The sequence below is a fragment of the Pseudophryne corroboree genome, chromosome 8 (genome assembly GCF_028390025.1).
Source record: "Pseudophryne corroboree isolate aPseCor3 chromosome 8, aPseCor3.hap2, whole genome shotgun sequence".
Taxonomy (NCBI): Eukaryota; Metazoa; Chordata; class Amphibia; order Anura; family Myobatrachidae; genus Pseudophryne; species Pseudophryne corroboree.
The window spans coordinates 395,599,871-395,744,049 of NC_086451.1; the positions used below are offsets into that span (position 1 = coordinate 395,599,871).

At 45.4% G+C, this 144,179-nt stretch overlaps 1 protein-coding gene across 1 annotated transcript; it reads left to right on the plus strand.

Annotated features, from left to right (window-relative positions):
- Nucleotides 1–4,480: 4,480 nt before the first annotated feature.
- LOC134949879 (cytochrome P450 2A5-like) lies at nt 4,481–72,593 on the plus strand. Its single transcript, XM_063938578.1, has 8 exons — nt 4,481–4,568; nt 16,941–17,090; nt 19,175–19,335; nt 21,120–21,296; nt 66,661–66,802; nt 69,781–69,968; nt 71,335–71,476; nt 72,396–72,593. The coding sequence occupies exons 1-8, from the start codon at nt 4,481–4,483 to the stop codon at nt 72,575–72,577; spliced, it is 1,230 nt and encodes a 409-aa protein (XP_063794648.1). The 3' UTR covers nt 72,578–72,593.
- Nucleotides 72,594–144,179: the final 71,586 nt, after the last annotated feature.

The following is a 144,179-nucleotide window of genomic DNA, read 5'->3' on the forward strand; positions in this document are numbered from 1 at the left end:
TCTGCTGCCATATGTCCAGTGCTGCTGTATAATAAGTCCCTTACAGTGTCGCTGTGTTGTCCTGCATCAGACCAGTGGTAGTGTGCTGTGCATCAGTCAGTCCAGTGACCAATCACAGTGGTGGTGTCCTCTGCTGCCATATATCCAGTGCAGTTGTATAATAAGTCCCTTCCAGTGTCACTGTGTTGTCCTGCATCAGACCAGTGGTAGTGTCCTCTGCATTAGTCAGTCCAGTGACCAGTCACAGTGGTGGTGTCCTCTGCTGCCATATGTCCAGTGCTGCTATATAATTAGTCCCTTACAGTGTTGCTGTGTTGTCCTTCATCAGACCAGAGGAAGTGTCCTGTGGTGTATACTATTTACTCCAAATAAAGGAGTTCTTAACATTTAAACCAAATATAATTTTACCAGGGTTTGCCCTGTGTAGTGTAGGGGTATGCTCTCCTGTGCCGACTCTCCTGGGGATTTGTGATATCGGACAACGCCACCAATAATGTGCGTGCATTACATCTGGGCAAATTCCAGCACGTCCCATGTTTTGCACATATAAAAAAAAATATGCACCACCAAATTAATTTGTAATGACAGGGGCATGCAGAAGATGTCGGTGGCCCAAAAAATTGCGGGCCACTTTCGGCATTCAGCCATTGCGTGCCGAAGACTGGAGCATCATCAAACACTCCTGAACCTGCCCTGCCATCACCTGAAGCAAGAGGTGGTAACGAGGTGGAATTCAACACTCTATATGCTTCAGAGGATGGAGGAGCAGCAAAAAGTCATTCAAGCCTATACATCCACCTATGATATAGGCAAAGGAGGGGGAATGCACCTGACTCAAGCGCAGTGGAGAATGATTTCCGTATTGTTCAAGGTTCTCCAACCCTTCTAACAGCCTTTTCAGTATTTCCCAATAGTAAACTAGGCTCAAGCAGGCATGGTGTCCGGGACCGAGGTTCTGACCTGTTCCATTATATACCAACCATTTGGGACCACCAGAGAATACCATCATGTTCCTGTATTGCCATTTGGGAGTGTTTAAATGCTTTATTTGATCATTTACAGTATTTTTAGGTAAGTGCACTGAATTATTAAAAGTTCAAGTATTTTTTAAAGGATCTCTGCACTACTGTGTCTGTTTTATATGTGCTCCCTACCTATGGTGTTAACTCACAGGGGAAAGGAGGCACATATTTTTTCAGAGTTATAAAAAGAGAAAAGAAGGAGAACGCATTGGTGTTTCTATAATGGGTGCAATGGGTGCAGTGCACAAGGGCCCCAGAGTCAATGAGGGGTCCGCACTGCACCCATTTTTAATACATACCTTTCCGGAGACTAGTGTTGGGTGCTGCAGTTGCGTTGCCAAAATGGCCACTGCGCATGGCAGTAGCCAAATTGGTCTCCAGAACATGGCGGGTGCCATGTTTCCCGAGACCTGCGCGTGGGACCTCTCCTCTTTTAAAACGCCCCTGGTAGAATGTGTACCCTAATTCTGAATCCATTTCATTGGAATCATCCACACTAATCTACAGTACCTCAAATTGCAAAGCAATTATTGTAGGACACCATTGGACTTGTACCTAGTTTTATCTTTACACAAAATTGGGGCACTTGGGTATTTTAATGAAATTGTTATGTACAGTACAGTAGAAAGCACTTCATTATTAGAGATGTGTCATAAACCCCCGAGTTTTGGTTTAGGACCTTTGTGTTTTGGGTTTGTTTGTTTTTTTGCTAAAACCACCCTCATATGTGAGGACACTGGATACAAAATTCAATATGTGTGACTATTTTTGGTATATAGCAGCACTCCTCAGACACAGTCAATGCCCAGAGAAAAAAGGACATGCACCCGTGACTGCCCTCTAATCCCAGGGCAGACAAAGGTCCACAATACTGAGTTTGAGGTGCAGATCCAGTCTGGGTGTATATCAAGAAGCCATATAGTGTCCAGGAAACCTTGGACAGGAGTAGGGGTTTACAATCATACAGCTGCCACTGCATGTGAATTGAAGGATAGGGCCAGTGGCACCCAAATCCCACCACACCACTCAGACACCCAGGCAGATGGTAACTAATGCCAGGAGACCAAGCATGAAGCCTTGGCCATGTGTGCATCCCAGATCAGAGCTGACAGCGCTATGACCCCACCAGGCTTTATGTCTCTCACAGCCAGAGTAGACCCGGAAGCCCCATACACTGATGAAAACACCAATGACCACCAGCACAGCATCCATCAAGCCTCCTCTGCTCTCACTGCTCCACAAGGCAGCCACAGGTAAAACTCAATGCCCCAAGGAGTAGCATAGCATATGGGCAAGAGAGAATAGCTAGATTATGCTACTCCATGTCCACTGTGGCTATGCCCCCCTAAAAAGCAGTATGCCTCTTAGTGAAGACAGTGATACAGAGAGTAGCCTGCCTCTAAATCATCTGGCATTGTTTGATAGATGCTGCTGCTGTTCCTGCTGCTGAAGGTGATTCTCCCACCTACCCAGTTTGCCCCGGTCTGCTTGTCCACATATCTGTGGTTAAGTGAACAGCGGGTACAATGGCATTTTGTAGGCCCCAAAAAACGATGTTTCTTTTAATGTCCTGGTACAGTCGAGCAATTGCGTTTATCGTAAAATGGAACCGATATGGAGTTTGAAAGCAGGAACACAAAACCTCAATTAACTCTCTAAAACCTGCTGCATTAATGGTGGTTCTTGGATGCAGATCTAATACTACCATAGCCATCATGGTGTCAGTGATCCATGGTGGTACTGGTTGTCAGCTGTCAAACTTGCTTCCTCTTGCAAAGGATTGTTTAACAGTCAATTGTTGTTTGAAAATAATAGTAGTCTTCTTGGTCCCTGTCTGGGATGAAGATCCACACCCAGCAGCAGCAGGCCTAGCACTCAAGGATTCTTCTGAGGAATCCTGGATAGGGGAGGAGTCACCTAGCCTTATCAAATTTGATGCAGGACTACCTCTGATCATTAGTGAGTATATTGATGGTGAAGGTTTTGAGGAAATGAGAGGTCAGTGACACTTAATATAGTTATGTATCTTTTCCTACATCAAATACTGTATGTCAGGAAGAAAGATAGGGTAATCTGCTACCGGGACCATGATCACCATACAGTCTTTTGCCTCCCGGGTGCACATCGTGGACTGGGACTGTTGGGAGGGGCTGGGAAAGACCCAGCGGTCTTGGTGCACATTGGCACCAACGACAAAATTAGTGGTCGGTGGGATGTCCTTAAGAAAGATTATAGGGACTTAGGCCAGAAACTAAAGGCAAAGACATCTAAGGGAATATTCTCTGAAATATTATCCATGACACGCGCAAGCCCAGGGTGGCAGAGGGATATTAGGGAGGTAAATGTGTGGCTTAGAGACTATTGTAGGAAAGAGGAGTTTGTGTTCCTGGAACATTGGGCAGACTTCTCAGTCAGGCGCCATATATTTTGTTTGCGAAGGATTGCACCTAAATGAGGAGGGAGCAGCAGTGCTGGGGGGAAGGATGGTTAGAAAGCTGGAGGATTTTTGAAACTAGGTGCCGGGGGGGGGAGGTTCAGCTAGAAACTATGGGACATGCAGGGCCGTGTTTTCGTATGGGCTCAATGGGCTCTTGCCCAAGGGCCCCAGGAGTAAAAGGGCCCTAGGCTGATAGCTGAGGGTCCCCTCTTTCCAGGGGTACCAGATTTTTGAAAATCGGCCCTGGGGAACCGGAGATATCCGACTTAAAAAGCAGTGGTCCCCATCCAAGCCTGTTAATTGTTCTTCCCAGCCAGATATCTCGGGTTCTGGTTGACTTAGAGTTTTTCTGAGGATACACTCCAAAAGCTGGGACTCTCCCCTTTCAGTGGACACTAGCAGCTTGTCTCTACTATGCTCAGAACCAGAAATATCAGCCTTCAAGTTGCTGGTCCCTGCTCCAGCTCCAAACGCCTAATATGCAGTTTTATATATTTGTTGGTGGATTGCTCTGGCTCCTGAAGTCTGATCCCCAAGTCTCCAGTATCTCCTGAAAGGTGGGACTCTAGTTTTTTTTTATCCCATTAAAGCTAAGAAAACTATTTCCAGGAACTGGAGATATCTGCAGTAAAGCAAGCTGCCCTGACCCCCGGAAAATTATGAATATTAAGCCCACTCCACTATCCACCCCTCCCCTGTGTATTAAACACCCCATACCACTCTGGAAGTTATGTTCCAGGGCCCCTTCATTCAGCACAATGTCCCCTTCTACAGTTTAGTGTTCTCCTTCCCGCCCCATTTGTGCAGTAAAGGAGTAATTAGCAGAAATGATTTCTCCAGGTCCTACATGCTGAGCGAAAGATAGAACCCCCCTACCCCCCGCGGAACATCAAAGATGCCGCTGATAGCACCCCCCACCCCTACTGCTGGTGGGTGGGTAGGGGCCCCAGTGCATTTCTGTGTCCAGGGGCCTACACTGCTGTTAAGACGGCTCTGGGGTCATGCAGTGAGAATAGTGAGGATGGAGGTAGTGAACGAAATAGGGGTGGAGAAGGAAAGAGCAGCCAGCAAGGGTATTAACATGGGTACTAACAAGGGTGCTACCAAAGGTATTTTAAAAAAACTAACTAACAAAGATTATGGGTCATCATTACTGCATATAGAAAATGATGTCCCTAGCACAAGGGGAAATACTTATCTTAACTGTATGTATGTAAATGCTAGACGCCTTATGGTGCCCATACGACATCGCAGGGTATTGCACCGGCTGTTCAGGTGCGATGAAATCGCACCTGAACTGCCATAGTGATTACCATGCTATCATGCAATAGATCGCATGGTAATCACGTGATGGGCAAGTCACCGCCGAGTGGGAGCGGATGCCCATCGCACATCGCAGTGCGATATATTGCATGTGTTTTTAAAAACACATGCGATCGCACTGCGATTCGATAAATATTAAGTGCAGCACATACTATCTTGAGACGTGAGATTCAACCGGCGTGCCCGCACAGCGCGTCGAAAGGTACCTAAAATGTGCCTACAATCCTTTGATTTCTCTCACAGATGCGGTCAAAATCGAAGGTTAGCACCGATTATCTCACAAGTGTATGGGCACCATTACAGGTAAAAAGGGGGAACTCTAAGTCATTACAACAAGCAAACAGTATGATATCATAGACATTACTGAAACTTGGTGGGATGAATCTCATGATTGGACAGTCAATCTAGAGGGTTATATGCTGTTCAGGAGACACAGATTAAATAAATGGGGTGGAAGGGTATGTCTTTACGTAAAGCTATTTATTAAAACCTGAAATACGGTAAGATATTCACGAGGGGACTGTTAATACTGTTGACACGTTATGGGTAGAAATTGCAAGCAGGGGAAAGGAAGCAAAAAAGATAGTATCGGGGCTATGCTACAAGCCGCCTGGTATTAATGTGTCTGATGAGGAAATGTTACTGAAGAAAATTGAAAAAGCAGCAGCTAATCAGAGCAGCTAGTGACAGGAAAGTGTCCCTTCCCCCACCATGGCACACTGCGGCCCTCAGGTGGGACATCGGGACAGTCCCAAAAAAATGGGACTGTCCCGTGAAAATCGGCATAGTTGGGAAATATGATATAACATATGCATAATCTAGAATTCAAGGGCACAGTCTGGAACCTAAGACCTAATTCAATAAGGATTGCAGATTCTGCTTTTTAGCAGAATCTGCAATCCGTTCAATTGTATGCTTAGGGCATCCCAGTGCAGGGCAAGTCCAGCCAGCATGTTACCCACTGCGATCACACTGTAATTGCGATAACGCGGCAATTACAGCGTGGTCGCAGGAACTGTGGATGGAGTTTTTCGGTTGGATCGGCTGCGTGTGATGACATGCAGCCGCCCCAAAAAGGCCGCTGACATGTCCCTGTTTTCCACAACGCTGCCCCTCAGTCGTCGCCCCCACCCTGCGTTCTCAGTTATTGTGGGCCGACTGCATTAACTGCGGGCACATGCGCAGGATGGGTCTGATGCTGAAATTGTGGTCGCATCGCAAAAGTGATGTGACCTGAATCAGCCCCCTAATCCCTAGGGGAGGGGTCGTCAAGCAAAGGGGCCCACCGGGAAGTTCCTTTGTACCCCTCTGCAGAGCTGGATTAAGGGCGAGGTCATAGGGGTGAGTACCCCAGGCTCCCCTGGCCCGAGTTGCTCATTCCCTGCACTAGTGCAGCTGCTCGTTTAGAGCCTTCAGCTCCTCCCGAGCTGAACTGAACACTGTGTTTAGGAGTCTAGGACCCAGAGGAAACTCTTCTTGGCATTCTTCAGACAGGGGATGGATTGAGCCAATCAGAATAGTTTCCCAAGCATGCATTGCTTTGCTGAGTGATTGGGAAAGGAAAGGTCAGAAACATGTGTGGTGGGATCACATTTGCTGATTGTTTATTATCAGTGCGGGGCCAGACAGTGTGTAGCTCTCCATCAGGTATTGTTAGGGGAGATACAGCTGATTTCGTGTAGCCTTAAAGTTTAGTAATTTATACAGTATATAAATATGTGTGTGTATATATATATGTATGTATATATATTAGAGATGAGCGCCTGAAATTTTTCGGGTTTTGTGTTTTGGCTTTGGGTTCGGTTCCGCGGCCGTGTTTTGGGTTCGAACGCGTTTTGGCAAAACCTCACCGAATTTTTTTTGTCGGATTCGGGTGTGTTTTGGATTCGGGTGTTTTTTTCCAAAAACACTAAAAAACAGCTTAAATCATAGAATTTGGGGGTCATTTTGATCCCAAAATATTATTAACCTCAAAAACCATAATTTACACTCATTTTCAGTCTATTCTGAATACCTCACACCTCACAATATTATTTTTAGTCCTAAAATTTGCACCGAGGTCGCTGTGTGAGTAAGATAAGCGACCCTAGTGGCCGACACAAACACCGGGCCCATCTAGGAGTGGCACTGCAGTGTCACGCAGGATGTCCCTTCCAAAAAACCCTCCCCAAACAGCACATGACGCAAAGAAAAAAAGAGGCGCAATGAGGTAGCTGTGTGAGTAAGATTAGCGACCCTAGTGGCCGACACAAACACCGGGCCCATCTAGGAGTGGCACTGCAGTGTCACGCAGGATGGCCCTTCCAAAAAACCCTCCCCAAACAGCACATGACGCAAAGAAAAAAAGAGGCGCAATGAGGTAGCTGTGTGAGTAAGATTAGCGACCCTAGTGGCCGACACAAACACCGGGCCCATCTAGGAGTGGCACTGCAGTGTCACGCAGGATGGCCCTTCCAAAAAACCCTCCCCAAACAGCACATGACGCAAAGAAAAAAAGAGGCGCAATGAGGTAGCTGACTGTGTGAGTAAGATTAGCGACCCTAGTGGCCGACACAAACACCGGGCCCATTTAGGAGTGGCACTGCAGTGTCACGCAGGATGTCCCTTCCAAAAAACCCTCCCCAATCAGCACATGATGCAAAGAAAAAGAAAAGAAAAAAGAGGTGCAAGATGGAATTGTCCTTGGGCCCTCCCACCCACCCTTATTGTTGTATAAACAAAACAGGACATGCACACTTTAACCAACCCATCATTTCAGTGACAGGGTCTGCCACACGACTGTGACTGATATGACGGGTTGGTTTGGACCCCCCCCAAAAAAGAAGCAATTAATCTCTCCTTGCACAAACTGGCTCTACAGAGGCAAGATGTCCACCTCATCATCACCCTCCGATATATCACCGTGTACATCCCCCTCCTCACAGATTATCAATTCGTCCCCACTGGAATCCACCATCTCAGCTCCCTGTGTACTTTGTGGAGGCAATTGCTGCTGGTCAATGTCTCCGCGGAGGAATTGATTATAATTCATTTTAATGAACATCATCTTCTCCACATTTTCTGGATGTAACCTCGTACGCCGATTGCTGACAAGGTGAGCAGCGGCACTAAACACTCTTTCGGAGTACACACTTGTGGGAGGCCAACTTAGGTAGAATAAAGCCAGTTTGTGCAAGGGCCTCCAAATTGCCTATTTTTCCTGCCAGTATAAGTACGGACTGTGTGACGTGCCTACTTGGATGCGGTCACTCATATAATCCTCCACCATTCTATCAATGTTGAGAGAATCATATGCAGTGACAGTAGACGACATGTCCGTAATCGTTGTCTGGTCCTTCAGTCCGGACCAGATGTCAGCATCAGCAGTCGCTCCAGACTGCCCTGCATCACCGCCAGCGGGTGGGCTCGGAATTCTGAGCCTTTTCCTCGCACCCCCAGTTGCGGGAGAATGTGAAGGAGGAGATGTTGAAAGGTCGCGTTCCGCTTGACTTGACAATTTTGTCACCAGCAGGTCTTTCAACCCCAGCAGACTTGTGTCTGCCGGAAAGAGAGATCCAAGGTAGGCTTTAAATCTAGGATCGAGCACGGTGGCCAAAATGTAGTGCTCTGATTTCAACAGATTGACCACCCGTGAATCCTTGTTAAGCGAATTAAGGGCTCCATCCACAAGTCCCACATGCCTAGCGGAATCGCTCCGTGTTAGCTCCTCCTTCAATGTCTCCAGCTTCTTCTGCAAAAGCCTGATGAGGGGAATGACCTGACTCAGGCTGGCAGTGTCTGAACTGACTTCACGTGTGGCAAGTTCAAAGGGCATCAGAACCTTGCACAACGTTGAAATCATTCTCCACTGCGCTTGAGACAGGTGCATTCCACCTCCTATATCGTGCTCAATTGTATAGGCTTGAATGGCCTTTTGCTGCTCCTCCAACCTCTGAAGCATATAGAGGGTTGAATTCCACCTCGTTACCACTTCTTGCTTCAGATGATGGCAGGGCAGGTTCAGTAGTTTTTGGTGGTGCTCCAGTCTTCTGTACGTGGTGCCTGTACGCCGAAAGTGTCCCGCAATTCTTCTGGCCACCGACAGCATCTCTTGCACGCCCCTGTCGTTTTTTAAAAAATTCTGCACCACCAAATTCAAGGTATGTGCAAAACATGGGACGTGCTGGAATTTGCCCATATTTAATGCACACACAATATTGCTGGCGTTGTCCGATGCCACAAATCCACAGGAGAGTCCAATTGGGGTAAGCCATTCCGCGATGATCTTCCTCAGTTGCCGTAAGAGGTTTTCAGCTGTGTGCGTATTCTGGAAAGCGGTGATACAAAGCGTAGCCTGCCTAGGAAAGAGTTGGCGTTTGCGAGATGCTGCTACTGGTGCCGCCGCTGCTGTTCTTGCGGCGGGAGTCCATACATCTACCCAGTGGGCTGTCACAGTCATATAGTCCTGACCCTGCCCTGCTCCACTTGTCCACATGTCCGTGGTTAAGTGGACATTGGGTACAACTGCATTTTTTAGGACACTGGTGAGTCTTTTTCTGACGTCCGTGTACATTCTCGGTATCGCCTGCCTAGAGAAGTGGAACCTAGATGGTATTTGGTAACGGGGGCACACTGCCTCAATAAATTGTCTTGTTCCCTGTGAACTAACGGCGGATACCGGACGCACGTCTAACACCAACATAGTTGTCAAGGCCTCAGTTATCCGCTTTGCAGCAGGATGACTGCTGTGATATTTCATCTTCCTCGCAAAGGACTGTTGGACAGTCAATTGCTTACTGGAAGTAGTACAAGTGGGCTTACGACTTCCCCTCTGGGATGACCATCGACTCCCAGCAGCAACAACAGCAGCGCCAGCAGCAGTAGGCGTTACACGCAAGGATGCATCGGAGGAATCCCAGGCAGGAGAGGACTCGTCAGAATTGCCAGTGACATGGCCAGCAGGACTATTGGCATTCCTGGGGAAGGAGGAAATTGACACTGAGGGAGTTGGTGGGGTGGTTTGCGTGAGCTTGGTTACAAGAGGAAGGGATTTACTGGTCAGTGGACTGCTTCCGCTGTCGCCCAAAGTTTTTGAACTTGTCACTGACTTATTATGAATGCGCTGCAGGTGACGTATAAGGGAGGATGTTCCGAGGTGGTTAACGTCCTTACCCCTACTTATTACAGCTTGACAAAGGCAACACACGGCTTGACACCTGTTGTCCGCTTTTCTGTTGAAATACCTCCACACTGAAGAGCTGATTTTTTTGGTATTTTCACCAGGCATGTCAACGGCCATATTCCTCCCACGGACAACAGGTGTCTCCCCGGGTGCCTGACTTAAACAAACCACCTCACCATCAGAATCCTCCTGGTCAATTTCCTCCCCAGCGCCAGCAACACCCATATCCTCCTCATCCTGGTGTACTTCAACATCTTCATCTTCAATCTGACTATCAGGAACTGGACTGCGGGTGCTCCTTCCAGCACTTGCAGGGGGCGTGCAAATGGTGGAAGGCGCATGCTCTTCACGTCCAGTGTTGGGAAGGTCAGGCATCGCAACCGACACAATTGGACTCTCCTTGTGGATTTGGGATTTCGAAGAACGCACAGTTCTTTGCGGTGCTTTTGCCAGCTTGAGTCTTTTCAGTTTTCTAGCGAGAGGCTGAGTGCTTCCATCCTCATGTGAAGCTGAACCACTAGCCATGAACATAGGCCAGGGCCTCAGCCGTTCCTTGCCACTCCGTGTGGTAAATGGCATATTGGCAAGTTTACGCTTCTCCTCCGACAATTTTATTTTAGGTTTTGGAGTCCTTTTTTTACTGATATTTGGTGTTTTGGATTTGACATGCTCTGTACTATGACATTGGGCATCGGCCTTGGCAGACGACGTTGCTGGCATTTCATCGTCTCGGCCATGACTAGTGGCAGCAGCTTCAGCACGAGGTGGAAGTGGATCTTGATCTTTCCCTAATTTTGGAACCTCAACATTTTTGTTCTCCATATTTTAATAGGCACAACTAAAAGGCACCTCAGGTAAACAATGGAGATGGATACTAGTATACAATTATGGACTGCCTGCCGAGTGCAGACACAGAGGTAGCCACAGCCGTGAACTACCGTACTGTACTGTGTCTGCTGCTAATATAGACTGGTTGATAAAGAGATGTCTATGTAACTATGTATGTATAAAGAAGAAAGAAAAAAAAACCACGGTTAGGTGGTATACAATTATGGACGGACTGCCTGCCGAGTGCAGACACAGAGGTAGCCACAGCCGTGAACTACCGTACTGTACTGTGTCTGCTGCTAATATAGACTGGTTGATAAAGAGATGTCTATGTAACTATGTATGTATAAAGAAGAAAGAAAAAAAAACCACGGTTAGGTGGTATACAATTATGGACGGACTGCCTGCCGAGTGCAGACACAGAGGTAGCCACAGCCGTGAACTACCGTACTGTACTGTGTCTGCTGCTAATATAGACTGGTTGATAAAGAGATGTCTATGTAACTATGTATGTATAAAGAAGAAAGAAAAAAAAACCACGGTTAGGTGGTATACAATTATGGACGGACTGCCTGCCGAGTGCAGACACAGAGGTAGCCACAGCCGTGAACTACCGTACTGTACTGTGTCTGCTGCTAATATAGACTGGTTGATAAAGAGATGTCTATGTAACTATGTATGTATAAAGAAGAAAGAAAAAAAAACCACGGTTAGGTGGTATACAATTATGGACGGACTGCCTGCCGAGTGCAGACACAGAGGTAGCCACAGCCGTGAACTACCGTACTGTACTGTGTCTGCTGCTAATATAGACTGGTTGATAAAGAGATGTCTATGTAACTATGTATGTATAAAGAAGAAAGAAAAAAAAACCACGGTTAGGTGGTATACAATTATGGACGGACTGCCTGCCGAGTGCAGACACAGAGGTAGCCACAGCCGTGAACTACCGTACTGTACTGTGTTTGCTGCTAATATAGACTGGTTGATAAAGAGATGTCTATGTAACTATGTATGTATAAAGAAGAAAGAAAAAAAAACCACGGTTAGGTGGTATACAATTATGGACGGACTGCCTGCCGAGTGCAGACACAGAGGTAGCCACAGCCGTGAACTACCGTACTGTACTGTGTCTGCTGCTAATATAGACTGGTTGATAAAGAGATGTCGTAGTAGTATGTATGTATAAAGAAGAAAAAAAAACCACGGTTAGGTGGTATACAATTATGGACGGACTGCCTGCCGAGTGCAGACACAGAGGTAGCCACAGCCGTGAACTACCGTACTGTGTCTGCTGCGACTGGATGATAAATGATATAAAAAATATATATATATCACTACTGCAGCCGGACAGGTATATATTATATATTATATAATGACGGACCTGCTGGACACTGTCTGTCAGCAGAATGAGTTTTATTTTTATAGAATAAAAAAAACAACAACACACAAGTGAAGTCACACGACGAGTGTTTAACTTTTTCAGGCAATCACAATATAAGTATACTACTAACTATACTGGTGGTCAGTGTGGTCAGGTCACTGGTCAGTCACACTGGCAGTGGCACTCCTGCAGCAAAAGTGTGCACTGTTTAATTTTAATATAATATTATGTACTCCTGGCTCCTGCTATAACCTATAACTAGCACTGCAGTGCTCCCCAGTCTCCCCCACAATTATAAGCTGTGTGAGCTGAGCAGTCAGACAGATATATAATATATATAGATGATGCAGCACACTGGGCTGAGCCTGAGCAGTGCACACAGATATGGTATGTGACTGAGTCACTGTGTGTATCGCTTTTTTCAGGCAGAGAACGGATATATTAAATAAACTGCACTGTCTGGTGGTCACTCACTATATAATATTATGTACTCCTGGCTTCTGCTATAACCTATAACTGGCACTGCAGTGCTCCCCAGTCTCCCCCACAATTATAAGCTGTGTGAGCTGAGCAGTCAGACAGATATATAATATATATAGATGATGCAGCACACTGGGCTGAGCCTGAGCAGTGCACACAGATATGGTATGTGACTGAGTCACTGTGTGTATCGCTTTTTTCAGGCAGAGAACGGATATATTAAATAAACTGCACTGTCTGGTGGTCACTCACTAGTAAACTCTCTGCACTCTCTACACTTCTACAGTACTCCTCCTAGTCCTAAGCTCCAGTAAATCTCTCTCTCTTATAATCTAAATGGAGAGGACGCCAGCCACGTCCTCTCCCTATCAATCTCAATGCACGTGTGAAAATGGCGGCGACGCGCGGCTCCTTATATAGAATCCGAGTCTCGCGAGAATCCGACAGCGTCATGATGGCGTTCGGGCGCGCTCGGGTTAACCGAGCAAGGCGGGAGGATCCGAGTCTGCTCGGACCCGTGAAAAAAACCATGAAGTTCGGGCGGGTTCGGATTCAGAGAAACCGAACCCGCTCATCTCTACTTTACATATTTTCTCTTTCTTCATTTTCACATCCTCCTGACCAGGGACGGCTCCTGAGGTTGGGTTGCAGCTCAGTTTGAAATAGCAGTTGGTGACAATGGGTGTGGCTATCTCCCCTACTTGAAATTTGAACTTACCTGAAGCCCCACCTCTGGAGCTGCCACTGCATCCTGACCCTAGGCTAACATTCCAATGTGATTGGATCATACAGCACACCAAGATCCTTTGCAGTCTGGCTGGACTAATTTGCAGTAGGTAGCACTCATCATTGTGTATCACCTCCTATTTCCCTTTAGATTGTAAGCTTGTGAGCAGGACCCTCCTACCTTTATGTTTGTCTTGTTTTGCTACTGTTTTTTCCCTATAAGTAACTGTTAATAAATAAAATAGTGTTAGCTACCAGGGCCAAGCTCCAGAATGATTTGCATATAATTATGGGGGCTGCATTTGATATAATAAACAGGGGGGTTAGAGCAGATATCTGATATCTGCTACTTTCCCTATTAGATACATTCAGAAATCCTTAATGTTTGTGGGTACAAAACACCTGATATCCCACACATACAGTATTCTTTGATCATGTGTTCTTTGATTGGGCTGTATCATGTATTGAAAATACATTGTGATGCATAAGTGCTCTATTTGTATGCATACTTACCTGCCTGAACAGCTCTTCTAATACAGAGCTGTCCCAGTGAAGAATTAACTACCAGGTTTATAACCCAGGAGTCCTAATGCACATGTGCGGCCATCTTCATGCTGCCAACACTGCTGCCTATCATACAGTATGACAGGCATAGCGGCAGCCGGCAGCAACAGTGGACAGCATCAGGATAGCAGAGCGGGGAGAGCACATCTCCATCCTGCTGCCTCCCTGCTTTGCAGACTGCTGAGCGTGTTGCACCAGTCCTGTTTCTACACCTCAATCTGCTTGACCCCTAATATTCGTTGATGGTTTTTCAGCATCTGTATGACCCTGTGATACTTTGTTTTATTTGTTATCTTTGGTGACAAAATTAATTTATAATGATAAAGTGTGAGCTATGGCCTCAATAATTACTGTATGTACTTTCTGCAATCAGTTACACTGCTGATACGTAGAAGGGTGAGGCTTTTCAACATAATTAGCACTCCAAGTATGCGTGTTGAACAGGTTTTGCCATCTGGTTGTTTATGTTTATCATGCCAATACTTTGTGTACACTGTATGGTCATGTGTCCTGCTGACTGCAGTAAAGATACACAAACGGTCAACATTCCAGCCAGGGGCGTTTTTAACAGTGGAGGCGCAGTAGGCCGGACTTTACTGCTCATGCGCAGGTTTCCAGAAACATGGTGCCTACGATGTTCCAGAGACTAATTACTGCTGCATATGCGCAAGTGGACATTTTGGAGGTGATTTTTGCTGCGGCTGCAGGGCCCGACGTGGGACTCTGAAAGGTTAAGTATTAAAACATAGGAGCAGTGTGTGCGATGTGGGCCCCTCTGAACCCAGGGGCCCGTGTGCATGGCACACATTATAGAAATGCAGTGGTTCCATCTGACAACAGTAAATGGAACCTGCCCTGAAACGAGGGTTGGCACACCCCATTGGCATACTTCTGCCTCTTCCTCTGTGTACAGTAGCTGCAATCCAGGCTCAGGAGTATTAAAGGCAAAAACTTTCATAAACTTACTATTTTAATTTTCTGCCTAATATGTTCTTACAAGTAATATTATTAAGATTATCGAGTCCCGAAATATTCTGTACTCATCATAACTTTATTGACTGCCAATAATCTCTCAACTTCACAAAAAAGTCAGGTTAGCTTTTATCTCAGAATTAGGCCCTGTCTATGGGACCTCAGTGCCGCAGAGTATTTGAAATACTGTAGAGTAATCGGACGCTTCAGTAAAGTAGTTCTTGAGCTGTAGTGTACAGTACTGTATTTCAATGGAGACCACATGCATGCGCAATGGTGATTTAAAAAAATGACATCTGGTGGATGATCGCAGGTATTACACTCACCGGTAACCCCAAATGCCATGCTAAGCACTGTGCACCTCCCTACGACTAGGCAGGCCTCATTGCCCCCAGGCATGTTGCAAATCTGTGATTGTGACTAATACCATAGACAGCATAGATAAGCAAGGCTCCATCTGTATGTCTGGAGTATAGCTAGATATATACAGTAGATAACCTACACTATTCCATGTCTCCTACTTCTCCTAATAGTTAATCTTTAGCCATTTCTTAGTCCTGATATTTTGTTCTTCCACATGAAAATTGACCATCAAATGAAGTGATTTCTGCATTAGATGCTTCTGTCGGCCAATCACCCATGATGTATATATTGCTTGTAGGGTAAGTACCCATGAAGAGCCTTCCCAAGCAATGCTTTGCTCAATCACATCTTAAGTTTAATTCATCTATTCCACTACTCCTGCTGACTAGAGATGATAATGCTACGTTATGGGTGGTATTCAAATGATATATCACGTCCAATCTCATTTCTAAAGTGATCCCCATCATCGCGCATATCGCGCCCATAGCAATCCTGTTTAGTTGCATAAAGGGGTGGACGCCTCGCTAGCCCAGGGGGGGTAGTGAGCTGAAATGATGATACCATGCCTGTCAGCAGAAACAGATATGTGTGGAAGGGGCTGAAAAGAATTGAATACAGCCCTATATCTCTGCTTTATGTCCAGTAGCTCAGAAAGCAGTTACCACTCTCTGTTCAGGACTCCTAAGAGAGTGAAGCCTGACAGAGAACGCTGTGATGCACTGGCTTTACAGGAGGTGTAATTGCTATACTTCAGTGTGAGAGCCTTTGTCGGCAAGGCATTACTCGCATATGGGGTGGCAAGTGAAATCCTGAAGTGCCAGTTCACCCTCTTTTTTTTTTTTTTTTTAATCCAGTGATTCACAGTGGTTTCTGTTAGTTCTCATTCTCCGAGAGAGCGACTGCCTGCTCTGCACTAATTTTATGGAGGCGTACTGCTGCAAAGTGTGATTGAAGTGCTAATTCAGGTGATTGTAGTACTGTGTGGTGTAATATGGATAAGGGGTAGTACTTTGTGGCGTAATGTGTATAAGGAGTAAAAGTGCAGTATAATGTGAATAAGGGGCCCTAGTGTGTGGCACAATGTGTATAATGGGTACCGTGTGGCATAATATGTATAAGGGGCTCTACTGTGTGGTGGAATGGGAATAAGGTTGCACTACTGTGTTTGTAATTTGAATTGTGGGTTCTATTGTGTGACCATGCCCCTTCCCCATGAGACCATGCCCTTTTTTTTGCACATGCGCCCCCAGTGCAGACTATTCTTATGAAGAGCACCAGTGTTGATTCTGGCATAGGGCACCAAAATGTCTAGTTATGGCTCTGGATCAAAACTTCAACTTTCAGGATGCTTTCTTTATTGTCAACATACTTATAGATGTAGATACTGAGTATATATATATATATATATATCCTTAGTCAAGTCATGTGTTTTACACTCAGTGAGGTAAATTTACTAAAGCTTCTAAAACAGAGATGCTGTCTATCATTTTCCAATTCTCTGTTTTAGAAGCTTTAGTAAATTTACCTCAGTGTCTCCAAAACAGTGCTGCACTGAGTCTCTTCTTCAGTCTTAGATATTGACCACTGTACATGAATATATGTTTATCTTCTCTTGCCAAGACTTGGTGTTGAGTGATGCATCTTTCTTACCCCTTAATAGTACATGTGTGTATTCCTCAGGAGTGGTATTCAGCAATGGAGAGTGCTGGAAACAGCTCCGTCGCTTCTCAATTACGACCCTCCGGAATTTTGGCATGGGGAAAAGGGGCATTGAAGAAAGGATACAAGAGGAGGCTCATTGCCTTGTGGAAACATTTAAGGAGATGAATGGTATGTAGTCTCTAATGTATTAAATATATTATAAGTGGATAGAAGTTCCACTGCTCTATAGACTGAAAAGTGAAGATAGCCTTTAAAATGGATCTCACACCTATCAGACCTTACATCATATATCTAAATCAGCCCTTTGCATCAATGTTTAAGTGAATAACGGTAGAAGGGGCCGTTGCTTGGAAAAAGAATGACCAGGCCTCATTTCTCACAGTCTGAGGAGAACAAGGATTAAGATGGGATGTAGTTGGGATCCCTGCGTTTAGGGTTCCCAGCAGTCACAATACTGGCGACAGAATCCCGACAACTGTTAGAATGCTGATGCCAGAATCCTGACAGCTGGAATTCCAAGCGCAAGTATACCAGGGAGGTTAGGATTAGGATACAGGGGGGAGGGTTAGTATCAGGCCGCTCGGGGAAGTTGAGGTTTAGGCTGCAGGGAGGAAGGGTTAGGTTGTGAGAATGATTGGTTAGGATTAAGCTGCAAGGAGGGAGGGATAGGATTAGGGATACTTACAGTACTGACCGCCGGCATCCAGTGCCCAACCCGTTTGAGATAATAGTTTAACCTGCAGTTATAAATGATTACCAGCTACAGTAGGTGATAACATTTCCTTTCTCTCTTCTGCATGCACTTAGTCTGGTGGTAAGGTTTTCTAGGATGAATTCAACCTGATTGCATTAATGGAGAGAATATTTAGCACCATCTAATTGTTGAATGGTGTAATTAAGAGTGGGAACATTCTGAAAGTAGGGTTTAGAGAAATCACCCTGGGCATAGAAAAAGTGACATGGAAATGAATAAAAGTCAGGAGGGTTAAAGGGTGCATATGGTGCATATAGGTTGAGGGTACATTTCAGATTGGGTCCTCTGTAGCCCACCTAAACAGGATTTTGTTCACATGTCCAAATCATGGTTCTGTTTCGGGCTTGGATGCAAGTGTGGGCTTCCAAGGCAGCCATATTTGTTGCCTTTGCTAATGCGAGAATACAGCCATCTATGCTAGTATCGGACCATCGCCTTCATATGGTCACACTGCCCACTGTTTTTCAGTTCGCAGCTGAAACATTCAGTCCATAGCTGTAACCTATGTGCACCGTATGCCCTATCCTTTACATACCACTTTCTCTATGCCCAGGGCGATTTCTCTATTATATTTTCCAGATCCAAAACAGTATGAGGGATTAAAACTAAGATTATTGTGGAAATTTCCACTAAGTGGCGGGATGTAATGGAGTCCAAGATCACCAGAGGTGCGGGATGCCATGCCTTGTCAGTGATTGTCCCTTTAAAAACAAAAGTTCAAGGCCGTACGGCATCCCACACCTATGGCAATCTCAAACCGAATTACATCCCACTGGGGATTTACAGCAAATGTGTCATACCCTTTTCGGAATGCCGGTGTCAGCATTCTGAACAGTGTCGGTATTCTGACTGCCGGGATCCCGCCTGAATTCCAGAGAAACAAACCATCCCAGTTTTGTGCTGACATTGATGTATAAGAGCTGCATTTTTTCTAGTCATTTTGAGTGATTGTACGCAATGTTGCGTTTGTAGCTATGCGTGCAATGGCAGTGGGATATATTTGCGATGGGGTTGCATAATCTCAGATGAGATCGTGGGTTTGGTTAGAGGTCTTCGCAGATTTGTGATTGCAATCGCAATCAGTGTGCGTTCAGTCGCAATTGCAATCCATGCTGAATGAAGACCTCGGAACATCTGTCACACGGGGGGTTTTACGTCATATGGCATATGGACAACCAGTAAGTGAGGTCACATGTACATATGCACAGGCTGTCCAAACATTACCATAATATACAGTAATTGTCATAAGTATGAGATCTTTTAGTTTACAACCTAAATAGTTTTATGCAATATGTATATTATATGTAAATAAAACAGACATACAGTATGCTATATGATGCCGTTAATGTGTATTCTGTAGAAATATGAATTCCATGTTCTTCTAATATTATGTTATACAGCTAGGGTTATGTTTTAGGATATTCAATAGTATAAATATAATTTATTTGTTTAGCATTTATCTTGGCAGACATGTAGTATTTTTTGCCTTCACATTTAGGAACTCCCTTCAACCCAACTTACTACTTTAGTCAGGTGGCTGCCAACGTTATCTGCTCCATAATATTTGGGAACAGGTACAGCTATGGAGATCCTGAGTTCCGCAGGCTCATGCACATCATCGATGACATATTTCGGGCTATGACCTCATTCTGGGGCCAGGTATTTATGAAACATTGCTCAATCATTTTCATATAAACCAAGCAATAATCAAAATGACCCATCACACAGATGCATTCTATGGGAATTATGAACTCTCAGACCCTAATGTCATAAGAACCTTTGTTTTACACGGTCGCTTGCGTCTGTATACACTATTTTAATTGATTTATTGGTTCATTATTTGGGGTTAATGTATAATTTCTGCAGAACACTGTATTTAGCCACCAGGGTAATCTTCAGCTTATGTCGAGTGATCTGTGCCTAAAACCATCATGAATCATGACTGATTATTGCGGTGATGATCTGGTGCTACGTCATCAGATGCAGCACTTGGAGAATCTTCCTGCAGTTGCCACTCTCAGCTGGAGGTCCCTCTGCTTCCTGGTTCCCCTTCAACCCCACCAAGTGCATGCTTGCATGCTTTTTTTTTTTTTTTAAATGTGTGTTTATAAAAGAAAATTATATTGGACATACTTTTAATAAATGTTTTTAACCTATTCAATCCTAAAAAAAAATGACAATTTCTGAGCGGTTTATGGAAAAAAATACTAGTTAGTTAAGTGGTTAAAGAAACCATGGGCTATATTTACAATGCAATAATTTTTATAAACCGCCACTTCTCTGGAGGTGAAAATTGAAACCGGAACGAACAGTGGCCCTCATTCCGAGTTGTTCGCTCGCAAGCTGCTTTTAGCAGCTTTGCACACGCTAAGCCGCCGCCTACTGGGAGTGAATCTTAGCATAGTAAAATTGCGAACAAAAGATTAGCAGAATTGCGAATAGACACTTAGCAGTTTCTGAGTAGCTCCACACTTACTCGGCAACTGCGATCAGTTCAGTCAGTTTCGTTCCTGGTTTGACGTCACAAACACTCCCAGCGTTCGCCCAGACACTCCCCCGTTTCTTCAGACACTCCCGCATTTTTCCCAGAAACGGCAGCGTTTTTTCACACACACCCATAAAACGGCCAGTTTCCGCCCAGAAACACCCACTTCCTGTCAATCACATTACGATCACCAGAACGAAGAAAAAACCTTGTAATGCCGTGAGTAAAATTCCTAACTGCATAGCAAATTTACTTGGCGCAGTCGCAGTGCGAACATTGCGCATGCGCAATTAGCGGAAAATCACTGCGATGCGAAGAAAATTACCGAGCGAACAACTCGGAATGACCACCAGTGTAATAAAGGCATAAAGTATCTATCGCATCACTCATAACGTAACATTTAATCATGCCTACAGTAGCACTGGCACACAAGCTAAATCAATCGGTTGTAGTATGAGAGGATTATCTTTTCTCATTAAAGGTGTGTATACATGGTGAAATAAATCTGTAATATTTTGACTACATAGTCAAAATCTTAAGGAAAGTTAGTGCATATCTAATGGTTATAGGCAGCTTGCAATACCGATCGATCTTTATGCGAACTCCCATGGGGTCTGTATCGTAAGGCTAGATGGACTGTGCAGGCAAGTCGATCTTGACTATCTAGTACAAAGTATAGTCAAAAGTGGCACTTAGTCAAAATCATACATAGACAAAATCCCAAGCACAGATAGTCAAAATCTGTACTATCTGTGCTATCTGGGCTCTGGGGGAATTCAAGGGAAATCAATCATATAGTCAAAATCAGGTATAGCACACCTTAAGATTGATAAATGAGGCTGTGAGAAATAGGGAATAGAAGTGGAACAATGGCACCTCTACTGAATAGTGAGATAAAATCTTAGAACTCTTGGATTTCCATTCTGTTAATGCACTTCTTTTCTGCCATGTACTGTAGCTGTATGATATGTTTGACATGCTGATGAGGCATATACCAGGACCCCATCACAAAATAACTAAGTATGGATACCAACTGGATGAGTTTGTCAAAGAGAGGATGGAGATTGATCGAAAGACATTGGATCCAAGTAGTCCACGACACTTGATCGATAGTTTTCTTATCAGAATGGAAGAGGTACAGTCAATATTCTTCATTACACTGATGTGAAAAGTTTTAGCAGTCTGTCATATTGATATACACATAAAATATACAGTATACATTTATTTTTCACTCCCCCCCCCCCCCATAGAACAGTTTAATGAATATGGGAAGACTCTATTTACTAAAAGACAGTTTTTTGCAGTTATGCTGTAGGATTGAAAATACAGTTTTTTTAATCCATTGCATGGTGTTTAAAAATATACAATAATATTGCGAAAAATGGAAAAAAAAACACAAAATAAACTAGGCAAGTAAATAGCACTTTGCATATACAGTATATGCTAAATTAGTAATAATCATGTACTTTGTAAGTCTCAAGCATAAAGTAAACACAGCTTTTCAATGTTTATGAGCAAAACCAAAAATTCTTTATACCTAAGACTAGAGATTTGCACCGGAAATTTTTGGGGTTTTGGATTCAGATCCATGGCCGTGTTTTGGATTCGGATGCGTTTTGGCAAAACCTCCCTTAAAATTTTTTGTCGGATTCGGGTGTGTTTTGGATTCGGATGTTTTTTTTCAAAAACAGCTAAAATCTTAGAATTTGGGGGTAATTTTGATCCTATAGTATTATTAACCTCAATAACCATAATTTCCACTCATTTCCAGTAGAGATGTGCACTTGAAATTTTTCGGGTTTTGTGTTTTGGTTTTGGGTTCGGTTCCGCGGCCGTGTTTTGGGTTCGACCGCGTTTTGGCAAAACCTCACCGAATTTTTTTTTGTCGGATTCGGGTGTGTTTTGGATTCGGGTGTTTTTTTCAAAAAACACTAAAAAACAGCTTAAATCATAGAATTTGGGGGTCATTTTGATCCCAAAGTATTATTAACCTCAAAATCCATAATTTCCACTCATTTTCAGTCTATTCTGAATACCTCACACCTCACAATATTATTTTTAGTCCTAAAATTTGCACCGAGGTCGCTGGATGACTAAGCTAAGCGACCCTAGTGGCCGACACAAACACCGGGCCCATCTAGGAGTGGCACTGCAGTGTCACGCAGGATCGCCCTTCCAAAAAACACTCCCCAAACAGCACATGACGCAAAGAAGAAAAAAAGAGGCGCAATGAGGTAGCTGTGTGAGTAAGATAAGCGACCCTAGTGGCCGACACAAACACCTGGCCCATCTAGGAGTGGCACTGCAGTGTCACGCAGGATGGCCCTTCCAAAAAACACTCCCCAAACAGCACATGATGCAAAGAAGAAAAAAAGAGGCGCAATGAGGTAGCTGTGTGAGTAAGATAAGCGACCCTAGTGGCCGACACAAACACCGGGCCCATCTAGGAGTGGCACTGCAGTGTCACGCAGGATGGCCCTTCCAAAAAACACTCCCCAAACAGCACATGACGCAAAGAAGAAAAAAAGAGGCGCAATGAGGTAGCTGTGTGAGTAAGCTAAGCGACCCTAGTGGCCGACACAAACACCTGGCCCATCTAGGAGTGGCACTGCAGTGTCACGCAGGATGGCCCTTCCAAAAAACACTCCCCAAACAGCACATGACGCAAAGAAGAAAAAAAGAGGCGCAATGAGGTAGCTGTGTGAGTAAGATAAGCGACCCTAGTGGCCGACACAAACACCGGGCCCATCTAGGAGTGGCACTGCAGTGTCACGCAGGATGGCCCTTCCAAAAAACACTCCCCAAACAGCACATGACGCAAATAAAAATGAAAGAAAAAAGAGGTGCAAGATGGAATTGTCCTTGGGCCCTCCCACCCACCCTTATGTTGTATAAACAGGACATGCACACTTTAACCAACCCATCATTTCAGTGACAGGGTCTGCCACACGACTGTGACTGAAATGACGGGTTGGTTTGGACCCCCACCGAAAAAGAAGCAATTAATCTCTCCTTGCACAAACTGGCTCTACAGAGGCAAGATGTCCACCTCATCATCATCCTCCGATATATCACCGTGTACATCCCGCTCCTCACAGATTATCAATTCGTCCCCACTGGAATCCACCATCTCAGCTCCCTGTGTACTTTGTGGAGGCAATTGCTGCTGGTCAATGTCTCCACGGAGGAATTGATTATAATTCATTTTAATGAACATCATCTTCTCCACATTTTCTGGAAGTAACCTCGTACGCCGATTGCTGACAAGGTGAGCGGCGGCACTAAACACTCTTTCGGAGTACACACTTGTGGGAGGGCAACTTAGGTAGAATAAAGCCAGTTTGTGCAAGGGCCTCCAAATTGCCTCTTTTTCCTGCCAGTATAAGTACGGACTGTCTGACGTGCCTACTTGGATGCGGTCACTCATATAATCCTTCACCATTCTTTCAATGGTGACAGAATCATATGCAGTGACAGTAGACGACATGTCCGTAATCGTTGTCAGGTCCTTCAGTCCGGACCAGATGTCAGCATCAGCAGTCGCTCCAGACTGCCCTGCATCACCGCCAGCGGGTGGGCTCGGAATTCTGAGCCTTTTCCTCGCACCCCCAGTTGCGGGAGAATGTGAAGGAGGAGATGTTGACAGGTCGCGTTCCGCTTGACTTGACAATTTTGTCACCAGCAGGTCTTTGAACCCCAGCAGACTTGTGTCTGCCGGAAAGAGAGATCCAAGGTAGGTTTTAAATCTAGGATCGAGCACGGTGGCCAAAATGTAGTGATCTGATTTCAACAGATTGACCACCTGTGAATCCTTGTTAAGCGAATTAAGGGCTGCATCCACAAGTCCCACATGCCTAGCGGAATCGCTCCCTTTTAGCTCCTCCTTCAATGCCTCCAGCTTCTTCTGCAAAAGCCTGATGAGGGGAATGACCTGACTCAGGCTGGCAGTGTCTGAACTGACTTCACGTGTGGCAAGTTCAAAAGGTTGCAGAACCTTGCACAATGTTGAAATCATTCTCCACTGCGCTTGAAACAGGTACATTCCACCTCCTATATTGTGCTCAATTGTATAGGCTTGAATGGCCTTTTGCTGCTCCTCCAACCTCTGAAGCATATAGAGGGTTGAATTCCACCTCGTTACCACTTCTTGCTTCAGATGATGGCAGGGCAAGTTCAGGCGTTTTTGGTGGTGCTCCAGTTTTCTGTACGTGGTGCCTGTACGCTGAAAGTGTCCCGCAATTCTTCTGGCCACCGACAGCATCTCTTGCACGCCCCTCTCGTTTTTAAAAAAATTCTGCACCACCAAATTCAAGGTATGTGCAAAATATGGGACGTGCTGGAATTTGCCCATATTTAATGCACACACAATATTGCTGGCGTTGTCCGATGCCACAAATCCACAGGAGAGTCCAATTGGGGTAAGCCATTCCGCGATGATCTTCCTCAGTTGCCGTAAGAGGTTTTCAGCTGTGTGCGTATTCTGGAAACCGGTGATACAAAGCGTAGCCTGCCTAGGAAAGAGTTGGCGTTTGCGAGATGCTGCTACTGGTGCCGCCGCTGCTGTTCTTGCGGCGGGAGTCCATACATCTACCCAGTGGGCTGTCACAGTCATATAGTCCTGACCCTGCCCTGCTCCACTTGTCCACATGTCCGTGGTTAAGTGGACATTGGGTACAGCTGCATTTTTTAGGACACTGGTGACTCTTTTTCTGAGGTCTGTGTACATTTTCGGTATCGCCTGCCTAGAGAAATGGAACCTAGATGGTATTTGGTACCGGGGACACAGTACCTCCAACAAGTCTCTAGTTGGCTCTGCAGTAATGATGGATACCGGAACCACGTTTCTCACCACCCAGGATGCCAAGGCCTCAGTTATCCGCTTTGCAGCAGGATGACTGCTGTGATATTTCATCTTCCTCGCAAAGGACTGTTGGACAGTCAATTGCTTGGTGGAAGTAGTAAAAGTGGTCTTACGAGTACGACTTCCCCTCTGGGATGACCATCGACTCCCAGCAGCAACAACAGCAGCGCCAGCAGCAGTAGGCGTTACACGCAAGGATGCATCGGAGGAATCCCAGGCAGGAGAGGACTCGTCAGAATTGCCAGTGACATGGCCTGCAGGACTATTGGCATTCCTGGGGAAGGAGGAAATTGACACTGAGGGAGTTGGTGGGGTGGTTTGCGTGAGCTTGGTTACAAGAGGACGGGATTTACTGGTCAGTGGACTGCTTCCGCTGTCGCCCAAAGTTTTTGAACTTGTCACTGACTTATTATGAATGCGCTGCAGGTGACGTATAAGGGAGGATGTTCCGAGGTGGTTAACGTCCTTCCCCCTACTTATTACAGCTTGACAAAGGCAACACACGGCTTGACAAATGTTGTCCGCATTTCTGGTGAAATACTTCCACACCGAAGAGCTGATTTTTTTGGTATTTTCACCATGCATGTCAACGGCCCTATTCCTCCCACGGACAACAGGTGTCTCCCCGGGTGCCTGACTTAAACAAACCACCTCACCATCAGAATCCTCCTTGTCAATTTCCTCCCCAGCGCCAGCAACACCCATATCCTCCTCATCCTGGTGTACTTCAACACTGACATCTTCAATCTGACTATCAGGAACTGGACTGCGGGTGCTCCTTCCAGCACTTGCAGGGGGCGTGCAAATGGTGGAATGCGCATGCTCTTCACGTCCAGTGTTGGGAAGGTCAGGCATCGCAACCGACACAATTGGACTCTCCTTGTGGATTTGGGATTTGGAAGAACGCACAGTTCTTTGCGGTGCTTTTGCCAGCTTGAGTCTTTTCAGTTTTCTAGCGAGAGGCTGAGTGCTTCCATCCTCATGTGAAGCTGAACCACTAGCCATGAACATAGGCCAGGGCCTCAGCCGCTCCTTGCCACTCCGTGTGGTAAATGGCATATTGGCAAGTTTACGCTTCTCCTCCGACAATTTTATTTTAGATTTTGGAGTCCTTTTTTTACTGATATTTGGTGTTTTGGATTTTACATGCTCTGTACTATGACATTGGGCATCGGCCTTGGCAGACGACGTTGCTGGCATTTCATCGTCTCGGCCATGACTAGTGGCAGCAGCTTCAGCACGAGGTGGAAGTGGATCTTGATCTTTCCCTAATTTTGGAACCTCAACATTTTTGTTCTCCATATTTTAATAGGCACAACTAAAAGACACAGAGGTAGCTACAGCCGTGGACTACCATACTGTGTCTGCTGCTAATATAGACTGGATGATAATGAGATGAAATCAATATATATATATATAATATCACACTAGTACTGCAGCCGGACAGGTATATAATATATATTTATTATGTACTAATGACTGATGACGGACCTGCTGGACACTGTCAGCTCAGCAGCACCGCAGACTGCTACAGTAAGCTACTATAGTAGTATGTATCAAGAAGAAAGAAAAAAAAAAAACCACGGGTAGGTGGTATACAATTATGGATGGACCAGCGACTGCCGACACAGAGGTAGCTACAGCCGTGGACTACCGTACTGTGTCTGCTGCTAATATAGACTGGATGATAATGAGATGAAATCAATATATATATATATAATATCACACTAGTACTGCAGCCGGACAGGTATATAATATATATTTATTATGTACTAATGACTGATGACGGACCTGCTGGACACTGTCAGCTCAGCAGCACCGCAGACTGCTACAGTAAGCTACTATAGTAGTATGTATCAAGAAGAAAGAAAAAAAAAAAAAACACGGGTAGGTGGTATACAATATTATATATATATTATATACAATTATATTATATATATATTATATATATTAAACTGGTGGTGATTATTATAAACTGGTGGTCAGGTCACTGGTCACACTATCAGCAACTTGCAAGTAGTACTCCTAAGCAGACAATCACAATATATATTATACTGGTGGTCAGTGTGGTCACAATGGCAGTGTGGCACTCTGGCAGCAAAAGTGTGCACTGTACGTTATATGTACTCCTGAGTCCTGCTCTCAGACTCTAACTGCTCCCCACTGTCAGTGTCTCCCCCACAAGTCAGATATACATTATACAGTCACACTATCTATCTATCTATCTATCTATCTATCTATCTATCTATCTATCTATCTATCTATCTATCTATCACTTCAGCAAGTAGTAGTACTCCTCCTAAAGTACTCCTCCTAATGCTCCCCAAAATTACTACTGTGTCTCTCTCTACTCTAGTCTCACTCTCTATAAACGGAGAGGACGCCAGCCACGTCCTCTCCCTATCAATCTCAATGCACGTGTGAAAATGGCGGCGACGCGCGGCTCCTTATATAGAATCCGAGTCTCGCGAGAATCCGACAGCGGGATGATGACGTTCGGGTGCGCTCGGGTTAACCGAGCAAGGCGGGAAGATCCGAGTCGCTCGGACCCGTGTAAAAAAACATGAAGTTCGGGCGGGTTCGGATTCCGAGGAACCGAACCCGCTCATCTCTAATTTCCAGTCTATTCTGAACAACTCACACCTCACTATTATTTTTAGTCCTAAAATTTGCACCGAGGTCGCTGGATGACTAAGCTTAAGCGACCCAAGAGGGCGGCACAAACACCTGGCCCATCTTGGAGTGGCACTGCAGTGTCAGACAGGATGGCACTTAAAAAAATTGTCCCCAAACATCACATGATGCAAAGATAAATAAATAAAAAAAGAGGTGCAAGATGGAATTGTCCTTGGGCCCTCCCACCCACCCTTATGTTGTATAAACAGGACATGCACACTTTAACAAACCCATCATTTCAGCCACAGGGTCTGCCACATGACTGTGTCTGAAATGACTGGTTGGTTTGGGCACCCACCAAAAAAAGAAGCAATCAATCTCTCCTTGCTCAAACTGGCTCTACAGAGGCAAGATGTCGACCTCATCATCATCCTCCAAATCCTCACCCCTTTCACTGTGTACATCCCCCTCCTCACAGAGTATTAATTTGTCTCCACTGGAATCCACCATCACAGGTCCCTGTGTACTTTCTGGAGGCAATTGCTGGTAAATGTCTCCATGGAGGAATTTATTATAATTAATTTTGATGAACATCATCTTCTCCACATTTTGTGGAAGTAACCTCGTACGCTGATCTCTGACAAGGTGACCGGCTGCACTAAACACTCTTTCGGAGTACACACTGGAGGGGGGGGGGGCAACTTAGGTAAAATAAAGCCAGTTTGTGCAAGGGCCTCCAAATTGCCTCTTTTTCCTGCCAGTATACGTACGGACTGTCTGACGTGCCTACAGTGATGCTGTCACTCATATAATCCTCCACGGTTCTTTCAATGGTGACAGAATCATATGCAGTGACAGTAGACGACATGTCAGTAATCGTTGGCAGGTCCTTCAGTCCGGACCAGATGTCAGTTTTCGCTCCTGACTGCCCTGCATCACCGCCAGCGGGTGGTTTTGGAAATCTGATCCTTTTCCTGGCAGCTCCAGTGGCGGTAGAAAATGAAGGAGGAGCTGTTGGCGGGTCACGTTCCGCTTGACTTGACAAGTGTCTCACCAGCAGGTCTTTGAACATCTGCAGACTTGTGTCTGCCGGAAAGAGATACAACGTAGGCTTTAAACCTAGGATCAAGCACGGTGGCCAAAATGTAGTGCTCTGATTTCAAAAGATTGACCACCTGTGAATCCTGGTTAAGCGAATAAAGGGCTATATCCACAAGTCTATGCCTAGTGGAATCGCTCCATTTTAGCTCCTCCTTCAATCTCTCCAGCTGCTTCTGCAAAAGCCTGATGAGGGGAATGACCTGACTCAGGCTGGCAGTGTCTGAACTGACTTCACGTGTGGCAAGTTCAAAGGGTTGCAGAACCTTGCACAATGTTGAAATCATTCTCCACTGCGCTTGAGTCAGGTGCATTCCCCATCCTTTGCCTTTATCGTAGGCAGATGTATAGGCTTATATGGCCTTTTGCTGCTCCTCCATCCTCTGAAGCATATAGAGGGTTGAATGCCACCTCGTTACCACCTCTTGCTTCAGCTGATGGCGGGGCAGGTTCAGGAGTGTTTGCTGGTGCTCCAGTCTTCGGCACGCAGTGGCTGAATGCCAAAAGTGGCCCGCAATTCTTCGGTCCACCGAAAGCTTCTCTTGCACGCCCCTGTCGTTTTTTAAAAAAAATTCTGCACCACCAAATTCATTGTATGTGCAAAACATGGGACCTTCTGCAATTTGCCCACATGTAATGCACGCACATTATTGGTGGCGTTGTCCGATGTCACAAATCCCCAGGAGAGTCCAATTGGGGTAAGCCAATCTGCGATGATGTTCCTCAGTTTCCGTAAGAGGTTGTCAGCTGTGTGCCTCTTATGGAAAGCGGTGATACAAAGCGTAGCCTGCCTAGGAACGAGTTGTCGTTTGCGAGATGCTGCATCTGGTGCCCCCACTGCTGTTTTTGCTGCAGGAGGCAATACATCTACCCAGTGGGCTGTCACAGTCATATAGTCCTTAGTCTGCCCTGCTCCACTTGTCCACATGTCCGTGGTTAAGTGGACATTGGGTACAACTGCATTTTTTAGGACACTGGTGACTCTTTTTTCTGAAGTTTGTGTACATTCTCGGTATCGCCTGCCTAGAGAAGTGGAACATAGATCGCATTTGGTACCGGGGACAGACTACCTCAAGAAATTCTCTAAGTCCCTGTGAACTAACGGTGGATACCGGACGCACGTCTAACACCAACATAGCTGCCAAGGCCTGAGTTATCCGCTTTGCAACAGGACTGTTGGACAGTCAATTGCTTACTGGAATTGGTACAAGTGGTCTTCCGACTTCCCCTCTGGGATGATGATTGACTCCCAGCAACAACAGCAGAGCCAGGAGCAGTAGGCATTACACAAAAGGATCCATCGGAGGAATTCCAGTCAGGAGAGGACTCGTCAGACTTGCCAGTGACATGGCCTGCAGGACTATTGGCGTTCCTGTCTAAGGAGGAAATTGACACTGAGGGAGTTGATGGTGTGGTTTGCACTGAAAGCTTGGGTACAAGAGGAAGAAGGGATTTAGCTGTCAGTGGACTGCTTCTGCTGTCACTCAAAGTTTTCGAACTTGTCAATAACTTTTGATGAATGCGCTCCAGGTGACGCATAAGGGAGGATGTTCCTAGGTGGTTAACGTCCTTACCCCTACTTATTACAGCTTGACACACACGGCTTGACACATGTTGTCCGCATTTCTGTTAAAATAATACCACACCGAAGAGGTGATTTTTTTTTTGTATTTTGCCCAGGCATGTCAATGGCCATATTCATCCCATGGACAACAGGTGTCTCCCCGGGTGCCTGACTTAAACAAACCACCTCACCATCAGAATCCTCCTTGTCAATTTCCTCCTCAGCTCCAGCAACACCCATATCCTCATCCTGGTGTACTTCAACAGTGACATCTTCAATTTGAAGATCAGGAACTGGACTGTGGGTGATCCTTCCAGCACTTGCAGGGGGCGTGCAAATGGTGGAAGGAGCCACCTCTTCCCGTCCAGTGTTGGGAAGGTCAGGCATCGCAACCAACACAATTGGACTCTCCTTGGGGATTTGTGATTTAGAAGAACGCACAGTTCTTTGCTGTGCTTTTGCCTGCTTAAATCTTTTCATTTTTCTAGCGAGAGAATGAGTGCTTCCATCCTCATGTGAAGCTGAACCACTAGCCATGAACATAGGCCAGGGCCTCAGCCGTTACTTGCCACTCCGTGTTTTAAATGGCATATTGGCAAGTTTACGCTTCTCCTCAGACGATTTTAATTTCGATTTTTGGGTTATCATTTTACTGAACTTTTGCTTTTTTGGATTTTACACGCTCTCTACTATGACATTGGGCATCGGCCTTGGCAGACGACGTTGATGGCATTTCATCGTCTCGGCCATGACTAGTGGCAGCAGCTTCAGCACTAGGTGGAAGTGGATCTTGATCTTTCCCTATTTTACTCTCCACATTTTTGTTCTCCATTTTTTAATGTGTGGAATTATATGACAGTAATATTATTATATCAATAGCAATGGCCTATTGTACTGTACTACTATATACTGTTGGTCACCAAAATTCTGCACTATACTGCTCACAACAATGCAGCACAGATATGGATACTAGAAGTGACACAGAGCTGCAAGATACAGCAATGGCCTACTGTACTGTACTACTTTACATACTGGTGGTCACCAAAATGCTACACCGTACTACTATATACTGGTCACACAACAATGCAGCAGATATTGAGCACTGATCAGGATACTAGAACTGAGTCTGACATGGAGCTGCAAGATACAGCAATGGCCTACTGTACTGTACTACTATAATATACTGGTGGTCACCACAATGCAGCACACTGAGCACAGATATTGAGCTTTTCAGACAGAGAACGTAGCCACATCCTCTCTGCTCAATTTACAATGCACGAGTGTAAATGGCGGCGGCGCGCGGTTCTTTATATGGAATACGAATCTCGCGAGAAGCCGACAGCGGGATGATGACGTACGGCCTCGTTTGGGTTTACCGAGCAAGGCGGGAAGATCCGAGGCTGCCTCGGACCCGTGTAAAACACGTGAAGTTCGGGGGGGTTCGGATCTTGACGAACCGAACCCGCTCATCTCTACCTAACACTAAGGGGCAGTGTGCTAAGCTTTGGACAGTGATAAAGTGAAAGATATAAACTGCCATCCAATCATCTCCAAACTATAATTTTAATAAACACAGCATGTAACATGGCAGTTTGGAGCTGATTGGCTGATACTATGGGGGGATACTATGGCAAAATCAACCTGGTTTTGCCAGGTAGATGATTGACACTTTGGAGAGCGAAATGACTGCATAGGAATAGAGAGAGTTAAACCTCCTGTGAGAGGTGGACCTAGCTGTGAGGAAAAGTACAGCCCATGGGGAGAGGGGAGGGTCAGTATATATAGGGACTGCTAGGCCAGCCTGGTCTCTCTTGCTGCTGAATTGCCTTGGGTGAGTGCTGCATAGCAGAGTCTCCACATTTTAGCTTGGCTTTTGCTCTAGCTTGGTTTCTTGCCACTTCCCTTCACATTACACGCTGCTTGAGATGGCCGCCTCTCACCCTCGCCGTGCCGCCGGGACCCCAGCCCATTACCGCTCATCAGGCGGTGGGTCTGGGCCCGAGGATGGGCTGGCTGGCACTACTGACGGCTACCCGTCTTCTGGGGCCTACGCGGGCGCTGGTGCGGATGGGGCGCAGCGGACTCGGTCCTCATTGCCGCTGGGTTCCGGTCCGGTCTTGCCGGCCGGGCGCGGGCGGCGGGGAGGGCTGGGGGCACAAGCAGGACGCCCGGAGGTGGCCGGGCATCGGCCCTCACCTCCGGGTGCAGTGTTGGCGGCTCCGGTGCTGCGGTCGGGTGCACGCGCGCCAAGTTGGGCGGCCGACGGAGGCTGCCGTTTTGTCCCCCATCTCTTCCCCCTTGTCGCCGCCGCGAGGCGGTGCCAGGCGAGGGAGCAGAGCGGGGTCTCGTCCGACAGTTCTCCCTGCAGGGAACAATAGCGGAGGGTTAGTGGCGGGAACCGGTGGGCCGCGCGCGCAGGGTGCGCGCACGACCGCGCTCTCCACAGGTGGCGTCGTTCGTGCACGTGTGCGTGCTGCGGCGATGCTGGTGTCCTTGTCTCCCCTGCTGCCTCCTTTGCAGCCGGAGTCAGGCGGGGAGCGGCGGCGGGGGGGGCGTAACAGGGACGAGCAGGGCAGCATGGAGTCCCGCCGCGGCGCCCTCCCTCCGGGCGGAGGGAGGGCGCGCGCGGGGGGTCAGATAGTGGGAGCAGCACTGGCGATGGTCGGCAGGCGCATGTTGGGAGCAGTGACTGGTGGGGGACCGGGCCGCTGGTGGTCAGGGCCCTACCGGTCCCCCAACGGGCCAGTCTGGGCTTCGGACATCGGGCCCCCGGTTGGCGGCTGTCGGGCTACGGGCAGGGAGGCGTGCGCCAGCATCTGCGGGGGATCCTGTGGGTGCCGACAGTGATTTTTGGGGTGGTCAGGACCCCTCCGGAGAGCTGGCGTCGGCCCTGTCAACGGTAGTGGCGGCATTGGGTCCACTGGCCACTGCCGCATCCCCGGGGGCGGCAAGGCGTTCCGGCACGCACACGGTAGCGAGCGTGTCCGGTGCGCAGCAGGGGTCGGTGGCTCAGCGAGTTGCTCAAGCTTGCCGCGAGCTGGGGGCGGCCGCGGCGCAGCTAGTTCGCTGTTCCGTGCGGGACGAGCAAGGGCGCAAAGTGGGGACGCTTTCGCCACGGAGTGCTAGGCATGCGCCTCAATTGGTTTCTGGGTCCTTTGCTCCATCTTCTTCAGGTGATCGCGGTGAAGTTGAGATGGTGGGGAGCGACGAAGAGGATGTCGCAGTTGCCACACCGGAGGATTCCCTGTCCGAGCAGTCGACAGCATCAGGTGAGGTTGAGCAGTCGGTGTCGGGCTCCAGCACGCGCTCTAGTTCTCGCAGTTCTTCCTCTTCTTCTTCCCTGTCATCGCCGGCGTCCGAAGTCAGTAGCACGACTAGAGCGAAAAAGCGCGCAACAAAATACGCCAAGAGGGTGGCGGGGCAGCAGGAGAGGTGGAAGAGACGTAAGCGGCTTAGCGAGGACGCTCGCAGGGCCAAGAAGTGCCGCGATTTGCCTGGGGTAGTCCACTGCGATTACACTGTCGTGATGCGGGGGCTGCGGGATAGCTGCCGTAGGAAGATCTGCAGGGGCGATTACGTTGATATGTTCGTCCTGACGAAGGATGCAAAGAAGGACTATAAGTCAGCATCAGCTAAGAAGGGCATCGGGGCTGAGGCTTTCCGTACCTTCGACAACTGGCTGGCCGTTTTTTGCGTCTTTGCGGCTTGTTACCTAGAAGATAGGCCTGACGAACATATGAACGTCATTAGATACCTGCATTTAATACACGATATGCAGCGCACATCGTCAGGCATCGAATGGCGGATGTATGACTAGAAATTCTGGGAGAAACAGGACTGCTTGCAGGTGATTGACTTTGGTTGCAAGGACGTGGAAGTCTGGCTCCAGGTCACCCGGACCTCTCAACCCGCTAGGGAGCCCCGGAATCCGAGGGCGGACGGGCACCGTGCAGGGTCGTCCGCCCAAGGGACCGGCGCGGACGGCGGATCGGGCAAGACAGGTAGATTGGCCGTCCGTGGGGGGGGGCAGGCCGCCGCGAAAGGGAAGTGCTTCGCATTTAACAATGCGTCCTGTTCCTTCGGCAAGCAGTGTCGGTTTCGACATTTGTGCTTGCAATGTGGCGGCTCCCACCCAGCCTCTACCTGTTTTAAAGGCAGTCGCCAGGGTGCGCGGGGTAAGCAAAGTTACACAAGACCCGGCGCGAGCGGGAGCGCTCCGCAGGGCACCAACGCCAATTAATTTGGATGCAATGGCCAAGTGGTTGGATTGGTATCCAAATAAGGCTGACGCTCAGTTTTTGTTTCACGGTTTTCAGTTTGGTTTTCGCTTGCCTGTTGCGAGCAAGGTTTCGATCCTGGCCCAACGGAATCTCCAGTCTGCTCGGGCCTTGCCGTCGGTTCTGCGAGAGAAAGTGGATAAGGAGTTACGGCAGGTAGGATGGAGGGACCGTTTAGCTCAACCCCGGTGGATGACTTGGTCATCTCCCCAGTGGGGGTAGTTCCCAAGAAGACTCCAGGTGCTTTTCGGCTCATTCAGCATCTTTCTTACCCGTCGGGGTCGTCGGTCAACGACGCGATACCACCGGCTCATTGCTCGGTAGTGTACCAGTCGTTTGACGAGGCGCTTGAGTTGGTCCGTAGTTGCGGCCCTGGGGCCCTGATGGCTAAGATCGATGTGGAATCCGCGTTTCGGTTGCTGCCGTTGCATCCGGACTCATTCCGTTTTATGGGTTTTCGGATTGGAGCGGAGTATTTCATCGACAAATGTTTGCCGATGGGATGTTCCGTTTCCTGCTCGTTTTTTGAACGGTTTAGCACATTCTTACATTGGTGCGTGGAGTCTTCATCAGGGGGTCATGGAGTCGCCCATTACCTCGATGACTTCCTGTGTGTGGGTCCGGCGAATTCGCCACGCTGCGGCGACTTGCTGTTCAGCATCCGAGCTCTGTTTTTTTACTTTGGCGTTCCTGTGGCCGAGGATAAAACGGAGGGGCCGGTCTCCTGTTTGTCATTCTTGGGGATCGAAATCGACACGGTGGCAGGATCGTGTCGCCTGCCTCAGGACAAGGCTGCGAAGCTCCGCGAGGCTATCTGCCATTTCGTAAGGTTGCGCAAAGTCACGCTGCGGCAGGCGCAGTCCTTGCTGGGCCTTTTGAACTTTGCTTGTCGGGTAATCCCGATGGGCATGGTTTTCTGCCGGAAGCTGGAGAGGGCGACTGCGGGGTGTGCCAGGCCACATCATTTCATCCGCTTGTCCTCCGAGATTAAGAGGGATTTGGCCGTATGGGCCTCGTTCCTGGGGGACTTCAACGGGGTGTGTATCTGGCAGGCCCCAACAGTCGAAAGCGCTGGGCTGCAGCTGTTTACCGACGCGGCGGGTTCCTCTGGGTTCGGTTGCTATATTGAGGGATCTTGGTGCGTGACCTTGTGGCCGGCGGAATGGCATCGCGAGGGTTTAACTAAGGACATTCTGCTGCTGGAGCTTTTCCCCATTATGGTGGCGCTGGAGGTTTGGGGCGATCGTCTGGCTCATCGCAGCATCTTGTTTAGATGTGACAATCTGGGCGTGGTGCATGCGATCAATAACCAGAGGGCAAAGTCGCTGGTGGTCCTGAGGGTGCTGGGGCAGTTGCTGCTGACATGCTTGCATAGGAATGTGTGGTTCCGCACACAGCATGTGCCTGGTCTGGAGAACGGAATTGCCGACGCGTTGTCACGAGGTAAGTGGGAGAGGTTTTGTTTGTTGGCACCCGAGGCCGATGAGCAAGGGTTTCAATGTCCCGGTTATGTCTGGCAGGTGATCGGGCCGGACTGGAGGGTCTAGCGATGCGGTCAGTCGCTCCGAACACGCTCAAGGCTTACGGACCAGCTTGGAGCGAGTGGGAGGAGTTTGTCCGAGGACGAAGTCAACAAGGTAAGAGCGGGCATCGGATGATGCTTTCTTTTATTTGGCAGCTGTTTGTTACGGGTAGGTCCAGAGCGGTGGTGTACCGGTACTTAGCTGGTATTTCGTTCTTTAACAAAATCAAGGGTGTCCCTGACGTGACAAAGAGCGGGCTTCTGCTTAAGGCGATGAAGGGGTGGGCGCGCGTGGCGCCAACGCCGCCTGATAGGAGGCGGCCCATCGATGCGGCCTTGCTACCGGCTGTCATCGTGGCGGTTGGCAGTATCGCGTCGTCTATTTTTGAATCGCTGCTGTTCCGTTTGGCGTTCTCCATGGCTTACCACGGAGCCTTTCGGGTTTCGGAGCTGGTGGCGCCATCTAAGCGAGCGGATTCGCGCATGCTTCTCGAGGACGTGGTGGTGGGTGAGAGGTCCTTGCTGTGCAGATTGCTCTAAGACGGACCAAGTAGGTAGAGGTCGATAGGTCACCTTGGTTTCGGCGCTGGAGGAGAGCATTTGCCCAGTGAGGTTGGCAGTGAAATATGCGGCAGTTCGGGCCAATGGTAGGGAGTCGTGGTTGCTGCATTATGACGGTCTGCCCTTGACGAAATATCAGTTTCGTTGGATGCTGGGTCGCTGTCTGGCGAGCTTGGGCCTTCCACCTGCTGCTTTCGGGACGCATTCCTTCCGCATCGGGGCTGCGACGTCGGCTGCATCGGCAGGGTTTTCCGTGGCTGAGATCCAGGCAGTGGGGCGATGGAAGTCGTCGAGTTACAGATGATATATTCGCCCCGTTGCATGATTTGTTTGCTTGACTAAGGGTTCTGTTTCTTTGTAGTTGTATAAGTCATGTTGTAATGTTCAGTACGTCCTTGTGTGGTGTGTCTGTTTGTCTCCCCTGTTTATCCTACTCAGGGATTAGCCACTCGCCGCTGCTGGCAGCGGGGGTCTGGAGTACTTTTGCGATTTTTTGCCTGACTTGACTGACTGAATTCTAATCTACAATTCGGCTGATCAGTTCTAATCAAAGTCCCTCAGCAGGTTTTTACGCTTTCACCTCCAGCTGAGTTCTTACATGTTTTTCCCATTTTATACCCCCCTTCCCCCCCCCCCGTTTATTTTCCTTATTTTATTTTGATTTTTCCCATTGTGTGTTTATGTTCTGCTTCAATTGGCTGGAAGCTTGTGCAGATCGGCTAGGCCGTTAATTCTGCAAGACACGAAAACCCATTTTTTCTTTTGGCAGATCCTTCAGGTCAATGCGTTTAATAAACTCTGCTTTAGATTCTTATTAACCGAATTTTTACCCATTTCCTTCTCTTCAGGTTGGGTAGAAGATGATTTGGCAGTCTGGGTGGTTGGCCACTCTTATGTGTACTGGGCAACCAGGTTTTTGGCCTCGGAGGGGGCACAGATGTTTCCTAGGGCTCATGGCGTTCGTTGGCTTGGTTGGCGGGGGATGATGTGGAAAGATCTGAAGAGTAGATTAGTCAGTCAGGTCAGCGAGCATGGAGTCCCTAAGTTGCTGGTTGTCCATTTAGGTGGCAACGACCTGGTGAAGAGGACATCTTTGGAGCTGCGGTGGGCCATGATGAAGGATCTGGCCGGTGTGGCCGCAGCGTGGACCAATTGTGTCTTGGTGTTCTCTATGATGGTGCCAAGGTTGAGTTGGCGAGGTGTGGTGGACGGTCGCCTGATTGATGAGGCCAGGCAGAAGGTGAATGGGGCGGTGGCGAAGTGGGTGTTGTCCCACGGAGGCAAAGTGGTTCACCACCCTAGGATTCGGTTTTGAGACAGTCACCTTTTTCGGCCTGATGGTGTGCATCTGTCCAATGAGGGGATGATGCTTTTCCTGGAGGATCTGTTTCTCGTGTTGCAGGAGTTAGGTTGAGGGTATGGTGGCGGTGCGAAGACTCTGGGGAGGAGTCTTTCACTGTTGGCGGAAAAGAACGGCCAGTTGTAGTTTGTCTTGTTAGTTGCAGAGATTTACAGTTTGGTGTGGTTTAGGTGCACTCACCTCCATTGACTTTTAAGGCCGCTTGACCACCCGTCCGGGGGCAGCGGCATCACCCATCAGGGTGGGTAGTCACCGTGGGGGTCTGAGTCGGGCACCTATTACCTATTTTATAGTTTGTGTTTAAATTAGGATAGTTGGGAAATTTAATGTTTTAAGGTTATCGTCAGTTGAATATAGCCGTTCTTTTTTCTGCCACCATATGCCGGCTGAATCGGCATGTTAACTAAAATTTTCAATTTACAGGTTTTCTAATGGTTAGGGTACAATAAATAGCTAACAATTTTCTGCCAAATTCAAGTCTTCGTGTCATTATTTCTTGGTATTAAAGGTACTGAATGCTTTACTTTTGAATAAGGGGTTCCACACATTATCATTAGGAGGTTTAGGAGAGCGAAATGACTGCATAGGAATAGAGAGAGTTAAACCTCCTGTGAGGGGTGGACCTAGCTGTGAGGAAAAATACAGCCCATGGGGAGAGGGGAGGGTCAGTATATATAGGGACTGCTAGGTCAGCTTGGTCTCTCTTGCTGCTGAATTGCCTTCCCGCCCTCCCACCCTGTTTGGTTGAGGTTCTGGCACGGAGTGCCTTGGCTTTGAATTGTTAGTCTGGTTTTATCGTTGGCTATTTGCTGGCGGAAAAGAACGGCAGGTTGTAGTTTGTCTTGTTAGTTGCAGTGATTTACAGTTTGGTGTGGTTTAGGTGCACTCACCTCCATTGACTTTTAAGGCCGCTTGACCACCCGTCCGGGGGCAGCGGCATCACCCATCAGGGTGGGTAGTCTCCGTGGGGGTCTGAGTCGGGCACCTATTACCTATTTTATAGTTTGTGTTTAAATTAGGATAGTTGGTAAATTTAATGTTTTAAGGTTATCGTCAGTTGAATATAGCCGTTCTTTTTTCTGCCACCATATGCCGGCTGAATCGGCATGTTAACTAAAATTTTCAATTTACAGGTTTTCTAATGGTTAGGGTACAATAAATAGCTAACAATTTTCTGCCAAATTCAAGTCTCCGTGTCATTATTACTTGGTATTAAAGGTACTGAATGCTTTACTTTTGAATAAGGGGTCCACACATTAACATTAGGAGGTTTAAAAAAACAAAACAGGAAAACTCTTCAAAAGCTCTCACTTTCTGATTCACACCCTATTACAATCCCCACTTTATCTCCTTCCACTTTATCGCTTTCCAAGGCTTAGTACATGTGAAAATTAATCCTGGTTACATGTGAAAATTAATTAACCCAAATTGCATTTACTTGAAGACTCTGGGTAATATATATATACTGGTTTTCCAGATCCCACATTGTCTCAGTTACAAAATATTTTGTATATGGAGTCACTTGGGACCCGATTCAGACGTGATTGCTAATGTGCGTTTTCGCACAACGGACGACTATCGAACTACTGCGCAGGCATATGCACCGCACTGCGCACGCGCGTCGCCAAACAACAACAAGATGGTGTGAAAAATTTCGATCGCACGGCTGTTCGCAAGGTGATTGACAGGGAGAGGACATTTGTGGGTGGTAACTGCCCGTTTTCAGGGAGTGTCTGGAAAAACACAGGAGTTCTTGTTTTCATGGCATATGATGTCAGCTCTGGACCTAATCAGCCTGATTGCTACACACAGACTGCACAGAATGGGAAAAACATTCCATGGTGAGTGTGATGCGAACGTATTTACAGCTGTCTGCTGACTGAGGGGAATTTTCGCACAGCGTACACATGCAATCGCACACCTGCACGGGGCAAATATTCAACCCCTCTGGGCGGCAACTACCTGATAGCAGGACAGTGTAATTTGCAGCACAGCGATCAGGTCTGAATTAGGCCCTTGGATCACCCCTCCTCGGATATTGATTTCACAGAGACAAATGGGGAAAAATGAATTAATTTAAATGATTATAATGTCAGTGATATATTAATTAGAGATGAGCGGGTTCGGTTTCTCTGAATCCGAACCCGCACGAACTTCATGTTTTTTTTCACGGGTCCGAGCGACTCGGATCTTCCCGCCTTGCTCGGTTAACCCGAGCGCGCCCGAACGTCATCATGACGCTGTCGGATTCTCGCGAGGCTCGGATTCTATCGCGAGACTCGGATTCTATATAAGGAGCCGCGCGTCGCCGCCATTTTCACACGTGCATTGAGATTGATAGGGAGAGGACGTGGCTGGCGTCCTCTCCGTTTAGAATAGATTAGAGAGACACTTGATTTACTAATTTTGGGGAGCATTAGGAGTACTCAGTACAGTGCAGAGTTTTGCTGATAGTGACCACCAGTTTTATTTATAATCCGTTCTCTGCCTGAAAAAAGCGATACACAGCACACAGTGACTCAGTCACATACCATATCTGTGTGCACTGCTCAGGCTCAGGCCAGTGTGCTGCATCATCTATTATCTATATATAATATTATATATATCTGATTATCTGTCTGACTGCTCAGCTCACACAGCTTATAATTGTGGGGGAGACTGGGGAGCACTACTGCAGTGCCAGTTATAGGTTATAGCAGGAGCCAGGAGTACATAATATATTATATAGTGAGTGACCACCAGACACACAGTGCAGTTTATTTAATATATCCGTTCTCTGCCTGAAAAAAGCGATACACACAGTGACTCAGTCAGTCACATACCATATCTGTGTGCACTGCTCAGGCTCAGGCCAGTGTGCTGCATCATCTATATATATTATATATCTGTCTGACTGCTCAGCTCACACAGCTTATAATTGTGGGGGAGACTGGGGAGCACTACTGCAGTGCCAGTTATAGGTTATAGCAGGAGCCAGGAGTACATAATATTATATTAAAACAGTGCACACTTTTGCTGCAGGAGTGCCACTGCCAGTGTGACTAGTGACCAGTAACCTGACCACCAGTATATATAATATTAGTAGTATACTATCTCTTTATCAACCAGTCTATATTAGCAGCAGACACAGTACAGTGCGGTAGTTCACGGCTGTGGCTACCTCTGTGTCGGCACTCGGCAGCCCGTCCATAATTGTATATACCACCTAACCGTGGTTTTTTTTTCTTTTTTTATACATACATACTAGTTACGAGTATACTATCTCTTTATCAACCAGTCTATATATTAGCAGCAGACACAGTACAGTGCGGTAGTTCACGGCTGTGGCTACCTCTGTGTCGGCACTCGGCAGCCCGTCCATAATTGTATATACCACCTAACCGTGGTTTTTTTTTTCTTTCTTTATACATACATACTAGTTACGAGTATACTATCTCTTTATCAACCAGTCTATATATTAGCAGCAGACACAGTACAGTGCGGTAGTTCACGGCTGTGGCTACCTCTGTGTCGGCACTCGGCAGCCCGTCCATAATTGTATATACCACCTAACCGTGGTTTTTTTTTCTTTCTTTATACATACATACTAGTTACGAGTATACTATCTCTTTATCAACCAGTCTATATATTAGCAGCAGACACAGTACAGTGCGGTAGTTCACGGCTGTGGCTACCTCTGTGTCGGCACTCGGCAGCCCGTCCATAATTGTATATACCACCTAACCGTGGTTTTTTTTTCTTTCTTTATACATACATACTAGTTACGAGTATACTATCTCTTTATCAACCAGTCTATATATTAGCAGCAGACACAGTACAGTGCGGTAGTTCACGGCTGTGGCTACCTCTGTGTCGGCACTCGGCAGCCCGTCCATAATTGTATATACCACCTAACCGTGGTTTTTTTTTCTTTCTTTATACATACATACTAGTTACGAGTATACTATCTCTTTATCAACCAGTCTATATATTAGCAGCAGACACAGTACAGTGCGGTAGTTCATGGCTGTGGCTACCTCTGTGTCGGCACTCGGCAGCCCGTCCATAATTGTATATACCACCTAACCGTGGTTTTTTTTTCTTTCTTTATACATACATACTAGTTACGAGTATACTATCTCTTTATCAACCAGTCTATATATTAGCAGCAGACACAGTACAGTGCGGTAGTTCACGGCTGTGGCTACCTCTGTGTCGGCACTCGGCAGCCCGTCCATAATTGTATATACCACCTAACCGTGGTTTTTTTTTCTTTCTTTATACATACATACTAGTTACGAGTATACTATCTCTTTATCAACCAGTCTATATATTAGCAGCAGACACAGTACAGTGCGGTAGTTCACGGCTGTGGCTACCTCTGTGTCGGCACTCGGCAGCCCGTCCATAATTATATATACCACCTAACCGTGGTTTTTTTTTCTTTCTTTATACATACATACTAGTTACGAGTATACTATCTCTTTATCAACCAGTCTATATATTAGCAGCAGACACAGTACAGTGCGGTAGTTCACGGCTGTGGCTACCTCTGTGTCGGCACTCGGCAGCCCGTCCATAATTGTATATACCACCTAACCGTGGTTTTTTTTTCTTTCTTTATACATACATACTAGTTACGAGTATACTATCTCTTTATCAACCAGTCTATATATTAGCAGCAGACACAGTACAGTGCGGTAGTTCACGGCTGTGGCTACCTCTGTGTCGGCACTCGGCTGCCCGTCCATAATTGTATACTAGTATCCAATCCATCCATCTCCATTGTTTACCTGAGGTGCCTTTTAGTTGTGCCTATTAAAATATGGAGAACAAAAATGTTGAGGTTCCAAAATTAGGGAAAGATCAAGATCCACTTCCACCTCGTGCTGAAGCTGCTGCCACTAGTCATGGCCGAGACGATGAAATGCCAGCAACGTCGTCTGCCAAGGCCGAAGCCCAATGGCATAGTACAGAGCATGTCAAAACCAAAACACCAAATATCAGTAAAAAAAGGACTCCAAAACCTAAAATAAAATTGTCGGAGGAGAAGCGTAAACTTGCCAATATGCCATTTACCACACGGAGTGGCAAGGAACGGCTGAGGCCCTGGCCTATGTTCATGGCTAGTGGTTCAGCTTCACATGAGGATGGAAGCACTCAGCCTCTCGCTAGAAAACTGAAAAGACTCAAGCTGGCAAAAGCACCGCAAAGAACTGTGCGTTCTTCGAAATCCCAAATCCACAAGGAGAGTCCAATTGTGTCGGTTGCGATGCCTGACCTTCCCAACACTGGACGTGAAGAGCATGCGCCTTCCACCATTTGCACGCCCCCTGCAAGTGCTGGAAGGAGCACCCGCAGTCCAGTTCCTGATAGTCAGATTGAAGATGTCAGTGTTGAAGTACACCAGGATGAGGAGGATATGGGTGTTGCTGGCGCTGGGGAGGAAATTGACCAGGAGGATTCTGATGGTGAGGTGGTTTGTTTAAGTCAGGCACCCGGGGAGACACCTGTTGTCCGTGGGAGGAATATGGCCGTTGACATGCCAGGTGAAAATACCAAAAAAATCAGCTCTTCGGTGTGGAGGTATTTCACCAGAAATGCGGACAACAGGTGTCAAGCCGTGTGTTCCCTTTGTCAAGCTGTAATAAGTAGGGGTAAGGACGTTAACCACCTCGGAACATCCTCCCTTATACGTCACCTGCAGCGCATTCATAATAAGTCAGTGACAAGTTCAAAAACTTTGGGTGACAGCGGAAGCAGTCCACTGACCAGTAAATCCCTTCCTCTTGTAACCAAGCTCACGCAAACCACCCCACCAACTCCCTCAGTGTCAATTTCCTCCTTCCCCAGGAATGCCAATAGTCCTGCAGGCCATGTCACTGGCAATTCTGACGAGTCCTCTCCTGCCTGGGATTCCTCCGATGCATCCTTGCGTGTAACGCCTACTGCTGCTGGCGCTGCTGTTGTTGCCGCTGGGAGTCGATGGTCATCCCAGAGGGGAAGTCGTAAGCCCACTTGTACTACTTCCAGTAAGCAATTGACTGTTCAACAGTCCTTTGCGAGGAAGATGAAATATCACAGCAGTCATCCTACTGCAAAGCGGATAACTGAGTCCTTGACAACTATGTTGGTGTTAGACGTGCGTCCGGTATCCGCCGTTAGTTCACAGGGAACTAGACAATTTATTGAGGCAGTGTGCCCCCGTTACCAAATACCATCTAGGTTCCACTTCTCTAGGCAGGCGATACCGAGAATGTACACGGACGTCAGAAAAAGACTCACCAGTGTCCTAAAAAATGCAGTTGTACCCAATGTCCACTTAACCATGGACATGTGGACAAGTGGAGCAGGGCAGGGTCAGGACTATATGACTGTGACAGCCCACTGGGTAGATGTATGGACTCCCGCTGCAAGAACAGCAGCGGCGGCACCAGTAGCAGCATCTCGCAAACGCCAACTCTTTCCTAGGCAGGCTACGCTTTGTATCACCGCTTTCCAGAATACGCACACAGCTGAAAACCTCTTACGGCAACTGAGGAAGATCATCGCGGAATGGCTTACCCCAATTGGACTCTCCTGTGGATTTGTGGCATCGGACAACGCCAGCAATATTGTGTGTGCATTAAATATGGGCAAATTCCAGCACGTCCCATGTTTTGCACATACCTTGAATTTGGTGGTGCAGAATTTTTAAAAAAACGACAGGGGCGTGCAAGAGATGCTGTCGGTGGCCAGAAAAATTGCGGGACACTTTCGGTGTACAGGCACCACGTACAGAAGACTGGAGCACCACCAAAAACTACTGAACCTGCCCTGCCATCATCTGAAGCAAGAAGTGGTAACGAGGTGGAATTCAACCCTCTATATGCTTCAGAGGTTGGAGGAGCAGCAAAAGGCCATTCAAGCCTATACAATTGAGCACGATATAGTAGGTGGAATGCACCTGTCTCAAGTGCAGTGGAGAATGATTTCAACGTTGTGCAAGGTTCTGATGCCCTTTGAACTTGCCACACGTGAAGTCAGTTCAGACACTGCCAGCCTGAGTCAGGTCATTCCCCTCATCAGGCTTTTGCAGAAGAAGCTGGAGGCATTGAAGAAGGAGCTAAAAGGGAGCGATTCCGCTAGGCATGTGGGACTTGTGGATGCAGCCCTTAATTCGCTTAACAAGGATTCACGGGTGGTCAATCTGTTGAAATCAGAGCACTACATTTTGGCCACCGTGCTCGATCCTAGATTTAAAGCCTACCTTGGATCTCTCTTTCCGGCAGACACAGGTCTGCTGGGGTTGAAAGACCTGCTGGTGACAAAATTGTCAAGTCAAGCGGAACGCGACCTGTCAACATCTCCTCCTTCACATTCTCCCGCAACTGGGGGTGCGAGGAAAAGGCTCAGAATTCCGAGCCCACCCGCTGGCGGTGATGCAGGGCAGTCTGGAGCGACTGCTGATGCTGACATCTGGTCCGGACTGAAGGACCTGACAACGATTACGGACATGTCGTCTACTGTCACTGCATATGATTCTCTCAACATTGATAGAATGGTGGAGGATTATATGAGTGACCGCATCCAAGTAGGCACGTCACACAGTCCGTACTTATACTGGCAGGAAAAAGAGGCAATTTGGAGGCCCTTGCACAAACTGGCTTTATTCTACCTAAGTTGCCCTCCCACAAGTGTGTACTCCGAAAGAGTGTTTAGTGCCGCCGCTCACCTTGTCAGCAATCGGCGTACGAGGTTACATCCAGAAAATGTGGAGAAGATGATGTTCATTAAAATGAATTATAATCAATTCCTCCGCGGAGACATTGACCAGCAGCAATTGCCTCCACAAAGTACACAGGGAGCTGAGATGGTGGATTCCAGTGGGGACGAATTGATAATCTGTGAGGAGGGGGATGTACACGGTGATATATCGGAGGGTGAAGATGAGGTGGACATCTTGCCTCTGTAGAGCCAGTTTGTGCAAGGAGAGATTAATTGCTTCTTTTTGGGGGGGGGTCCAAACCAACCCGTCATATCAGTCACAGTCGTGTGGCAGACCCTGTCACTGAAATGATGGGTTGGTTAAAGTTTGCATGTCCTGTTTTGTTTATACAACATAAGGGTGGGTGGGAGGGCCCAAGGACAATTCCATCTTGCACCTCTTTTTTCTTTTCTTTTTCTTTGCATCATGTGCTGATTGGGGAGGGTTTTTTGGAAGGGACATCCTGCGTGACACTGCAGTGCCACTCCTAGATGGGCCCGGTGTTTGTGTCGGCCACTAGGGTCGCTAATCTTACTCACACAGTCAGCTACCTCATTGCGCCTCTTTTTTTCTTTGCGTCATGTGCTGTTTGGGGAGGGTTTTTTGGAAGGGACATCCTGCGTGACACTGCAGTGCCACTCCTAGATGGGCCCGGTGTTTGTGTCGGCCACTAGGGTCGCTAATCTTACTCACACAGCTACCTCATTGCGCCTCTTTTTTTCTTTGCGTCATGTGCTGTTTGGGGAGGGTTTTTTGGAAGGGACATCCTGCGTGACACTGCAGTGCCACTCCTAGATGGGCCCGGTGTTTGTGTCGGCCACTAGGGTCGCTAATCTTACTCACACAGCTACCTCATTGCGCCTCTTTTTTTCTTTGCGTCATGTGCTGTTTGGGGAGGGTTTTTTGGAAGGGCCATCCTGCGTGACACTGCAGTGCCACTCCTAGATGGGCCCGGTGTTTGTGTCGGCCACTAGGGTCGCTAATCTTACTCACACAGCTACCTCATTGCGCCTCTTTTTTTCTTTGCGTCATGTGCTGTTTGGGGAGGGTTTTTTGGAAGGGACATCCTGCGTGACACTGCAGTGCCACTCCTAGATGGGCCCGGTGTTTGTGTCGGCCACTAGGGTCGCTTATCTTACTCACACAGCGACCTCGGTGCAAATTTTAGGACTAAAAATAATATTGTGAGGTGTGAGGTATTCAGAATAGACTGAAAATGAGTGTAAATTATGGTTTTTGAGGTTAATAATACTTTGGGATCAAAATGACCCCCAAATTCTATGATTTAAGCTGTTTTTTAGTGTTTTTGAAAATAACACCCGAATCCAAAACACACCCGAATCCGACAAAAAAAATTCGGTGAGGTTTTGCCAAAACGCGTTCGAACCCAAAACACGGCCGCGGAACCGAACCCAAAACCAAAACACAAAACCCGAAAAATTTCAGGCGCTCATCTCTAATATTAATAAGAATACTTCATCCCCTGCTGGTGTGAGTTTCTCTACAGGGCACAGGTGATTCACATGCTGGCCATAGCTTTTAACTTGTAATAAATTGACAGCTTGGTATATAAAATATTCTACAGTTGGGTTCACTAAGCAGGAATAATATGGAATATGATATGGATTTATTATAGAATGTTATAATAAAGATTTAGGGGGGTATACAGTTTGCTCTGGTAATCTCGGAGCCAGGGGCGTAACAAGACCTTTGTGGGTCCCATAGCAAAATTTTGAAAGGGCCCCCCAGCACACTGCAAGAACGAGAGAGGGTTTGGGGTCAGAAAAGTAGAGGGTGAGGGGTCTGACAGAGTAGAGGGGGCAGGACCAGACAGGATGTAGACTGAGATGTCAGTTATCCTAAAATATATAGAATCGCATACATATGTGAATATGTGGGGGATGTACTGCCCCATGTTAAAATATGTGTCTGTGGGGGTTATTCAGAGTTGGTCGTAGATTTTGCAATCTTAGCAAAATCTGCGACCACTAAAATCGCATGTTGAGGGCCACCCAGCACAGGTCAAGGCCGCCTAGCATGTGTGGTTCCATCCCAACGATGCAATCGCATCACAAAAACCTCATGTAGAGGTTGACCACCTGCCTACGCAGCATGACTGCATAAGAAGGCGGTCCGGCGCCATGTGTCCACTCGCAGGAAACGCAGGCAACGTCATCGGGCCTCCCTGAAAAGGGTCATGACTAGAAATGAGCGGGTTTGGTTCGCTGAGATCCGAACCCCCAAAACTTCACGTATTTTACACGGGTCCGAGACAGCCTCGGATCTTCCCGCCTTGCACGGTTAACCCAAACGCGACCGAAAGTCATCATCCCACTGTCGGATCCTCACGAGATTCGTAATCCATATAAAGAGCCGCGTGTTGCCGCCATTTTCACTTGTGCATTGGAGATTGAACGGAGAGGACGTGGCTACGTTCTCTGCCTGAAAAGCTCCATATCTGTGCTCAGTGTGCTGCAAAAATCTGTGCTCAGTGTGCTGCATTGTGGGGACCACCAGTATATTATATTAGTACAGTACAGTAGGCCATTGCTGTATCTTGCAGCTCCGTGTCACTCAGTTCTAGACAGTATCCTGATCAGTGCTCAATATCTGCTGCATTGTTGTGTGACCAGTATATATTATATATATATATATATATATATATATATTAGTACAGTGCAGCATTTTGGATACCAACAGTATATAGTTGTACAGTACAGTAGGACATTGCTGTATCTTGCAGCTCCGTGTCACTGTAAGTATCCATATCTGAATGTAACACCAAGATGGCTGCATCACCTTTTGCATGCTCCTGATCATCTCCATAAAACAGCTGAAATTCACCACAACTGACCCATAAATCATCGTAAATATCCAAGGACTTACCTTTAACTTGTTCTACTCTACGCGGACATCTGATCAAAACCAACGGATTGCATTCCTGCGCTGAGATACACACTAGATTGAAACCTCTGCAACTCTCCACTTAGAAGTCCTTCAGTTTGGAATCTACTGTGCTCTGCATTGGACATCCCAGACAAGGTACTGTGAACTACAACCTATATTTGGCTCCATCCAGCCCCTCACTTAGACATCATTCACCTCTGTTCTCTGAGCAAAAAATAACTGACTTCTTGCATTAATCAACTAATATACAGCATATTCAGGCTCTGAATCACTGAAGGGTCACTGCTCACTTCAATTTGCAAGAGCCATTCCAAAGGACACATGTTATCACTACCCCCCACAAGAAATTTACTTCAAAGGCCTCTCACACTGAGATCTTTCACACCTACACAACAGGAATTGGATTCTAACACCTCTCCACAAGCCTGCTTTTGACTAAATCAGCAACAGAAAAAGCAGTTATTTTATTTACAGTATCACTTGTTTCAAATATACCCATTGTATTAAGGAGCAGCAATAGGATACAGCAACAACGATTATAGCGATTACAATCTAAGATGGCGCCGCAGATGGCTGCCTCGGAGCTACGCAGCTCAGCCAAAATACCTGTTTCCCCTTGTTTTCCCTTGCCCTTGTCTACCCCACCGGTGACCAAATACAGCAGGGAAGCCCTCCTTAGTTGGAGCGCTCCCGAGGTGCTTACCACACGTTCGGGCCCGTCGGCGGGCAGATCAGCGGCCCTTGCAGCCCTCGCTGCCCTTGCTGCCCTGTGTGGCAAGGATGCAGACGTTGTGGACACCGAAGTGGATGACCGAGCAGCCGCGCCCCCCCGCAGCCCAGGTGGCGACTGGCGGATGGATCACCAGCCCCGGAAAGAGAATGACGGAGGCCCTCATGTCGGCCCTAGTAGAAGGACCTTGACTCAGAGGAGAGGCTGTCGCGCAGGCGCCCTAGTGAGGTGGCGGTGGCGAGGGCACCGGTCTGCACTACCCGCGATCCTGCTTTCGAATGTGCGCTCACTGGCAAACAAGTTCGACGAATTGTCCCTCCTTCTGGGCAGCGCAGGGTCAGGCATTACAGGGTCATCTATCCTCTGCTTTACGGAGACGTGGCTGGACGACCATATTGCGGACAACCCGATGTCTCTGCCGGGCTTCAGTCTCTTCAGGGCCGATCGCTCCAAGGTTCTCTCAGGAAAAACGAAGGGTGGTGGCATCTGCTTCTACATCAACGACGGATGGTGCACCAATGTCAAATCATGCAGCCCTCACCTGGAGATGCTGAGTATCAACTGCAACCCCTTCTATTCCCCCCGGGAATTTGCCTCAATTGTCCTTGTGGGAGTGTACATCCCCCCCCTCGCCTGCGCGAACGAAGCCCTGCACCACCTGGCCATATGTATATCCGACATAGAACAAAAACACCCAGACTCTCTGCTTATAGTACTGGGTGACTTCAACAGAACTAACCTGAGCAAGGAGCTACCTAAGTACAAACAACAAGTCACGTGTCCCACTAGGGAAGGGCGCACCCTTGATCACTGCTACACTACCCTCAAGTCTGCCTTCCGGTCTATCCCGCGTGCTGCACTCGGCCTATCTGACCGCTGCCTCGTCCACCTACTCCCTACCTATACACAGAAGCTGAGAGCAGTTAAGCCTGTGGTTAAGACTGTCAAGAAATGGACCAATGAGGCCAAGATGAAGCTCCAGGCCTGCTTTGACTGCACGGAATGGGGGGTCTTTGAAGCCTCGGCAACCGACCTGAATGACTTGACAGACACTGTCACATCCTACATCAGCTACTGTGAGGACATGTGTGTACCTACCAAGACTTACCGCATTTACAACAACAACAAGCCCTGGTTCAATGCCCAGCTCAGGCAACTTCGTCGAGCCAAAGAGGAGGCCTCTAGCAGCGGTGACAGAGCACTATACAACCGTACTAGGAACTCTCTGACTAAAGGAATTAGGCTAGCAAAAAAGCGGTTCTCGGACAAGCTGACAAACGATCTCTCCACCAATGACCCCGTATCTGTATGGAAAGGAATGCAATCCATAACCAACTATAGGAAAACATCAAAGTCCACCGCCATGCACCAAGACCTTGCAGATGAACTGAACCACTTTTATTGCAGGTTCGCAAAAGAAGTCCCCTGCAACCTAAACAATCACCTCTACGATGCCCCGAACACCGACGGCCAACCCCAGGCACTGCAAGTCACCCAAGAAGAGGTGGAGGCATTGTTCAAAAGGACCAAAACCAGGAAAGCTCCGGGTCCTGACGGAGTGTCACCATCTGCCCTAAGAGCATGTGCGGGTCAGCTCGCCCCCATATTCACCAAGATCTTCAATAAATCGCTGGAGCTACAGAAAGTCCCTTCCTGCCTCAAAAGGTCTACTATAGTCCCGGTCCCCAAGAAACCCACCATCACGAACCTGAACGACTACAGGCCGATAGCACTGACGTCTGTGGTCATGAAAACGTTCGAGCGTCTGGTTTTGAATCACCTGAAAACTGTGACTGGCCCCCAACTGGACCCCCTGCAGTTCGCCTATCGCTCGAATCGGTGTGTCGAGGATGCAGTCAACCTGGGCCTGCACTACATTCTACAGCACCTAGACATTCCCGGTACCCACGCGAGGGTCCTGTTTGTCGATTTCAGCTCGGCCTTCAATACAATCGTCCCCAGCATCCTCCACCCCAAATTACTTCGCCTTGGGGTCCCAAAAGCTACCTGTTCCTGGATAATAGACTTCCTGACAGATAGGACACAGGTGGTGAAAGCGGGGGAATTCACCTCTCAAATGCGGTCCATCAGTACAGGGGCCCCTCAGGGCTGTGTCCTCTCACCCCTGCTCTTCTCCCTGTACACAAATGACTGTACCTCAGAGGCGCAATCAGTAAGGATCATCAAATTCGCAGATGACACCACCGTCATCGGCCTCATCAAGGATGGGGACGAATCGGCCTATAGACGGGAAGTAGACCGGCTGGCCCAGTGGTGCATCCACAACAACCTTGACCTCAACCCCCTCAAAACTGTCGAGATGATAGTGGACTTCAGGAAGAAGTCATCTAGTGCACCTCCGCTAACGATTGCTGACAGTGTGGTATCGCTAGTGGACTCCTTCAAGTTTCTAGGGACCACAATCTCCAGGGACCTTAAATGGGGGTCCAACACTGACGCCACTGTTGGGAAAGCGCAGCAGAGGTTGTTCTTCCTCAGGCAACTAAGGAAGTTCAACATCCCACAGAAGCTCCTGCTCCTCTTCTACTCCGCGATTGTGGAGTCGGTACTGTGCTCCTCGATACTCGTATGGTACAGCTCCGCCAGCGCGAGGGACATATGCAGGCTCCAAAAGGTGGTCAGAACCGCAGAGAAGATCATCGGGGCCGACCTTCCCTCAGTCCAGGACCTGTACTTGTCCAGAGCTAAAAAGCGGGCAATGAAGATAGTAAAAAACCAGCTACACCCCGGCCACAGCATGTTTAACTTGCTTCCTTCAGGCAGGCGTTACAGGGCTGTCCCCGCCAGATCCACCAGAAGCCTCAAAAGTTTATTTCCCCAAGCTGTCCGCCTGCTGAACTCCTGAACATTGACTGACTAGACGTACATGTAACTCACTTGTGTCCCTACGGTATACCTATCTGTGTAACTTTACTTCCCCCCCCCCCCCCCCCCCCCACACACACACACACACACACACCTGCTTACCTGTTACCTACTTGGCTGTTGTATAGCAAACCGAAGACAAATTCCTAGTATACGTAAGTATACCTGGCCAATAAAGCTGATTCTGATTCTGATTCTGTGCTGCATTGTTGTGAGCAGTATATATAGTAGTACAGTGCAGCATTTTGGTTACCAACAGTATATAGTTGTACAGTACAGTAGGCCATTGCTGTATCTTGCAGCTCCGTGTCACTGCAGGTATCCATATCTGTGCTGCATTGTTGTGAGCAGTATATATAGTAGTACAGTGCAGCATTTTGGTGACCAACAGTATATAGTTGTACAGTACAGTAGGCCATTGCTGTATCTTGCAGCTCCGTGTCACTGCAAGTATCCATATCAGTGCTGCATTGTTGTGAGCAGTATATAGTAGTAAAGTGCAGCATTTTGGTGACCAACAGTATATAGTTGTACAGTAGGCCATTGCTGTATCTTAGTACAAACAAAGGAATGTGAGAACACGGTCTAGTGCGCCAAACAAAATAATATGCAGCCAGATGTGTAATACCCAAATAGGAGTTCTCCTCCAACCTCCACCACAATGTGTAAACAACAAGAAAAAATTGGTATCACTTATACGGCGCTGTTGTTTGAAGGATGGGATATAATTTCCAAATTTTGCTCCCTCTCAGTGCAAAGCAAATGCAACCCAGATGATATAGATATATATATATATATATATATATATATATAGATATATATATATATATGGAAGAAATGAGTTTTATATAGTGAAGTACAATTAAAACATCTTTAATGACATAAATAACATGATACATTTTAGCCCCACATGCAATGTATAAGCAGTGGTTTGTCCAGTGACAGGTAATATAAATGCAATTACCGGAGTTTTTGAACTGACGAATCAGTTCAAATCAGCATATAAAAGTGAGTCCCGGGCACCCTTGATGGTAAATAATGCTGAGATCCGTCCCCGGTGTCACAGTCACATATCCGTCCTGGGCAGCCTCTGCTATCACCTCCGACGCGTTTCCACCCCTGGTCTGGGGTCTTTTTCAAGGAGTCTGTATGTGGAGCTATCCAGTGTACAAATATTTAAACTACCATCATCCAATAAAAACATTTTACACGCAGCTGTTGTTAATTCCATTATTAGACTAGTTGTTCCCCGTTTAGCTGCGGCTTCACCGCGTTGCCATGGTAGCGGACGTCACTTCCTGCACAACCGGACTACACTTCCCATGATGCATATCATAGGGAGCGTCCGTTTCCATGGTCATCCGATACGTCACTTCCACCTCGGGGCGCTGTCTTTCAACACCATTGTTTTTATCTGTTACCCCGGAGACGGCTTCCTATGGCGGTGAATCTCTTAATTTGGCACAATGGGAGTACTGATCTAGATAGTACAAAAGCAGCATCACAATAAAATATATTAATGTATCTATAAAGACACTAAAATTACGTAATCACCCATACATATTTAACTAAAAGCTATGCATAGAAGACATTTATATACCATAGACATCATGAATAAAAATGGATATAACATTGTATTTTTATAAGCCTGCTTTCCAATAAAGTGTCATTGCAGTTAGAGTAAAGTACTGGTGCCAGAAAGTGACAAGAAGATACTAGTGCAAACAACTGTTGATGTTAAAAAAGGGGGGGGGGGAGAAAGGGGGATAGACATAATGAAGTTAATTGCTTATCAAATGGAAAACTGATGCAATATGTGTAAAAACCACTTGATCTCGAAGTCCGAGTTCAGGCCCCCTGGTTTTAAGGTCCCTAATTCAAAAATAAGTTTCATCTCTGCCTTGGCTAATTGAGCGACTAGATCTCTTTGTCTGTGATGTCCTGTAATGTTTTAGGCCAAAAAATCTTCTGATTTCAGATATTTTGCTATTATGTTTTAATCTAAAATGTTCAGACAGGGCATGGGTTTGAAGTCCCTTCTTTATATTGCGGAGATGTTCTCCTAACCGGATTTTCAGAGATCTTGACGTTCGTCCTATATAATATAGGCCGCAGGTACACTCTTCCGTAAATAACATTTTTGACGTTGCATGTTATAAATTCACTTATTTTCTATATTTTCCCATTGATTGTTACTTCCGTCAGTTTTTTGTTATCCCCCTTCACTCCTTTACAACCAATACAGGATCTGCACCTATAGAATCCTCTAGATTGTATTGTACCGGGTTTCATTTTATCCGAGGGTATCCTATAGTGGGTGCCCTTCTAAAAATGTATCTGGGTCTATTGGGAAGTAGCTCTCCCAAAATTGGATCTCTTTTTAAAATCCCCCAATGCTTATATAACATTTTTTCCAGATGTTTATACTGGCTATTGTAAGTGGTCACAAAAGCCCAGTTAAGAACTGATGAGCTGTCTTTTGATTTGGATTTTTTACTAACTAAAGACTTCCTATCAATTTTGTCCACTTGATTAGTGGCTACCTTAACCACATTCTCTCTATATCCAGAGGCCACAAATTTATTTTCCATTAATTCTGCCTGTTGGAGGTAGTTGTCGTTTTTTGAACAGTTACGTTTTAGTCTTCTCAATTGGCTACCTGGTATTGATGTCAGCCAATTGGGGTGATGACAGCTCGTTGCTTGAAGGAATGTGCCTGAATCTGTTGGTTTAGTAAAACACTTAGTATGCAAATGGACATCCTCTATAAAAAGTGTGATATCTAAAAAATTTACTGAAGTTTCACTGTTCACAAATGAGAGTTCAATATTAAGAACATTAGCATTAAGATAAAGAAAAAACTCCTCAAGGGGTTCTCTACCGCCTTTCCATATAAAAAACACGTTGTCTATTTAACGTGACCAGGACACCAGGTTTGCTCCGAAAGAGTTGTTGTTCCATATCTTTTTGTTTTCCCAACAACCCATAAAGATGTTCGCGTAACTCGGAGCGAACCTGGTGCCCATGGCGGTGCCCACCTTTTGTAGATAAAAATCATCGTCATATAAAAAATTGTTATTAGTCAAAATAAAATGGACTCCTTCACTTAAGAATTCTTGTAATTTGGTATCCAGCTGACTTTTTTCAAGGAAGATTTTCACCGCTCTTTCCCCTTTTTCATGGTCAATAATTGAATATAAGGAACGGACATCTGCAGTTACCATTAAAAGCCCTTCTTCCCATGTGATGGTTTCTAAAAAGTTTAAAAAGTCCAAGGTGTCTTTGAGATGGGATTTATTCTCTAAAACCAGAGGCTGTAAGTAAAAGTCAATGAATTCAGATAAATTAGTAGTAACCGAGTTAATACCGGAAAATATAGGTCTTCCCGGGGGGTTGGTCGGGTTTTTGTGAATTTTTGGAAGGATGTATAGAACTGGTATCATAGGTTCACTTTGTAGTAGGAATCTAAATTCTTTCTCCCCTAGTACCTGGATCTTCTTGTATTTTTCCAATAAGATTTCCAAATTCTTCAATATCCCATCCGTGGGGTCAGTGCGGAGTTTGTGGTATGTGCCCCGATCTTCAAGTTGTCTCAAGACCTCCTGATTGTACCATGACTTAGTCATGATAACAATCCCTCCCCCTTGTCTGCTGGCTTAATGACCAGTTCTGAGTTTTCACTCAGATTTTTCAAGGCCAGTTTCTCCTTCCTGGTCATATTGTGTTTGATATTCCCCTTGTCGAGGGTCTGTATGTCATTAATACAAAGATCTAAAAAGGTTTCTAAAAAATTTCCCCTCATGTGAACAGGATTAAAAAACGATTTTGGTCTAAAATGTGTGCCCTGAGAGTCACTTTCTGCAATTTCACCATTAGATTCTTTATTTATGTAAAACTTCTTAATGCTCAATTACCTAATGAATTTGTTGAGATCTACAAAGGTGCTAAACTTGTTTAATGGTAGGAAAGGGGCATACTTGAGACCCTTCTCCAATACCCTTATCTCCTCTTTTGCTAACAAGTGATCGCTGAGGTTGAAAATTTTGATTTTGCCCTCACCTATAGAAGATGAAACTTTCTCCATTTGGGGGTTGTTGCTATCCAATTTCTGTCTCTTGATTTTCCGTTTGTTCTTTAATTTGATCCTTTTCTTAAGTTTTCCTCCCCTGGAACCTCTTTTCATCTTAATCTTGTACGTTGGTAATTTCTTCCCTTGTCTAAAAAAGACGGTGTTGTCTGTACACTTGATAGTACCTGATATCTGTTTTCCCTGTAATTCAAGGGGCTTTTGTCCTCTCTTCTCCTTATTAGGTTCCTTTTTTTGGGGGTTTTGAGGTCTGTTAAAAATTCTGTATGATCTTTCCTGATAATCTGTATGGCTGTGGGCATTATTCCTGTCTGTGTGTTGGAGATTTCTTTTGATATGCCTCACTTCTCCATATTGATGTTCTCTCCAATCATCATAATTATTATATACAACTCTCTTTCCCTGTCTATCTCTTTCTCTTTTCTGTTCCCTATCTGTATCGTTTTTCCTTTTGTTAAATTGTCTGGGGGGGGGGGGGGCGGAAATTTCCCGTCTCGATGGTCCATTTCCCCCTTTGTTGTTCCTCTTCCATAATGGAATTGTTGATACAGGGGGGCTATCTTCTCTACTTTTAGGGATGAGGGTATCTTCTTCCTCCTCTATGGAGTCTGTGTCATCCTCCAATGATTGGGTGTATTTTTTATCCCTGTTAAATTTGCAAACCTTTCTTTCTATAATGACTTTTTCATTCTTTTTTATGCTAGTCTCTACTCTCTTTTCAAGTTCTTTGAATTCCGATGTATCACGTAATGGAGCAATTGTCTCTTTGAGTCTGTTTATTTCAGTTTCTAATTTGTCCAAATCTTTTTTGCGTTCTTCTACAATTAATTTAATAAGAGAGAAAGAGCAGGTTTCTAAAATCCCCTCCCATCTGTTTCTGAAATCTTCACTCGCAGATGAGAAAGATGCGGCTTTGTGTACCCTAAGCCCTTTCGGAATTATATGATGGGAGAGGTACCGTTCCAGTGTTACCGTCTCCCACCATATTCTACTTTCCTTTAGTAGTGTCTGTTCAATTTTTTTCATGATGCTCTCTAAATCTTCATCTATCACAACAATAGAATCACCATCCTCTCTGAAGACATATTCAAAGGTCGATTTTCTATTCTCTCGACATTTAAACATATTGAGGCAGCACCTGACCTCTCTCACCGGAGGATAAATGCAATACTAGTACAAACAAAGGAATGTGAGAACATGGTCTAGTGCGCCAAACAAAACAATATGCAGCCAGATGTGTAATACCCAAATAGGAGTTCTCCTCCAACCTCCACCACAATGTGTAAACAACAAGAAAAAATTGGTATCACTTATCCGGCGCTGTTGTTTGAAGGATGGGATATAATTTCCAAATTTTGCTCCCTCTCAGTGCAAAGCAAATGCAACCCGGATTATATATATATATATATATATATATATATATATATATATATATGTGGAAGAAAGTAGTTTTATATAGTGAAGTACAATTAAAACATCTTTAATGACATAAATAACATGATACATTTTAGCCCCACATGCAATGTATAAGCAGTGGTTTGTCCAGCGACAGGTAATATAAATGCAATTACCTGAGTTTTTGAACTGACGAATCAGTTCAAATCAGCATATAAAAGTGAGTCCCGGGCACCCTTGATGGTAAATAATGCTGAGATCCGTTCCCGGTGTCACAGTCACATATCCGTCGTGGGCAGCCTCTGCTATCACCTCCGACGCGTTTTCACCCCTGGTCTGGGGTCTTTTTCAAGGAGTCTGTATGCGGAGCTATCCAGTATACAAATATTTAAACTACCATCATCCAATAAAAACATTTTGCACGCAGCTGTTGTTAATTCCATTATTAGACTAGTTGTTCCCCGTTTAGCTGCGGCTTCACCGCATTGCCATGGTAGCGGACGTCACTTCCTGCACAACCGGACTACACTTCCCATGATGCATATCATAGGGAGCGTCCGTTTCCATGGTCATCCGATACGTCACTTCCGCCCGGGGCGCTGTCTTTCAACACCATTGTTTTTATCTGTTGCCCCGGAGACGGCTTCCTATGGCGGTGAATCTCTTAATTTGGCACAGTGGGAGTACTGATCTAGATAGTACAAAAGCAGCATCACAATAAAATATATTAATGTATCTATAAAGACACTAAAATTATGTAATCACCCATACATATTTAACTAAAAGCTATGCATAGAAGACATTTATATACCATAGACATCATGAATAAAAATGGATATAACATTGTATTTTTATAAGCCTGCTTTCCAATAAAGTGTCATTGCAGTTAGAGTAAAGTGCTGGTGCCAGAAAGTGACAAGAAGATACTAGTGCAAACAACTGTTGATGTTAAAAAAGGGGGGGAGAAAGGGGGATAGACATAATGAAGTTAATTGCTTATCAAATGGAAAACTGATGCAATATTTATAAAAACCACTTGATCTCGAAGTCCAAGTTCAGGCCCCCTGGTTTTAAGGTCCCTAATTCAAAAATAAGTTTCATTTCTGCCTTGGCTAATTGAGCGACTAGATCTCTTTGTCTTTGTTTTTAGATATCACACTTTTTATAGAGGACGGCCATTTGCATACTAAGTGTTTTACTAAACCAACGGATTCAGGCACATTCCTTCAAGCAACGAGCTGTCATCACCCCAATTGGCTGACATCAATACCAGTAGCCAATTGAGAAGACTAAAACGTAACTGTTCAAAAAACGACAACTACCTCCAACAGGCAGAATTAATGAAAAATAAATTTGTGGCCTCTGGATATAGAGAGAATGTAGTTAAGGTAGCCACTAATCAAGTGGACAAAATTGATAGGAAGTCTTTACTTAGTAAAAAATCCAAATCAAAAGACAGCTCATCGGTTTTTAACTGGGCTTTTGTGACCACTTACAATAGCCAGTATAAACATCTGGAAACAAATTTATATAAGCATTGGGGGATTTTAAAAAGAGATCCAATTTTGGGAGAGCTACTTCCCAATAGACCCAGATACATTTTTAGAAGGGCACCCACTATAGGATCTAAGGTAGTAAAGAGCTTACTACCCTCGGATAAAATGAAACCCGGTACAATACAATCTAGAGGATTCTATAGGTGCGGATCCTGTATTGGTTGTAAAGGAGTGAAGGGGGATAACAAAAAACTGACGGAAGTAACAATCAATGGGAAAATAGAGAAAATAAGTGAATTTATAACATGCAACGTCAAAAATTTTATTTACGGAATAGAGTGTACCTGCGGCCTATATTATATAGGACGAACGTCAAGATCTCTCAAAATCCGGTTAGGAGAACATATCCGCAATATAAAGAAGGGACTTCAAACCCATGCCCTGTCTGAACATTTTAGATTAAAACATAATAGCAAAATATCTGAAATCAGAAGATTTTTTGGCCTAAAACCTATTACAGGACATCGCAGACAAAGAGATCTAGTCGCTCAATTAGCAAAGGCAGAGATGAAACTTATTTTTGAATTAGGGACCTTAAAACCAGGGGGCCTGAACTCGGACTTCGAGATCAAGTGGTTTTTATAAATATTGCATCAGTTTTCCATTTGATAAGCAATTAACTTCATTATGTCTATCCCCCTTTCTCCCCGCCCCCCCTTTTTTTTAACATCAACAGTTGTTTGCACTAGTATCTTCTTGTCACTTTCTGGCACCAGTACTTTACTCTAACTGCAATGACACTTTATTGGAAAGCAGGCTTATAAAAATACAATGTTATATCCATTTTTATTCATGATGTCTATGGTATATAAATGTCTTCTATGCATTGCTTTTAGTTAAATATGTATGGGTGATTACGTAATTTTAGTGTCTTTATAGATACATTAATATATTTTATTGTGATGCTGCTTTTGTACTATCTAGATCAGTACTCCCATTGTGCCAAATTAAGAGATTCACCGCCATAGGAAGCCGTCTCCGGGGCAACAGATAAAAACAATGGAGTTGAAAGACAGCGCCCCGGGGCGGAAGTGACGTATCGGATGACCATGGAAACGGACGCTCCCTATGATATGCATCATGGGAAGTGTAGTCCGGTTGTGCAGGAAGTGACGTCCGCTACCATGGCAACGCGGTGAAGCCGCAGCTAAACGGGGAACAACTAGTCTAATAATGGAATTAACAACAGCTGCGTGCAAAATGTTTTTATTGGATGATGGTAGTTTAAATATTTGTATACTGGATATCTCCACATACAGACTCCTTGAAAAAGACCCCAGACCAGGGGTGGAAACGCGTCAGAGGTGATAGCAGAGGCTGCCCAGGACGGATATGTGACTGTGACACCGGGGACGGATCTCAGCATTATTTACCATCAAGGGTGCCCGGGACTCACTTTTATATGCTGATTTGAACTGATTCGTCAGTTCAAAAACTCCGGTAATTGCATTTATATTACCTGTCGCTGGACAAACCACTGCTTATACATTGCATGTGGGGCTAAAATTTATCATGTTATTTATGTCATTAAAGATGTTTTAATTGTACTTCACTATATAAAACTCCTTTCTTCCACATATATATATATATATATATATATATATCTATATCATCCGGGTTGTATTTGCTTTGCAGTGAGGGAGCAAAATTTTGAAATTATATCCCATCCTTCAAACAACAGCGCCGGATAAGTGATACCAATTTTTTCTTGTTGTTTACACATTGCTGTATCTTGCAGCTCCGTGTCACTTCAAGTATCCATATCTGTGCTGCATTGTTGTGAGCAGTATATAGTAGTACAGTGCATCAGTGCTCAGTATAATCAGTTCTCAGTATAATCAGTGAGCTGTTAGACGTGCGCCCGTTTTCCGCCATTAGATCATTGGGATTTAGACAATAGATGAACTTATTGTGTCCCCGGTACAAAATCCCATCTAGATTCCACTTCACTAGGCAAGCGACAGCGAGATTTTACCAATTAATATCAGTGATTTATAATTAATTATTAATTACAGTGATCTTGCCAAATGATTCCAGTGATTTTTTCATTTTCTTCCAGTGATTTGGACCAATAATACCATTGATTAGAACAAATAATTCCTGGGATATTGAGGTGTTTGTGTCGCTTAGCTTAGCCATCCAGCGACCACAGTGCACCTCTTTTTCTATTTTCTTTGCATCATGTGCTGTTTGGGGCCAATTTTTTTAAGTGCCATCCTGTCTGACACTGCAGTGCCACTCCTAGATGTGCCAGGTGTTTGTGCCGCCCTCTTGGGTCGCTTAGCTTAGTCATCCAGCGACCTTGATGCAAATCTTGGACTAAAAATAGTATTGTGAGGTGTGAGGTGTTCAGAATAGACTGGAAATGAGTGGAAATTATGGTTATTGAGGTTAATAATACTATAGGATCAAAATCACCCCCAAATTCTATGATTTAAGCTGTTTTTGAGGGGTTTTTGAAAAAAAAACACCTGAATCCAAAACACACCCGAATCCGTCAAAAATTTTTAAGGGAGGTTTTGCCAAAACGAGTCCGAATCCAAAATACGGCCATGGAACCGAATCCAAAACCAAAACACAAAACCCAAAAAATTTCCGGTGCACATCTCTAGTCATGACACGCCTGCATTTCCTGCTCCATCATCCTCCACAAGCTGTTACCTCTGGACACCCATCGCCTGTCAATCACCATGACATCGCATCCTTCCATCTGTCAGCTACACACAGGCAGGCAGAGGGAGAGGGGCATTGTAGCGTGGCTGACTTGGTGCAGGGGGAACGGCGGGCCCCTCTGACAGCTTGGTCCCCATAGCAGCCGCATCCCCGGCACCTATAGTAGCTACGCCACTGCTCGCAGCTGTTGATTTCGCCCCACTGCATATTCAATTGAGGCCGTTTTTAGGGAAATTTTTACCAATGCCTTTTCACCTTTTTTTTTTCCCAGTGAAAAGGCATTGGTGAAAAATGTCTCAAAATCGACAAAAACGGACTGTGTTTTCGCCAGTGCAGGTGAGAGCACGTGGATTTGTCAATCCACGTTTCTTGCTCCTGCTGAATTTTTAGCCTAGGCAAAAATAACGGCCCTGCTATTGAATAGGTCGAATCCCCATTCTCCCTAAACATAGCTAAAAGTTCAGTTTTTCCACCTAGGGGAAAAAAATGGACCTAATAGCATATCTCCCCTAAGTAGAATTACGTGGGTTTATTTGGTCAATTAATGATTATTCAGTGGGATGAAAAACTGAGGTGAGGCATTACACCAATTCTTCACTGCCTTAAAGAAGACTAGAAGGTTGAAATGTGCCAGTGACTGTGCTTTAGATCAAATTTTTGAAAAAGAAAATGGCCTATCCCAGGATTCCATCAAAGATTACCTTTTACTCTCCTCTGCTTAGGTAACTTGCTTCACCACAATCAGCGGATATTGTATTTTATTATTTTTAACATGTCCATACAATTATAATATTCTTTATCATTAAATTAAAACATTATAGGCCAGGATCCCTTTATTTGTATCTGCTTGCCAATGTAAGGCCTGGTTCACATAAGAACAATGGGGCAGATGTATTAACCAGGAGAAGGCATAAGGAAGTGATAAAAAAAAAGTGATATGTGCAAGGTGATAAATGCACCTGCCAATCAGCTCCTAACTATTAATGTACATATTGGACCTGATTGGTTTGTTTGTTTATCACCTTGCACATATCACTGGTTTATCACTTCCTTATGCCTTCTCCAGGTTAATACATCTGCCCCAGTGTGTATCTGAGCCTATCCGACATCTGATGGAAGGCTATATCAGGTGAATGTACACTGCACAATCTCTTGTACGACCATGTGATATATCCTTTCATCCCCGTTTCAGCTGTATGCCATCGTCAGCAGGGTCATTCCATTTTATGTGCGGCACATCAGATTGGACACACTAGACAATATGGATTATTTATCCTTTTTATCTGGCTCGGAATTATAATTTGTTAGATATATTGCCTAATGTATACACGGGATAAGATCAGAGGAGTTTTACTTCAATTGACTCTATTACCAAGATCTTTAATGGCTGAAACAGTTAAAGACACAAATAACTAGTATACTGTACATGCTTCCCAAAGTTTTACTTACTTAGGTGCAATACCAAGGCTACAAATAAATTTAAATCTCAAAGGAAGAATTACTTAAGTTTGGTTTAAAATAGCATTCACTTTATGGTGAAGTGTTAGAAAACATAGGATAATTACTACACTACAATACAGATGGGTGTGATAGGTAGTTTAGCCCTCTCCTGACCCTAATATTAAAACGGGGCAGGGGGGGCTACAGCTATTCACAGGAGTTGGTGGCTAAGACTGAGGGAGGTTGCAGGCTACAGCTACTCCCCCCTCCCCCATAGTGCCTAACACTAAATTTCTCCCTGGGTCCTAACCCTCACCTTAATACTTTCCTTTGGGATGCCGGTGGTCGGTGTTCCGGCTCCAGCATTCTTAGTAGTGTTGGGATTCTGGCATCGGTCACCTGACTACTAGCATCTACACTGTTGGGATGCTGACCGTATCCAATACAGATGCCGGTTTATTTTTCATTAGCAGTCTGGATATATATGAAGTAGACATTGATCACAAGATTATGCATTAAAAACCATTTCATGAGTTTGTTATCATTATGATCTCATTAAACTAACCGACAGAAAATATATGTAAATGCATGTTTATTTTCAGGTACATTACTGTAAATACAGTATGTGAGACCACCAGTTTTTGACAGGTGTAAGATACAATTGGTTGACTAAGCCCATACCCACCTCCACAAGTAAATATACAATATGCTAAACCAGTGGTTCACAAACGCTGTCTTCAAGGCACCCTAACAGTCCAGGTTCTAAGGATATCCATGCTCAGGCACAGGTGACTTAATAGTACCTCAGTCAGCTTGACTGTTGGGGACCACCTTTGGGAACCACTGTGCTAAGCTCAAAATGCAGACACAGTGTATATGCAAGTTCAGTGCCAAAGAACTTCCAATGCATTTTAGTAAAAACTAATAAAAAAGAAAATGAGGCCCCAAGGAAGACTTGAATCATTGTGGATTGCACATAATTGCAGGTCTCTTTGGAGCTACACAATTGGAGATATGTGCCTTTCTGATGCTATAAAAACAGTAATGAACAAGATGGCCCCTGCACTTGCATTAATGATCTTGTGGCCATCTTGGGATAGGGCATTAAGCCTCCCAGGAGGACAGTAAGACTGGAGTCTGCACACTAGCACTCTCTTCTTTCAACGGCAGAATTATTATAAAAAGTATCTGAACCCTGTCTAATATGTACACCTTAAAAACAATATTAAAATTGCTGCTGCTCCACAAGGGGGGGTGCAGTTCTGACATAGGGGGGTTGGGGAGGGAAGAGGGAGGGCATCTGCTTCCTACCTTACTTGATGGGGAAGCAGAGCCCTCCTCCCCAGCCAGAGCCTTCTTCCCAGTGATATTTGGGAAGATGATGCGGGCCAGTAGAAAGCACCGTACCAGAGTCTTTGCTTTCTATGTGCGGTGCTATCTTCCCGAAGATATCACCGGGAAGATGTCGCCGCCACCAGTCGGCTACAGTACAGATATACTTGGGGGGGAAGTTAGCTGCCTAGACCTGGGTAATTTGTACCCACTCCCACACACCCCCTCTCGGTGCCACTGGATGAAATGAGGGTGATGAAATGGGGCGTGTAGCTCGCAGGCACTGTTTCCAGTGAGGCCATGCCCCAAGTAGTGAGTCCACACCCCCTTTTACAGGTGCCTGTTTCAAAAAGTTGGGTTACAGTATGGGGGAGGGTGCAAAGTGCATTCTATTAAAAATGGTATAAAAAATACTTTATGTCCTAGGTAGCACTCTATGCAAATGCTAGCAACAGTACATGTAGAATAATGTCCACTGCCTAACTGTAACCTCGAAGTTTAAAAAAATATTTTGTGGCCATTTTAACAAAATTGTATTTGGTGTGCCAGAATGACGAAAAAGACAATCTGTACAACTAAGCCAAACACTTCACAAGTTCAAAATATATGGGAAAGATATGGCTAATAGGTCACATATTTGATTTTCATTCCAAATAGAAGTATGTTTTACTATTATTGTGGCTGTTGTGCAGTATCTTGCTGCATTGAGCATATTGAATAATTCTGTATACTTAACTCTATTCTCCTTCTAATGCTGGTCATATATTAGGATGTCTCACATTAGATGCGGGCTGCCCTAGGACCCCCACTACCCTGCTAGCTTTAGCACCTTATGTTCTATCGTACCTCCGCATTTGCTGACAGACGGGATCAACTGATCATACGTGTAGCACCTATGATCAGTTGATGCGATGCACAACACATTGCATCATACTGTATTCCTGACCAAAACATGTAACGGGTCGAATGATGGGTCGATCGTGTATTCATACACGATATCAACCTAGAGTATGGCCAGCATTACACTGTTATATGCAGTGAAGTTTACACTTCCTGTACATAATCCTATTACTGATGTGAAAATTCTAATTGCACTGTGTACAGATTGCTGGATTTTTGTCCACTTTAAAACTGGATATATGAATAGGTGAATATGTATGAAATTAATATTGATATTGACTAACAAAAATTTATTGAAACCTTGGGGGTCATTCCGAGTTGATCGCTAACTGCCGTTTGCTGCGTAGCGATCAGTGAAAAAAAGGCTAATCTGCGCATGCGAATGCACCGCAATGCGCACGCACGTCGTATGGGTACGAAGTCCTTTGTAGTTTTTCACTGGTTCTAACGACGATTCCAATCGCACATCCAAACGAAAGGAGATTGACAGGAAGTGAGAGTTTCTGGGTGGCAACTGACCATTTTCTGTGAGTGTTTGGAAAAACACAGGCGTGACCGGGCATTTGCTTGGTGGGTATCTGACGTCATTACCATGTAATTCGTTGCAGCAATCATCACACAGAATAAGTAACTACAGGGCTGGTCTTGTTCTGCTCAAAATGTATTTGCTGCATAGGCGTTCGCACACTTGCAAAGTGAAAAAAAAAACACTCCCCCCGTGGGCGACGACTATGCATTTGCACGGCTGCGAAAAGTAGCTAGGGAGTGATTAACTCGGAATGAGGGCCCTTATACAAACCCGCCTTAAAAATGTAACTCTGATTTTTACATTACAACATTTTATCCCATCTGAATCAGTGATGAAATGTATGTTCCTTACCTTTCCAGTATGGTTTATTATAAACGTGCACTACATTGTCTTTTGTATGAACACTTAAAGCAGTTCACTATTATATCCCCTTCTCAATCTCTCTCTCTCTCTCTCTCTCTCGTTTTATGTATTTCCAGGAAAAGCAAAATCCATCTACACAATTCAACATAAAGAATTTTTATACAAACACTACAGTTTTGTTTATTGCTGGGACAGAAACAATAAGTACAACGCTGAGACATGCATTTCTACTGCTACTGAAGTACCCCGACATCAGAAGTAAGATATGGAGTCTAAGGATGTCACATTTTACAGATGTTGGCAATTATTGGTTTACCTGGTGTGAGTGAGAATGAAGGTTCTGCCTTGAGAAAGCTGTTTTTACAGTGAAACGTGCATTGGCAGCGTGTCCACCTTAGGTTTCAAACAAATGTATTATTAATTTAATGTGCTGCTAATCAATCTGTACTATCCTTTAATAGATTGCTAGTGAAGTGTTCTATTAAGGATGTAGCTGGATTAAATACAGCCATGCTTGGCAATTGTTGTGGGAAACAGTAATACAGTACCTGTGTCTCATTATTATTAAGAATTACACCATAAATGATTACTGCTGTTAGTAAGTTCATTAAACAATTGCTATACCACAAATTATATATCAGCTGAATTAATAGCTGACAAGATATAATTTGTATTACACACGCTGATACCTGTAACTGTGTGTTAATACGAATGCTCTGTCAGTGTGTAGAATTGTTAGCCAATATGAATAAAAACATTTGTTTAAACAGATTGCATATGTTTTACCAGCAGGCGGGATGCCGGCTGTCAATAGCCAAACAGCGGCATCCCACCCGTCAAAATGCCTGCAGCGTGGCAAGCACTAAGAGTCCCCTTGCAGGATCTATTCCCACTCTATGGTTGTTGTGGATCCCCACAAGTGGGAATAGCCTTGGTGCGCTGGGATTCCAGCTTTTGGGATTTCGGTGTCTGTATAATGAACGACGGAGTCCTGACAGCCGGCATTTTATCTGTATCACACTTAAACTGTGCATCTGTTCTGTGTTCCTAATAGATGCATGATTAATACACCGATACACAGTTGAAGGATTTTTATCTAATGAATAAATATTCAGTATGAAATCTATTTTAAAGTGACACAATGATAAGTAGCATTGCACTTGTCCCTAACTACTATTAGAATTAGGCAGCTTGTTATCTTAATTCTTTAAATAAATTAATCATCAATACAATTTGCTGCTGATTGATTCATAATATCCTTTAGTAGACTGTTATTGAAATGCCCTATTAAGGACGGGAGCTAGAACAAACATTGTCATGCTCGCCGAGTGTTGGGGAAATAATAATACCACATTTGCAAATCACCACCATTAAGAATTACACTATATAACCGTGGTTCCCACACTTTTTTTAAATCACGGCGCCCTACAGTATCAGAATTTTTTTCACAGCACCCTAAGCCAACAAACTGATTAACAGGCAGAGCTGCTCATGTGGAAGGAGTGGGCATCATGGCGGTGTTGTGGGGGGGGGGGAGCGTGGTCCAGACAATGCAGGCATGTCCGGACCATTTTCAGGGTGGGCCGCGGTGGCTGCGTGACATCACACGCAGCTGCTGCAATCCGAAACATGGCAGCTAGCTTGCCTGCCTTTGTAGCTAGGCTGCGTGGGCAGAGGGATACCCTCTGGCGTCCCACTACATGTCAGGGTAATGAATTGTAGCTGTGCAATTTTTTGCACATCTACAATGCATGCAGAATCAGGCCCTAAGGCAGCTAATTGTATAAATATATGACCCTATAGCCCAAGCACTTTACTTCCATTGTCAATGCTTACCTATGATTTCATGTAATGATGAGCAAAATATGATTCCTGTACTTCCAACACCCCATCATAATAAATTATACAAGCTGAAGCTGGATATTAATCCAATTTAATATAGCAGCTACATTACAATAATGTGAATTCACTTTATTTTTCTATCACAATTTATATGTATGCGTCCATCTGTCATTCATTTTAACCTCTATATTTCACAGTCTAGTACCCAACAAATTGGGGTATTTTATAAGTATAATAACAATAAAAGTGAAGCAATAGACTTGCAGACCAGTAAGTGAGACCATGGAGTAAATTTATTAAAGGTCCGATTTGGTTCCAAACCAACCCAACCAACATCGACGATTATCACCATCGTATTAGTGTCTAAAAAAAAAAAAAAGGTAAAATCTAGGGAGAGATATATATTAAGGTTTGGAGATAGATAAAGTGGAGAGACATGAAAGTGGAGAGGTATTCCAGGGCAGGCTTGCTAGGATCTGTAGTCCCACTGTAAGAACAATATTATAATCTATTTTTTACACCTTTAACCCCACACCCTTTTTTTGGGTAGAGTCCTCACTTTACAAAAAAATCCAGGCCTGGGTTGACCAGTTTGGGGCTAGATTATGGTATGGCAAGGGGACCCCATGCTGTGTGTCACCCTTGGGGGACCCTATTCTGGTTTTCACCCTGATTTCCCAGTACCAGACAAGTCTGAAAGATCCAGGGCTGGTTACTGAAATGGGGGGACCCTATGCCATTTTTTTCTCAACTTTTAAACTTTCTTAATTTTCTAACTTAATGAAACCTTATCTAAAACTCGCCTGTCACAGGTAGATCTATTGTTTGGTTGGGATTGGTGTTGTTTTCCTGTCGGTTGTAGGTCGGTTTTAAAATTGATCATCAGTAAATCTACATTATCTATATAATGGTATCAATTGTTTGTCCGATGTTCTAAAGTGTGCTAAAGTACATCATTTTTTTTTTTTTTAGATTCTAGTTAGTTTTGACTTTAGTAAATCTGCAGTTTTGGTCAGTTTGTAAAACAGACGGAAAATCTAACACACACACAAAACTGACAGTTAATAAAAAATACTCCCATGATTGAGATGTGGGTGATGTGACATTCCATTCAGTGTCCCGGTGCTCTTATACTTGTGTGTCTTGTATCCAATCTTTCCTTAGCATAAGATTGCCTGTAGAATAAGTAGAGATATGTCTGCAATCCCAATTTTGGTAGCATTTTGTCAAATATTTTGAATATTTTCAATTATCCATGAAATGTGTACACCTCCATCTGCCACAAATGCAATTATAAAGCCTGGACATATTCTCAATGACAATACTTTCTTTGTTCGTTGGAAGACAAAATATTTCATGATCATAACAATTTTACTATGAATTCTTCTTGAAAGGTAAAGTACAAAAGGAAATTGATCAAGTGATTGGCAGGCAGCGAGCCCCTGAGTCAGAAGATCGTGAGTCTATGCCATACACAGTTGCCGTCATCCATGAGATCCAACGTTATGCCAATGTGCTGCCCATGAACCTTCCACATGCAGTCTCTAGGGATTTTAAATTCCGTGGATTTACCCTTCCTCAGGTACATAATTTGCACCTGTGATTATGCATGTCCTTATAATTATTTTAACTATTTAACATGGGCAATTTAATAAGCAGTGATGTGCAGCTGAACGCCTCACCACTATTATGGCATCCCAACATTGCAGATTTCCCTACTCGCCACTATGCATTGTGTCGCAATGTGCTGCAGAAATGGCCAGAACCTCATTACCTTATAACCATTGCCACTAAATAAATATCCCCCCAATGAGTATAGTGACAAATAACTTACTGATACCGCTTTCAGATCGCTAATGCCGGGTTGCAGCCAGGAATTGGAAACGGGTCCTTTCTGGGTGCGACCCAGCATTGGACCCTGATAACTGGCTTCCCGACCCAGCATATTGCTGGGTGGGGTTGTCATTGGGGGCGGCGACTGCGGCATTATTGGGGGTGGGTGTGGAGGTGGTGCTAGGAGATGAGATCATCTCTGCGCCACTTCTCCCTATGCTGTGAATGGGTACTGGGACGCATCAACCAGGGAAACCCGTTCACACTGCACCTGACTCGGGAATAACCGTTCTTTATTACCAGGTTGAATTACTGGGTCAGGTGACCCTTTCACACCGCACAGCGACCTGTGTCGACCCGGCAATATACCGTGTTGATACCGGGTTATTTGTGCGGTGTGAAAGGGGTATTAATGAGTCTTCAAATGTAGTCAGAAGTGCTGTCATAACATCTGCACTAAGTGAAAGTGTTTATACTGTACGTCATAATCTCCTACTTGGGTGGAGCAAGGTGTAGCGTCATAATTTGGAAAAGTTAGAAACCCAATTCGGTTTTTTTTTCCAGTTTATTTTATATTTAAGATGGATTGATGAGGGTTCCCTTTCTGATTAATGCATCTAATCTTTTTATTTAAATATTTTATCTTTCCCTACCGTTAACTATCAATCTTCTTTTCCAGTGCAAGGTCATCCTTAAATATAGGCAACAATCAAGCAATTAATAAATGACCAATCTCTATTCATCACACTCTTTTAAAAAAGGCTGGAACCCTGTGAAACATGAGTAACATTTATCGTACCAATGGTGGGATTTAACCAACCCCCCACCACAGCGAAGCTTGCTGAAATTGGCATTTTTAATCACAATTGCACATTCATACGGTATTAATACATCCAACAGGCAATCGCCTGAAGATAAAGAAAGATTCTAATGTTCTCTACAGAACTTGCATGGTTTGCCAAATGTGGCTGCATTTAAACATATACAGAACATTTTGTGACTCCGAATCAAGACCTAAAAGATCTACTGTAGCTATAACAGGAATATCAGTTCAATAACTCTGCCTTGTATACTGTTTATTAATATTGTCTCCTCTTGTCCCCTCTGTTTCATAGGGTACAGATGTATTCCCCATCCTGGCATTCGTTCTCCAAGATCCAAAATACTTTCCTGATCCATTTAACTTTAACCCTGATCGGTTCTTAGATCAAAATGGAAGTTTTAAGAAGAATGATGCCTTCCTGGTATTTTCTGCAGGTACAAACTGAACCTACATTTCATTATGTGCAACAGCTTGTGGATTAATGACAGATGTATGTAACTGCCTCAGGATCTTGCAGAAAGCGAAGATATTTTATTTGACCTGTAAAGGAAGCAATGCACTATTGACCCTGTTATTTTCAAGCATGTAAAACCTTAAAATCTGGACTATGGAGGTGACTTGAGGACCACGTTTGAGAACCTCTAGTTTATGCTATAGAAAACCATGATCTTACCAGGTCTATGGCCGACTTCACTACAGATTGGTTTTTCAGCAGGTCATTGGGTACTGCAGATTGTACCAGACCCCACACATTATAGTTGTAAAAGGACATCCTGAACAAACCGCTAATATATTATCAGTTAGAAACAGGGCAGCTCCTACCTCGGTGGAGGAGGGGGGCTGCCACTGGCTATGATGCTGTGCCACATCTCCCTGCTGCAGGGTCCTTTATTCACTTGTCTCCACCGCCAACCAGGTACCAGCATCTGTACAATGTTGTTCACAGCAGTAGCGGTGAAAATACTAGGCATGTGCAAACCCCCGGCATCGGCCACAGCCCATAGAAGCCGGCTAGGGCTGCCTGAAAGCAGAAAATGACTTCCACTACAGGAAGCCAGCTCTGCTATTCGCAGCCTGGATTGGCAATCCCAGAGGCAGGAAACACCTCCCAATGGTACTGCCTGTAGTGTCTCTGACTGGCAAATAGGATTTCCACTGGTCCGCCACTGGTTAGAGCTATGGTTTTAGTGCCAAACAACATATTGTGTAGATACTTTGGTTTAAGATGACCAACTGGCTGATGGGATTGTGGCAAACTTATCTTTACTTTCTGTAAAATGATCATCTGTAAGAAAAAAGGATAATGCTGAAAGTGAAGTTTATAGAATTTTATTTCTGTTCTTTTTTTAACAGGAAAGCGAGTCTGCATTGGGGAGGGAATGGCCCGACTTGAAATGTTCATCTTCCTTACCACACTTTTGCAGAACTTTGATATAACGTCCCCCATAGATCTCAAAGACTTGGACATCACACCACAAATGGTTGGCTTCTCTAATGTTCCCCGTCCTTACCAGATCAGCTTCATCCCACGCTGAATAAAAAGCATCAAGAAAATGATAACTATATGAAATCATGCATAAAGGACTATATGAAGGAGCTAATGTCACACATTTATAATAAACTAGTTTTACAGTAATTGATTGGGTGAAGAAAATGACTGTATCAGTACTTTGTACCAGTCATATGTTGCCTGACCCGTATACTGTAAGAAACTTAAGTTTCCCTTTAATAATTGTTTTTGTAATTTTTGACATTAAAGTTTGAACAGCCTTACTCTAATACTGTCTTGTTTCCAAAACAAGAGTTGAGAAATACATTATACTAGAACCTATGCACACCCACTTAATTATTTACTCAATAGTTCCCTATAAACAATCACTTTTACATGCCCGTACTGTAGCACTCATATACACAATGTGACAGAAATATAATTTTATGTTCGTTTTTTTGTTTTTATTTAAAGCTGTTGTAATACCCCATGTTTCCAGTAGGGTGTGCCTTTCTTACTGTATATGGTACGCCCTATGATAAGCTTGTAAAATAAAAATGATCTTTTTCTGCATGCAGGGTCATTTTAAAAGCAGTGTAGGCCCCTTGGCACAGCAATGCACTGGGGCCCCTACTCATCCTCTAGCAAGGGGAGGGGGGGAATTATTGTCAGTGTTGGTGGCTGTGATGTCCAAATAAATATGACATAAACGCAGTGTGCATGCATTCACCATCCATGGTGACAAGCCACTCTGACAGCCCACCCCCTACACACCATGGTGGACAGCCCCTTCCTGCCTGTTATTTTCCTATTGCTACAGTAGCTAGGACCAAGCATTGCTCCGCTCCTCCACAAACACCCGGATGGAATGCCAGGATCCCAACAGCCGGTTAACTGACTGCATACTTATTTCACATAGACAATTAATTTTCTTCTTATCATCAAGATCTGGACAGCAAATACATCCAGAGCAAGACAAGATGCAGTATATGCTCTACAATTGACATTTCAATGCTCAATGGGGGTCATTCTGAGTTGATCTCACGCTGCCGATTTTCACAGCACAGCGATCAGGTAAAAAAATGGCAAAGCTGTGCATGCGTATGCACCGCAATGCGCACACGCGTCGTACGGGTACAAACAGCATAATTGCTATGCAATGCTTCTAGCGACGATTCCATTCGCACAGCCGATCGCAAGGAGATTGACAGGAAGAGGGCGTTAATGGGTGTCAACTGACCGTTTTCTGGGAGTGGTAGGGAAAACACAGGCGTGAACAGGCGGTTGCAGGGCGGGTATCTGATGTCAATTCCGGGACCACTGAAGCTAAAATCATTGCACAGGATAAGTAACTACAGGGCTGTTTTTGTTTTGCACAAAATGTTTTTGTACCGCTCGGCTGCACATGCGATTTCATGCTTGCAAAGCAAAAATACACTCCCCCGTGGGCTGTGACTATGCACTTGCTAGGCTGCTAAAAGTAGCTAGTGTCAGAGATAAACCTCCTACTATCAATCTCCTTCAATTGTCTGTTCGTTATCCTTTGTTTACCAATCGATTGGGAATTCCAGGAATCAGACAACACACGTAGTTATGTCCACCAAAATGAGACTGGCTACACTTTATTTAGCATGTCATTATATAGAGAAAAAAGGTACTTGCATGAACACTTGATAAACGTCATATTTCAAAAACAATAATGCATCTCTTCTCATAACTCCTCTCAGGCGGACACCTTCCTACGTGTCCTTCATTAGCAGTCTTAACACACAGAGACTTGAGAGGTTCCTGGTATAAAATTAACTGGTAATCTATCAATACAATATGGAAATTTATCACCAATAAATTTTCTATCACCACCTTATCAACATGCCATCCCACAACTGTTGCAAAACCTATCTTAGGTTCCCTACTAAACTGAAATCACTATGTTGCAATATACCTTTATATTCACAATATTCAGACTCAATAGCAGGATTATACCACAAAAGTAATGAGCATTTGCAGGTCTGACACGTCATTCAAAAAAAAACCCACACATTTTTTTCCTTGCAAAAGTGAAACTGAAACTTAGAACTTTAAAATAAAACCACATTTTCCCCTTGCAACAGTGAAGCTAAAACGTATAATCTTTATCAGCGCACACAGATTAATAATGTTTATCAAACAAACAATTGGGTCCATATGATCAAGTATTGCTTACCTAATCAAATGAACAGACCACATTACTGTACAAGTACTGACAGAGTAATCCGATTGATATATAATGATCAATCTTCAGATTACTTACCCGAGTATGTCAGTAGTTGCACACATCCAGCAGTCACGTCGTCATCTGATATTGATAAGCTCATCGATCCTGGCAAAAGCCCCCATGTAACTGTCGGAGATAAACCTCCTACTATCAATCTCCTTCAATTGTCTGTTCGTTATCCTTTGTTTACCAATCGATTGGGAATACCAGGAAGCAGACAACACACATAGTTATGCCCCCCAAAATGAGACTGGCTTCACATTATTTAGCATGACATTATATAGAGACTTGATCAACATCATATTTAAAAAACAATAATGCATCTCTTCTCATAACTCCTCTCAGTCTGACACCCTTCTATGTGTCCTTCACCAGAAGTCTAAACACACAGAGACTGTCTAATAACATATTGTCAAGACTTATAGCTACAACCTTGCTTCGCACATAATGCACTAACAGTGAAATGTCAGCATTATTAGGATTTAACCAGTAAAGCATACTTAGACTGTCTACATCAGGGCTGGCCAAACCAGTCCTCGAGATCTACCAACGGTTCACATTTTCCAGACCACCTAGCTGGTGCACAGGTGCAGTCATTACTAATTAAGATGTGCTGCTTTCATTCCTAACTGACAATTCTACAGATCTCCAGGAGGCCTGGAAAACATGAACTGTTGGTAGATCTCAAGGACCGGTTTGGCCAGCCCTGGTCTACATCATGGCTGCTCAGTCCCTCCTTTCCTTATAAAATTACATTACAGCTGATAACAATATGACATTACAGTTGAGCTACAAGGCATCACATAAACTCTAGACCACAAACAAATTGCTGACAGCACCTAAATAGATAAACTACCAAGATGCAATAGCACCTGAGCGCTGCCGATAATTGGCACTGTGCGTGTGCCTATGGATGCAATGGTAAAAGGAAAGAAAACGGCGGCGCTTAGGGTATTGCAAATGGGTAGAAACTATGGAGAGTTGACAAAAATCATCTATATAAAATTGTTTATTGTTATGTTAAATACATCAACAGTAAGTAAAAATAACCACATTTAAAAAAAATATATATATAAATATCTATACTCTGAAAACACCGTTGTATGGACACACAGTATCAATCTAAACTTGTATATAATGTTCCCCTGATTCAGGGTATGAAGTTGATACTGTTTAAAATTGTAGCAGTAATGTAACTAAATAGTTGCAATTTAGCTCTCTACAGTTTGTTCTGACTGAGATGACTGAAGAAATAAGGCTTTTTAAAATAAAAGTTATGAAGGCAGCAGAACTTTTCTCCAATAATAAACTATTCAGTTACATTACTGCTACAATTTTAAACAGTATCAACTTCATACCCTGAATCAGGGGAACATTATATACAAGTTTAGATTGATACTGTGTGTCCATACAACGGTGTTTTCAGAGTATAGATATTTATATATATTTTTTAAATGTGGTTATTTTTACTTACTGTTGATGTATTTAACATAACAATAAACAATTTTATATAGATGATTTTTGTCAACTCTCCACAATTTCTACCCATTTGCAATACCCTAAGCGCCGCCGTTTTCTTTCCTTTTACCATCACATAAACTCTACCTACAAGAGACTACGCAAACAGTCTAGCTATAATGGTGCTAAAGGCTATGTACGCGTAGGACCATGCTTGTCACTCTATACCACGGAAGGTAAACAACCGTTCGCTTCATATCCATTAAGATAGACTGTTCACGGCTCCTTCTTGCCAAACTGTTCTGTAGTTTCTTAAACTCAGAGAATTCACATCTTTGAGTTTACGGATTTATTTCAAGCTGAAAGGAAAGGAAACAAAATAGCATCTTAAAATACAGATATATGCAAATTGCTAAGCCAACAATTTTTAATAAAAACATCACTATTTCAACAATCTACTCTTTGATCCCATTAGACCAATTCGCTGGGTTTGAGCAGGACATTTCTCTAAACCACTTCTTGCGCACTATTTGTTTCATTAGTAATAAATATACAACACATTCTTTGAGTTCTCTTCATACATATTCTAAAAAATATTACTCTATTTAGTAGTATGTATTTGCTTTAAACAATTTAAAACCCTTATACTGTATGCTTATATGTAGTGGGGACAGATGTCCATTCCCATCCTTTTCAAGATGTGGGCCCATGTGAGCCCATTATTTCTTAATTAAGTGGTATCTTTGAACTTCTAGAGATTTCATGATCTTTACTTTAATTTGCTTAACACAAGATCTAGTGTGATACCACACTTCTTTTATATATATATATATATATATATATATATATATATACACCACATATATATGCATACCACATATATAAGAAGTACATACTTATATACTAGACACAGGTACGGAACTTTGGATTGGCGGACATGCCAGTTTCCCTGCACTCTCCTATGAGAGATATAGAGTATTTTATGACAACAATGAGTACTGAAGTTCACAATATAATGACCCATAGTGGTCTGTCTAGTTTAGGCCCAATTAACCTTTGCATGTTTGTGTATTTCATTGTTCAAACTTAACTTGAGCAAATTTACTTAATTGACACAGAAGTGGGCATGGTCAGCAACACTCGATATGGACCATCAAATATGGGCATAAATTACTTTTTCACGTGTCTTTCCATATACACCCGATCTCCTGGTTAAAACTTGTGGGGATTCAGATTTGCTCCTGAATCTGGGAGAAAGGCAAAACTAGAAAATACATAAGTGTCAGTGTCTTCAGTAAGACTTTTTAACATATGCAGTCAAATTACCATATTTATGCTGTAACTCTAATGGATAATAACATCCTATCTTAGGTATGCTATCAAACAATATTCCATAAGGTGAATAACCTATGGTTTTACTGAATATGGTTCTACTATTAACCAGTACTAAAAATAAACACCTTAGCATCCCTTTCTGGTTTCGGTGACACCCACTAACCTGTGGGGGTACATGGAATGCCTGTTGCATGTGCCTGGATCTTCATTACTGCAACCTTTCCTGTGATCCTTGTAGAGCTCTGAACTGGTGTCTGATCAGTGAAGCATGTTGTATGTCTTCACCACTTGCCTTCTTGAAGCCTCTGCATTTCCATATCTGGCCCACACTCTTGTACTGGGATGGTAAGGATCCTGAATCCCCAACTTCATGTGCAGTGGTTACTACATATCCTCTATAAAGAATTCCATACTCATGGTACCTTGATCCATCCAAATATAGCTCATGCTGAGCATAAGGTAGTTCTTGTTCCAGTAAAGCCATACAAGGAGAAGGAAACATTTTGATTACTAGAATTATTATCTTCCTCTTCTGGACCATCTCTCTGGTCCTGCATCCATAATGATCTGTCTGTATCTTGCTCTTCTGGAACACCTTCCTGGTTCTTATCATCCTCTTCTTGCTTTCGGATTCATCAGTAGATAATCTGTTTTTCCCTCCTTTTGAATCTTGAGATTCAACACCTTTATTGATTAATGCTGGACAAGGGTTGCTGGGTTGAGGGTAGTACATCTTCTGATGGTTACATTGTTGGGCTTAGCATTGCTACTTCATACATGGTCAGCCTTGATGCTGACAGGTGTTTGGTTCTTGCTTGCTGAAGCTTTTCTGTACTTGCATGTGGTACCTGGATGATAAGTTCACGATTCAGCACTATGCCTGTCCTCTTGTCCTCTTCTAGGACTACTAATTCAGCACTGTGTCTGTGCTCTTGTCCTCTTCTTGGACTGTTGCAGCTGCACCTACCTCTGATGCTGGTAGGTGCTCCTTGAGTACTGCTGTCAAGCTTGCTTGAGTGGTAGGCCACTGGTCTTTGCCTCCAACCATAATTTTGCATAAGGACTTCTATGTATGGCTGCCTCCTTCAATAGTCAGGTAGTTCTAGGGCTTGAGATGAGGCAACTGCTGTTTCCAATTGTTTAATTGCTTCATCCATCTGTTGCTGTGTGTAGGATGTGGACCCTCCTCCCTTTCAGTGTTGTCATACAATGCTTGCATGTAGACTGATGCTATAGATATCCATTCTCTGCAGTATCCTACTAGGCCCAGGAATTATCATCTGACTTGCTTGACACTAGATGGCATCTTAGCTTGCAGTATGAATTTTTTCCTTCTCACTTTTGTTAGATGTGGGGTACCTTGAGTGTCCTAGGAAGATTACCTCTTGCTTGGCTAGCTGCAATTTCTCCTTCTGAGGCTCTGCAGTCTTGTCCTTCCAGAATCTTCAATAAAGACACTGTCTCTTCTTGGTACTTCTTTTAGTAGTGGTGGCAATCAGCAGTGCATCCACATTCTGTATTTAGCTGTGTGTCTTGTGGCTAAATCACTTGGCGATGTATCCCCTCCCTGGGGTACTCTTGTCGTAGTAGTATTGCTTACTTTCTTCCACAACTGGTACTGTGGAAATGAGCCAATAATGAACTTCTGTTCTAACCTGCTTTTTAATGGTTCTGTTCTTTCCTTTGATAAGTAGCTGGAAAGTTCAACTTCTGCTGGTGTGTAAGGGCTTGTATTTTAAAGTGCTGCTTGGATTTGTAAGTGTGAGTTGGTAACAGCAAAAGGTGAGTACTGATTATTATATGTCTATCCATATAGGGATAGTTATATTGTGAGATAAAGTTAATCTGAATCTGATTGTTTGTATCTATACTGTTTTTTTGTGTTTGTATCTGTACTGGGGGTTTTTTTTGGAGGGAAAAAAAAAGTGTGAGGTGAAAAGCAAGAGGGAGAGGGTTGCATCAGGTGTGAGTAATCAGGAGGAGGAGGGGCTGACTAAAGCAGCTGGCTGAGACTATATAATCAGTGATTAGACTCATTGGAGCTTGCTCATTGTAAAGGCTTGTATTTTAAAGTGCTGCTTAGATTTATAAGTGTGAGTTTGTAACAGCAAAAGGTAAGTTAGAATACAGAAAAAAGTGAGTTTTATTATACACAATCAGGAACACACATATTTGCAGTACCATTAAACTTCTGGTGAGGCTGCAAGGGGCTGACCTTGTGAGTGAGTGAGAGGGCCTCTTACTTGGAGTAGCAGAGGGGCTGTGATTGTGCGTGTGTGAGAGGCATTTTTTTTTTTAAGCAGGAGCTGGAAGCCGAGTGAAAAGGAGGTGCAGTGAGCTGGAACAACTGCAACTGCTAAGTGGAGTATAGGTGCCGCAGGAGAGAGTACTATGGCTGCATAAAAGTGAAGGACCAAGAACCGCACAAAGATAGATAAGTATAAGCCAGCTTAATTATTGTATAAGTAAGATTGCTTGTCTTCTACTTTTTATTTTTGCTGCTTTTTCTGCGAGAGTAACAGGGAGTTAGACCTTACAAACAATATGGGAGGGGCTGTGATTGGGGACCTCACTCAGTGCATGTCGTGCAAGATGTATGCACACCTGGAGCTACCGGCCCAGTGTAATTACGATTGCCCTGGAAGCCCGGATCTAGAGCAAACCGTTACGCTACTGAGGAAGATTCACAATCTTGAGCGAAGTTTAGACAGAACGGTGGAGGAGTTGCGGAAGGGGTCACTGGTAGAAGAGGATGATGATCAGGTAGCCAGCTGGGTCACAGTTAGAAGGAAGAAAAAGAGGGGGAGGCTCGACAACTCCGAACTATCAAACCCAAACAAATTTGCCCGACTGGACGAGGAATCGGAGGATGATAGTGAAGAAATGACGGTGCCGGAGGGGACTGCTCCCTCTGGCATCCAGAGGAGCGGTCCCTCTGGCATGGTTGGGATAAAAGATAGTGAGGTACCTAGTCAGATGGGGGTGGTAGGGGATTCTATCATCAGTTGAACTACTGAAAAACTGCTAAAAAGCGCCTAAATTATTATTTTACCAATGTGCAGTAACGCCTGAGCGCTGCCGAAAAAGGCACTGTGCATGTGCCTTTAAGGAGCAAATGTGAGAAAAAGACGAAACGGCTGCGCTTGGGGTATTGCAGATAGGTAAAAGATATATATGGAGAATTGACAAGAATAATCAATAAAAAAATGGTTTATTGTTATATTCAATGTATTAACAATAAAAATGTACACTGTATTATAAAAATAATGATAAAATGTCTGTACTAAGAACACCATTATGTAGGCACACAGTATCAAGGAAATGATGTTCACCTCATTCAGAATATAATAATGATACTTTGTAGCAGCAATTGTAACTAAATAGTTACAGTTTATCTCTCCAAGCATTGTTCACTCAATTGGCTGAGAAAATAAACTTATTTGTATGTACATACAGCACCCACTTCTCCAAGACTGTGGACGGAAAAAGGCCCGGCAATCGGATATATAATGGATAATATTTGGTATTACCTCTCCTGGGGGTTGATGTCACCGAGCGTCCTCGGTGAAGTCCTGTATAGGGCCCACAGTAAGATGAATAGAGGAGTTTGTATAGAATTAATTATCCCAGGCTTGTTCCTTGTATACGGGTCCGGATAAAAAAGCAGGGTAATTACCCATGTATTCCCTAGGGCTGGTGAAAATCCTTGTATTGCCCTATGTGCAGGGAATTATGCAGATCCAGGACACCAGATTAAATGGCCACTGTAACCGCTACTTGCGGGCGGTATGCTGTGCTGTGGCGCCGGCCGGAGCCGTCAGTGCAGTGATGCTAGGGATCGAAGCGCTGCCCGTAGCCAGAAGTAGCCGCCGGGTTGTGTGGGCTGGCGCCGTATGATGACCACGGTAAGGCTACCGTGTAAGTGAAGGAGTCCTCCGCTATAGTGAGTGAGGGATCCCTGGAGATGATGGTGCCGTTTGAGTTGAAGATCAGAAACGAAGAGGGAGGAGTCTAACGCGTTTCGTCACGGTTAACATGACTTTTTCAAAGGAATACCTCCTCCACTGTGTTTGCCCAATATATAGCAATAATAAAAGTGCAGCCAGGTGCGGCTCATTAATTCTAACTATAAAAACAAAGATAGTCAATTCTCCATAGTTTAATATCAATAATTCTAAGTATGTTGATATACCTCCATTCCAATGAGCATATAGTTAAATATTTTAGATTTTGCTAAAGCGTTCAACACTGTACCACACATGAGACTTATCTACAAGCTACAAGAATCAGGGCTAGGAAGCACAATATGCACTTGGGTCAAAAACTGGTTAGATAATAGGGAGCAGCGCGTTGTGGTTACTGGATCTTATTCAACTTGGACTGAAGTGCTAAGTGGTGTGCCACAAGGCTCATTATTAGGACCGCTAACAGAAGGTCTAGAGCGCATGATGTCAATTTTTGCAGATGATACCAAATTGTGTAAAGTTATAAATGCGGAGGGGGATGCTGAGTCGCTTCAGAATGACTTAGTTAAATTAGAAGCTTGGGCAGTGAAATGGAAAATGCGCTTCAATACAGACAAGTGTAAGGTAATGCACTGTGGTAACAAGAACAAAAATAACACCTACCTACTAAATGGGGTAAAATTAGGGGATTCTGTACTGGAAAAGGACTTAGGTGTCCTCATAGATAGTAAACTAAGCAGTAGTACCCAAAGTAGGACTGCAGCTAAGAAGGCTAATAAGATATTAGCATGCATAAAATGGAGAATTGATGCTAGGGACGAGAGTATTATACTCCCGTTATAATTCACTTGTGAGGCCTCACCTTGAATACTGTGTACAATTCTGGGCACCTTACTACAAAAAGGATATCCTGGAGCTAGAAAAGGTTCAAAGGCGGGCGACCAAACTAAATAAGGGTATGGAGACGCTGGAATACGAGGAAAGGCTTGCAAGACTAGGCATGTTTACACTGGAAAAGAGGAGATTAAGAGGGGATATGATCAACATTTACAAATATATAAGGGGACAATATACAGAGCTTGCACAGGACCTGTTTTTGGTTAGATCAACACAGAGAACTCGTGGACACTCGCTCAGGTTAGAGGAGAGGAGAGGAGATTCCACACAATATAGCGTAAAGGCTTTTTTACGGTAAGGACGATACCTGTTTGGAATTCCCTGCCTGAGGGAGTTGTAATGGCCAACTCAGTCAACACCTTTAAGAATGGGATAGATAAATTCCTAATGGATAAGGATATCCAGGGTTACGGGGCATAGTCACGCACTATGGTTATTATAAAAAAAGGGGTTAATCGGAACGGCAGTCAGCAACTTCAGTCAAAATTTTATACAAAATATTTGTGCATAGGAGAACACAAATAGGTTGAACCCGATGGACAATTGTCTTTTTTCAAACTTAGATACTATGTTACTATGTTACTGTATTCTCCTTGGATAAGCTTCAGTACATTGTGCTCCAGCAAAGTCACTGGACATGTACTCCGAGGTCTGAGTTGGACTGATATTAGTGACTGTAGTTCTTGCATCTCCTGTCCCTTTAGGAGTTTCTGATGTCATCATTTCTTGTGATACCTCCCTCTGCTGTCTTCTGCGTCTGCTGGCTCCAGTATGCATTAGACACAACACATTTATGCATATCCTGCTCCAGTGGGCAAGGTGACTGTAATCATACCTTCTGTTGTTTCTTCTGGAGACATTGGCCCTCATTCCGAGTCGTTCGCTCGGTATTTTTCATCGCATCGCAGTGAAAATCCGCTTAGTACGCATGCGCAATATTCGCACTGCGACTGCGCCAAGTAATTTTACAATGAAGATAGTATTTTTACTCACGGCTTTTTCATCGCTCCGGCGATCGTAGTGTGATTGACAGGAAATGGGTGTTACTGGGCGGAAACACGGCGTTTTAGGGGCGTGTGGATGAAAACGCTACCGTTTCCGGAAAAAACGCAGGAGTGGCCGGAGAAACGGGGGAGTGTCTGGGCGAACGCTGGGTGTGTTTGTGACGTCAAACCAGGAACGACAAGCACTGAACTGATCGCAGATGCCGAGTAAGTGTGGAGCTACTCTGAAACTGCTAAGTAGTTTGTTATCGCAATATTGCGAATACATCGTTCGCAATTTTAAGAAGCTAAGATTCACTCCCAGTAGGCGGCGGCTTAGCGTGTGTAACTCTGCTAAAATCGCCTTGCGACCGATCAACTCGGAATGAGGGCCATTATGTTCACTGGGGAGTACCTGAAGAAGATTGTACTTCATATTGGCAGATAAAGCATCACTCATTTGCCTTCTGTGATGACTTCTGTCTTGTTCTGTCGAAGTCAGAAAAATATCTCTATGCACACTGCCATATTTGCACCTCACCCTGGTCCGCGCTGCGCATGCGTGCGCTTTCCCGTGATAGCGCATACCCGCTGATGCGTGCACCCGCTCGCATCGGTATGCGTATTTACGGTAAAGAGTATGTAGTCGTAGCGTGCGACCCAATCGTTACATATTTTCACAATGAATGTAGTTTGTAGATCATGGTCCCTTTGATAGATTCTGAAAGTTTGGTTAATATAGAATGTCCCTGAACGGAGGAATCCCTCTTTGTATTGTAGGAAGGGTCTAACAGGAGTCATACAGCAGTGTTTGGTACCCATCGGAAGAGGATTTAAATAGCAATATTCCGGTGTTGGTTTGGAGCGTATTAATCGCTCGTGCGAATAGTTATGGACATAAGAAGTTTATGTCCATTACTATTATTTACTCTTACTCAGGTATGCGGCAGGAAACCTAGTTTCCCACCCACCTGAACTGTTTGAAATCGTCACAGCCCACCTGTATGAATCACCCTATGACCTTTTGTTATGATGCGAAGCCGAATTCCTGCGTCCAATGGACAATGAGATTGTAGGGACCATTGGATTGCATTGTGTGAGTAGCATAAAAGACGGGCCTGTGGCATCCAGCTTTCACTTCTCATCAAACGGTTCTCATTGCTGATAATCGGGAAGCTGGATGTCCAGAAGCGCTTGCGATCGTTACCCTTGTGCGTAAGTTTCTCTCCGTAATCATATTGTCTTACTGTGAGCCATTTCTCTCATCTCATCTCTATCTCCTCTCTTTCTCTCGTGATTTCCCTTGACTAGTATTGTATTGTATTGTGTTATATTTCCTGCATAGTTATCTGGTTAGTTGGTTTATGTTATACTGTAGTGTATCATTTGTACTGTGATTCCTTTTTGCAAGAATAATAGTCATAATACACATAATAGGTTTCGGACCCTAAGCCCAGGTATCTGTGTATTCTTTATAGTGTTAAGTGTTCACAGAGCGTCGGTGACGCTCAAGCAGCTTTGTAGTTAATCAGGTTACACCAGGTTGCACTTACACACTGTCTCTACATAAAGGTATACTGTGTATCTCATTGTTAAAGGTATAGATATCAAGGTATAGCGTTGTGAGCGTCTGCGCCGCTGGTGATCTCCTCGTGGTCTCGAGCGTCCGCTACGCCATAGCGAATCATTACGTTTGTCTGTAGCCAATAGTGTGCCAGTCTGTGATCTCTGGGCCGTGAGCGAACGCGACGCTTGAGCGTCTCGCCTACGGCTGAGCGATCGTTACGCAAGTAGCGTACCCTTACGGTACTTCTTAAGTAAACAGCGTACAGTGTTCTTGGACCTCATAAAGGGTTATAAGTACGATAAATAGATTCAGCTTTATCAATTGGCGGCTCGTCCTGTCCTTCACATATCTGCACTAGGTAGATCAGCAGACATTATCCCCCAGCAAAGGGTGGGAGGTTGTCTCGCAGTGCTGACGGGATAAGCGTCTGCTTCGCTTAGATAAAGAGTGCTGAAGGAATCCGGGAACCGGAGGTAAGAACAAAACGCTTGTGTCTTTTAAAACTGTTTATTTGTCTTCTGTCTTGCGTACACACGCACGCATAAATACATCTGCATTTCTTTTTCATCTGTGTATTTCATTTTTCGTATATCACTATCCTGTTTGCCAATTTTATAGTTGATAGAAAAGTGCTAAAAGAGACTTGCTGTTATTTCATAGTTTAAGAATAGAGGTAATAGTTAAAAGTGTAGACAAACACACAGGTTTGCCTGGGAGATAAGGCAAAGCCAGTGGAGTACGCGGTGGATGATCAGGGATCATCTACATTGATAAAAGTATAAATTGTGTTACGGTGGATCTTTGCTTTGCGTACACGTGTCCCTAACAAAGACTAGTGTACGCAATCCAAAGGCTGACGCACGCAGCGTTCATTACGCAACGGAGCGTCCGGTTACGCCCACGTAGCTCAAGTCACGATAAGTTGAAGTAACGCAAAGGCGATAATTAGCGCAAAGCGGTAGATAACGCGACGCGGTAAATAACGCAAGTCTATTTTTGGAAATCTGAAATTTAAATTAACAGATCCTGCTCCTAATTGGTAACACAGCTGGGCTAAAGAAAATTTCTGCGCAGAAATAGAAATAGAAGCAAAAGTGTACATGTGTTGAGTGAGTGTTTTTGTATTACAAGTTTATATAACTTTAAGGTTGAACCAAAAAAGAAATCGGGTACTCGTAAGGGACATACGTGTAAGTGACATATACGGTGGCTAGGGAGGCATCCTTGGTTAAAATAAAATATTTGAGCATTAGAGTATAGCGGACCACACAGACCAGGAGGTCATAAGGAGACAAAGAAGTCCGCTATAAAGGTAAGAGGCACAACCCCGGGGGTTGGTGCAGAACCCATATAGGCCATACAAGCTCTTGCTGAAGGAATTCGCAGCCGAAATTTTCGATTCCATTGATCTCTCAGTACATAACAAGTAGTGCTTATGTACTGAACGATTGTACCGCACATCATTGTGTGCATTAGTAAACCTGACTAGTATCATTTTGCGTACAAAGGTCATAAACGCTAGTTGTACATTCTGACGTGATTTGTGTAATTTTTTATTTTTGGAAGGGAAGTTCGCTGGTCACTCAGGAACTATCTAACAACCCCACCTTTACTGGAAAGAGTAAGTGTCCTGCGGGTAACCCTCACATGTTCCAGTAAACAGAAGGTTTTTGGTAGGTGCTCTAGGTCGAGTACGCCAGCACCATATCGGTGTGACCAGGTCGTATTGGTCGACGTGAGCGAGTGAGTGGGGTACTCGGTAAACCGCCACCGCCGGCCTATTTTGAATAATTTGGTTTGCTGTAAGGGTTCGCTGAAGACCTTGATATAAAGATCAAAGGAGTAGTAAGCAACGCCTGCAGATTATGGGGGCCAGTTGTTCAGGTAGGGGGCGATCAACCTCGGTTCGGGTTGATTCCGTGAACCGACCAGTTGGATCGGCACGATATGTAATGTGTGAGAAATATGGAAGTCACACAGAAGCTTTATGTGATGAATGGGAGAGAATGACTGAACAAGACAGGGAGAAATTCCCAAGAATAGGTAGCTTCAGCCCAGAAGTGTTACAAAATATAAGGAGGAGGATATGTCTCATAAAATCAACAAAGAGACGAATTCAGCATCATGATTATTTACAGTTGTGGCAACAGGAAGGTGAGATACAGAGAGGTTTGGCTCTGGCGGCGGGATCTGGGGCAGTCAGGAAACTGATAGCCACAGCCCCGCCTCCACCATACATTACAGGAGAGAAGTTGATTGCGGAGAAAAACGCACTGGGGTATAAAACACAAACTCTTAGCAACCCTGTAAATGTTAATGATGTTAACCAAGTAACCCATGCAATTATTAACCCGTGCAAGTTGTACCCTGTTTTGAACTTTCCTCAGGAGTGTGATCAAGAAGACGATTCGGCAACAATTTCAGCGCTCTCTCTAGCGGCCACCATATCAGAAACCACAGTAGGAACTGCTCCACTCACGAGATTAGTGAAGGCCCCTAGCGGAGGGATAGGTGAGGTCGTGTCAACGGGTAAGTACGGCACCATGCATTATGCTGAGACAATTGTACCACAACAAGCTGTAGAATCTACACAGAGTGAAGCTGTTAGAATTAATCCAGTTAAGGTGATAGTAGTTCCCAATGGGAAAACAGATGCATCAGGAGCCACACCCGTTAGGAACATTGCCATGTATTGCCCGTTTACTAGAATGGAATTGAGGACCATAGTGTCTGAATTCCCAGACCCCAGAAAAGATTTAGTTGCAAGCCAAAAATACATCAGGGATCTAGGAAACACTTTAGAGCCCAATAATAAGGATTGGCAGATAGTACTAAGAGCTTGCTTACCTTCAAATGTCGACTCAGTTCAATTCTTGGCTGATTGTGGACTAGATAAAGATATACCGCTTTCAGATGTGTACGACAAAGATAATGTAAAAAGGATAAATTTACAGCTAAAAGAGTATTTCCCAGCTGTTGTTAAATGGAATAAAATATTCTCCATTAAGCAAAAGGAGTCCGAAACGGCAGCAGAATATTTTCACCGGGCACTACTAGAAATGGCAAAATACACTGGTATAGAAGACATTAGGACCAACCCAAACCATCAAGAAGTAGCAGTATCGGTACTGATGGATGGTTTAAAGGAAACATTAAAGGCTAGGGTACAGACCACGCAACCATGTTGGCGAGGTCTGTCAGTGTCCACTTTGAGAGAGGCTGCTATTGATCACGACAGAAACATCACCAGGCACAGAGAATCGCAAAGTGATAAGTTAATGTCAGTAAGTATACAGGCGCTGACCACAAAGCAGCCTGCGTATGTACCATCGAATCCTGTAAGTAAGTCAACTGTAATAACTTGTTATTCCTGTAACAGACAGTGACACTATGCACGAGACTGTAGAGTAAGAAATGTACCAAAATCATATCAACCCCCTAGACAACGACACAACGCACGGCATTGGGAGCAGGGTCCACAGAGGCGGAGTTTCGAGCCACATACAGGGGAAACAAAAAGATACCCCCCGAACAGAGATTGGCATGCCTCTGGTAGTTCCCAGCTAACTCCCTCACAAGTAGTCGCTGCCAGCGGGATTCAGGGAGGTCAGCATACCCACTAGGGGTGTGGCCATACCTGTAATCTGCAGCCAGTGAAATTGATTGCCAATCTGGGAAGTGAACCTGAGATCGCAATCAATGTAGCTGGTAAAACTTTAAACTTTCTTGTAGACACAGGGGCGGAGAAAGTCAGTGATAAATTCGACAGTGGGCATGGGAACCACTGGTAAGACAATTCCAGCCATGGGAGTAACAGGAGTAGTCCAGCATTACCCTGTTAGCAAACCAGCCGAGATTACAATAGGGCCTTTGCATACCAAGCATTCCTTTTTGCTGGCTGCATCTGCACCAACCAATCTCCTGGGTAGAGACCTACTATGTAAAATGGGGTGCGTCATTTATTGTACTTCTGAAGGTGTATTCTTGGACATACCTGAGAATCACGCTCAGGAAGTACGAGACATGTTAGACTCCCCATCAAAATTAATGTCACATACCATTATGACAAATAGGAATCCATCCCAAGTAGAAGAGATGACTTCCCAGATACCAGAGTCACTTTGGACAAAAGACGGACAGGACACTGGATTAATGGCAAACGTAGCTCCAGTAGTTGTACAAGTAAAAGATGGTAGGATAGCTCCAAAAATCCCACAGTATCCTCTGAAGCCAGAGGTGGAGTTAGGAGTTTTCACAGTAATAGAGCGCTTGCTACAACAGGGCATTCTGGTAAGAACGTCCAGCACAGCCAATAGTCCCATCTTCCCTGTTAAAAAGAGTGGGGGGAGGGGTTACAGGCTAGTGCAGGATCTAAGGGGGATTAACAAGATAGTTGAGAGTCAGTTCCCCGTAGTGCCAAATCCAGCTGTCATCCTAATGCAAATTCCTCCCACTGCCAAATTTTTCACTGTTATTGACCTCTGCTCCGCTTTCTTTTCGGTACCTCTGCACCCTGACAGCCAATATTTGTTTGCATTCACATACAGAGGAGTCCAATACACGTGGACTCGACTACCCCAAGGTTTCATAGATAGTCCAAGTATATTTTCTCAGGCTTTGCATGATTGTTTACAGTCTTTCCAACCAGAGAGTGGATCAGTATTGATACAGTATGTGGATGATTTACTGCTGTGTTCAGATTCACTGGAAGCAGCTCTGAAGGATACGAAACAGCTCCTGTTTCATCTTTCAGACACAGGACACAAGGTTTCCAAAGACAAGTTGCAATTATGCCAAACTAAGGTAAAATATTTGGGACACTGTCTAACACAAGGACTGAGACACCTGACCGCTGATAGAATCCAAGCAATTAGAGACATGACACTGCCACAAACCCAGCAACAGATCAGAACGTTTTTAGGAATGTGTGGGTATTGCCGTAATTGGATCCCAGGGTTTTCCATATTGGCACTACCTTTGCAGGAAATGGTCTCCTCAAACAAACCTGATAGGATTTTGCATACAGACGAATCCGAAACAGCATTTGAGAGACTCAAACAGTGCCTAACGCAGGCGCCAGCGCTAGGTATGCCAGACTATGGGAAACCCTTTGAACTATACGGAACAGAAAGTGCTGGTTGCGCAGCAGGTGTACTAACCCAAAAACACGGTGATGCCAGCAGGCCAGTTGAATACTACAGCGCTCAGCTAGACACGGTAGCGCGATCCCTCCCCACATGCTTGCGAAGCGTTGCAGCAATAGCATTGCTAGTAACAAAAAGCGAAGATGTCGTGCTAGGCCACAACCTCACAATCCATACACCACATGCAGTGTCAGCCTTATTGAATTCTGCCCAAACCAGACACGTCTCATCAGCGAGGTTTACAAGATGGGAATTGGCACTAATGGCCCCAGTAAACATCACCATAAGGAGATGCAGTGCATTAAATCCTGCAACATATCTCCCAGGTGTGCCTGGTTAGGCACAAAGGGTGGAAGGTGAGAGTGATGGGGAAGGAGGATTTAATACAAAGGAAGATACACATGATTGTATGGAATATTTGACCCAAAATTTTACCGCAAGGCCTGACATCAGTGACAATCCACTGGAAGATGCAGAACTCACGTTCTACACGGACGGTAGTTGTCACAGACAGTCAGACTCGGGAGACTTGTGTACTGGATACGCAGTCGTAGATGACCAAGACACCATAGAAGCGGAACCGCTAGGCCCACCTCACTCAGCCCAGGTTGCTGAACTGGTCGCCCTAACCAGAGCATGTGAATTGGCTAAGGGTAAGTCAGCCAATATCTACACCGATTCTAGATACGCATTCGGGGTAGTCCATGATTTCGGAGCCCTATGGCGCCTCAGAAATTTCATGACGGCAGCTGGTACACCGATAGCGCATGCAGCTCACATAAAAAGACTTCTAACAGCGATACAGGAACCCGACAGAGTGGCTGTTATCAAATGTAAAGCACATACATATAGTCAAGACCCAGTATCACTTGGTAACAGCCGAGCAGACGAAGCTGCTAAGTCAGCAGCTGCTACCCCCATACCGACAGACACCACACAACTGATGGTATTCAATACCATCAACACACAGAAGTTGTGTGAGATGCAGAATTTGTGTTCCACACAGGAAAGAGCAGTCTGGAAGGCAAAGGGATATGGCCAGGAGTCCTCAGGGCTCTGGACGGATGGACATGGTAAACCAGTGGCCCCCAGAGCATATCTTCCATGTCTGGCTGAAGCAGCTCACGGGCTGACTCATCTAGGCAAGGAGGGAATGTGCAAATTGGTAAGAGCATACTGGTGCGCCCCAGGATTCTCCTCTCATGCGAGTAAAAGAGCAATGTCATGCCTTACCTGTCTGAGAAAGAATATTGGAAAGGCAATACCTACAGAACCATCCCATATCCCACCTGCCGGCGGCCCTTTTCAGGTAATACAAATTGACTTCATTCAATTACCCCCTTGTCGAAATTTGAAATATGTACTTGTTTGTATAGATGTTTTCTCGAATTGGGTCGAAGCATTTCCAGCGGCTACAAATACCGCTATGTTTACAGCTAAGAAAATTGTGCAGGAATTTGTATGTAGATATGGTATCCCTAGAATAATCGAAAGTGATAGGGGTACCCATTTTACAGGTGATGTCTTTCAAGGAATGTGTAAGTTGATGGGAATTGATAGCAAGCTGCACACTCCGTACCGTCCACAGGCGAGTGCGAAGGTCGAAAGAGTGAACAGCACTATTAAAAATAAATTGAGTAAAGTGATGGCAGAGACAGGATTGACATGGCCAGAAGCTTTACCCATTGTTTTGTACAGTATCAGAACCACTCCCAGGTCCCCTCTTAATCTGTCCCCCTTTGAAATTTTGTTCGGTCGACAACCGCATGTCATGATTAACCCTCAGGATGATTTGAAATGTAACAATGAAGTAACTGTAAAGTACCTGATTAACATGAGTAAACAGTTAAGGAATCAAAATGATAATCTGAAGTTGGTGATTCCTGATCTACCTGATAGTAATTGTCATGACATTGAACCTGGGGATTATGTAATGATACGAAATTTTCTACGCTCAGGTTGTCTTATTGATAGATGGGAAGGACCATACCAGGTCTTATTGACTAGCACCACAGCATTGAAGGTTGCTGAGAGAGAGACTTGGGTCCATTCATCCCACTGCAAGAAGGTTGCTGATCCAGAGAAGTCCCGTGATAAGGAACAGACGGTAGAGGTTGTATCACTGGAGTGTCTGTTCCAGGAGGACTGAGGCGGCACCTGAGCCTTGAAGACCGAAGGCAGTTGTCGACTCCCCTCTCCCTTTTATTGTTTTTCTCCACTTCCCATCCCCTCTCCCTTGAAATTTCTTTTTCCCCCTTTTTATTTTTCTCCATTTCCTCCTCAAAGATGGACTTGCCCCAAGAGACTGTGATCCGGATTTTCCTGTTAACCATGATGTTGACCAGAGCAGTCTGTTCCGGCGAGAGTACCATGGAGGTCGAGAGAGGTTCTGGAATGGGTTCCGATAATGATGATGGAGGCGTAGTTTTCCAAGATCAACCTAACCAACAAGCAAAGGCGAGTATCAGAAAACGATCCGATAGCATTGATCATAGAAGAAATTGTGACGGATTGTTAGCTGAAGAAAACTGTATCTGCAGGCTTTGTAACAATGTCATTGAGGATGGGTGCATAAAGAAATGCCAATCCAGTTTTAATATCCATATGGACCGGCATCCATTGAGTGACTATCACTCCTTAGTGGGTAATGGGTTAAACAAGACAGATTGTTGGGTATGCTCTCAAGTACCTCAGGGTCATAGCAAATCAGGGCTAGTACCATTTCCTTTAACGATAGGGGAGGTACTTGAGTTAAATGGTGGGAGACCGGTGGACAGGAGGTTTAATATCTCCAGCCCTCCTAGTTTGAAGCTCCACCAATACCACGTGGATAGGTCCTTGTTATGTTTTAACATCTCCAATCCCAGAAAGCCGGGAAATTGGGAAGTGTCATGGAGTAACCACACCATGACCTTTTCACACAGAGCAGATAGAATGCCTACAGATACAGAGCTTGTACGCCACATAGCCAGTAGAGGAAAATCATTCAGGTATAGATATACCTTAGGAAATAGGATTACTAGAGTTGGAGAAGTATCACCAGGATACTGTGCACATATCGTACAGCCTGATACGTGCATTAAGCAGATGGAAGAATTAGGGTCAGGAGATTTCACCTGGAAGGTATGTAATATGGTAATGTCCTACTCCGTCCCATATGTTCTCCCCGATGATGCTTATTTCATATGCGGGAGAAAGGCGTACAAGTGGCTTGCCCCAAACTCTGAAGGATTGTGTTATATTGGAAAAGTATTGCCTGAAGTGATGACTGTAACACATGACAAAATGAAAGACATACACCGTGGTGCCCAAGCTCCTTATACTCACACTCATTACGAGCACCGAGTTAAAAGACAACTGTCAGAAAGGTTAGAGCATCCGGCCTCTGATCTGATCCATGAATCCACCGGGATTCAGGTTCTGGTGGCGTTAGATTTCACTCGCACCGCTCGAGGAGTGATGAATTATAGATACATCTCTGCGCTTGCAAATTTGTTAGATAATATCACTGAAATGTATGATGACACGTTTAGATACACTGGAAGAGAACTCCAAGCTTATAAAACAGAACTGGTACAGCATAGAATGGTTCTTAATTACCTCACAGCAGTGACAGGCGGATATTGTGTTACATTGGCAACACAGTACGGCGTGAAGTGTTGCACGTATATCACAAATAGCACCGAGGATCCGGTAGAGGTCATAGACCAAAAGATGGACGATATTCTCCAGTTAAAGTGGGAATTTCGCCGAAAACACAATCTCACTCTTGCTGCTGTAGGTAATGAGCTGACTGGTTGGGTGTCATGGTTGAACCCGCGAAATTGGTTCTCCGGTTTGGGAGACTGGGCTCAAGGAGTCATAATGGATGTTGGAAAGTTTCTCCTATGTATCTTAGGTGTAGTTATATTTATTGGATTGATATTTAGATGCGGGCAGGCTTTAATGAGGTGCAAACAAAGTACAAGAGTGATGAGTTTGAGGAGCGAGGAAACTGTAATTAACCTGGATTTGATTTATGACCCAATGATAGAAACCAGGATGTGATGAAAAATGCGATTATACGGTCCGTTTCTTTCACCTGTTTTTCTGCTTTTCTCCAAGATAAAAAGACCCCCCCTTGGATGAGGAAGTTGACGAGACGCTATACAGACAACAGATGGACCAAAGAAAGAGTTTTGACCACTTGAGAAATGGACACTTGATGAACTTTGCCATGGATCCCCAGTTTCCCTAGTATTTTTAAACTCACGCTAGCCCAACATTTTTTGTAAATCTGATGGCACTGACAAAGCTTGTTGCTCATGCCTAAGGAGCAAAACAGCGCAAAGAAGACGACTTTCAACTGATACCGAACAAAACTTCGACGACAGATGTACATTTACCTGACATAGAATATCATTGCATTTTCCATAAGTGTTCTTTATCTTCATCTCTACAACCCTCAGGTAATGACACACATAGTCGATAGGGAATACAGGCACAGATATCAGCAACCACATACCTCCCCTATTCGTGTATCATCAACTAAAATGTGCTTCCCCATTTTGTTACAACCACAGCCGAAATGAGCTCGGTAGAGTTTGACAGCCCATCCACAGACCCTTGATACGGGATAAGAAGGAATTCAAATGTATACTTCGCAATACCTCGAAGCTTGATTTACAACACGTTCGGCACGATGATACATGACCCCCCAAACATGGACTCATACACACATGCTTCTGCTATCTCACTAGGTCATACCCTTTTCACACCTACTCCTCTCTTCTTCCTTACCCAACCATGGAAATGAATTAACCCCTGACTTATATTTTTCTCCTTTTGAAATGTTTTAGAAGGTGGCAGTTATTATTGACTGCCAAAGGGTGGACTGTCGAAGTCAGAAAAATATCTCTATGCACACTGCCATATTTGCACCTCACCCTGGTCCGCGCTGCGCATGCGTGCGCTTTCCCGTGATAGCGCATACCCGCTGATGCGTGCACCCGCTCGCATCGGTATGCGTATTTACGGTAAAGAGTATGTAGTCGTAGCGTGCGACCCAATCGTTACATATTTTCACAATTAATGTAGTTTGTAGATCATGGTCCCTTTGATAGATTCTGAAAGTTTGGTTAATATAGAATGTCCCTGAACGGAGGAATCCCTCTTTGTATTGTAGGAAGGGTCTAACAGGAGTCATACAGCAGTGTTTGGTACCCATCGGAAGAGGATTTAAATAGCAATATTCCGGTGTTGGTTTGGAGCGTATTAATCGCTTGTGTGAATAGTTATGGACATAAGAAGTTTATGTCCATTACTATTATTTACTCTTACTCAGGTATGCGGCGGGAAACCTAGTTTCCCACCCACCTGAACTGTTTGAAATCGTCACAGCCCACCTGTATGAATCACCCTATGACCTTTTGTTATGATGCGAAGCCGAATTCCTGCGTCCAATGGACAATGAGATTGTAGGGACCATTGGATTGCATTGTGTGAGTAGCATAAAAGACGGGCCTGTGGCATCCAGCTTTCACTTCTCATCAAACGGTTCTCATTGCTGATAATCGGGAAGCTGGATGTCCAGAAGCGCTTGCGATCGTTACCCTTGTGCGTAAGTTTCTCTCCGTAATCATATTGTCTTACTGTGAGCCATTTCTCTCATCTCATCTCTATCTCCTCTCTTTCTCTCGTGATTTCCCTTGACTAGTATTGTATTGTATTGTGTTATATTTCCTGCATAGTTATCTGGTTAGTTGGTTTATGTTATACTGTAGTTTATCATTTGTACTGTGATTCCTTTTTGCAAGAATAATAGTCATAATACACATAATAGGTTTCGGACCCTAAGCCCAGGTATCTGTGTATTCTTTATAGTGTTAAGTGTTCACAGAGCGTCGGTGACGCTCAAGCAGCTTTGTAGTTAATCAGGTTACACCAGGTTGCACTTACACACTGTCTCTACATAAAGGTATACTGTGTATCTCATTGTTAAAGGTATAGATATCAAGGTATAGCGTTGTGAGCGTCTGCGCCGCTGGTGATCTCCTCGTGGTCTCGAGCGTCCGCTACGTCATAGCGAATCATTACGTTTGTCTGTAGCCAATAGTGTGCCAGTCTGTGATCTCTGGGCCGTGAGCGAACGCGACGCTTGAGCGTCTCGCCTACGGCTGAGCGATCGTTACGCAAGTAGCGTACCCTTACGGTACTTCTTAAGTAAACAGCGTACAGTGTTCTTGGACCTCATAAAGGGTTATAAGTACGATAAATAGATTCAGCTTTATCAGTTCCTTATTTGCTTTGACTTTGGAGTTGCTGGTGCTTCAAATCTTCTAATCTTGGCATCATCTCTGTAATCTTGCCATGTAATACTGACCACTTGTCAGATGTCTTTCTTAAAGCAGACTTCATGTAGTCTTTAAACTTTCCTGTAACCTTCATATTGTTTCTCAACTTTTCTTTTTCCAATCACCTCTCTTTATGATTCATCTATTATTCTTCATACTTTGTCCTTTCTTCACTTGCATATCTATTTCTTCTTCTGCTGGCATGTTATCTCCATAGTCCAGGTCCACTCATGCTGGTGTTCAACACAATGATGTCCATGCTGGGAGTTGTTGTTCCTCTTTGTCTTACTTTTCCTGTGAGAGGTAGACTTGTATAGCAGCTTGTATTTCAGGTTACATCATTGCTGGAATGTTGGAGGTACATTTTACTTTCTTGCAGGGGGTAGTGATGAGCGCCTGAAATTTTTCGGGTTTTGGTTTTGGGTTCGGTTCCGCGGCCGTGTTTTGGGTTCGACCGCGTTTTGGCAAAACCTCACCGAATTTTTTTTGTCGGATTCGGGTGTGTTTTGGATTCGGGTGTTTTTTTCAAAAAACCCTAAAAAACAGCTTAAATCATAGAATTTGGGGGTCATTTTGATCCCATATTATTATTAACCTCAAAAACCATAATTTCCACTCATTTTCAGTCTATTCTGAATACCTCACACCTCACAATATTATTTTTAGTCCTAAAATTTGCACCGAGGTCGCTGGATGACTAAGCTAAGCGACCCTAGTGGCCGACACAAACACCTGGCCCATCTAGGAGTGGCACTGCAGTGTCACGCAGGATGTCCCTTCCAAAAAACCCTCCCCAAACAGCACATGACGCAAAGAAAAAAAGAGGCGCAATGAAGTAGCTGACTGTGTGAGTAAGATAAGCGACCCTAGTGGCCGACACAAACACCGGGCCCATTTAGGAGTGGCACTGCAGTGTCACGCAGGATGTCCCTTCCAAAAAACCCTCCCCAAACAGCACATGACGCAAAGAAAAAAAGAGGCGCAATGAGGTAGCTGTGTGAGTAAGATTAGCGACCGTAGTGGCCGACACAAACACCGGGCCCATTTAGGAGTGGCACTGCAGTGTCACGCAGGATGTCCCTTCCAAAAAACCCTCCCCAAACAGCACATGATGCAAAGAAAAAAAGAGGCGCAATGAGGTAGCTGTGTGAGTAAGATTAGCGACCCTAGTGGCCGACACAAACACCGGGCCCATCTAGGAGTGGCACTGCAGTGTCACGTAGGATGTCCCTTCCAAAAAACCCTCCCCAAACAGCACATGACGCAAAGAAAAAAAGAGGCGCAATGAGGTAGCTGTGTGAGTAAGATTAGCGACCGTAGTGGCCGACACAAACACCGGGCCCATTTAGGAGTGGCACTGCAGTGTCACGCAGGATGTCCCTTCCAAAAAACCCTCCCCAAACAGCACATGACGCAAAGAAAAAAAGAGGCGCAATGAGGTAGCTGTGTGAGTAAGATTAGCGACCCTAGTGGCCGACACAAACACCGGGCCCATCTAGGAGTGGCACTGCAGTGTCACGCAGGATGTCCCTTCCAAAAAACCCTCCCCAAACAGCACATGACGCAAAGAAAAAAAGAGGCGCAATGAGGTAGCTGTGTGAGTAAGATTAGCGACCGTAGTGGCCGACACAAACACCGGGCCCATTTAGGAGTGGCACTGCAGTGTCACGCAGGATGTCCCTTCCAAAAAACCCTCCCCAAACAGCACATGACGCAAAGAAAAAAAGAGGCGCAATGAGGTAGCTGTGTGAGTAAGATTAGCGACCCTAGTGGCCGACACAAACACCGGGCCCATCTAGGAGTGGCACTGCAGTGTCACGCAGGATGGCCCTTCCAAAAAACACTCCCCAAACAGCACATGACGCAAAGAAAAAAAGAGGCGCAATGAGGTAGCTGACTGTGTGAGTAAGATAAGCGACCCTAGTGGCCGACACAAACACCGGGCCCATTTAGGAGTGGCACTGCAGTGTCACGCAGGATGTCCCTTCCAAAAAACCCTCCCCAAACAGCACATGACGCAAAGAAAAAAAGAGGCGCAATGAGGTAGCTGTGTGAGTAAGATTAGCGACCGTAGTGGCCGACACAAACACCGGGCCCATTTAGGAGTGGCACTGTAGTGTCACGCAGGATGTCCCTTCCAAAAAACCCTCCCCAAACAGCACATGACGCAAAGAAAAAAAGAGGCGCAATGAGGTAGCTGTGTGAGTAAGATTAGCGACCCTAGTGGCCGACACAAACACCGGGCCCATCTAGGAGTGGCACTGCAGTGTCACGTAGGATGTCCCTTCCAAAAAACCCTCCCCAAACAGCACATGACGCAAAGAAAAAAAGAGGCGCAATGAGGTAGCTGTGTGAGTAAGATAAGCGACCGTAGTGGCCGACACAAACACCGGGCCCATTTAGGAGTGTCACTGCAGTGTCACGCAGGATGTCCCTTCCAAAAAACCCTCCCCAAACAGCACATGACGCAAAGAAAAAAAGAGGCGCAATGAGGTAGCTGTGTGAGTAAGACTAGTGGCCGACACAAACACCGGGCCCATCTAGGAGTGGCACTGCAGTGTCACGCAGGATGTCCCTTCCAAAAAACCCTCCCCAAACAGCACATGACGCAAAGAAAAAAAGAGGCGCAATGAGGTAGCTGTGTGAGTAAGATTAGCGACCGTAGTGGCCGACACAAACACCGGGCCCATTTAGGAGTGGCACTGCAGTGTCACGCAGGATGTCCCTTCCAAAAAACCCTCCCCAAACAGCACATGACGCAAAGAAAAAAAGAGGCGCAATGAGGTAGCTGTGTGAGTAAGATTAGCGACCGTAGTGGCCGACACAAACACCGGGCCCATTTAGGAGTGGCACTGCAGTGTCACGCAGGATGTCCCTTCCAAAAAACCCTCCCCAAACAGCACATGACGCAAAGAAAAAAAGAGGCGCAATGAGGTAGCTGTGTGAGTAAGATTAGCGACCCTAGTGGCCGACACAAACACCGGGCCCATCTAGGAGTGGCACTGCAGTGTCACGTAGGATGTCCCTTCCAAAAAACCCTCCCCAAACAGCACATGACGCAAAGAAAAAAAGAGGCGCAATGAGGTAGCTGTGTGAGTAAGATTAGCGACCGTAGTGGCCGACACAAACACCGGGCCCATTTAGGAGTGGCACTGCAGTGTCACGCAGGATGTCCCTTCCAAAAAACCCTCCCCAAACAGCACATGACGCAAAGAAAAAAAGAGGCGCAATGAGGTAGCTGTGTGAGTAAGATTAGCGACCCTAGTGGCCGACACAAACACCGGGCCCATCTAGGAGTGGCACTGCAGTGTCACGCAGGATGTCCCTTCCAAAAAACCCTCCCCAAACAGCACATGACGCAAAGAAAAAAAGAGGCGCAATGAGGTAGCTGTGTGAGTAAGATTAGCGACCCTAGTGGCCGACACAAACACCGGGCCCATTTAGGAGTGGCACTGCAGTGTCACGCAGGATGTCCCTTCCAAAAAACCCTCCCCAAACAGCACATGACGCAAAGAAAAAAAGAGGCGCAATGAGGTAGCTGTGTGAGTAAGATTAGCGACCGTAGTGGCCGACACAAACACCGGGCCCATTTAGGAGTGGCACTGCAGTGTCACGCAGGATGTCCCTTCCAAAAAACCCTCCCCAAACAGCACATGACGCAAAGAAAAAAAGAGGCGCAATGAGGTAGCTGTGTGAGTAAGATTAGCGACCCTAGTGGCCGACACAAACACCGGGCCCATCTAGGAGTGGCACTGCAGTGTCACGTAGGATGTCCCTTCCAAAAAAACCTCCCCAAACAGCACATGACGCAAAGAAAAAAAGAGGCGCAATGAGGTAGCTGTGTGAGTAAGATTAGCGACCGTAGTGGCCGACACAAACACCGGGCCCATTTAGGAGTGGCACTGCAGTGTCACGCAGGATGTCCCTTCCAAAAAACCCTCCCCAAACAGCACATGACGCAAAGAAAAAAAGAGGCGCAATGAGGTAGCTGTGTGAGTAAGATTAGCGACCCTAGTGGCCGACACAAACACCGGGCCCATCTAGGAGTGGCACTGCAGTGTCACGCAGGATGTCCCTTCCAAAAAACCCTCCCCAAACAGCACATGACGCAAAGAAAAAAAGAGGCGCAATGAGGTAGCTGTGTGAGTAAGATTAGCGACCGTAGTGGCCGACACAAACACCGGGCCCATTTAGGAGTGGCACTGCAGTGTCACGCAGGATGTCCCTTCCAAAAAACCCTCCCCAAACAGCACATGACGCAAAGAAAAAAAGAGGCGCAATGAGGTAGATGTGTGAGTAAGATTAGCGACCCTAGTGGCCGACACAAACACCGGGCCCATCTAGGAGTGGCACTGCAGTGTCACGCAGGATGGCCCTTCCAAAAAACACTCCCCAAACAGCACATGACGCAAAGAAAAAAAGAGGCGCAATGAGGTAGCTGACTGTGTGAGTAAGATAAGCGACCCTAGTGGCCGACACAAACACCGGGCCCATTTAGGAGTGGCACTGCAGTGTCACGCAGGATGTCCCTTCCAAAAAACCCTCCCCAAACAGCACATGACGCAAAGAAAAAAAGAGGCGCAATGAGGTAGCTGTGTGAGTAAGATTAGCGACCCTAGTGGCCGACACAAACACCGGGCCCATTTAGGAGTGGCACTGCAGTGTCACGCAGGATGTCCCTTCCAAAAAACCCTCCCCAAACAGCACATGACGCAAAGAAAAATAAAAGAAAAAAGAGGTGCAAGATGGAATTGTCCTTGGGCCCTCCCACCCACCCTTATGTTGTATAAACAAAACAGGACATGCACACTTTAACCAACCCATCATTTCAGTGACAGGGTCTGCCACACGACTGTGACTGAAATGACGGGTTGGTTTGGACCCCCACCAAAAAAGAAACAATGAATCTCTCCTTGCACAAACTGGCTCTACAGAGGCAAGATGTCCACCTCATCATCATCCTCCGATATATCACCATGTACATCCCCCTCCTCACAGATTATCAATTCGTCCCCACTGGAATCCACCATCTCAGCTCCCTGTGTACTTTGTGGAGGCAATTGCTGCTGGTCAATGTCTCCGCGGAGGAATTGATTATAATTCATTTTAATGAACATCATCTTCTCCACATTTTCTGGATGTAACCTCGTACGCCGATTGCTGACAAGGTGAGCGGCGGCACTAAACACTCTTTCGGAGTACACACTTGTGGGAGGGCAACTTAGGTAGAATAAAGCCAGTTTGTGCAAGGGCCTCCAAATTGCCTCTTTTTCCTGCCAGTATAAGTATGGACTGTGTGACGTGCCTACTTGGATGCGGTCACTCATATAATCCTCCACCATTCTTTCAATGGTGAGAGAATCATATGCAGTGACAGTAGACGACATGTCCGTAATCGTTGTCAGGTCCTTCAGTCCGGACCAGATGTCAGCATCAGCAGTCGCTCCAGACTGCCCTGCATCACCGCCAGCGGGTGGGCTCGGAATTCTGAGCCTTTTCCTCGCACCCCCAGTTGCGGGAGAATGTGAAGGAGGAGATGTTGACAGGTCGCGTTCCGCTTGACTTGACAATTTTCTCACCAGCAGGTCTTTCAACCCCAGCAGACTTGTGTCTGCCGGAAAGAGAGATCCAAGGTAGGCTTTAAATCTAGGATCGAGCATGGTGGCCAAAATGTAGTGCTCTGATTTCAACAGATTGACCACCCGTGAATCCTTGTTAAGCGAATTAAGGGCTCCATCCACAAGTCCCACATGCCTAGCGGAATCGCTCCGTGTTAGCTCCTCCTTCAATGTCTCCAGCTTCTTCTGCAAAAGCCTGATGAGGGGAATGACCTGACTCAGGCTGGCAGTGTCTGAACTGACTTCACGTGTGGCAAGTTCAAAGGGCAGCAGAACCTTGCACAACGTTGAAATCATTCTCCACTGCGCTTGAGACAGGTGCATTCCACCTCCTATATCGTGCTCAATTGTATAGGCTTGAATGGCCTTTTGCTGCTCCTCCAACCTCTGAAGCATATAGAGGGTTGAATTCCACCTCGTTACCACTTCTTGCTTCAGATGATGGCAGGGCAGGTTCAGTAGTTTTTGGTGGTGCTCCAGTCTTCTGTACGTGGTGCCTGTACGCCGAAAGTGTCCCGCAATTCTTCTGGCCACCGACAGCATCTCTTGCACGCCCCTGTCGTTTTTTAAATAATTCTGCACCACCAAATTCAAGGTATGTGCAAAACATGGGACGTGCTGGAATTTGCCCATATTTAATGCACACACAATATTGCTGGCGTTGTCCGATGCCACAAATCCACAGGAGAGTCCAATTGGGGTAAGCCATTCCGCGATGATCTTCCTCAGTTGCCGTAAGAGGTTTTCAGCTGTGTGCGTATTCTGGAAAGCGGTGATACAAAGCGTAGCCTGCCTAGGAAAGAGTTGGCGTTTGCGAGATACTGCTACTGGTGCCGCCGCTGCTGTTCTTGCGGCGGGAGTCCATACATCTACCCAGTGGGCTGTCACAGTCATATAGTCCTGACCCTGCCCTGCTCCACTTGTCCACATGTCCGTGGTTAAGTGGACATTGGGTACAGCTGCATTTTTTAGGACACTGGTGTCTCTTTTTCTGAGGTCTGTGTACATTTTCGGTATCGCCTGCCTAGAGAAATGGAACCTAGATGGTATTTGGTACCGGGGACACAGTACCTCCAACAAGTCTCTAGTTGGCTCTGCAGTAATGATGGATACCGGAAGGAAGGAGGAATTTAGAATTCATTTTGATGAACATCATCTTCTCCGCATTTTGTGGAAGTAACCTCTTATGCCGATCGCTGACAAGGTTACAGGCTGCACTAAACACTCTTTCAGAGTACACACTGGAGAAGGGGCAACTTAGGTAAAATAAGCCAGTTTGTGCAAGGGCCTCCAAATTGCCTCTTTTTCCTGCCAGTATACGTACGGACTGTCTGACATGCCTACTTGGATGCTGTCACTCATATAATCCGCCATTCTTTCAATGGTGACAGAATCATATGCAGTAACAGTAGACATGTCAGTAATCGTTGGCAGGTCCTTCAGTCCGCACCAGATGTCAGCTTTCGCTCCTGCCTGCCCTGCATCACCTTCAGCGGGTGGGCTAGGAAATATTATCCTTTTCCTTGCAGCCCCAGTGGCGGGAGAAATTGAAGGAGGAGCTGTTGACGGGTCACGTTCCGCTTGAGTTGACAATTTACTAACCAGCAGGTCATTGCACCTCTGCACACTTGTGTTTGCTGGAAAGAGAGATACAACATAGGCTTTAAACCTAGGATCGAGCACAGTGGCCAAGATGTAGTGCTCTGATTTCAACAGATTGACCACCCTTGAATCCTGGCAAAGCGAATGAAGGGCTCCATCCCTAAGTCCCACATACTTTGCGGAATCGCTCCGTCTTAGCTCCTCCTTCAATTTATCCAGCTGCTTCTGCAAAAGCCTGAAGAGGGGAATGACCTGACTCAAGCTGACTGTGTCTGAACTGACTTCACGTGTGGCAAGTTCGAAGGGTTGGAGAACCTTGCACAAGACGGAAATCATTCTCCACTGCGCTTGAGTCAGGTGCATTACCCCAACCCCTTTGCCTATACCGTAGGCAGATGTATAGGCTTGAAAGGCCTTTTGCTGCTCATCCATCCTTTGAAGCATATAGAGGGTTGAATTCCACCTTGTTACCACCTCTTGCTTCAGATGATGGCGGGGCCGGTTCAGGAGTGTTTGCTGGTGCTCCAGTCTTCGGCATGCGGTGGCTGAATGTCGAAAGTGGCCCGCAATTCTTCGGCCCACCGACAGCATCTCTTGCACGCCCCTGTAATTTTTTAAATAATTTTGCACCACCAAATTCAATGTATGTTCAAAACATGGGACGTGCTGGAATTTGCCCACGTAATGCACGCACAATATTGGTGGCGTTGTCCGATGTCACAAATCCCCGGGAGAGTCCAATTGGGGTAATTCATTCTGCAATGATGTTCCTCAGTTTCCGTAAGAGGTTGTCAGCTGTGTGCCTCTTATGGAAAGCGGTGATACAAAGCATAGCCTGCCTAGGAACGAGTTGGCGTTTGCGAGATGCTGCTAATGGTGCCGCCGCAGCTGTTCTTGCTGCTGGAGGCAATACATCTACCCAGTGGGCTGTCACAGTCATATAGTCCTGAGTCTACCCTTCTCCACTTGTCCACATGTCCGTGGTTAAGTGGACATTGGGTACAACTGCCTTTTTTAGGACACTGGTGACTCTTTTTCTGACGTCTGTGTACATTCTCGGTATCGCCTGCCTAGAGAAGTGGAACCTATCTGGTATTTGGTACCGGGGACACACTACCTCAAGAAATTATCTAGTTGCCTGTGAACTAACGGTGGATACCGGACTCACGTCTAACACCAACACAGCTGCCAAGGCCTGAGATATCCGCTTTGCAACAGGATGACTGCTGTGATATTTCATCTTCCTCGCAAAGGACTGTTGGACAGTCAATTGCTTACTGGAAGTAGTACAAGTGGTCTTCCGACTTCCCCTCTGGGATGATGATCGACTCCCAGCAGCAACAACAGCAGAGCCAGGAGCAGTAGGCGTTACACTCAAGGATCCATCGGAGGAATCCCAGGCAGGAGAGGACTCTTCAGACTTGCCAGTGACATGGACTGCAGGACTATTGGCTTTCCTGTCTAAGGAGGAAATTGACACTGAGGGAGTTGGTGGTGAGGTTTGCAGGAGCTTGGGTACAAGAGGAAGGGATTTAGTTGTCAGTGGACTGCTTCCACTGTCACCCAAAGATTTTGAACTTGTCAATGACTTCTGATGAATGTGCTCCTGGTGACATATAAGGGAGGATGTTCCTCGGTGGTTAACGTCCTTACCCCTACTTATTACAGCTTGACAAAGGCAACACACGGCTTAACACCTGTTGTCCGCATTTCTGTTAAAATAATTCCACACCAAAGAGGTGATTTTTTTGTCATTTGACCAGGCATGTCAATGGCCATATTCATCCCACGGACAACAGGTGTCTCCCCAGGTGCCTGACTTAAACAAACCACCTCACCATCAGAATCCTCCTTGTCAATTTCCTCCTCAGCGCCAGCAACAAGTATATCTTCATCCTGGGGTACTTCAACAATGACATCTTCAATTTGACTATCAGGAACTGGACTGTGGGTGCTCCTTCCAGCACTTACAGGGGGCGTGCAAATGGTGGAAGGTGCCATATCTTCCCGTCCAGTGTTGGGAAGGTCAGGCATCGCAACCAACACAATTGGACTCCCCTTGGGGATTTGTGATTTAGAAGAATGCACAGTTCTTTGCTGTGCTTTTGCCAGCTTAAGTCTTTTCATTTTTCTAGCGAGAGGTTGAGTGCTTCCATCCTCATGTGAAGCTGACCCACTAGTCACAAGGAACATAGTAGAGGGCCTTAGCCGTTCCATGCCACTCTGTGTCGTAAATGGCATATTGGCAAGTTTACGCTTCCCCTCAGATGCTTTTAATTCAGATTTTTGGGTAATTTTACTGAACTTTTGTTGTTTGGATTTTACATGCTCTCTACTATGACATTGGGAATCGGCCTAGGAAGACGACGTTAATGGCATTTCATCGTCTCGGCCATGACTAGTGATAGCAGCTTCAGCACGAGGTGGAAGTGGATCTTGATCTTTCCCTATTTTACTCTCCACATTTTTGTTCTCCATTTTGTAATGTGTGGAATTATATGCCAGTAATATATCAATAGCAATGGCCTACTTTACTGTCTGTACTACTGCTGCTGGTCACCAAAATGCTGCACTGTCCTATTATATATACTGCTCACAACAATGCAGCACAGATATGGATAGTATACTTGACACAGAGCTGCAAGATAAAGCAGTGGGCTACTGTACTGTACTATATGTATACTGTTGGTCCCCAAAATGCTGCACTGTTCTACTATATACTGCTCACAATAATGCAGCACAGATATGGATAGTATACTTGACACAGAGCTACAAGATACAGCAATGGCCTACTGTACTGTACTATATGTATACTGCTGGTCACCAAAATGCTGCACTGTCCTACTATATACTGCTCACAATAATTCAGCCCAGATATGGATAGTGTACTTGACACAGAGCTGCAAGATACAGCAATGGGCTACTGTAATGTACTATATGTATACTGCTGGTCACCAAAATGCTGCACTGTCCTACTATATACTGCTCACAATAATGCAGCACAAATATGGATAGTATACTGGACACAGAGCTACAAGATACAGCAATGGCCTACTGTACTGTAGTGTACTATATGTATACTGCTGGTCACCAAAATGCTGCACTTTTCTACTATATACTGCTCACAATAATGCAGCACAGATATGGATAGTATACTTGACACAGAGCTGCAAGATACAGCAATGGCCTACTGTACTGTACTTTATGTATACTACTGGTCACCAAAATGCTGCACTGTCCTACTACAGTATATATAATATAAATATATATATATAGATATATATAGATATAGATATATATATATATATATATATATATATATATATAATAACGACAATATCTGTAGTTAATCTGAATGGACAGCAGAACTAAGTGAGATTTATTCTAACTGCCTAATAAATACAAAGGTTATTTGGACTATCGATATATACCTTAGCGCTCCTCTAAGTTAATGTAGGAGTGAGGAGTAATTGCGGTAATAGTCGGTATTATTTAACAGAGTTAATGGTATAACAACTCTTCAATGTTTTATTTTATCCTTTGACGGATAGGTAAGGATAGTTGTTTATATATATATATATATAGTCATATCGGTATATCTAATGTTGGTACGTGTGTATGCAGTTGATATAGGCCCTCATTCCGAGTTGATCGCTCGCTGACGTTTTTCGCAGCATAGCGATCAGGCTAAAAAACCGTCTGTTCTGCGCATGCGTATGGGCCGCAGGGCGCACGCACCCAGTACTTTCACACAAAACTAAGCAATTTTACACAGGGTCGAGTGACGCTTTTCAGTCGCTCTGCTGTTCGGTGTTTGACAGGAAGTGGGTGTTTCTGGGTGGAAACAGACCGTTTTCCGGGAGTGTGCTAAAAAACGCAGGCATGTCAGGCTAAAATGCAGGAGTGGTTGGGGAAACGGGGAGTGGCTGGCCGAACTCAGGGCGTGTTTGTGACGTCAAAGCAGGAACTAAACAGTCTGAGGTGATCACAATCTAGGAGTAGTTCTGGAGCTACTCAGAAACTGCAGGAAAATATTTTCGAGCAGTTCTGCTAATCTTTCGCTCGCAATTCTGCTAAACTAAGATACACTCCCAGAGGGCGGCGGCCTAGCGTGTGCAATGCTGCTAAAAGCAGCTAGCGAGCGATCAGCTCGGAATGAGGGCCCTAGTTCCTGTACTGAATTAACTAAAAAACAAACATTACAAGGAATTACCTTATATCAAATCTGCTGTGGTGTATTACTTACCTGGAGCGATGAGAACATGTTTGGGACGGAATATGTCAGGTAAAGGTGAATAATCCTGTAATAACAATAGTAAATTCCTATACTATAACTGAATACTTAAAGTAATTACCGGAAAGCAGTATAGTTATAGACACCAGGGTACGCCCAAGTCTACCTTGATTTCACATTAACCCTGTGTGTATCGAAACATTGGGTGGAGGCACGTATTATAAATCACTTTCCTACCTGTAAGGATTACACACAGTGTCTTCTTTACCACACTTCCGCCTCCCCTTCTCGCACTGGCAAAGGCAATGAGATTGTGCAGTACAGTCACTTCCCATTCATTTGTCCTGCTGCATAAAGGGGAGGAGCTGCTGGCGATATTAAATGATGTAGGACCCATGCGGACAACAAAGTGGCTTTCAATGACGGCAAGTGGTGAAAGAGGTAGGGGAACGACATGGAATGGGGAGCCACATAAGGGACGATGTTCAATGTATGTGGGATTATATGTGCTGAGGGAAAGTGTGTGTGGGGTTATATGTGCTTGGAGGGTGGAGCTGTGTGGTATTATATCTATTGGGAGGGGGGTGCTGTGTGGTATTATATCTCCTGGGAGGGGGGTGCTGTGTGGGGTTATATCTGCGGGGAGGGGATGTTGTGTGGGGTTATATCTGCTTGGGAGGATAGTGCTTTGTGGGATTATATGTGCTGGGAGGGGGTCCTGTGTGTGATTATATGTGCTGGGAGGTGGTGTCGTGTGGTATTATATCTGCTGGGAAAGGTGAGCTGTATGTGGTATTATACGTGCTGGGAGGGGGGTTGCTGTATGGGATTATATGTGTTGGGAGGGGTGTGCTGTGTGGGATTATATGTGCTGGTAGGGGGGTGCCATGTGGAATTATATGTGCTGGGAGGTGGGAGCTGTATGTGGGATTATATGTGCTGGGGTAGGGGAGCTGTATGTGGTATTATATGTGCTGGGAGGGGGGAAATGTACTGTATGTGGGATTATATGTGCTGGGATGGGGAAACTCTATGTGGAATTATATGTGCTGGGGGGGGGGTGCTGTGTGTGAGATTATATGTACTGGGGGGAAATGTATGTTGTATTTTATGTGCTGGGGTAGGGGAGCTGTATGTGGTATTATATGTGCTGGGAGGGGGGAAATGTACTGTATGTGGGATGATATGTGCTGGGATGGGGAAGCTCTATGTGGAATTATATGTGCTGGGGGGGGGTGCTGTGTGTGAGATTATATGTACTGGGGGGAAATGTATGTTGTATTTTATGTGCTGGGAGGGGGGAGCTGTATGTGGGATTATATGTACTGGGAGGTACCTGAATGTAGTATTATATATACTGGGGGGACCTGTAAGTGGTATTTTATGTGCTGGGAGGGGGAGCGGTATGCGGTATTATATATACTGGGGGGACCTGTATGTGGTATTATATGTGCTGGTAGGGGGGAGCTGTGTGTGGTATTATATGTGCTGGAGGTAGCTGTGTAAGAGATTATATGTAAACATTTTTGGCGTATCTATGGCGCACACTGACCCTGTTTTAAATAAGGGGAGGCGCCGATGTTGTGTCTTGCACACAGCGCTAAAATGTCTAGTTATGGCACTGTGCGGGGGGCCGCGGGTGGGGGAGGGGTGGGTGCAGAGGTTCTGTGGGTGGGGGAGGGGGTCCAGAGCCACCATGGGTGAGGGAGGGGCAGTTGTGGGGGTTCCACGGGTAGGGTAGTGGCAGGTGTGGGGGTGCTGCTGGTGGGGGAGGGGCAGATGTGGGGGTTTTGTGGGTGGAGGAGGAGGTCCGGAGCCACCACAGATGGGGAGGGGCAGTTGTGGGGGTGCCATGGGTTGGGGAGGGGTGGGTGCAGGGATGCCATGGGTGGGAGAGGAGGTCCACAGCCACCATGGGGGGAGGGGTGGGGGAGGGGGTGCCGTGAATGGGTGGAGGGGCAGGAGGGAGAGGTGTGGGTAATGCTTCTCCAGCTTCTCCTCCTGGAAGCAGCTAAACTGCTTACCTTTGTTGGTGCTCTCTGCAGCAGGCAATGAAGACTCCTGAGCCCAGCCCAGGCACCGCAGCTTCCCCCCCGCAGTCCCTCTGCAGCCGAGTGGAGTTCTGGGAACATACAGCAGCCAAAGGTCAGAGACTCCCATTGGATGTAACCTGTGTGGGAGGGCGTTTCTCAGCCAATCAGCTGTGGGCTGGGTGTGATAGACCTGCCACTAACCCAATGAGAGCTCCTTGCCACGCCCAGCATTAGGAAATGAGCCACAGAGTCCACCTTTTGGTTCACTTTTATGGAGACCCAGAGGTACATGAAGACCTAGATGTACATGAAGACCCGGATGTACATGAAGAACTTGGCGTACATGAAGAAACGTGTGTACACATAGAACTGGATGCCCGTCATCAGGCCAACTTGTACTTTAGTACGACACCAGTGGTGTTGGGCAACGTGGCAATTAAATGTATTGTGACTTTGAGGTTAAATAGTTCCTTTAATTGCACTTTATTTGAGAATCTGCAATCTGCCTTATTTTTCCGGTTTAATTATTCACTTTGGTGATGGCACTTGATAACATCTGTATTTTCCACTGGTATTTCATTTACACATACAATATAACTAAAAGGCTTTTATTCCTGTCTTTCTATTAAAGAGTCAATGGAGAAAGACTGTGACAACGCGTTGCCTCGGCAACAACTGAATATCAGGAAGCAGAAGTGACGGTCCCAGCACAAATGGTCATGGGACTTGTAGTTTACTCTGTTTAGAGACCAACCAGAGCGGGGACCAATCAGAGCGTGCTAGGGGAGCTTTAAACACTGCCGGGAGGAAGAGTCTACATTCGGCTCTAAAGGTTTACCTTGAAAAAGACCCCAGTGAGGGTCGGAACGCGTGGGTCCCGGACAAGCTAATCCATCGGTCAGCAGATTTGGAAGGACGTACATGGGAAGCCGGAAGCTGCAATCGGGAACTTTCCACTTACACGTGTTTTAAAGAACTGTCTGTTGCCAGTTCTTGCTTTGGACTGGTAATTATCCACTCTGCTGATCTGATAAGGATACTTGTAAAAACGAATGCTTGCTGTCTATAGATCGTTTTTGGATGTATTGTTACATGCATCTAAGAACTGTTTAACACCAGTTCTAATATCTCTTTGGTAACTGAATTTTTTTAACCAACCACAGGAAAACTTTATGGATTAAAGCTATGTGGCTTTTTATTGTGTATTTTATTAAAACGATATTATACTATGCATATCCATTACTTCTTTTCATGTACCATATGGTTACGAACCACTGCCGTTGAAAAGAAAAACTTATAATGAAGCCCTACAGATGTGTCTATTGGGAATAAGTATTTATTTTATTACATGCTGGTGTAACTAGCTTTCTATTTATTGGTGATCAGTAATTTGGTGGAGGATAAGGAAAACCTCTATTTTTGAAGTGCAAGTTTTTTCAGCTGCATGATTGCACACAGTGGCCCTCATTCCGAGTTGTTCGCTCGCTGCTAATTTTAGCAGAATTGTTTATAGGCTAAAATCCGGCAGTTCTGCGCATGCGTATGCACAGTAGGGTGCACGCGCTAAGCAATTTTACACAAAACTATGCTATTTTACTCACGGGCGAACAAAGCTTTTCAATCGCTCTGCTGATCATAGTGTGATTGACAGGAAGTGGGTGTTTCTGGGCAGAAACTAGCCGTTTTCAGGGAGTGTGCTAAAAAATGCAGGCATGCCAGGTAAAAACGCAGGAGTAGCTGGAGAAACGGAGGAGTGGCTGGCCGAACGCAGGGCGTGTTTGTGATGTCAAACCAGGAACTAAACGGACTGAGGTTATCGCAATCTAGGAGTAGGTCTGGAGCTACTCATAAACTCTGTATCCATGTGAAAAGCAGAAGTGTTGGAGCAACCTTTGACCCTTACCGATTTCACATCTATATTCCTTTCTTCTTATTCAATTATTTTTTCTGATCATTGACTCTTCTAGAGCTTTTTTCTTACTGTACATGTTGATCAGAAACTGTACATGTTGAGCAGATTAACCTTTACCAGGATATACCATCACAATAGGCATTGGTTGATGGACTAAAATCTTAGTCAAAATTTATTATATCAAATGCCTATGTCTCACATGTCGGAATTTTTGCTGTTATGCTGAAATTAAATTCTTGATATTTTCATCCCAGGTGTCACTGTCTCCTTAAATACTCATATTATTTGGAGAATTGTTACTCCTATTTATCCCCCCTTTTTTTGGCTATTGAGAATCAGTTCTCAAATCAAAGAATACAAGTGGAGAGAGGCTATAATAATTTTTTATGACCTTCTCCTAAGTATTATATGTGTGTTTATCTGTGTACCATTATTTTATCATACTCTAATTAAAAGTTAAGTTTTAGTTTTCAAGCGTGCCCCAACACAGAGTCTCGCTTTTCTTTAGAAACTTTGACACGTACTATTGACTCTGGGTGCATCACCAACAACAGCAACTCCTTGAATACCGATTCAGGCATTTCTTATGCATATGCACTGTTGGTTCACAAGGGACAAATTTTACAGGAGCCCATTATAAAGAGATTTCTAGAGTCCTGTGCGACACCAAACTGACCTTTTCCTTGCTACTCAGAAACTGCAAGGAAATTGCTTTCATTAGCAATTCTGCTAATAATAGCAGAATTGCTAATCTTTCATTAGCAATTCTGCTATGCTAAGATACACTCCCAGAGGGTGGCGGCTTTGTGTTTGCATTTCTGCTAAAAGTAGCTAGCGAGCGAACAACTCGGAAAGAGGGCCAGTATCTTGGGTAGACTCATTGTCATATAGTGGCAATGGAAGTTTCCACATTTAGCACCAAATCAAGTGCTGTGTCGCCAGCAAGACAAATCATGTTCAGAACTCCGGCATTGATGGAACTGATATCCATATTTGGAGATGATGGGGGTAATTCCAAGTTGATAGCAGCAGGAATTTTTTTTTTAGCAGTTGGGCAAAACCATTTGCACTGCAGGGGGGGGGCAGATATAACATTTGCAGAGAGAGTTAGATTTGGGTGGGTTATTTTGTTTCTGTGCAGGGTAAATACTGGCTGCTTTATTTTTACACTGTAATTTAGATTGCAAATTGAACTCACCACACCCAAATCTATCTCTCTCTGCACATGTTATATCTGCCCCCCCCCCCCCCTGCAGTGCACATGGTATTGCCCAACTGCTAAAAAATTTCCTGCTGCAATCAACTTGGAATTACCCCCGATATACGGTGCATGCAAGGGAGAAAAACACAGTTATGCACAAACTCTCTTCCATCAGCATGTGCCATATGATTTGTACTTGAAGTGGACCACACATATCACCTATGATGGTGCCAGTGCAAAACTTTGATGACCAGCAATTTAAAGCAAGACATCCTCACAAGATTCAACCGGTGTTAAAGGATTGAGAAGGCTGAGTTGCAGAAGATAAAAAATACACTGAATGGTCTGCTATGGATGAAAAGAAGACAGTCATGGAGGATCATCATCCAACAACCAACAGAGCAAGCTATTCCTGGCATCGGCACATCTTAACACTGCAGGCACAGTTCAGTACTGTATGTGGAGAAGGACGTACTTATAGTTCACTCATTGTCTTTATCGACTCTATAATAAAGGTATTGTATTATTCTGTAGGGAGCAGTACTGTACTTTGGACAAGTAGTCACTAATGCCGGAGGTCAGAATCCCGAATGAGGCATCGCAATGGTGAGACTCCCAACATGGATAAAACAAAAAATAATAAAAAAAAGTTATCTTGCATTGTACAATCTGTGTGTGCTGCACCTACCCCACTGCAACTTTGTTCATGTAAACTCAAGTGTTGTGACAAGAGAGGTTCCGAGGTCACGTTTTGGATTCGGACGCGTTTTGGCAAAACCTACCTTAAGAATTTTTGTCGGATTAGGGTAAATTTTGGATTCGGGTTTTTTTTTTAAAAAAAACTCAAAAACAGCTTAAATCATAGAATTTGGGGGTAATTTTGATCCTATAGTATTATTAACCTCAATAACCATAATTTCCACTCCTTTCCAGTCTCTTCTGAACACCTCACACCTCACAATATTATTTTTAGTCCTAAAATTTGCACCGAGGTCACTGGATGACTAAGCTAAGCGACCCAAGTGGGCAGCACAAACACCTGGCTCATCTAGGAGTGGCACTGCAGTGTCAGACAGGATGGCACTTAAAAAATAGTCCCCAAACAGCACATGATGCAAAGATAAATACATTTAAAAAAAAGAGGTGCAAGATGGAATTGTCCTTGGGCCCTCCCACCCACCCTTATGTTGTATAAACAGGACATGCACATATTAACAAACCCATCATTTCAGCGACAGGGTCTGCCACACGACTGTGCCTGAAATTACTGGTTGGTTTGGGCCCCCACCCAAAAATAATCAATTTATCTCTCCTTGCACAAACTGGCTCTACAGAGGCAGGATGTCCACCTTCTCCTTATCGTCCGATTCCTCACCCCTTTCACTGTGTACATCTCCCTCCTCACAGAGTATTAATTTGTCCCCACTGGAATCCACCATACAGGTCCCTGTGTACTTTCTGGAGCCAATTGCTGGTGAATGTCTCCACGGAGGACTTGATTATAATTCATTTTGATGAACATCTTCTTCTCCACATTTTCTGGAAGTAACCTCCTATGCCATTTGCTGACAAGGTTACCGGCTGCACTAAACACTCTTTCAGAGTACACACTGGAGGGGGGCAACTTAGGTAAAATAAAGCCAGTTTGTGCAAGGTCCTTCAAATTGCCTCTTTTTCCTGTCTGACATGTCTACTTGGATGCTGTCACTTATATAATCCTCCATCATTCTTTCAATGGTGACAGAATCATATGCAGTGACAGTAGATGTTATGTCAGAAATCGTTGCTCCTGACTGCCCTGCATCACTGCCAGCGGGTGGTTTTGGAATTTTTATCCTTTTCCTGGCAGCTCCAGTGGCAGTAGAAAATGAAGGAGGAGCTGTTGGCGGGTCCCGTTACGCTTGTCTTGACAAGTGTCTCACCAGCAGGTCTTTGAACATCTGCAGACTTGTGTCTGCCGGAAAGAGAGATACAATGTAGGCTTTAAACCTAGGATCGAGCACGGTGGCCAAAATGTAGTGCTCTGATTTAAACAGATTGACCACCCATGAATCCTGGTTTAGCGAATGAAGGGCTCCATCCACAAGTCCCAAATGCCTAGCGGAATCGCTCTGTTTTAGCTCCTCCTTCAATCTCTCCAGCTGCTTCTGCAAAAGCCTGATGAAGTGAATGACCAGACTTAGGCTGGCAGTGTCTGAACTAACTTCACGTGTTGCAAGTTCAAAGGGTTGGAGAACCTTGCACAACGTCGAAATCATTCTCCACTGTGCTTGAGTCAGGAGCATTCCCCCTCCTTTGCCTATATCGTAGGTGGATGTATAGGCTTGAATGACCTTTTGCTGCTCCTCCATCCTCTGTAGCATAAAGAGTGTTGAATTCCACCTCGTTACCTTACCACCTCTTGCTTCAGTTGGTGGCGGGGCAGGTTCAGGAGGGTTTGCTGGCGCTCCAGATCGGCATGCAGTGGCAGAATGCTGAAAGTGTCCCACCGAATTAATTGTATGTGCAAAACATGGGACATGCTGGAATTTGCCCAGATGTAATGCACGCACAATATTGGTGGTGTTGTCCGATATCACAAATCCCCAAGAGAGTCCAATTGGGGCAAGCCATTCTGTGATGGTGATCCTCAGTTTCCGTAAGAGGTTGTCAGCTGTGTGCCTCTTATGGAAAGCGGTGATACATAGTGTAGCCTGCCTAGGAACGAGTTGGCGTTGGCAAGATGCTGCTACTGGTGCCGCTGCGGAAGGCAATACATCTACCCAGTGGGCTGTTACAGTCATATAGTCCTTAGTCTGCCCTGTTCCACTTGTCCACATGTCCATGGTTAAGTGGACACTGGATACAACTGCATTTTTTAGGACACTGGTGACTCTTTTTCTGATGTCTGTGTACATTCTCGATATCGCCTGCCTAGAGAAGTGGAACCTAGATGGGATTTGATACCGGGGACACACTATCTCCATCAAATCTTTAAGTGATTTTGAACTAATGGTGGATACTGGATGCACCTCTAACACCAACATATCTGTCAAGGCCTCACTTATCTGCTTTGCAAAAGGATGACTGCTATCATATTTCATCTTCCTCAGAAAGGATTGTTGGACAGTCAATTGCTTACTGGAAGTAGTACAAGTGGTCTTCCAACTTCCCCTCTGGGATGACGATCGACTCCAAGCAGCAACAACAGCAGTGGCAGCAACAGCAGCCGTACCACTCAAGGATCCTACAGAGGTTAGGAGAGGACTCCACAGTTTTGACAGTGACATAACCTGCAGGACTACGAATGTTCCTGATGGAGGAGGAAGTTGATGTTGAGGGAGTTGGTGGTGTGGCTTGTAGGAGCTTGGGTACAGGACGAAGAAGGGATTTAGGTGTCAGTGGACTGCTTACGCTCTTACCCAAAGTTTCTGAACTTGACACTGACTTCTGATGAATGCGCAGCAGGTGACTTATAAGGGAGGATATTCCTAAATGGTTAACATCCCTACCCCTACTTATTACAGATTGACAGAGGCAACAGATGGCTTGACACCTGTTGTCTGGATTTGAGGAGAAATAATTCCACACCGAAGAGGTGGCTTTTTTGGTAGTTTGCCCAGGCATCACAATGGGCTTCTTTGCCCCAAGGACAACAGGTGTCTCCCCCGGTGCCTGACTTAAACAAACCACATCACCATCAGAATCCTCATCGTCAACTTCCTCCTCAGCGCCTGCAGCACCCATATCCTCGTCCTGGTGTACTTCAACAGTGACATCTTCAATTTGAATATCAGGAACTGGACTGTGGGTGCTCCTTCCAGTATTTGCAGGGGGCATGCAAATGGTGGAAGGAGCCACCTCTTCCCGTCCAGTGTTTGCAAGTTCAGGCATTGCAACCGCCGACACACTTGGACTCTCCTTGTGGATTTATGATACCATCTGAGAGCGCACAGTTATTTTCTGTGCTCTTTCCAGATTAACTCTTTTAAATTTTCTAGCGGGAGGATGAGGGCTTCCATCGTCATGTGAATCTGAACCACTAACCATGAACATAGGCCAGGGCCTCAGCCATTCCTTGCCACTCCGTGTCGTAAATGGAATATTGACAAGTTTTCGTTTCTCCTCAGACGATTTACATTTCTTTTTTTGGGTCTTTTTACTGAACTTTGGCTTTTTGGATTTTACACGCCATCTACTATCACATTGGGTATCGGCCATGGTAGATGACGTTGATGGCATTTCATCGTCTATGTCATGGCTAGTGGCAGCAGCTTCAGCACTAGGAGGAAGTGGTTCTTCTTGATGTTTCCCTATTTTCTCCCCAAAATTTTTGTTCTCTATTATTTTTTGGGAGTTATGTGAGACAATATGCTCCACAGGAATTACTGGAATTACTGATGACACAGGACACTACCACTGGTCTGATGCAGCCCAACAGGTTGTTATAATTGTTATACTGCAGCAGTGGATATATAGCAGCAGCGTATATTGTCAGTCACTGGAATTACTGATGACACAGGACACTACCACTGGTCTGATGCAGCCTAACAGGTTGTTATAATTGTTATACTACAGCAGTGGATATATAGCAGCAGCGTATATCGTCACTGGAATTACTAATGACACAGGACACTACCACAGGTCTGATGCAGCCAAACAGGTTGTTATAATTGTTATACTGCAGCAGTGGATATATATAGCAGCAGCATATATCATCAATTGAACTACTGATGACATAGGACACTACCACTGGTCTGATGCAGCCCAACAGGTTGTTATAATTGTTATACTACAGCAGTGGATATATAGCAGCAGCGTATATCGTCACTGGAATTACTGATGACACAGGATACTACCACTGCTCTGATGCATCGCAATAGGTTTTTATAATTTTTATACTGCAGCTGTGGATATATATAGCAGCAGCGTATATCGTCACTGGAATTACTGATGACACAGGACACTACCACTGGTCTGATGCAGCCCAACATGTTGTTATAATTGTTATACTGCAGCAGTGGATATATAGCAGCAGGGTATATTGTCACTGGAATTACTGATGACACAGGACACTACCACTGGTCTGATGCAGCCCAATAGGTTGTTATAATTGTTATACTGCAGCAGTGGATATATATAGCAGCAGTGTATATCGTCACTGGAATTACTGATGACACAGGACACTACCACTGGTCTGCACAATACAGCACCACTTTATACAGCTACACTGGCTATATAGCAGCAGAGAACACCAACACTGTGAATGGCTGGACTGATACAGCCCAATACACTGACAACATTGGACAGGTCTGCTCAACACAGCACCACTTTATACAGCTACACTGGCTATATAGCAGCAGAGAACACCAACACTGTGAATGGCTGGACTGATACAGCCCAATACACTGAAAACATTGGACAGGTCTGCTCAACACAGCACCACTTTACAGGTACACTGGATATATCTGCATGGACTGATACAGCCCAATACACTGACTACACTGGACTGGTCTGCACAACACAGCACCACTTTACAGCTACACTGGATATATGGACTGGACTGAGCAGCACAACATTTGCCACCCCACTTTCCCGCCCCAATAATCAGACACTGAGCACACTGAAGACACATCCTGTCACTCTCCGAGACTGGAGTGAAAATGGTGGGGTTGCGTTGCTCCTTATATGGAATTCAAATCCCGCGAGAATCCGACAGCGGGATGATGAAGTTTTGCCGCGTTCGGGATTCCTAGCCAGGAGGGAAAATCCAAGCCCCGGCCAGACCACACTGACATCACTAGCTTTCCCTCTTAAGCAGCGTAGAAACAGCAGCAGGACAGTATGCAGTACAGGCAGAGACACAGGAATATCATGTTTCATGAGCTACCGACAGAGGTTTCTGACCTGAGTAATGATAGCAGGGTGGAGAGAGCTGTTAGTGACACATGGGGGGGTCATTCCGAGTTGATCGTAGCTGTGCTAAATTTAGCACAGCTATGATCGTTAACTCAGACATGCGGGGGGACGCCCAGCACAGGGCTAGTCCGCTCCGCATGTCAGTGCCGGCCCCCCCGTACAAATACAAATGCATCTCACAGAGGTGATGCCTTTGTATTTGAGGAGACGTCACGCAGCCACCACGGCCCGCCCCCCTTAATGGTCCGGCCACGCCTGCGTTGGCCGGACCGCTCCCCCTAAATGGCGGCTTAATGCCGCCATTCAGTCTCCTCCCGCCTAGCGACTGCCTCTGTCTCAGAGGTGATCGCTAGGTAACGAAAGCTGCCATGCGCCGGCGCACTGCAGCACCAGTGCATGCGCAGTTCCGACCCGATCGCTGCGCTGTGACAAACTACAGCGATCGATCAGATTGGAATGACCCCCATGGTTCCTAGCTTCTCCTCCTCCCTGCCTGGGAGTCAGTGTAAGCTGTTATGCAACTAAATCATTCGGGTCTAGAGATAGAAATACACACAGAGAGTCCTCCTGAGTCCTGTCCCAGTGTGTAAATAGTACAGAGGCTGCTGCTATTCTTGCATGTGACAAGAGCAATTATTTTATTTTTGTATATGTATTTTAAGGTTAAGTTGTCTTTGTTACACCACAAGAAAACTTTATAAAATAGTTGTCTTTCAATTAGGTGGAGCTATAAATAGTACCCAGCGATTATTAAACTATTTGTTAAAATGTTATACACCATTGGATTCAATTTAATATACACAATCTGTATCTCCATGACCCATTCCAGGAGGGACAAAATGCTTTTTACCTGGACTTCCTTCTTAATTTATGATTTCAATCACCAAATACCTTTCTTATCAATTAAATAGTTCAACACAGGTGACACCAATCGTATATTAAGTGGGAAGTCCAGGTAGAGAGCATTTTGTTCCTCCTGGATTGGGACATGTTGGGAGGTATGCACAATTTAATATACATCCCCCACCTTCCATCGGGACCCCATGTTTTAAGGGCCCCGGGCACCCCCAAGGCTTAATCCGGCCCTGGGTCTAGGGACTGTATAAAAACAGTAGACAACAATTATCTAAGTTTGTGACGGTATATGGGGGGTCATTCTGAGCCATTCGCCTGCTTCTTTTTAATGCAGCAGAGCGAACGGGTCCCTACTGCGCATGTGCCGGCGCTGTAGTGTGCCGGTGCATGCCAGCCGACCAAAGGCTGTAGCAGGGATGCGATTGCCTCTGCTTGATTGACAGGAGGGAGGGGGTGGGACGGCGATGTTTGGTCGCCGGTTCATGGATGCGGTCCGGCCAAAGCAGGCGTGTCCGGACCAAACGGGGGCGGCCCGCAGCGGCTGCGTGTCGTGCCCTGTGCTGGGCATCCCTCGCATGTCAGGGAAGATGATCGTAGCTGTGCTAAATATAGCACAGCTACGATCAACTCGGAATGACCCCCCTGGTCAAGAGCAGAGGTAGTAGAGATGGAAGAAAATTATAATAGAGTAGATACTGGCGTATGGTGGGATGAAATGAAGCAAGGTGCAAGAGGATTCAGTAAAGGAATTGGGCAGGTTGCTGTCTAAGTAATACAATACCGGTTCATGTCAGGTCTTATAAATCTTATCCTTGAGATGTTGTGCAATAATGATATTCTGTGTGGGAATATATTTAAATCTTAAAAAGATGCTAAGATTTAAAGGCTTGAGCATATATGAAAGATTGGAAGTATGAGTGTTTGCCAGTGCCCAGAAAGTTTCAATTAAAGTGGTATACAGTATGGGCCTAATTCAGACCTGATCGTAGATGTGCTAAATTCAGCAAATCTATGATCAGTCACACAGACATGCGGGGGGGACGCCCAGCACAGGGCTAGTCCACTCCGCATGTCAGGCCTGATGCTTTTGTACATGAAGAGTAGCTCCCAGCCAGCACAGCTTCTGCACGCTGACAGGGAGCTACTTGTCGCTGTAAGGGTCACAGCGGCAGCTTGCGATGTCACACAGCCGCATGTCCCGCCCACCCCCCACTCATGGTCCGGGCATGCCTTTGTTCCACTGACCGTGCCAATAATACGGCGGCCATACGCATCCGGCTCTCGCCCCCTCCCTCCCTCCCAGCAAACGCCTCTGCCTGTCAATCAGGCAGAGGCGATCACATGGATGAGACGGCCGTCGGCTGTCTGGCATGTGCCGGCATATGCGCAGTTCAGACCTGATCGGCTACTAATTGAAAACGCACAGCACCGATCAGGTCTGAATTAGTCCCTATGAGAGGAAGGCGTTATGAATATGATGTTCATGCCAATGACATTCTACCTTACGAGCTAGATTTTGAAGTTGTGTTTACTTTGGAGCTCCAGTTATAGGGTTTGAAATAATAAAAAGGAAATGGATTTAGCACAATGTAATTACATGCAATGTAATGGGATCAGCCATTCCCAAATCACCGATACTCCCTTCCAGCATACTGCAATTAAATTAGTTTATAGTCACTTCAACATTTAAAAATGTGCAAAGTGAAATTATATTGTGATTTTTTTCAAAACACCCAATTGTGAATAAAAAACTAGAACAAGTTATTTTTAAACCACTATTAGAGTAGGAAAATAACTATTTTTTGAACCTAAATGACTCCTATGGGGCTAATTTAGACCTGATCGCTCACTAGGGTTATTTTGCAGTTCTGCATAGTCGCTGCCCACAGGGGAGTGTATTTTATCTGAGCAAGTGTGCGATCGTATGTGTAGCAGAGCTGTATAAACTGATTTTGTGCAGTCTCTGGGTAACCCAGAGCTTACTCAGCCGCTGCGATCCCTTCAGCCTGTCCGGGACCGGAATTGACATTAGACACCCGCCCTACAAACGATTGGACATGCCTGCGTTTTACCAAACACTCCCAGAAAAAGGTCAGTTGACACCCACAAATGCCTTCTTCCTGTCAATCTACTTGCGAACGTCCGTGCGAATGGATCCTTCGCACAAACCCATCGATGAGCGGCGATCTGCTATGAACCTTTGCGACGCGCCTGCACATTGCGGTGCATGCGCATACACAGTTTAGACCTGATTGCCCGCTGTACGAAAATGAAGCCCAGCAATCAGGTCTGAATTAGCCCCTATAACTAGTGATGGACTGTGTGCTGAAATCGTCCCTGGCATGTGCGTGCATGCGAAATCGGGGGCGTGCCGCAAGTTACTCACAGCACGCCCCCATTTCTATTGAGAGGGAGTATGCTGCGAGTCAGGGGGCATGGACTCATGGCACGCCTCCATTTCCATGCAGACGGGCAGGTTGCCAGGGGAGCAGCCACACCAGAGAGCTGGAGGCTGCACTGTGTGCAGCCCTCTTAGCTCTCTGTGTGACAGGACTGGCCCATCGGCCCTTCTGTCATTTGCCAGAAGAGCCAGATGGGCAGTGCGGCCCTGCCTATAACATTTTTGGAGGGCAATAAGGAAAATAGGGAGTGACATGGGTGACTGGGATCAACAATGATTGTATTAGCCTTTAGTGAGCTTCTCCTAGCAAAAATGTCCACCAACTCATGTAGAGATTGACCAATGGTTCTCTCAGTTGCGTTATCCACCTTGACCATAGACTCACAGACAGAATGCATGAGGTTACTGTACCACACTGTAACAACTTTAGTTAAAAGACTATACTGTACATCAACAAAAGTTTTTAAGACAATACCTCAGTAAACCCATTGACCCCAGAAAGAAAAGGTGTTGCTTTGCCTTCTTAACTACAAATTAAATGTGTGAAGACCACGATAAGTAATTTGTAAGATCTTAAAAATGTATAACCACTGACCATCTACATCTCAAATTGTACTATTTTGAGCTTGGAACATAATCTGAGGTGCACCAATACTGTATTACAAAAAGTGGCATGAAACACAGGCTTGAGGTACTCCCATATTTTATATAAACTCAGATTAAGATGCAGTACTCACTTTGACTGCTTACAATGAATAAAAAAAACAGTCACATTTTAATCAATTTCTTGAAGCTTGTCAATTAGAACAGCAGTTGCAATGGTATTGAAGGCCGAACTGTAATACACAAATAGCAACTTAATATACGCTTGAGAGTTTAGTAGAGAACTGTGACAACAGCATCCTGAGAGGATCTATTTGTTCAATATGCAAAATGTTGGTAATTAAAACCAACTTGAGTGCCTTTCTTATTATTCCCCAAACAAACCTCTCAAAACACATTACAGTAATTATTCAAATACAGATGAGTTTTTAGGGATGGGAACAATCATGGTAGTTTTAAAACATGTAGGAGGATTACAAATCCTAATACAAATGCCAGCTTGTCTGCACACTCACGCAATAACTTGCTTGGAATACAAGGTCTTCCTGACATCACCATATTCATTAAAATTAATATCATTTTTTCTAGAAAAAGCCTCTTAGCCAGCCTGATCCTTTTCCACAAAATTAGACACGCAGTCTTATAATGTATGCAGTACTATTCTTAGATCTAAATGCACTATCCCTTAACTTAATAGTTCACTATTCATCCAATGCTTCTCTATTGTAAAAACTAGAGATGAGCGGGTTTGGTTCTTGGAGAACCGAACCCACCCGAACATTAAGATCCAAGCCGGGATCCGAGTCTGGCTTGGGACTTCCCACCTTACTCGAATCCCAAAGCGAGGCCGAATGTCATCTTCCTGCTGTCGGATTTTTACGTTTTGGATTCTATATAAGTCCCCATGCATCGGCGCCATCCTCACTCTGGCTGTGGAGAGTGTACTGGATGGATGTATCCATCTCAGTACGGTGTTGTCTGGCATGGGACTGGTGCTCTGTATGCTGTATCTAAAAGTGGGGGTGATCTGTCTGCTTTATCTGAAAGGGCTACTCTGTCTGCTGTATCAGCCAGGACTGCTCCATCAGCTGTATCAGTCCAGGGGTGCTCTGCCTGCTGTATCTATAAAAGGGGTGCTTCTTCTGCTATATCTGAAAAAGAGGTGCTCTGTCGGCTGTATCTGAAAGGGGTGCTCTGTCTGCTGTATCTGAAAAAGTGGTGCTCTGTCTGCTGTGTCTGAAAGGGGTTATCTGTCTGTCCATCCAGTAGCTACGCCCAAGAGTAAAATTAAAATAATAAAAGCTAAAAACTAAAAGCCTAAAATTATAATGATAACAAATATATATATATTTTTGTTTGTGCTGTACCCCAGTGTACTATAGAATTTTTATTTTATTTTCATACGTTATGTGACACTGCCGGTCAGATTGCAGTGTATTATTTTCTAATCATACACATAGCTGTTGGTAAAGGTCAACCGCAGTGTTCGACTACCATTTCTGACTCATACATATATTGTGCAACGTTGTTGGTGAAGCTAATCCACAGTGTGTATAATATGTAGTGTTTAGTATATATTTCTGACTCATTTGTGTAACATTGTAACCACCAGTGTGTGATATAAAAAATAATAATACATATATTTACTCATTTGTATGACACTGTAACCACAGTGTGTGTTATAAAAAATAATACATATTTCTGACTCATTTGTCTGACACTGTAACTGCAGTGTCTGAAATAAAAAAATAATATATATATTTTGATTTGAATTAATATTTTGTGCTGTGTCATCCCAGTATATATCAAGGGACTGCAGCTGCTCTGTCCATATAGGGGTGTTCTGTCAGTCCATCCAAAATAAATCTTTTTTTATTTTTTTATTTATATATTTGTGCTGTATCTTCCCAGTATACTGTACATCCAGACGTGCTCCATTCGTTTCAGGGTGCTGTTTCCGTAACTCATATTCTTATGTTATATCTTATTGTCCTATTTTCAGAATTCTTCTTATCACAACATTATGATTAATTCAAATTACTCTTATTGATTATAAATTAACTAAATTTAAATTAAATTAATATAACTAAACTCTCCACACTTGAATAGTGAACCTTCTGCTTTTCAATGATTTCCTTCAGCAACAGAAGAACTTGATACGAGATAAATTAAAATCATGATTACAGTATCTGAAATATTGTCTTTTTTATTCTTCTTTGCCTAATTCATCTTTTTGTGAACTGAATCTTGAGCCTTGCCTAAAGTGTCATTTGTTTAAATACATCTTATTTAAAATATTTTGTGCTGTGTCATCCCAGTGTACATCCACTGACTGCAGCTGCTCTGTTCATCTAATGGTATTCTGTCAGTGCAACCAAAATAAAATATATTTTATTTTAAATAGTTTGTTTTGTATCCTCCCAGTATACATCAAGGCGCGCTCCACCCATTTTAGAGTGTTGTGTCTGTAGCTCATACTCTTATGTTAAAATGTATTATTCTAGTTTCATAATTCTTCTTATCACAACATTGTGATTCATTCAAATGAATATTAATAATAATTGTAAATTAACTAAATTTAAATTAAATTAATATAACTAAACTCTTCACACTTGAAAACCAAACCTTCTGCATGTCGAATATATATCTTTGAGGAACAGAAGAACTTAATCCTAATTTGAAAATAATTTTAACAGATGATTACAGCATTTAAAAATATATTGTAACTGCCACGTGTTTGCTGCCCACTTCTGTCACTTGGCATAGTCATCCAGCTACCTCAGTGCAACCTTTTGGCCTAAACTGGCTAAAAACAAAATTTTGAGCTGTGGGGTATTCAGAATAGACTGGAATATGGAAATGACTGGAAATATGTTATTGAGGTCAATAAAAGAGTTGTAACAAAAACACCCAAGACTCTGTTATATTAGCAGTTGTTGTGATTTTTTTGTGAAAATCCAGATCCAAAACCAAAGCAAAACCGGCAAGGGCGATTTCGGCAAAACCAATACAGATCCAAATCATGAAGGAGATCCAACCCAAAAACCCGAAAAATAGCCTGACGCAAACCCCTAGTAAAAACCCAAATAAACTTTATAAGAGTAACACTATCAATACAGCATTTGATATACTGTACCTTAAAAACATTGTGCATGAGCAGACGCCATGATGCGACTGTGCATGTGCAATCCCTCGGCTTCTATGAACTGAAGAGGTAGGGAGTGACTTCCTCCAGGAAGCACGCTCTCTGGTAATTGCTACCCACTCTGGCAGTACCACCTCCCAATGGGATTGCCTGTAGTGTGTTATGCCAGTATGATCTGTTTTGTGTTTCCTTGGTATATGTTTCCCTACCAATAGCGGTCACTAGACTTTGTTTTGTGTTCTTTCTTGTGGTTCTGGTGTCTGTTAATGGTGCCTAATTCTAGTATGGACAACACCTGCATCCAGTCCTATTTAACCTGTCAAGATCCAGCATGCTTTGCTGGATCATTAATGTTTCTTGCCAGTCAGTAGGGTTCCTGCATGTTGTTCTTCTGTTTCCAGTTCGTGTTCGGTGATCTCTGGTTCATGTTGTTCCACAGCCCAGCCTGGAAACCCTGCTTCTCTGATCATCCGGCAAACCATGAGAGATTTTTTTCCATTTGCTCAGTTTATTATTCTGGTCTCCTGAACCTTGGCCTTGTAAAGTGTTATTCTGCACCAAAGTTGTCTTCAACACTCTGCTACATGTGTTTTTCAATAAAGCATTTTTTCTTATTCACTTCAAACTTCTGTCACCTGTGATTTTTGTTACACTCCAGTGAAGTTGCTAACATAGTGTCTGTGGCTGACCGGTAAGAAAGGTTACAACAAACCAATCAAAGCTCTGTGACCAAAATTATGTATGTCAATCTGTTGCCCAGCAATTTGGAATATGAAAAGAAAGATTTGCAAGTTTATTTGTGAGAGGCTAAGCTACATAGTTTTCCAAAGGAACAGACCAGCAAAAGGGCGTCACAAGGGTCCCATTACTGCTTGACATTTGACTGCATCTCTACATGTGGGGGTCCGATCATTTGGTTGGGCCCTTCAGAGAACTTGGCTTAGTGTTGAGTAGACTGGTGCTACAGAAGAACAGAGAAGATATTTTTAACATTCTGTATTTGGTAACTTATTTTTCATGTTCTGACAGGAAAGACAGCTCAAACAGCATGGAGGTAGACCTTCAGAAAATATTGGCCCTCATTCCGAGTTGTTCGCTCGCTAGCTACTTTTAGCAGCAATGCAAACGCTAGGCCGCTGCCCTCTGGGAGTGTATCTTAGCTTATCAGAATAGCGAACGAAAGATTAGCAGAACTGCTCGAAAATATTTTCCTGCAGTTTCTGAGTAGCTCCAAACCTACTCCTAGATTGTGATGACCTCAGTACATTTAGTTCCTGCTTTGATGTCACAAACACGCCCTGCGTTCGGGCAGCCACTCCCCCGTTTCTCCAGCCACTCCTGCGTTTTAGCCAGATACGCCTGCGTTTTTTAGCACACTCCCGGAAAACGGACAGTTTCCGCCCAGAAACACCCACTTCCTGTCAATCACACATTGATCAGCAGAGCGACTGAAAAGCGTTGCAAGGCCCTGTGTAAAATTGCTTAGTTTTGTGTGAATTTACTTGGCGCGTGCGCACTGCGGCCCATACGCATGCGCAGAACAGACGGTTTTTAGCCTGATCGCTATGCTGCGAAAAACAGCAGCGAGCGATCAACTCGGAATGAGGGCCATTGTTGCTAAGGCTCAACTCTTTTTAAACATCACAGAGTATAGTACAAAATCCATACTACTTATAATCTTATACACTAGTTAGTTTAGAGATTGGAAGAAATTTCTTGTTTTGTAATATTTTAGAGTAGCAAGTCAGGACTATGTACCATGCCTCGCATTGAGAGTCATGTTGGGGGCATGGCTTAACATTCATGATGTACGGTGAGGTAAATGGCTGGTGAGGCACGGGCTAGTATTAGAGCCAGATTTACACATACACATATATGTATTCAAGGGTTCTTATGGGCATTATACAAAGGTGCAGCAGTATATACTGCTGGATATTTGGTGAGTTTTGATCTGAGATATCCTGCAGAGCTGTCTGCCTCAGACTTGCCTCAGACACGGCTCCCATTCACACCGCACCTGACCCGGTAATCAACCCAGGTAAAACCCTTCTTTTTTACCGGGTTGAATTACCGGGTCAGGCGACCCGCTAATTCATCTAGTGTGCTTTCACATCGCACACTGACCCGGGTCGACACGGCAATATGCCGTGTCGATACCGGGTTATTTGTGCGATGTGAAAGGGGTATTAGTGGTATTATTGGCTGAGCTAGATGCAGTACAGGCAGTCAGCAACTCCTTGTTTATTGTTTTTTATAGTACAGGATCTTGGAGGTTACATCTATTATCTAAGTGTATCCAGGGCCGGTGCAAGGTTTCTTGGCACCCCAGGCAAAACTTCAACTATTCCCTTCCCGCCGCCCCCCCCCCCCTTCCGTCCCCTCCCCCAGTGCTGTCAAGGAGCATAACTCCTTATGACTATGATAGCAGGGATGATTGTGTTCCTGTGCATTTTATAGCGGGGTCATGTTGCTGTTAGTGGGCCCCATTGCAAAAACCTGAAAGGGGGGGGGGCTAAGGGGGCATACGCCCCGGTGCAGTATTTGAGGGGGAGCCAAGGAGTTACAGAGGAGCTGGGGTTTTTGTTTTTTATCGCCAGTGCTGTGCTGCACCAGTGATACAGCAGAGAGCTCCCGGGGCAATATCTCTGACCACCTGTCTGCCCGCAGCTGGCTGCAAAGCTGTGCGGGTGAGCTCCAGTACCTGGGATCTCTCCTATGTCGGCTACTGTATTAAACTCTCTTCTTTGCCATGCAGTTCTGCGACTAGAGTGCGGTGCACCGTACAAGCTATAGAAGCACACTGTGCTGCCAATTAGCAATATCAACCTCCGCTTTACCTCCCAGATGGGGGGATTTGGTGTAGTTTATAGGGGGGGTGTAGTGTAGTGATGAGCAGGGCCGGTGCAAGGTTTCTTGGCACCCCAAGCAAAACTTCAACTATTCCCTTCCCGCCGACCCCCCCCCCCCTTCCGTCCCCTCCCCCAGTGCTGTCACCGAGCATAACTCCTTATGACTATGATAGCAGGGATGATTGTGTTCCTGTGCATTTTATAGCGGGGTCATGTTGCTGTTAGTGGGCCCCATTGCAAAAACCTGAAAGCCCCCGTTCCCTCCCCGTCATTGTCACTGCAATGTCCCTTAGGAGAGAGAGAGGGGAGTGAGAGACAAAGAGGGTGTTGGGGAGAGAAGGAGAGAGAGGAGCAAGAAAGAGAGTATTTCATGAAAAAAGAGGGAATGAGAGAAGGAGAGAGTGGAAATAGAGAAAGTGTTGAGAGGGGAGAGAGAGATGGTATCAGAGAGACAGAGAGGGTGCCAGAGAGAAAATATCATGGAGGGAGGGAGAGAGAAATAGGGAAGAGAGAGTGAGTTTCAGGGAGAGAAAGAGGTAGAGACAGGGAGTCGGTGAGAGACTGTGTCAGGGAGGGAGGGAGAGAGAGAGAGAGAGAGAGAGAGAGAGAGAGGAAGAGAGACAGTGTCAGGGAAAGAGACAGTGTCAGAGAGGGAGAGAGTGTGTCAGGGAGAGAGAGACAGTGGGGGGTCATTCCAAGTTGATCGCTCGCTAGCTAGTTTTAGCAGCCGTGCAAACACTATGCCGCCGCCCACTGGGGAGTGTATTTTGTATTTTAGCTTAGCAGAAGTGTGAATGCTTGTGAAGCCGAGCTCTGCAAAAACAGTTTGTGCAGTTTCTGAGTAGCTCTGAACCTACTCAGCGCTTGCGATCACTTCCGTCTATTTGAGTCCGGATTTGATGTCATACACCCGCCCAGCGAACGCCCAGCCACGCCTGCGTTTTTTCAGACACGTCTGCGTTTTTGCAAACACTCCCTGAAAAAGATCAGTTGACACCCAGAAACGCCCCCTTCCTGTCAATCTTCTTGCGGCCGTCAGTGCGACTGAAAACTTTGCTAGAACCTGTGCAAAACAACAAAGGCCTTTGTACTCGTACGCCGCGCGTGCGCATTTCGGTGCATACGCATGGGCAGAAAAGCCGTTTTTTAGCCTGATCGCAGAACTGCGAACAACGGCAGCTAGCGATCAACTCGGAATGATCCTTAGTGTCAGAGAGAGTCAGGAAGAAAGTAAGGGAGGGACAGTGTCAGAAAGAGAGAGAGGCACAAGAGAGGGTGTTAGGGAGAGAGAGAGAGAGGGAGGAGGAGCGAGCAGGGGAGACACTACCTGACTACAGCACAGGACTGGGGGGGTGAAGCATAGACGAACAGACAGGGGCATAGACGGACAGACAGAGCACCATATAGGGCATGGATGGACAGACAGGGGCATAGCCAGACGGGTGGACAGGGGAAGGCATAGACGGACAGATGAATGGAGCACCATATGGGGGCATAGATTGACGGATGGGGGTGTAGACGAATGGACAGAGCACCCTATGCAGGCATAATAGATGGATAGACGGATGGGGGGTGTAGACGGACGGACAGAGCACCATATGGGTCATAGACGGACATGGGGGGCATAAACGGATGGACAGAGCACCATATAAGGGCACAGATGGATAGATGGAAAAGGTGGGCATAGATGGACAGAGCACCCCATGGGGGCATAGATGGATAGATGAACAGACGGACGGGGGGCTGGCATAGATGAACGGTGGGGGGAGCATAAATGGACACAGTACTATATGGGGGCATAGATGGATAGATGGACATGGGGGACATAGACAGACAATGAACCATATGTGGGCATAGACGGATGGTGGGGGGGGCATAGATAGATGGACGTGGGGTGGCATAGACAGAACACCAGAGCATAGACAGACAGACGGGATGGATGGTAGGGGAAAGGGGGGCTCACTGAAAGTTATTCTGTGTGGCACTGTCTAAACACGATCTGTCAGCTGTGCAGTGCTGTAGCTACTGCAAATACTGTATGCTTCTGGGTTCTTTCAAGCGGCGCCGGTCACACATTGAGGGTAGCTCTGCACCCTGCCTCCCACCCTCCCTTCCAGGAAGTAATATGCTAGTTCTCGAATTCGATGCGCGTCAGTACAAATTAAAAAAAAAAAAAAAAATTCCTCCAAAAGGGTGCAGTGGGATTGCTTGCCGGCTGGGCACCATAGCAGTTGCAACCCCTGCACCTTCTGTAGTTATGCCACGGCATATCCATGTGCAACACATTGCTGCAGATTTTGTCACCTTAGGGAGGTCGTTCCACCTGGTTCTTCCTGATACTACAGCCCTAAGTCAATTGTGATTACTTACTCAGGTATACGCTGATGAGCCATACCTTGGAGTCTTCTCTGAAACCCATTCCCCGATGGAGGTGTTCTCATGATGGTGTTCTCCTGGTCAGAGGCGTCACCTGGACTTGGTGACATCCGGACTTTACTCTGTTATCCCCCTTGTGCCGTCAGCGGGTGGAAAAGGGGGCATGGCCTATGTTAAAGGGGGCGTGGTCTTGTTTACAATACTGAGTGCTGCAGCAGCCCAGTGTCCCCGGAGATTGGGCTCCTCCTGTCACCACTGCTCCTGGTCAGTATTCCCCTGCTCCTCTTCTGCTTGTACTGGGTTGTACGCAGGGCTCTCTGCTGCCACTGCGCTGCTGACCTCCTTCCCCTACCTCACACTGCCCCCTTGTGCCAACATGCCACAGGGCAGCCAGCAGCACACCTGATGGGTGTCAGCACTGCCGGTGGTGAGGGTGACAAATAGCGGCGGCTGCGGCTGGCTGGCTGGACCCGCGCCGCGGCTGCTGCAAGAGCAGCTTAGTAAAACATAATAAAGCAGATTCAATGGGAGCGTGGCCGCCCTCTAGTGGCCGGCGCCCATAGGCAGCTGCCTAAAGCTGCCTAATGGTGGCGCCGGCCCTGAGTGTATCACACTGGTACTGCTGTTTAACCATAAGTGTCACACTGGTGTTAATGTTTTTTTGTCACTGCCTGCAGTGCAGCCTAGAGCTAATATATTATTTGTACAACTTGTGTGTACTGTAGGTGCTGTACCCCATTGCATTCACATAAAAATAAGCACTGTGACTTTGCAGGCCATACCACACTGAATTCACATTAATTATGTAAGCACTGTGACTGTACAGGCCATACCCCACTGCATTCTCATCAGTATTACAAGCGTTGTGACTTTGCATAAATACAAAATTACTATAGTTGTTATTTTGTACAACTTGTGTGTGCTGTACTCTGCATTCATTTCACATACATATTAGCACTGTGAGTGCAGTGTGAGTTGTCGTTTAAAAAAAAGTTAAAATAAATAAATACTAGTTTTTTTTTTTTTTGTTGTTTTTTTTGGTATAACTTGTGTGGGGATCAGTATTAAATACCTACAATCACAATCCCGATGGTCAAAATCCCGACAACAACTGACCGTCTGTCAAAATCCCGACAAGGTAAAAATACCGACATTGTCAAAATACCGACATTTGAAATACAGACACGGTCAAAATACTGACATTTTAAATGTCGACAAGTCAAGAGTCGACAAGAGTTTTTCATAGTTTTTTGGTGTGTATGTTGACATAGGTTGACATGAACACGGTATAAGTGTAGCGCGTCCCCTCGCATGGCTTGCTGCGCTTGCCATGCTGCTGGTGCGGTGCCATGCTGCTGGTGCGGTGCCTCGCTGCGCTAGGCGCACCTTCATATTCCCCCTCCAGGTCCACTGGGATGGCAAAGTATGAACAAGTCGGTTTCAATTAAAAAATCATGAAAAACTCATGAAACTTTAAAAGGCGGTATTATGACCTTGTTGGTATTTTAAATGTCGGTAATTTGTCCATGTCGGGATTTTGACCTTGTCAGGATTTTGACTGTTAGTCAATGGTTGTCGGAATTTTGATTGTAGGTAAATTGACGGCATCCCCTTGTGTGTGCTCTAACCCACTGCATTCACATAAGTGCTGTGAGTCTGCAGTGTGAGTTGACAATTTTAAAAAAAGTTCAAAACTATAGTTTTTTTGTATAACTTGTGTGTGCTATAGGTGCTGTACCACACTGCGTTCTCTTTATACACTGAGGTGTCCACTTACACCTACACACAAAAGAGAAAAAGAAGTCCATATCTGGCGCACTGTAGAACAGAAATTATCTAAATTTTAAAATGTTACTATTTATTAGGTCATTTTAAAATCGTAATATCCATTTAGGTTCTCATATAGACAGTGAAATATAGTTTTTAAAAGTAGAATGTGAAATAAAGAAAATTAAATGTGAATTGTGTACTGGTTCGTGTTTATTTTATTTATTATTTATAGCAATCCAATTAATTATCACCTCCCATAGTTTACTGAAAGAAAACAGATAACTAAGTAAGGACTTGGGGTTCCAATAGTTTAAATTTTAGTATACGATATTTATTACAAAGGATAGAATATAATTTTCTGCCAAAGATGATTTATGTGGTACCGAAACACAAAATCATTTGTGATGAATATTAATCAAGCAAGAGAGATACTGATTAGTAAAATGATTACATTATGTCCTGCTTTGTGTATTAAAATATTACAAAATCTCAAGTATTATATTTAGAAGTTAATAACAATGATGGTTGCTATTAATCACAGAATGTACTCAATTACATTATATAGACACTGGAGAAGATTCTCACTATTACATGCCTGTTGAAGGTATCTTACTATCCATTCATTGTTTAGAATTATTGGTGTAATCATAAACTGATAGACACTGGAGAAGGTACTCATTGTTATGTGTCTCATATAAATCTCCGGTGGGTGGGAAGGCCCAATGACAATTCCATCTTGCACCACTTTTCTTTCTTTTCATAATGGGCTGAATTTTGGGAGGCACTGGGAACAGTTTTTGCATTACTAGTTTGCAACACATTTTTAACAAGATATTATGTGGCGCCTCACACATGTTAATTTGAATTAATTAATCAACTAATCAATCAATCTTATTTTGATGGCCTTTCTTTCCCTGGCAGAACAGCCTACAGCTATTTATTTATTCCTTACACATGTTGATTTTAATTAATTAATTAATCACTCAATCAATCAATCAATCAATCCAATCAATCATTTATTCTTGTATTCTTTTATGGCCTTTTCTCTCCTAACTTGCTGCAAGAAAAAGGTCAATATAGTCCATTGGGGTATATTTAATATATTCAAATTTTTCAGAATAAGCTTAAAATTCAAACACGAATGACATCGAATGTGTTAAAGTGCAACTTTTTGAATGTATTACAACTCATTTACTAAGCTGTCGTATTTGACATTTTCGTGTTTTCCGATGTCGATGTCATTCGTGTTTTTCAATGGTAGAATGCGGCCGATTTTGTAGATTTTGCCATGTTATGCAATTTTTTTTACGGATTGCGTCATTTTTCGGTTACAGCAGTGTTTATCCGTTCCCGGCCGCGTTTTTTTTCTAAGTTTCGTTTTTGTCACTCATCCATGATTGGTTTGTTTCGTGACAGAGGAGTGTCTGTGCTCATTACTATAAATCCGCCCTAAACCGACCGCACCTCGAGGGTTTTGTTAGTGGAGAGGTGAGAGGAAGGTGTGTTAGGAGTTGATGAGTTGTTTGGAGTTTTTACGGTTTGGAGGAGGTTCTTTGCGATTGTTGAGTGCTGTACTGTGTGTGTAAGTATTCTTGTCATACTTGTTGTGTAGTTATTTAAAAGTCTGTCTAGTTTTTTGTCTTTGTTTTTTTTTAACGTCTATTGTCATTGTTTGTGAGTGTGTGTGTGTGTGTGTGTGTGTGTGTGTGTGTGTGTGTGTTTGGTGTGTGGTGTGTAGTGGTAGTGGAGGAGTGTGTTTACTGTTTTTTTTTTCTCAGTGTTATTTTTTGTTTGTCCTGATTATGTCCCAGTCAGAGGTGAGTGTGGTGGAGGAGGTGAGTGAGGTGGAGCAGGTGAGTGAGAGGGAGGAGGTGAGTGAGGTGGAGGAGGTAAGTGAGAGGGAGGAGGTGAGTGAGGCAGAGGAGGAGGGTGAGGTTGCTGCTGCGGCCTCCAGTGAGAGTGAGAGTGATGCTGATGGCACTCCGCAGCCACGCACCACTATGAAGACAGGCAGAAATGTCAAATTTAGTCACGCAGAAAATGTGGCATTGGTGAATGAGTTAATGCGTCATCACTGGCACCTGTTTTGGCCCTCAGGCCTCCAAGGTGACATCTCGCAGAAAGGCTGTGCTGTGGGGTCAAGTAGTTTTGGCAGTGAACTGCGAGGGTGTGGTGAGGTGGACTGGGGACACTTGCCGAAAGCGATTTTATGACATAAAGCGCAGGGTAAAGGCAAAGATGGCCAAGAAGGCAAAGTCAGCCCGACAAAATGGGGGTGTCCATCCTTTCATTGCCACATATGCTGAGTGGGAGGAGCCCGTGCATCGCATTATTCCACACGAAGTTGTCCATGCCACTCATGTCAGAGATTCTGATCGGCCCAGGCAGGATGGTGAGTATTGTTTTGTTTCTTCTTATCAGTGTAATTGTTTTAAAAATGTGTTTTAATTTGGGCAAAACTGTTTTTAGTGTTTGGCATATTTGTTGCATTAAGGATGTGTTGTTTTAATGTGTTTGTGTGTGAGAGATATGTATTATGACATATGAATTTTTTGTGTTTTTTTTTTTGGGGGGGGGGTGATTTTCACCATCATTTACGTTATGTAAAAGGAACGAATATGTGCACCATATGGGGGCTCAGACCATACTATATTTTTTGCTATTTGTATGTTCCCAGTTTGATAGCTTAATGTTTAAACCTATTAATATTGGCTTACGTTGTCTGGTACAAATTGTTGAAGTAGTGATGTGTTCCTAGTTGTAACCATTACCTTTATCCATTTATGTTGAAAGACTGCGTAGGTCATGAATGTGGCCGAGACAGCATAAACTCGCCGGATGGGCATGCGGCACGCTTCTTAATGCATCACTCTGGCACGGAAGGGGTTACATTTTTATGGGAGGAACTGAAGAAAAGCTGCCTGGATTGTGATTGGCTGGATTCGGTATAGGGGTTGGTCTGACTTACATATAGTCTTCAGACCTAAGACACCCTGTCTCTTCCTGGTTTTCCGTGAGACTGATAAGTACAGCTGCTTTATTATTCCTTCATTACTTTATTATCCTTTTATTTCCTAACTATCCTCTCTCTAGTCAAGTACAGCTGCTTTATTATTCCTTCATTATTTTATTATGCTTTTATTTCCTAACTATCCTCTCTCTGATCTTTCCCTACACCTCCTTCTATTCTCTCCCTGCTTTCTCCTATTTCTTCTACCTTTCCTGTCTTGTGCTACAGGGGGCTTTTCCCCTCCCCACTCTCCTTTTTACACAGGCTGGAAAAGTGAACTTTACCTTTAGCAGCACGGCCTTCCTCCGCCCGGCTCACGGACTCTGCTGTGGTCCGCGAGGCCCGGGGTAGACCCGCTGCTAATGTGGGGATTCAGGGCGCACGCGTCCGGGCTGGGACGCCCGCCCGTCCTCTCCTGCATCCGCGCTCTCCGTCTCTGTCCTCGCCGCTGGCCGCGGCGGCGGACGGAGCGGCGGGGATCCGGGAGCATCTGAGGCGGCCATGACAGGGACGGTGTTCTCCCGTCCCTGAACCCGCCGCACGTGGAGCTGGCGGCCGTGCGAGTCTCGCGTGGGGGGGCTTCCTCCATGCGGCTCCCTCCTGCCAGGGGGGGGGGGGGGGGCAAACTTATTTTATTTGTTGCGTGGGTCAATACTCCCGTCCCTGAACCCGACGCCCGTGGAGCTAGCGGCCGCGCAGGGGGGGACGGGAGGGTACAGTTCTCCCTCCATGCGGCTCCCTCCTGCCAGGAGGGGCAGCCCCTAATTATTTGTGATGTGGCTCAATAATCCATCCCTTAACCCGCCACACGTGTAGCTGGCGGCCGCGCACAAGGGGGGACGGGACAGCGCTCCCTCCATGTGGCTTGGCGGCTCCCGTGAGTGGTCTGGCCAGCACGCGCGTGCCGGCACTCATTCAATCACCAGGGGGGCCCAGATGAGGCCTACTCCCTCTGGTGCTGCTAACTACGTTCCCCTCCCGGTCAGTGCCCTCCCGCGACAGGGCGAGGCGACACGCACGCTCTGCGGCTGCGTATGGGCTGTTGCCGACGGTCAACATTGCAGGGCCCGTCAGGTGGGGGCGTGCCGCGTCCGCCCGCGCGGTACAGGCCACCTGGCATCGCCTGCCGTGGTTTGGGACCCGCGGCGCCAACCCCTTTCCGGTTTGGCTCGTGTGTCTCTTCTGCCGGTCTCAGGCTGGGGTCTAAGCTGCCGGTCACTCGCCCCTTCCGGGGGCGGCGTGCGCGGACAAGTTGTGAGCGATCTGGCCCCTCCCTGCATTTTAGACATCTCCTTACGACACTGCAGTGGATGGCACTCAGTCAGACATTCCTGCACAACGGATGGTGTAATGGTTAGTATTACTGCCTCACAGCTGTGAGGTCATGAATTCGTTACCACCATGGCTCTAAATGTGTGGAGTTTGTATATTCTCCCTATACTTGCGTGGGTTTCCTCTGGATACTCCAGTTTCCTCCCACAATCCGGTAATATAACGGGAGATTAATTGGCTCCATACAAAATTAACCCTAAAAAGAAGCTTACTCTCTCTAGCAGTTACGACTCTCCGGTTTCCCATCCTGAGGCCAATGCTCGGGATAGGAGGAGGTCTCGGCACAGGCGGTTCGGCCGGGGTTTTATCGCAGCAGGACGTAGGTGCCGTGATACCTGCAAGGGCGGGCTCATACGGGCCCTTGCTCCCGACGGGAGGTTTGCTAACCTCTCGTGGGGCGCTCGACTCGCGTGTCGGGTTTGATCATAGAGCGCCTGCCGCGGCGCCCGCACCCTTGGTGGACGCCACCGTCTTGTCCGCCATTTGTGCCGCTATCGTGTCGGCGGTGGCTCCATTGTTATCCCCCGTAACCGTGGGACGGGGGGCGGCCCACTGCTTCTTTGGTGGATGGCATTGCGCGAACTCTTACCCCGCTCCTGTTCTCTGGTGCGATGGTCGCCCCGCCAGCACCGCTCCCGGCGGCTGTGGGACCAGTGGGGGAGTAGGGGCACAATGTCTTTTTGTCTCCGCAGCAGTAGTCGTCAGATCGGGAATGGGTCGGTCGGTGCATCTACAAGTCGGCTGGAGGCTGCTGGATCGGTTGGAGTTCCCTCTCGTGCAGGCGAGTTTCCATTGGACCCTGCCGGGCCGAGGGGAGCGCGGTTACCCCCGTAGCGGCTTGGGATCAAGTACTCAGTCCTGCTCCTCTAGCGAAGGTAACAATGCGCGTAGGTTTTGCCAGCAGGCACATTAGGCGCAGGCGTCGGGTCACGGACTCCTTCCTTGCCTACACGTCCTCGGTGGTTGTGTCCTCCAACCACGGCGGTTTGCACGGTCAGGTGTCGCAAATGGCACGAGCGCCGGTGTTCAACCTCTTCAGCTCGCAAGGTGGAGCCGGGCACCTTTCACAGCGCTAACTCGGCAGTGCAACGTGGGCTCGGGACCCGGGTCCGGGACCGGATCCGTAAGGGCCAATACGTCAATATTTTGCTCTTACTAGCGATGCTCATAAAGCCTTGCTTTCAGCTACGTAAACGTCCGGGTAGCGAGGGCGCTTCACGCTCCTACCCGAATTGGGTTATATGCATGTTTAGCGACGCGTCATGTTACTTAGCTACGTGCCTGGACTAACACATACCTTCGTGCGCTATCAGTTCCTTATACACGTTCTGTACCATCAGTACACAGGGTCGACTTGGCGACATTTCCAATTAGGACTTCCAGCGCAAACAGCGTGGGCGGCGGATCTTTACCTTCGGTAAGTAGGTGGAATTCTGCGCGGAGCTGACGCAGGGTTCCGCCGGCGCTTAGGTAGGCGGTATAGCGAGACGATGGCCTCAACGACCTGCCTCTCGTTCTGCCGGCTTTTTGCGCGCGGGGCATGGCATATGCTTCGCTTTCAATACTGCCCAATGCGACTTGGGGCGGCGGGGTCGTTTTTCGTCACTCCTGCATTCAGCTGGGGCGGAGGCCACGGGATCAAGGACTGCCCCAGTACAGGGCACGGGGGTAATTCCGGCACGCAGACCTGTCCCCAGGCGCTGGCCACGGCCCCCACCCCACTCAGACTTCGGGCGCTCATGCCCTGGCTGCGACAGTACCCGCTCGGGAGTTTCTTACACTCGGAAGTTTCCGGACGTGCTCCGGCGGAAGGTTGAGGCTGAAGTGTCGTTGGCCAGGATGATAGGCCCTTTCCAGGAACCAACCCCGTACCAGGTCTTGTCCCCCGTAGGCATTGTGCCCAAGAAGACCGCAGGAAAATTTTGTCTCATCCAACATCTTTCCTATCCTCTCGGGTCATCGGTTCATGATGCTATCCCTTATGATCCGTGTACGGTCATTTACCTATCTTTTTACTCGCCCATAGACACCATTCGGTCGTTTGGTCCGGGGGCTGTGATGTGTCAATTGGACATTGAGTCAGGGTTTCAACTCCTCCCGCTACACCCTTTCGCCCTTCGATTTATGGGCTTCGAACTGGTCGATGGCTACTACTTCGCTCTATGACTCCCTGGGGATGGTTCTCTTTCTGGCGCATACTTTCAAAGAATCAGTTCTTTCCTCCACTGGTGTCTAGAGCTGGCGATGGGCGAGCGGTAAATTTCTCACTACTGGGACGATTTTCTTTTTATCGGCCCACCGGCCTCCGATCGCTGCGTCTGCCTTTGCACCCCCCCTTTCACACACTTCGGGTTACGTTTGCTCCAGGGAAGGCAGAGGCTCATTTAGCCTCCTTGGTTTACCTCGGGATTCAGATTGCTACGGTTAGTGGTCTCTGTAGGCTCCCCGTGAACAAGGTGTTGCGTCTCCCCGGTGGTATCCTTCCATTGTCCCTCTGCGGGCAACCTTACTCTGCCCCAGGCTCCATCATTATTGGGCCTGTTTAATTTTGCTGGAAAGGTTATCCTCATGATTAAGTTTTTCTGTAGACATTTGGGACAGGGGACGGTTGGGATTTAGACGCCTGCCTCATTTTCTTAAATTATCACTCGACATCCGCCGGGAGTTACCTATTTGGGACGAATTTCTAGTTCGTTTCACAGGCATCCGTATTTGCCAAGAGACGGTCGTGTCCAGCGCGTCCCTGGATTCTTTTCACGTATATGTTTCCGATGCCTTTGGTTTTGGGGGCTTAATTTGCTGGCTGCTGGTATGCGTCTCCTTGGCCGCATGCCTGGTTTAGCGAGCACCTCACGACAAACATGCTAGTATTTTTCCCATTCTGGTTGCATGCCCTGCGTAACTAACAGGTTATCTTGTGGTGCGACGGCTTGGGCGTGGTTTTTGCTATAACCCGACAGAAGTCACGCCCTTGCCTGTCCTGCGGCTCCTTGCTCAGATAGTCTTGCTGTGCTTGGTGACCAATATGATGTTGCGAGCCAAGCCTGTCCCGGGAATGCATAACGGAATTGCTGATGCCCTTTCTCAGGCGACGGCCAGCATTTTAGGCGCTTGGCTCCTGCAGCTCTAATCCATGGGGACTCATGTCTGCCTTATGTGTGGCAGGTTATCTGACCGGATTGGAGGATTTAGCCCACAGGTTGTTGGCCCCTGCAACCTTTGCGGCTTATCGGGCCGCCTGGGAGCGTTCGAGTCGCTACCTTCTGGTGGGAGGCATTGTGGTACGTGGTACGACCTCTCACGACTTCCTGTCAACTCACATCTGGAGTTTTTTTTTTGTACACCAACGGGATTTCGCAGGCGTATGTTGGGTTAAGGTTCTTGCGAGCATACCTTCCTTTCTGCAGCTTTTGGGGGGAGGAGGACTTTACTAAGTCCTTTTTCCTTCGGAGGGTGTTGAGGGAATGGGCTTGGGCGATCTCGCCCTGGCCGGACACTCGCCGACCGCTCACTGGGTCTTTGCTGAGGCGAATTTTGGGATCCCTACGGAGTCTTTGCTCTTTGGGGGTACAAGGTTCGCCTCTTCATGACGGCCTTTCCGGTGACCTTTCACGGTGCGTTCAAGGTGGGTGAGCTGGTGTCCGTTTCTCGGACTTCTGCCTCGCCCATGCTGGCGGCCCGCGTCGTCATGCGCCCTGACGGTTTGTGGTGTGGGATTCAGTGCTCCAAGACTGACGAGTCGGCGGGGGGCTGTGAGTTCGAATGGGTCAGGCTCGTGTGCGGGGCATTTGTCCAGTTATCGCGGCCCGGTCTTATTCGCCCGTACGGCCTCCCATGCCTTTCGGGTGGCTCGTCCTTTTGACGGTTCCCTGTTGACCGCATTTAAATTTCGGTCGGTTTTGGAGCGTTGTATTTTATACCTGGGTCTACCTCCGGACGACCATGGGGCTCACTCTTTCCGCATCGGCACTGCTTCAGCTGCTGCTGCGGCGGGTGGGTCCGAAGTCAACGTCCGGGCACTGGTAGGGGGAGGTCTGGTGCAGTCAAGCGCTATATCAGGCCTTGTCCTCCCAGTGCGCCCATTTGAGGATTAGCTGCTCGTCGCAGTTGCGCTTTGCGACTGCGGGGGCCTTGAGGAATTTTTGTTTTATCGTTGGTTTTAATTGCGGCTTTTGCCGGCTGACGAAGTTTTGTTTTTGCCTCAAGTCAAATTGGGCGACCCCCCCCCCCCACTCCCCCCTCTGATAGGGACGCAGGTTAGGTTACCCATTTTCCCCATACTATGTTTCGTTTATTACTAGTCACACCCTTCTTTTGCAGGCAGGCGGCTAGATCCGCACTTTGTATGGCTTGTCGGCCGTGGATGGCAATGATCTGGTACGCCGGGTTTTGAGGTCTTTTTAGCTTCATGTTCTGTTTTTCTTCAAGTTTGAGTTTAGTTCAGGTGGCGGTGGCAGGTTGGTAACCTGGCAGTTGGCCGGTTTCTGAACGGTTATTTTAGCGTAACTGAAGGAGTTTATTGTTAGTAAGTTCGGGTGAACTTTTAGGTATTTTATAGTCTTAGTATTAATTTATGGGCACCACCGTACCTGGTGGGGCCCATATTATAGACCATAAACATGTGTGGATATCGGGGCCGGAGGCCCAATTTTTTACCCCATAGGGGCGGAGCGTACCTCCGTCTCTACAACTGTTGGTGGGCAGGGGTAGTGGCAGAAGGTCGACCCCTGGCCTTGGATTTTGGATTTCCGATGTCTGGGATGGAGGCAGGAGGCCGATCCCGGAACATCTGGGGCAGAAGGCCCCCTCACACATATGTTTTTATTGCTCGGGATGGAGGCAGGAGGCCGATCCCGGAACATCTGGGGCAGAAGGCCCCCTCACACACATATGTTTATTGCTCTATTTTGTCATATAATGTGGATCACCCTTATTAAGTTGTTTATCATGTTTAACCGTTCTTCTCCCCGCCACCTTAGTTAGAGAGGGAAGTCTGAATTTTTAGTTTTAGTATTAATAGGCCTTCCTCTCAGTCAAAATAAAAAGCTGACCCCTTTCACGCCAATTACGGTTGTTGTGTCTTTATTTACTAAGATAAGTGTGCTTGAGTGGCGTGCGGATGCATCTGACGTGTGAAGTTTAAGACTGCGTAGGTCATGAATGTGGCCGAGACAGCATAAACTCGCCGGATGGGCATGCGGCACGCTTCTTAATGCATCACTCTGGCACGGAAGGGGTTACATTTTTATGGGAGGAACTGAAGAAAAGCTGCCTGGATTGTGATTGGCTGGATTCGGTATAGGGGTTGGTCTGACTTACATATAGTCTTCAGACCTAAGACACCCTGTCTCTTCCTGGTTTTCCGTGACCCACCCTCCCGCCCTGGGGAGTTGGTTTCTTGGTTGCTCCAATGGAGTTACTTGTGTCGGCTTTTGGTGGCCGGTTTCTGAACGGTTATTTTAGCGTAACTGAAGGAGTTTATTGTTAGTAAGTTCGGGTGAACTTTTAGGTATTTTATAGTCTTAGTATTAATTTATGGGCACCACCGTACCTGGTGGGGCCCATATTATAGACCATAAACATGTGTGGATATCGGGGCCGGAGGCCCAATTTTTTACCCCATAGGGGCGGAGCGTACCTCCGTCTCTACAACTGTTGGTGGGCAGGGGTAGTGGCAGAAGGTCGACCCCTGGCCTTGGATTTTGGATTTCCGATGTCTGGGATGGAGGCAGGAGGCCGATCCCGGAACATCTGGGGCAGAAGGCCCCCTCACACATATGTTTTTATTGCTCGGGATGGAGGCAGGAGGCCGATCCCGGAACATCTGGGGCAGAAGGCCCCCTCACACACATATGTTTATTGCTCTATTTTGTCATATAATGTGGATCACCCTTATTAAGTTGTTTATCATGTTTAACCGTTCTTCTCCCCGCCACCTTAGTTAGAGAGGGAAGTCTGAATTTTTAGTTTTAGTATTAATAGGCCTTCCTCTCAGTCAAAATAAAAAGCTGACCCCTTTCACGCCAATTACGGTTGTTGTGTCTTTATTTACTAAGATAAGTGTGCTTGAGTGGCGTGCGGATGCATCTGACGTGTGAAGTTTATGTGCTTAGCATGTTTTTTTGTTTTCAGTATCAGATAGTATATTTGCTGCAGCTGATTTTTGTCAGTTCTACTGTATGTATAAGTTGTAAGCATATGTGGTATTTCAGTATAAAATTTGTTATGTAGTGTTTTACTGCACATTCCTTGTTTGTGGCAAACATCTATGTTGTAGTAAGCATAGGTGTTTTTGGTAAAGTAAGCAGGTGTGGTCCTGTTGTTGTATTTTTAGATGTATATTATATCTGTACTTGCTGACGACAATATATGGCGGACTATTTTTAATAACAATTTTCAAAACACAGGTATGGTTTTGATTTTCCTAATGGCTACATGGCTAACGTTGATTATCATGTTGTAATTGTTTTTGGAAAAATACATACCATAATGCAAATTTTTTTTCAGTGTCACAAAGAAGAGCAGCCCGTAGTAGCAGGATAAATGTTGCACAGGAGGATGCTGCTGCTACTACAGGTAAAGTAACCTTTATGGGTTTTTTTAGCCAAAATATATTTTTGAAAATACACTAATGTATTGCGTTTTTCCATAGTCCCATCCAGGCCACACCTTAGTCCGCAAAATGCGCACAGGACAACCAACATCCAGCTGCAAACACGTGGCGTTGAAAAGACCACGCCCAGATCTCCCGAGGGCCACATCTGCATCTCCCCCTCACTGACGCATCTCTACTGTGTCCTCAAGGCCACCATCACAATTACTGGCACCTTCCCCACCACGGGAAGCAGAATCTCCTCATCTGGCTGGTGAGTCC

Coding starts and splice junctions, on each gene's coding strand:
- LOC134949879 (XM_063938578.1), top strand. CDS start 4,481: ATGGAGGTAGTGAACGAAATAGGGGTGGAGAAGGAAAGAGCAGCCAGC. Junction 4,569..16,940: donor TAACAAGGGTGCTACCAAAG/GTATTTTAAAAA, acceptor TGTATTCCTCAG/GAGTGGTATTCAGCAATGGA. Junction 69,969..71,334: donor GTGGATTTACCCTTCCTCAG/GTACATAATTTG, acceptor TCTGTTTCATAG/GGTACAGATGTATTCCCCAT.